Below are 108332 nucleotides of genomic sequence, written 5' to 3' on the forward strand. Positions count from 1 at the left end.
CAAGAGCTTGGAGCGGCTGTGATGCCATAATTAACATTTTTGGCACCGATGCTCAGCGAGAGGGGCCTGGAAAGGCTGCCCTGCCAGAACCCCTCTGCAGATGCAAGGGTTTGTATCAAACCAAAGTGCTAGCAGGGGAGATGACAGGGCAGACAGGTGATGTCCACCTTGAGGCAGAGCAACTGAGCTGCTCCCTGTGCGTTCATTTCTCCTTTCAAGCTGCCTCAAGCACAGCAAACAGGAGTGTGGCTGGGCTGTGCAAGGCAGCGCAGGTGCTGAACGTGTGTGTAGGACCCTCTCTGGTGAAGGAGAAGCTACTACAGACAAAGATGGTGTACTGTGGAGGCACAGCTCCAGACTTGACCTTCTCTGCGTTTCTGTCTGTCTCAGCAGAAGCTTTGGTCAGCTCAGCTGGGCTTGGCTGGAGTTATGTTCCCTGGAAACTCCATGAGTCACCATGGCTGGCACCCCTCTGGGCAGCACATGGCACGTGCAGCAATATTTCATGTCTTTGTCATCTGAGCAGAAGGTGGCTCATTTTTGGTGAGCAAGAAATGAGCTCAGCCAGAAGCCAGACTGGCTGTGATGGTTGGAATAAGTCACTTCCAAGCAGCAGTGTGTGAAGGCTGTAGGGATGCTGCTCTGTCCTGGCTGACCTGTGGAGCCCTGGGACGTGTGTGCATGGCCACCAGGTACCAGGGGTTTACTGATGGCCTTGAAATGCTAACACCATGCAGAGCAGAGCAGATCCTCACTCTCCCTCCCCACCCTCTGCCTGGCAGCAGCTGCCACAGCTCGGGGTTCAGGAGGGCTGTATCGCATCCCTGCCTTGAATTCCTTGGATACCTTTTAGCGGATCATGGCTTCCTTGGCTTTGGGCAGCTCTTGGTTGACTTAGGTTTTTCCTGCTGTGCCCAGCTCATGATAGGCATTCTTGTCTAGAGAAGGATGTTTTCACCTGGGTCAGGGCTGTGTTGATGGGAGTGGATGGAATGTTGTGGGAGGCAGACTCAGCAGATGTGATGGCAGAAGTTTCAGAGAACAGAAGGGTTGGAGGCCAGCTGTGAGGATGGGTCCTCCTCTGGGCCCTGGGCTCGCTGCCAGGTACTGGCAGAGGTCAGGGTCAGTGAGGTTAGGGAGAGGAGCCCATAGCAGGCACATTGCCTCATGCTTAGGCTGGGAACACTGGATCAAGGTCAGAGAAGTTGGAATGGCAGGAGCAGTTGGCAGCTTAGGCATGCCTCTGTACACAGGCAGTGGGCCACACCTGCAGTGTTTTGTTACAGCCCGTGGTGACATGGGCTTTGGGGGTCCCTGGTCAAGGATGTCCCTCCTGGAGCAGGAATAGCCAAAACATTAATAATCCACCTCTTTGTTCCCTGCAGGGCCACATGGTGCTAGCCATTCTCCTGCTCTCCTTTCATGCCCTGAGCTGTGAGGGCTCTGTATCCAGGTGTCTTACGCGCGGGCGTTGGGGACCTTAGGGAAGAGGTCCATCCTCCTACCCAAACATCTGCTGTAGGGTGAGCTGTCTCCAAGAGGGACACTGTGTGGGGTTAGTGTGTAGCACTGGAGTGCTCAGCCATGGGGATATCCACGTTGGAGCTCCTGCTCTGCATGAGGTGGGTGCTCTGGCACATACCCTATCCCACAGAGAGGCTTTGGGGGACCCCTCTGCCATATGCAGGGCGACCAGAAGTCCTGCCGGGACTGAACGTTTGCCTTTCTGGATGCCAGGCATGGGGGGCAGTGAATCAGCCAGCAGGCAGCTCTCGCCAGGTGCAGCCACCTCATGGGCATGAGTGGCTTCCTTCCACCCACGTGGTGCTGGCCCTTGGCATTTCCATCATCAGCAAAGCCCTTCCGGTACTCCTGGTGTCACAGGCACAGTGTTGAGTGAGGAGGGACAATGAGGGTAGGACATTCCTGCAGAAGTGTTGCTCCTCCATGTGTACAATCACTCTCTGTGCAGTTTGGAAGCTGGGTTCAGCTTCTGCTCTCATCTCTTTTCTCAAACTCAAGGACAACATTGCTGAGTTGCAGAGCAGCAGAGCTGGCAAGGATATAGGGGAGAAGGGGAACCATGAAACCAAGGTGATGGGGGTAGAAGCTGGTGACATGAAGGTGTCCTCCCGAACATCTCTTGGGCCCCCCAAAGCCCACTGGATTTTCAGTGAGGTGTGGGCACTGACCATGGCAGAGTGATCTGCTGTTGTTATCTCGGGGCAAACAGAGAGCATGTTGTAACAGGTTCCACAGCATCATAGGTTTGGAAGGCACCCACAAGGATCATCAAAGCACAACTTCTGGCCCTGCACAGGACTCCAAGAATCACACCATGTTCTGGAGAGCATTGTCCAGACACTTCTGGAACTCTGGTAGGCATGACCACTTCCCTGGAGAGCCTGTTCCAATGCCCAACCATTCTCTGGGTGAAGAATCTTCTCCTAATATCCAGGCTAAGCCTTGCTGGCCACAGCTTCTTGCTGTTCCCTCAGGTTCTATTGCTGGTCACCAGAGAGGAAAGATTGGTGCCTGCCCTTCTGCTTCCCGTTGTGAGGAAGCTGTAGACTGCTATGAGGTCTCCCCTCAGTCTCCTCTTCTAGAGGCTGATCCAGCCAAGTGACCTCCCTGGTCCTCAGACGGCTTCGCCTTCATGCCCTTCACCATCCTCCTCTGGACATGAACAGGACCTGCAGGTGGTGCAGGCCAGGTTTGGTGATGCTGGCACTGGTGCCATGTCTGGATGTGCTACCCAGGGCACCTCAGTGGCAGGTGCTGCTGGAGAAACCTGTCCCAGCACACCCCACTCCATCAGTCATCTTCCCTTGAATGCTGCTGATCAGGCTGATGCTGAGGAGCTGAGCTCATTCATTCCCCAGGGACCTGTCAATACTGTCAATTGTGACACAGGCTGCTCTTGAAGAGACGTCATGTTTTCATCAGGCCTTGCTAATCCAAATTTTCTCTCCACCTTTCTCCCCTGCCCATGCATCCCTCAGTGAGATGTTCATTGGTGATTTGATTGCTGCAGGACAAAGGTCGGTTTTCCCGATGTTTATCAGAGCACTGCTGTGTGAGCTGTGGGTCCAACCACTGTGGTCTGGACACCTCAAAAGCACTGCTTGGAGCAGGACAGGCTGTCCTGGACCTGGCCCATGCTCACTTTGCCAGCAGTGCTGAATGCTGACCCCCTTGGCAGGGGCTGGCTAGGATTTGCAGGCTCTGCCTGGGTCTCCCTGCACAGTCCCCTGACCTCTCAGGTCCATGGTTCAGCTCAGGAGAGGACAGAGCAGGGTAATAACAAGGGGGACATCCCAAGGTAGGTGCCAACACTGCTGGGAGTCATGTGGGTCAGCCAGGCTGGTTTTCCTGGAGCCAAAAGAACAGAAGCCAACCAGTCCTAAGAGCCTCACTTTTGTCTGTCAGAGGTTTCCGCAGAAACTTCTAACAGGGTTTTCTGTCTGAGAGACTGAAACAGAAGGTTTTGCTTCCTTGCTTTGTCCCTGAGCAGTTCCATGGCTACCACAAGCCCCTGCTTCCCCTTGAGAGCCCTTCTTTTCCTCTGCCCTGTCTTGGCAGGGCTGCTCTGAGCCCAGCATGGTGACAGGAGTGTGAAGAGGTTGCAGGGGAGGCAGAAGGTGACTGGGCAGGGTGCTCCAGTCGGAGCTGCAAGAAGACACTGCTGTCCTTCTGCACCAGCATGGGAAATCAGGGCTTTTGTCTAAAATCACTCATTTTGTGCCAAAAGTTGATCACTAGAGGTGCTGCTTTTTGTGGCTGTGTGAAGTGCCAGTGCCAGCTGATGCAGTGTGCAGATGGAGCTGGTGCAGCCATGCCAAGGGCAGTGAGGGCACACAGATGCAGTGCCTGGGCATGGCACTTGCCAGCGGTGAATCCTCTGCACATCCCTTCCTGTCACAGCCTCCCACTGAAGGGTAGGATGTGAGGATGGGAGAGGAGCAGGAGGACATGCTGGTCCTTCCCAAACGGCCCAGAAGCAGAGGCAGCTGAGATCCCCACGTGTCCGAGTGCCGAGGGAGCAGCCTGGTAGTGTGTGGGTGTGCTGGAACTGTGCTGTGAGGCAGGGCACTGATGTTGGCTAAGTGGCCTCAAAACCCAGGGACTGTCTTGCACAGCCCCACATAGCAGAGAGGGCACGAGAGGGATGGGATGGGATGTGTGTTCTCAAGGAGATTTGTATTTTGAAACACAGCACGGCGGAACCTCGCCTTGATCACAAGGGCCAGGGTTAATTACAGTGTGAAGTGGGGATGGGTACAATCAGCTGGCATCTCAGGGGGGCTGGATGGAACAGCTACGGTATCCCTGAAGGTGCTGGGTATGAGTTAGGGGTCAGAGGTATGGACACATCCTTGTATTTACCTTATATTACTGGATTTCTTTGTCATCTTCTGTGCCGTTCAAACCAGAACTGACAGCCAGACCTGTTTTCCTGGCTGTGCCGTGTACGGGGTAGCCATAGGGAGGGCTTTCCATAGTACTCTGTAGTACCAGTGTCAGCACAGGACAGAATCCCTTGGTGTGTAGGAACGCCCAGGTGAATCTTAAAAGTCTCTGACACTGGTGGGAAAATGTCAGGCCCCAGCATCTGCCACTGTTTGGTGAAGGGAAACAGGAAGCCAGGAATTTCAGCATAATATCATTATAAGGCAAAACATGTATGAAGTGTCACTTTCCTCACACTGAAATAAGCTGTCCTGAGCTTTGTAATCACTGCCTGTGCAGCTAAGGGCACGTTCTCCTAAACCCAACTTTAGCTGCTCTTATAAGCTCTTGTAGGTGGTTCAGACCTGCTTAGGAAGCCTGGGACTCATCCCAGCCAGCTAATCCACCTGACACAGTACAACTCACCTGGCCTGCTCCTGGTTTCAAAAACCATTCTTGGAGAATTCTATTATTACTGGTTTTAGGACATATTTTTAAATACATTTTTTGTTCTGGCTTGGACAGGCCTCATCCATCTGTGCAAGTGTTCTGACAGAGGAATGCTGAAGGGTCATGCTTGAGGCAGTCATGCCTCCAACTCCTGTGGACAGCCGTGGAATGGTTTCCGGAGCACGTGCCTGCTCACTCAGGTATCATTTGACTCACAGGTGTAAACAAAAATCTCACTGCTGAGGTTAGTAGGGAAACATCTTAAATTGCTCTGCAGCTCAGGGTCATGTCACGAGTTTTCCTTCCTTGTTAGTTCACTCCATGGGATGGATTTCCTCCTTCAGCGGATGGACGTAGGTGGGAGCTTCCCTCACCCTGGGCACCTGCAGCAAACCTGTGGGGTGGAGCTGTTGCACCAGGTGCTGCCACTGATTGCTGTGGCCTGGGCCAGGCTGTGTGGCCTCCTGCCATCCCAACCACAAGCTGTGTCAGCTGAGAGGCAGCTGCTGAGTCCACCTCTCATTTCACACACTCACCTATCTCCCTTGCAGTCCTTGGCAGCCGCAGAGGCGTTGCCTTCAAAAGCCCTGGCTGCTGCTGGCAGCAGGCATGGTGCTGTGGAGCCCAGGAACGTGGTGACGTATTCCACCAGCCCCTCTCTATCTGTGATCTCTGGAAGGCACAGTGCCTCGCAAAATCCAGCTTGTGAATACAAATACCACCTGCCCCCTGAGGCTTTGGTCTCTCTCAGCAGGATGTGGTGCTGACACCCAAGGCCATGGGACCAAAAGCCATATAAGCTGAGGCTACAGGGGGATTCTCTAGAATCTCCCTGTGCTGAGAAAGAGCTCCAGCACATAGCAGGAGCATGCAAGGATCAACCACAATCTGTAGCTCACCTTGCTCACCTCCGGGCCGGATAACAAGGAAGATGATGTGTCCCATCCATGCTAGGGACCTTTCAGCTTTTGACCCTAAGTTCTGTGATGCATGTCCTTTCAGACTGGCAGGAGTGCCTGACAAGCCAGAGGCTTGGTCTGCCCTGTGGAGACAGTCTGGGGAAAATGGGGTGGCAGGGACCTCATGCAGTTCAGCACAGAGAGGGGCAGAGTCCTGCACCAGGCCAGGAACAGCCCTCACAGCAGTATCTGCTGGGCCACCCAGCTGCAAAGCAGCTTGGCAGAGAAAGCTCTGAGGGTGCTGGTAGGGAACAAGCTGGCCAGGAGCCAGGAACACACCTTGGCAGGGAAGAAGGTGGATGGCGTCCTGGGTGCATTCGCTGAGGGCAGAGAGCAGGCACAGGGACGACCCTTCCCCTCTGCACAGCGCTGCGTGGGCCACACCTGGAGAGCTGCATCCACTGCGGGGCTGCCCGAAAACAGGGACACCGGAGAGCTTCCAGCGGGGGTCACTGCCATAGAGCATCTCTCCTGCGACGGGAGGCTGGGCGCGCTGGGGTTTGTGCTGCCTGAAGAAAGCTCGGGGGTCGCGGGCAGTAGCTGTGTGTCCCCTGCAGGGAGCGTTTTCATCGCGAGGAGCTGCAAGGAGCCGCAGTCCCCAGCGCCCGGGTGTCCGGGCCGGGCGGCGCCGCGCGGGGGAGCTGCGCCTCCGCCAGCGGAACGGCCCGCACGGCCCGGCAGGGCCCGGGCATCCCCCGGGGTCCCGGCCCGGGCATCCCCCGGGGTCCCGGCCCGGGCATCCCCCGGGGTCCCGGCTCCGGACATCCCCGGGGTCCCGGCTCCGGGCATCCCCCGGGGTCCCGGCCCGGGCATCCCCCGGGGTCCCGGCTCCGGGCATCCCCCGGGGTCCCGGCTCCGGGCATCCCCCGGGGTCCCGGCCCGGGCATCCCCCGGGGTCCCGGCTCCGGACATCCCCCGGGGTCCCGGCTCGGGGCATCCCCCGGGGTTCCGGCTCCGGGCATCCGCCCGCAGCCCGCACATTTCCTGGGCGCCGCCCCCGGGCCGCCCGGCCGCCCCAGGTGTCCCCGAAGGGCACAGGATGTGCCGTCCGTCTGTCCTGCCGATCGCAGGACATGGCAAGGAATGGTGTCTGCATCCCGGACCTTGAAGCTCCCACGGCCACAGCCCTGGCCTGGCCTGACCCACGGTGTCTCCCTGCTGCAGGGCCCCTCGCAATGCGCTGCCCTCGCAGGGGCCCAGACAGACACAGAGAGGTGAGGCACCAAGGACGTGCTTTCAGGGGACAGGTTTTTGCACTCACAGCTCCAGGCACAGACATGCTCATTGCCTGTCTTGAGACTTTTAAACTCCCTTTTCCCCAGACCTGGTGGTGTTTTCTCTTGTTGCTCTTTGAAGAATACTGTCTACCTGCATTGCTGGGCAGCCCTGGCTTTGCTCGAGCCCTCTATTATAGAATGGGGTCAGGTATGGAGATACTGGGACCTCCTGCTCTGATCAAAGTTTAGGCCAGTCTCCATCAGCGAGACAGAAAAGCCAGAACCACACCTTGCTCTGCTGTCCTTCTCAATCTGTTGATGTCTTGGTTTTTTTGGTTTTTTTTTTTTTGTTTTTTTTTTTTTTTTTTTTTTTTTTTTCTTTTTTTCTTGAAGGAGGAATGTTCAGACTCTACAGATGGCTGCTCTGAACCCAAAGTGCCTGTCACTTTCTCTTCTTGCCCCCAAAGGACAGGCTTAAACCCACCATTAACCCAAAGTAAATACCACCAGAAATGCTTTCTTGCCCTGAAAAAGAAAAGAAATCAGCAAGGGATGTCAGTAACATATGAAAGCCTTCCTTTTAGTTTTGAAATACCGTGGTTGATTTGTTTTCCTTATGTTTCTCCAGCCTTTGAAAGTGATCATTAGGAAAAGCCTCCAGAGTTTTAGGTGCTATTTGCTGTGGCAGCTCTCCGGGCTGGTCTCCCTGCCAGCCCTGCAAGTGCCATGGCTGCACGGGGGTCTGGTGCTCTGTGCCAGCTGGAGGCTAGGCCAGCTGGCCATGGGCTGGGGACTCCAGAAGCACTGGCCTGGCAGCCTCAGGACAGCTTGTGCCGGCAGATGGAGCAGCTGCCCTCAGGGAAGTTGAGCCATGGAAACAGAAGTGAAGGAGCCAGTGCTCAAGGGATCTATTATCGCTGAGAGAGGCTGGTGAGGGGAGGCTTTTAGAGATGCCTTTGCCTTCCACTGCTCTCCAGTTGCCAAAGGCGGGCCCAGCCTCCCCGGTTGCTTCCCCTCTTGCTCCGTTCCGCTCAGCCCTGCTGCAGGAACCCACACTGCCCGCCCCCTTCTCCGCGGTCTTCCCAGGGAGAACAGAGGAGAGCGAGGCACAGCGCCATCCCACACGAGTCCTGAGGTCAGCATCTTCCGCCATCCCCTGTGCTACAGCCGCTTCCTCTCTCACACGAGATGTTTTCTTTGTGTCTGGCAGCTCCATCCCCGTGGAGTGACCGTGGGAGAGAGGGATGGGATGGAGGAGCTGCAGTCCCCCTAAGGAGGGTCCCTGGTCCCGGGGTTGCAGGCACCAGGGTTTGGGACACGTGTGCATTAGAGATTGGGGCTGCTTGGCTTGTGCACAGCCTTGCTTCAGCAAGAGCTTATGTGGGCTCTCGTGCCACTTGCTGGGCTTGTGACTTCTGCCTGTGACCCGTGGGCATGTTTCGAGGAAAGTGTGCATCTGTGCCATACGTGGGACACGGTGCTGGCCTGCGCTGGTGTGTTCGTAAGGGCACCTCAGGTTTCCTTCTGTGCCGGCGAGGCCCAGCCATCCTCAGGGCAGTGCAGACACATCCGCAGCGCAAGATACTGTGCTTTCCCTGGGAACAGTGTGTCCAGAACATTTCCGTTTGGCAGGAGGTGTGCAAGGATACAGGACTGCCAGAGCACAGCCGCTTCCCGACGGCATCAGCCTGAATTTCAGTGAGCACACAGAGGTCTGCACTCCTGGCTGGGAGCCTGTCTTGGAATACGCTGCCTGCATGACCCCCGTGTGGGCAGTGTGACTGAGAGGCGCGGTGTGCTGTGTGCCACGCCATGGGGACCACTTCCCTGTCACCCAAAGGATGGAGGGTGAGAGCCAGGCTGCTCCTGGAGTTGGAAAAGGAGTCAGACAGGCCGTAAGGATGGCTCTCTGTCCCCCCCAGCTGCCTGGCACAGGGCAGAGGTGGGATGCTCAGGCTCTCCGGATGTAGAGCAGCAGCGCAGCCCTTTGGGGAGGTGGGGTGGCGGCTCCCCAGAGCAGCCCCAGGTGCCGGGGCTCCCCGCAGCCTGCTCCGGGCGGCCGATGCCCGAGTGGCCGGCGGAGCCCTAGCAGCGGGCTGCGGTTGTGGGGAGCCCACGGCGAAGGCGGCAAGTGCCGCGCGGGGCTCGGCCCCGCCCGGGGCTCGTCCCGCCGCCGACGGGGAAAGAGCGGAGGGAGGAGCAGAGGGTGGGAAGGAGGACCGCGAGGGAGGGAAGGAGGAGGAGCGGGGCGGGAGCCCGGCCCGGTTCCCCCGCCCCGCCGCTCCGCACCTGAGCGAGCAGCGGCGGCTCCGCGCCGGCCCCGGCCCCGGCCCCTCCGCCGCCCGCCCATGGCTCGGCCGCTGCCGCTGCTGCTCTGCCTGGCCGCGCTGGGCGCCGGCTGCCGGGCAGGGACCACCCCCGCCGGCACGGCCGGGCCCTCCGCCGAGCCGCTGCAGGACGAGGCGGACAACCAGGAAAACATCCTCTCGCAGGTACCTCGGGGTGCTGCACCCGCGGCGTGGGGCTGGGCACGGCCGGGCCGTGCTGTGCGCATCCTGCGGGGTCCTGGGGCGTGCTGGGCGCTGTAAGTGCTCGACACAGCCGGGTGCTGCCGAGTGTAGACTCTCGGCAGTGTTGGGTAATGCCGTGCACACTCTGAGTGATGCTGGCTGTACGCTGTCGGTGCTGCTGGGTGATGCCGCGCACATCCTGGGTGTGCATTCTCGGTGGAGCTCAGTGATGCTGTGCCCTGGAGGAAGTTCATCACCTTGTAGGCGTGCAGTGAAATCACCGAAGCCCATCAGGGAGCACTTCACCATCCTGTCATTTTTGCGGGGGGACTCAGGAAAAGGGGAACTCATTGGGAGGAGAATTTGTGGGGCCTCTGTGTGCCAAGGGGAGGGATCCAGGCTCTTTCCCTGCCAGTGGGATGCGGTCGAGGTTTCCGTTAGGTTTGGCTGATCAGGCAGCGTGTTGTTATCTGCCCTCGGAAATGGCTGATGCAGAGACTATTGGAAACGTACTGCCAAAGTTATTTTTGTGCTCGTCTGTCTGCAAATCTCCGTAAAGGAAATTCCTGGCATTGTATCGGGCTAATCAGAAATACTGCTTCACCACCAGGTTACGCTGCTTATAGGGTGGCTTTCAGTCACTCTTCCAATGTACCCCTGCCCTGTTTGCCTGTGTAAAACTGTCTTGCTCTGGGTAGCAGGTGGCTTATTGGGTCTTTGGCACACGGAGCATTAAAAGAAAGCAGAAAAAATTTAAATTCTTGTGTTTAAAATTCAAAGCAGCGTTCTGCACACAGTGGAATAAAAAATACCCTGTTGGAAGAAGCCAGTTTTTATTCCCCCTGTAGGCAGCGATCAGCTCTGCGCTCTCTAGAAAGCTCCTTGGCTGGCAGCTTCTGGAGGAGCCAGCCAGTTTCCTCGGGACTCAGGGCATCCAGAGTGTCCTTGTTTGGACCTTGAGCTCTAGGCCGTGCTTGTCCCTGGCCATCCAGGCAGAGCACGGGAGGTTTGCTCACTGCGGGTGACCTGTGCTCAGCTGCTAGGTGACTACGACAAGGTGAAGGCGGTGTCCGAAGGCTCCGACTGCCGCTGCAAATGCCTGGTCAGGCCCCTGGGCCGCGGCGCCTGCCAAAGGATTAATGAGGGCGCTTTCAGAGCTGAGGATTTTTACACGGTGGAAACCATCACGTCAGGACCCAGCTGCAAGTGTGCGTGCGTGGCCCCCCCGTCAGCTCTCAACCCTTGCGAGGGCGACTTCAGGCTGAAGAAGCTGCGGGAGGCAGACAGCAGCGACCTGAAGGTAGGAGAGCAGCTTGAGCTCCTGACTCTTGGGGGACAAGAAGATCTTCCAAAGTCTTTTCTTTCTGAGGTTTTTCTAAAAAAACCACCCCTATTTCCTAACTTTTTTTCCTTAACCTTCTCCTAGTTACATTTATATCTGCATGTTTGATATAAAAATCAAGCTCAGCTTAAGGGATTGAGTCAAGCAGCTGCAGTGGATGATTCACTTGATTCATCCCGTGCTGCCTGGGGTTCACTGTGGCTTTCTGTGCTGAGAGCCCAGTAGGGACTGGGCTGCTCCCTGCCCTCTGTCCAGCTCCAAATGTCCCTGGAGGACAGCTCTGCTATGCTCAGCAGCTGCCAGATCTTTTTTCTGTTGCAGAGAGGGACTCCCAAGGGCCCACACAAAAAAGCTGTTTTGGCTTCCATAGGCCAAAAGCTGCTGATGCGTCAGCGTGAGGGTGTGATGCACAGCTGGCCGATGGCAGGATGGATTTGTTGTTTTAAATGCTGACACTTCTCTACTATTTAGTATTTTGTCTCTCTTGTAATGTATACCTCTTTTCCAAAAGTGGCAGTGTTTAAGTACTCCTGACTTTCACTGGATGCTTCCTCTTTCTGGTGGAGCAGCTGGCAACAGACCCTGCTGGGTTTTCCAGTTCGCTACCAGTGTGGGACAGCAGAAAGTGCCACTGGCTTGGTCCAGTCCTGGGGAGTCCCTGGAGTGGCAGGTTGAGTGCTGGTGGCGCTGATGCCCCTAAATCCCTCTTAGGTGGGAAGACAGGTGGCGTGCAAGGCACTGTGGGGCAGCTGCCATCGAGGCCACCACGATGGGCTTTTTCTAATGAATTTGGAGCCTGAGGATGTGTTTCATCTTGTTCGACTGCAGACAGTTAACAGCTTCTTGTCCAAGTGCCCCTGCAGCTAGGGAAGATAAACAGGCACAGACAGACAATCCGTCATTCCAGGGGAGGAGGAGTCCCAGTCTGGAGTTGTTTGGTGGTCCCTCGTCTGGAGAAAAGCCAGGAGGTCCCACTTGGCCTTAGATGAGAGTCGTGAGCTCTCTGTGGTTAGGGGAGGGGACACCCCCGAGGTGGCAGAGCCCACCCCCTGTGGTCCCTTGCCGGGAGGCAGGCAGAGCTCCTGCACCAGCAGCTCCCAGCTCTGTCCTCAGCCTCCTCCAGGAGGAGCAGACCGTGCCTGGCTGCCCCTTGGCTTCCCACCGGGGAGCTGCTCACAGCCAGCTGTGGTGTGAAGGGCTGTCCTCTAGGAACTGGCCCCGGCTCCCCTGCTCGTTTCGCAACGACTCGCGGCCAGGCAATTTCACAAGGTTTATCCAAACACACACACACACACACACGGGGGTTTTCTGTGCTGCTAGGGTCCATTCCAGGAGCTGAGCAGCAGGATTGCTTTCCCTCCGAACACAGAGCCCCTCCTGGGGTCGGGATCACTGGGAACAGCCCCTTCTTGTAGGAGAAGCTGGGCAATAGGAGAGGACACAGCTCCAGTTCCCATGCCACTTACGAGGAGCAGCTCCCACAGCTCATCAGTGGGGAGCTGGATGAGGCCACCCCACAGCTCTGAGCAGCCCCAAAGGGTTTTATGCTCTTTGCTGGTCCAACAAGCATTGCTCTTGCCTGGTCCAGCAGCAGGAAGGGTACAAAGTTGTGTTTTACCAGACTTTCTTATGATCTGACACAAAAGCCCTGGGTACTCTATGTGTGGGAGAACTATGGGAAGGTCCCTGCCTTGGAAGGGCTGGAAGATGAGTCCCTGAGGGAATGGTGAGAAAGAGAGAGAAATCCAGGCAGCAGGAACATAGCCCAGGGCAACCAAACTGAGTCAAAGGCCTGAACTGGCCTTCCCAGCCGAAGGTTGCAGTCCCATCTGTGCCTTTGGTAAGATCCAGTGGGAATTCATGGCCCTTCAGACCATGAAGAGCCAAAGTCCACAGTGCGTGAAGGGAAGGAAGCAATGAGCTGACAGGAACATCAGAGTGGTCTTTAGGGGAAGGTCAGCGTGGTGTTGGCAGGGAGTAGCTTAATCTCAGATCTCTTTTTGTGAAATGGCAGCATGCTGCTTGCAGGCACAGCATGAGTTTTGGGGGTCTTGGTTCAGAGTCAGTGCAAGGAGGCTTGTGCTCAGGATCATTTGGAAGGAGGTTAATGCAGTCTGCAGCCTTTGTGCATTGGTGGAAATTCTCCAGCCTGGAGGGAAAGCGGTTGTCTCCAGTGGCTGTCTGGCAGGCTGTGTGCATTGTATTGGTTGTCTCCATCCAGCTCTCAGTGGAAAGTGGGTGCACAGCCATAAAACAGCTCTTGTCTCTTAATGTTGCCATTTTATCTGGCCCAAAAAAATCTTTCCTTTGCTGTCAGCTCCACGGGGAGGCTGCAGAGGCTGGGGTGGAAACTCCGAGTGCTGCCAGCAGTGCTGCCTGTGATTCTCCCATGTTTATGATGAAGCTCTGCTGACCAGTTTGTAGCTGCTGGGAGAAAATGTCACCATCCTCTAGTAATTCCTATGCACTTGAATTGAAAATCCTGCTCAGCCACTGGGAGATGGGGAGCCAGCAGCACTACGCCGGACATGTGGGGACACATGGGACCAGAGGAGGTGGCCCAGGGGCCCTTCCCCATCAGCTGTGCCATGCTCAGCACTGTCCTGTGTGGAGCAGCACCAGAAACTGGACAAAATGCAGAACAAGGGTGCTGCTGTCCAGATCCCCAGGAGTGGTGATCAAGGGCTGATGCTGGGCAGGACACAGGCACAGGGGTGACTTAAATACAGGGGTGCCTGTGAAATGGGTAGCTGATGGAGAGGGCAGCATACCTCTAATAAAATTGTTCTTCAGAAAGGCAACTGTTGCCAGGCTGGCACTGAATTTCTATTTCTTCACTCTTGCAATTCAAGGGTATTTTAAAACTTTTTAACAGGTTTCTTCTTGTTCCAGGAAAAAGAGCACAAGATGGCACAAACTCAGAGTCTGATCTCAAACTGAGCTGTCTTTTTCTTGTTACCTCTTTTGCTAGCAGTCACATCACTGGTGGAGTAGTTAAGCCTTTGGGCTTGTGGGAGAGTCTGCCTAGGGCTGGCAAAGAGAGCAGCATTTTACCTTGCTCTGCTACTGATCCCCAGCACCCAAAACGTGCTCCTGAGGCCCTGAGGCTCTCTGGAGGTGCCAAGTGTTGCTCTGTGTGCCGTGCTGTGACCAGGGCAGCAGTGCAGCAGGGCTGTGTAAGGGAAAGCCTTCTTTTTAATCCAAATTCTTGCACTCAGATGGGTACATCACCCTTGACTTTTTGGCTGAGGAAACTGGGGGGTATGTTACAGCAAGTGCTGCTGCCTGACTGCGTTCTCCCGTTGCCTTGCAGCTCTCCTCCATTGTTGAGATGCTGGAAAGTGCCTTTTATGGCTTAGACCTTCTGAAGCTGCACTCAGTCACCACCAAGCTGATAGGTCGGGTGGAGAAGCTCGAGGAGGTGAGTCCTGCTCTCCTTCAATGTCCTTGCCCTCGGTGGGACTGGCCTCCAACCAAGTTCCTGCTACCTTTGGTGCATTCAGAGCCATGTTGCCTGGGAGGAAATTTAATTAACTGTTTGGCTGAAACTAAACCAGACCATCAGAATATCAGAAAACTATCAGACTTGGATGTCTGAACCAGACCAGACCACAGGTAGTGGCCAGTGCATCCCCACCCCATCAACCTTGCCTGACCCTCTCCAGCTCTCCCAGTCCCTAAGGGCCTAGACTGGGAGCAGGATCTTAGCTGTGGCCTCACCAGGAGCAGCATCTCCTTTGGGTCAGAAGGCCCTGCTGTTAAGTTTTTCCTCCTCTCAGTTTTAGGTGTGTGCTGATGTGACGGTTGGTCTCAACCTGGAGCTTTTGTGCTGTTTGATGTGGGGGCAAGAGGTTCAAGGCTAGTGCAGGGGTACACTCAGCAGGACTGTGAGGAGCCAAGGAGCTCAGATTCCTGAAGGACCAAGTTATGTCTTGGCCTGTGTTAAAACAGAACAGAACCTCAACCTTCCATTTTATTTTAGAGCAGACATCCAGTGAAATAATTTTCACTTCCATACAGTTTAATATTTCTTTGGCTAGCACAGCATAGGGTTTGCAGTTTAAGCTGTGCTCAGCTATGTAGCAACACGTTGCCAGATTAAATACTGGAGTTTTCTCTTGTGGTCCGTATCTGGGATGGTAATTCCACATTCTTGTCGGCGTGGAGCAGTCATGTTTGTCTCCAGCCAGGAGCTGAGAGGCGATGATTTATAAAGCCAAAATTCCACTTGCAAAGTGTTTTGGGAAGGCACAGTGTGCTCCATCCCGGGGTCGGGAAGGAGACAGCTGAGAGGAGCACGCTTGCTCGGGGGGCTCTGGGTTTCCAAGCATGGAAATTGACCCAAAAGGGGGTTTGAGGTCTGAAAGTAACAAAGCACCAATATTCCCCTTTGCAATCCCACCCTCTTCCTGTGGTTTAGTGTGTTCTTCAGTCATTACTTGGGTTTGCCAAGGGACTGTTTCAGGTGGGGTAATCACTGCATTCTGCTCTGGCCCTGCCTACCAGCCAGTTTCTGCAGGGGGGCTCAGAGCCAGCAGTGCTGGTGGCACATTGGGCATGTGGGGTGACCTTTGCAGCCTGGCCACTCTGCTCACAGCCTGCTGCAGGAAGGCAGATGGGCAGAAAGCTCCATAGGGCTGAAGGAGTTTGGCCTGAGATGGAGCTGTAGAGGTGTAGGAGCAGGGAATTCACAGGGGTCTCTAATTTCCGAGAAGTGGAGCTGCAGGAGCATGTAGGAGCAGCTGAAGCTGCCTACAGGCACTTGGACAGGGTGGAGGAAGGCAGGAGAGGCCTGGGTTAGAAGGAGATTGCCCAGTGCTTGGGGCAAAGCCAAGCTGATGCAGGCAGCAGGTGTGAAATGCTTCCTGCTGCTGGCTTAGCATGGGAATTCCTGTTGAGACAATGTGGAGGAGGATCACACCCTGCCCCAGCCATGGGGTCTGACAACATGGACAGCTGAGATGCTGAACTGGAGCCTGGCAGGGCTTCAAAGCATGGCCCTCCCAGGCGGGTGTGCTTTTGGCAGCTGCTGCCCTGCACAGCAGCTGAGGAGCCTCAGCAGCATCACAGGCCAGGCTTTGGTGCTGCCTCTCTGCGCAAGGGGAGGCAGATTTTATCCCTAGGCAGGTCATAAGCCAAACTTTACACGGGAGAAGTGGTAAGGGCACAGAGCTGTTGGAATCAGTCATCCTCTCCAAAGCAGGATGGTGCTCCTGGGAGAGCATCATGAGATCCCCTGTTCCTCTGCTTGCTGCAGCAAAACACCCGCTGGAGCATCCCTGCATCGTTGGACTCAGCCTCAAAGTGTCCTGGTAAATCTGTGACTCATGATTCTTGGGTAAAGACTGGGAATTCAGATGCCCGTGGAGGAGGCTGGGGGTTAAACCCTCTGTTTTTGGAGAGGTTAGAAGGTTTCATGAGTTCTTTCCAGTGCAACAAGGTATTTTAGACCGATGGTGTTGGTAGAGAGAAGGAACCCTCAATTCTTGGTCCATGGAGTGCCTTCTCTAGTGAGGCAGCTCCTCTGCTTTGTCTTCCACTCACAGCTGTCGCATCAGCTGGCAATTTTGAGGTCACAGATGGAGGTCACAGTGGGTTTTAGGGGAAATTAATGGCAGGACAGATTGAAAATGAAGGATCAGGGTAACCACCCGTGGTGCCTTGTGCTAAAGTGCTTTGACTGACGTGCCATGCCACCCATCCAAAGCAGTTGCTGTCTGAGGTGTAGAAGTCCGAGGACCGATGAGCAGATACTGCAACAATTCCTTGGGTATGGGATGTGCCTGTGGCTGGGGGACAGAGAGGGGTGAAGGGTTTTGCCTGAGTTGCAACCAGCCCCAGTTCGCTCCTGGTCACAGGACAGCTCTCTCAGGGTCACTGGCTCTTGTCAGATTGTCAGATTCTGTGGGAGAAGAGGGTGCTGGGGAGGAGCAGTCTCTGAGTGCAGGCACTGTGTGGCCAGGCCAGGAAAGTGGCATTAATAAATGCAAGATGGTGTCTCAGGCTAAGGACACCAGGCCGACTTAACATGTTTCAGCTTGACTTTTCCTTCTGTGACCTGGTAAATGTGGCTGAAGACGGGTGTTGAAGAGCCTCGAGGCCCCTCTCCCACTCCATGGGAACCCACAGCAAAGAGTGGATCTGGGATATGCATACCAGGTTCCTGGATCCTACTGGGGTCAGGGACATCTTCCTAGCAGCTGAAGTGCCCGGCCTCATGGACAATCCCCAGCCATGAGCCCAGGACGGAAGCACAGAGCTCCAGGGATGTGGTTTGGGGACCACAGAACCTCCCTTGTTATTAAATGGGGTAAAGTCTCCTCTCTTGCTTTCCTAGGGCATGTCCAAGAACTTCACACTGGAAGGCCACCGGGCAGGAGCCAGTGGGGAGGAGGGTCTGCAGGATCCCCCTGGCAGGGAAAACTGCTCCAGGTTCCTCACCAACAGCCTGGCTGACATCGAGAGCTCTCTGCAGCGGGATGCTGAGGCTGCTTACACTCACTCAGAGGTACAGCTCAGTGTCACTGCTGCTGCTCAAGCAGCCCTGGGCTGTCTCCTGGATGTGGCGACTGCCTCGGGGTGGCTTTCTCCTCGCTGGAGTGACCCTGTTGACGTGCCTCCATCTCCAAGCTGTGTGTCTCAGCACAGCCCAGCTGCTGCTGGGACGTGATATAGGTGGAAGCAGAGGGAGGTTGCTCCCTCGGCCTCCCCCCTTCCCACGGGACTGTTGGTTTTCGAGGTCAGCGGTGGCTGAGCTGCTTGGAAAGCGTGATGTCATTGCGGGGCCGGCTGGGAAGCGGTGGGAAGCAGAGCCTTTGATTAGCAGGGCTTGGGGCTCGGTGGAGGGACAGACTGTCGCCCGCCTCCCCTCCCTTCCCTGCCGGGCAATTATCCCTCCACCACCAGCCCCTGCGCCTGGCGGGCTCCCGGCAGGGCCTTGGGCATCCCCCTGCTTCTGGCACCAGCACCAGACCGTGGGGGTCCCGTGGCGTCTGCCCAGCTTGGGATCATCCTCTGCTTGGGGCAGTTTCTGTGCAGCCCCCGAGAGATGTGAGCGGGGTGTTTTGGCAGAAGATCTGTCCAGGGTGTCCTGAAGTTCTTGCTGCTTCCGTGGTGCTGTCTAGGATGGCCCGTGCTCCTCTGATCCCTGCTGGCAGCTCCTGGAGCATCCTGCCCTCAGCCCAGTGTCCTTCTGCAGGGCAGCAGGAGGGGTCTGGCATGGGGGGAGCAGTTACTGCACCATTTCCAGCTCAAACAGAAGTGCTCAGCTCCTGAGCATGGCAAGAGCCTGCACTTGCCCCCCAGCCCTGCGTTGCCGATGCTGTGTGGGGACATGCTCCCCAAGCCCCTGGGGACAGGGATGGGCTCCCACACGTGCACTGAGTGTCGGCAGGTAGGGAAATGGCCCCAGCTGTGCTGTGCCAGCGCTCTCTGCCCCAGGGAGAGCCGTGTCCAGGCAGGGGTGTCTGGCTGTGCTCCTAGCCCCACTGCCCTGCTCCCCATGCCACGAGCTGAGCAGCTGCTGCCTGCGGGAGGAGCCAGCCCTGGCCAGGCAGGGGAGTGGAGCGTGGGGCTTTTATTACCCCGAGTGACCTCATTTCCCAATATTCCCCTTTTCTTGCTGCTAATTGCAGCAGGGCCCATCTTCTCAGCCAAATGGGCACTGCTTCAACCCTCAGGCTGGCTTTCCGATTTCCTTTTAATGAGATGAAATCCTTCAGACCTGAGCTGTGGCAGCTGGTCCCTGCCCTGGGGAGTTCCTGGTCCCTGCCTTGGGAGGTTCCTGCTCCTGCTGGGAAAGTGCCTTTAGCCTCTCTGCCCTGTGAAAGCTCAGTGCACGTTGCACTCTGCAGATCAGATGCTAGAACCAGCCCCTGGCATGCCAGGGAGTGACCCTACTCCTCCGGCCTGCCCTGCATCCCACAGTGTGTACCTTATGGATCCCAAAGTCCCAGAACTGCAGGGTGACACCAAGGATATGCAGGAGCAGCGCTGGTCTGCCACCCTGCTGTCTCCTGGAGGGTTTCCCATGGCAGAATGAACTGAGGGAGACCCTGAGGAAGGAGGGAGCTCAGCTCCTCCTGCCCAGTGTGGGGCTGTGCAGCCTGACCTGCTCTGTCACCAAAACGTGGCATTTCTGGCCCATCTGGTAAGAAGCTCCCGTGTCTCTTCCAGGGAAAATATGAAGAAAGATTCCTGAAGGATGAAACCATCTCCCAGCAGATCAACTCTGTAGAATCTCTCCCAGAGCTGCACCTCTCTCAGGAGGGCAAGAAGCCTGAGAAGTTCTTGCAGAGGAAGCTGCGGGTGAGCAGCTGGCCTCCTTCCAAGCCCACCATTGTCCGAGGGGTCACCTACTACAAAGCCCAGTCCACCGAGTCAGAGAATGACATCGAGGAGCAACGTGAGTTGGGTATGCAGCCATGGTTGGCGGGATGGTGGCTGCATCCCACAGCAAAGCCAATGCCTCATCTGCTGGGAGTGTGTGGGCAAAGCGTGTGGGAGCAGCAGGAGGAGGTGGGACAACTGGTACCTCACCGCTGTGCAGCTTTAAGCTGTGTATGTGGGGCAGTGTAGCATTGTTATTCCATGGAAAATCCCTGGTAGCTAAGGAAATAGGTCACTGCTTTGGTTTAAAACCAAACCCAGTGTCAACACCTTTCCAGAAGTAAATGGAGGTTTATTGAATATGCTCATGTTTCAAATCCACCTGCCTAATGGCATCCCAGGAGGTGTGGGAGTGTTTGCTGTGGTGGAAAGCAGCTCGGAGCTCGTGGCCCTGGCTGTGGTGGGAGCAGGGGCTGAGCCCTCAGAAGCCAGCGGAGTGGGCAGCATGGGCAGAAGGACAAATGCTCTCACTGTGCAGGCTGGCTCAGCAGCAAGAGCATCCAGCCCTGCCCTGCAGGGGTTTGTGAGCTCCTGGAGATGAGGAAGAGCAAAGGGTGCCCATGCTAGCTGGATAACCTCAGTGATCCCCGTGCCCCGGCTGAAGCATCTGCTTTGGCATCCTGTGTTAGGTGAGTGGGATCTGGTTGGGAATGCAGCTGGGTCTCCATCCTGCCCAGTCTCCAGGAAGGTGGCAGGGCAGAACTGATCTCCATCATCTGCTCTGCATGGCCTGAGGTGGTGGAGGTTGCTGTGATGAGGCCTCACTCACCTCCTTGACATGGCCACTGTCAGCCTCTGCAGTTCTCTGAGGGGAAGTGGAGAGGGAATGCAGATAGATTTAGTACCAGACAGCCTGCAGACGTGGGCAGGGAGGCGGCTGGAGGGGCCTTGCTCCCCTGGCTGCGGGGCTGACACCTGTGCCTGTGTTTGGCAGCGGATGAGCTGTTCAGCGGGGACAACACGGTGGACCTGCTGATAGAGGACCAGCTCCTGAGGCCCAGCAGCAGGGCAGGCGAGGCCATGAGAAAGCCCTCCCCAGTGGGGTGGCCGCCCACCCCCGGCAGTGCTCCCACCACCCTGCCAGCTGCCGGCGCTGCTGTGACCACCACGGTGCCCCTGTCCCCTGCCGCGCCGGACCCCACGGCTGTGAGCCGGCTGACCCCCGCCCCAGAGCCCGTCACTGCCCTGGCGGGGCTGGTGGAGGAGGGGGCCCCCCTACCTGCAGCCTTGGCCAGCACAGTGGTGGCCACAGCCACTGAGAATTTGCCCATGGCCACCCCTGCTGGAGGCTGGAGTGACGTGGAGAGCAGCCCAGGAACTTGGGTGCAGGCAAACACCCCCGCGACACCGGTCAGCCCGGCCATCCCTGCCACCCCAAAGGAGGGCCTAGAGGAGGAGGACATCAGGAACATCATCGGTGAGTGCCTGCAGGTCCTGCATCCATCCAGCTGTGTGAGGGGGGGACTGGCTCATGCCCCTGTGTCCTGCTAAGCACAGTACACCTGGATTTGGTCACAGGTGGGAGGTGTCACAGAGATGGCAGCTGGACAGCACTTCACTGGGGTGCCAGGTTTAACTATTAACTCTGGAACCTACTCTAATTCTTCCCCCCTTTAGGGCCTGGGCTGGGCTGGGCAGAGACAGGACCTGAGACAGGCAGCAGCCTCAGCTGGAGCAGAGGCATGGCTGAGGCTGCAGGGAGATGTTTGCAGGGTCTGGCCGGTCCTGCTGGGCCTCACAGAGCTGCACCAGGGCCAAGGTAGCAGGGGGTACCTGCTGGGTGAGCAAAGGGCTGTAGTGGGGTGATGGCTCCAGGGACAGTGTGGCCACCCTGCCTCTGGCCTCACAAGCCTTTCCCTGCCCACGCAGGGCGCTGCAAGGACACGCTGTCCACCATCTCGGGGCCCACCACCCAGAACACCTACGGGCGCAATGAGGGAGCCTGGATGAAGGACCCCCTGGCCCAGGAGGAGCGGATCTATGTCACCAATTACTACTATGGGAACACACTGGTGGAGTTCAGGAACCTTGACAATTTCAAGCAAGGTAAGTTTGCACCATCTCTGATACCGCGCCAGCCACCACTCAGCTGATCCAAGCAGCTTCCTCATTCCTGGGGATGCTGCACTGCAGGGGGATGATCTACCTGGGGATCTTCCACTCTTGGGTGCTGGCACCCAGCATGTGGGGTACAGAGCATGGGACAGCTCAGGCTGTGGCTGGTGGCTGGGCTGAGTGTAGGCAGAGCTGGGGACAGAGGGTGCTGCTGGCGTGGGCACCCACCCCACAGCAAAGGGAAGTCTCACCAGCCAGGTGTGTTTGCCCTGCAGGTCGCTGGAGCAACTCCTACAAGCTCCCGTACAGCTGGATTGGGACAGGGCACGTTGTCTACAATGGCTCCTTCTACTACAACCGCGCCTTCACGCGCAACATCATCAAGTATGACCTGAAGCAGCGCTACGTGGCCGCCTGGGCCATGCTGCATGACGTGGCCTACGAGGAGTCCACCCCGTGGCGCTGGCGAGGCCACTCTGATGTGGACTTTGCCGTGGATGAGAACGGGCTGTGGGTCATCTACCCGGCCATCAGCTACGAGGGCTTCAACCAGGAGGTGATTGTGCTGAGCAAGCTGAACGCGGCCGACCTCAGCACCCAGAAGGAGACCACGTGGCGGACAGGGCTGCGCAAGAACTTCTATGGGAACTGCTTTGTCATCTGTGGGGTCCTGTATGCAGTTGACAGCTACAACAAGAGGAATGCCAACATATCCTATGCCTTTGACACGCATACCAACACGCAGATCATCCCCAGGCTGCTCTTTGAGAACGAGTACGCCTACACCACGCAGATAGACTATAACCCCAAGGACCGCCTGCTCTACGCCTGGGACAATGGCCACCAAGTCACCTACCACGTCATCTTTGCCTACTGAGACCCCCCCACCACCACAGTGGGGCACTGCAAGCCAGGGGCCACCAGCACCTTTTATTATTATTATTGTTATTATTGTTATTTTGTACAAATTGAAGAGTAAATGATGGGTTTTGTTTCAAGCTGGTTTTTTATGGTGGATTGTGGATCGATCCCCAGGCCAGAACCACCCCCTTCATCTTTGCTGTATCCTTGCTTCTGATTTTCCTTCCCAGGGGAAGGAGGTTCTCCTTTGGAAGGGCAGGCCCAACTCTCCGGCCCAGGGGAGATATCCCAGACACAGTCCTCCTGATGATGTTTTTAGCTAAAGGTGATCATCAAGACACCCTGAACCAGTGCAAAGCTGCACGCACCAGGTCCCAGCGGGACGCTGCTGCCTGCCTGTTCTGGTGGAGGACCTGCATGTCCCATGGGAGTGTCCCTCAGGACCATCTTCCCAGCTGACGGCCAGCAGGCCCTGTGGACGTCCTGCTGTACAACAGGGCTGTGAGCACAGCTCCAGCAGCCCCTGGTGCTGGTACTTACCCCGAGGACTGTCCCCTCCAGCCAGGGCTCTGCTCTCTGCAAGAGAGGGGAGCCGGGCACACCCTGAACCCTGACTCATCTGGAGGGAGCTGGCAGCGGGAGGGGGATGCTGTAAATATGTGTAGATGGCTTTTGTTCATTTTGTAACCCAGAGTAGTCCCCCTTGGCATTTGCTGGGTGAAGGCTCTGCTCAGCTGGGCGCTGGGCTGCCTGGGCAGGGGCAGGCAGAGCCCTCACTGTGCCACTCCATCTCCTACATTCCCTCTCACACCCATGCCCGCCCTGCTCCTGGACCATCAGGATCCCCTCACAGAGGCACAGCCCTTGCCCTTCTGCCCACCAGCATCTTGTATTTACCTGCTGTCAGTAATAAACGATCCAGTACCTTCGCAGCTGTTTGGGGCTTTCTTTGCTCTGGTTCACCCTCTGTGTGCATGAAAATGCACAGAGGTGGTCTGGGGTGTATTTTGGTTGGTTTGGAGAGACCCAGTTTACACACCATATGGGGACGAACCCCAGAGGGATTCAGGCTGCTTGGGACTGGCACTGGGGCAGGGTGACATGGTCATGTCCAGGCCTCATGGGCTCTGGCAGGCTCTGGGTGAGCAGCTCCTGTAGGGTGCCCCCTCTCCAGCAGCAGGAGGGGGACAGGGTGGATGTGCCATGGGCAGTGCCAACACTGTGCCAAGTAGAGCCACACTGCAGCCCAAGAGACGGCACACCAGGGCAGGCATTCCAATAATTTGGCTAAGGACAACAGTATTAACAAGCACAATAATAAAGTTATTAGTAATAAATAAAAGAAGGATTTTATTGCCTTCAGTACTAGGGACACAGAGAACAGAATTACACAGGATGAGAGATGTTCTCAACCATTAGAGCCCAGAGGTCCTGGCTGAGGAAGTGGTGCTGCAGCAGTCCTGAGCCCCTAGCCTCCACTAGCAGCCCTTCCCCACGCGCCAGGCTGTGCCAAGCCAAGCCACCACCACAGTCCCCTGGCAGCAAATGCCCCCAGAGCAGCCAGCAGCCCATACCCATGGCTGTGGGGGAGCCGTGTACCTCTGGCTGGGGCACCACTGGGGTTTTTATTTCTGACTATTGTGTGAGCTGGCCCACAGTCAGGTGGGGCCAGGCCAGGAAAATGAACTGGTGTGAGCAGCACAGCCAAATCCTGGCCGAGCCAAGCTTCTCCCAGCAGAGGACAGGGGGCCTGCGCTGACTGCGCCGGGGACGTGGCAAAGGGCACAGCTTTTCCATGGCATTGCAAGGCACATAGTTCACAGGGGCATACTGCTCCTCATCCTCCCCCTCACTGCCCCTGGAGCACTTTGTCTTGCTGCAGGATCAACCTTTAGTTCCTAACAGCCACACAGATACACAAATAATAGTAATGATAATTCATAATTAATCATTTAAATACCCCACATGAGCCAGTTAGTGCTCAGACCATGAAGGAAAGGCAGCTGGCTGGCAAACTGAAGTGCATCATCTTCTGTGTGAACTGCACTGAACTGCACAGGGGAGAAAAGATAATGTAACAACATGCTGAAGTCATTATGCAATGCCGATGTTCTGCTGGTGGCTCATCCCAGCTGAGTACCAGTGTGCTGGAGCTCCTGGGCCCAGTTCCAGCCTGAGGCTTGGCTGACAAACGTGGGATCAGGGACCAGAGCTCCACAGACACTCTGGAATGGCAGCAGTTGGCTGCAGCCAGTGTTGGGGCAAATGGAATGTTCCCCCACTGCCCAGCGGGTGGCTAGCTGTGCTGGTGAGGCAGAGGGGTGCATGGGGCTGAACGTGTGTGATGTGTGTGTGGCTTCAGGAGAAGGTGCTGTGGCTGTGTCCCACGGAACTGAAGCAGCTCCTCTGCCTCAGCAGGGCCAGTGCTGCTCCACGGGCTGTTGTTAGCAGTGAAAGGTATTAAATAGCACACACAAAAAACCCAGGCAAACAAAAACCAGGAAGAAAAGGAAAAAAACCCAAACTCAAAACCCTCAAACTTTACAAATCCATCTGCTGCATGAAATCACTTCCTTTGGGCCAAGCCTTCAGCTGTGCAGCCACGTGGGCCGGGGAAGGCAGCAGCAGGATCCTGGAGAGCCAGGCAGGTGCGGGGTGGGCAGTGCCTCAGAGGGCAGCCCAGCCCGGCGACAGTGGGGTTGTTCTGCTTGTAGTGCTTTAGTGCTGAGTGCAGGGTCCCAGCACCCTCCTGGGTGCCTAGGCTGGGCTGCCCTACCACACTGCTGCATCCCAGGGCTTCTTGCCGAGGGAGGCTGCACAGGCAGGATGTGGGCAGGGAATAATGAGGAGTGGGGCTGTCTGGTCAGGCCCAGCACCTGCAGCTGGGAGCTGGACACGGCTTCCTCCTCCTGCCCGGGCACACTGCAGGGAGAGCCGCCCAATCCCAGCTGTGGGTATCTGCTGCTACATGTCTGGCTCATCAGCCCACCTGCAGCAGCCTAACAGGGACAAAAATGAAAAACAACCCACAATTGCGGACAGTGCATAAGTAGCAGGGATGGCCCGTGTCCCCCACCCTGTGTGGGGCCGCCAGGACCGTCCCCGGTGGGAAGCCAGCTGAGCTGCACAATACACGGGCAGGATGTGGCCATTGGGTAAGGTCAGGCACAGGAATAGGCTCAAGGGGACTGTCCCTCCTGTGCCCAAGTGCCAGGAGCCCCAGGACCTGCCAGGGAAGAGGCTCAGGCTGGTGGCAAGACCTGCTGCATGCCGGGTGCTCCCCTGTGTGCTGTCACAGGAGCTACTGGAGGGATTTGACGATGGCCCTCAGGGCATGGGGCGTCTCTGGGACGGAGGGGGATGAGCTGTAGAACGTGTCAGTGTGATTTCTGCGCTGCTCTCGGAGGTATGGAGGGACAGATGAACTTTTGATGTGGAGGATCCTGGTGTCCATCACTTCGCAGTCAATCTGCATCATCACCTCATAGTCTTGCCCATTGATCACATTTTCTGCAAAAGGATAAAAAAACCCAGGTCAGAGTCAGCCCTGCAAGCTAGGGATCCAACAGCACTAAAAGCAGAGCTTTCATGACCATTTTTGTGTCTGGAGCAGGAGCTGCAGTGCGGGAACTCCCTTTCTACAGCTGTGCACATGGAGCTCCATCTCACACAGCAGTGCTCCAGACTGCTTGTGACACCTCAAAGAGCCCAGACCACACTTAGCATGTGCAGTCACACCTAGAAATTAATGTCTTTTATTTCCCCTTCTTCACCTGCACATAATTACTGACAGAGTTTGCACTGTGTAACATTTATTGCAGAACTGTTGTTCTTGAGCCACTAAAGTATGGGAGTGATTGAAGATAAGGTTTATTTAAGAAAGCTGAATGTTTCTCTTTCTATAACCCTCTTGACACTGAGGAGCTTGAGGAATTTCTTCACCAGTTTATTAATATAAAAAAGCTAAAATGTGATCTCTCAAAAGAATTAACTGCGTCTCATTCCCATCCAGACCTGGCTCTTGTACTTCAGTGATGTGGTGACATTGGGCAAGGCCCCTCCCCTGACAGACCCCTGGACACACAAATACCCTAACCAGCACACGGGACCCCAGTGCGGCCCCAGGCCCAGCACATCTGCTGCCACAGGAGCTGCTGGGCTTACAGACTGTGCACATGGCTAGCATCTGCTGCCTGGATTTAAAGGTGGGAGACTATTCCCTGCATAGACAGCATGCCCAGGAATGCAAGAGCTGAGATCGGATTTCCAGGCACGACCAATCCTTTCAGAGTCTGAAGACTGCCATTGGCAGGGTTTCCTTACTGTGCTGAGAAGGATGGAAGATCACCTAATGGAAAGCATATGGATTGGAGGAATGCAATATACATTACTAATTTTTACTGTTTTCCTGGATTAACTCTGATTCTGGATGACAGCTGACAACTGTGGCCGGACCCTCTTGTACCCCATGCTACCTGTAGAGGCCATTAGATCAACTATGTCTGGTGGAGTAATGAAAAGCAGAAGCAAACCCTTGCTAAGGGGGCCGAGAACCTGCACGGGATATCAAAGCTCCCATCTGCAAAAAATGAAATGGGAAAAGCTCTGTATGTGCCACCGAGAGACTGAAGGCAGGAGCAGCTGTGCAAGTCTCTGTGCCACTGACCCAAACCCCTGACAAGCACCTCATCCCTCCTGGATGCTGCACTACTGATAAAGCCATGCTGTGACATCAGGTGTCGTGTCCCCCAGCTGCGACCCTTTCCCCAGGTCACCCTTTCTCTCTGCCTTTGGATGTGCTCTTGGCTCCCACCCCACAGGCTCAGGACCAGTCAGTAGAGGAGGCCGGGCTGCTGGTGCCACTCAGGAGAGGGGGCTGGAAAGGGGAGCAGAGAGGCATGAGGGAAAGCTGAGGGGCACAGAGTCTGGAGCCAGTAAACAGGCACAGATGGGCTCCCTGTGACACAGCAAGCTGGAAACAGCTCCTCAGCTCACATGCTGCAGCTGATGGGATGTTGGCCAGGGCCAGGAAAACATCTTGGTAATGCAGTGAACTTCCCTGACTACCCACAGCAGCCAGCACAGAGGGCTATCATTAAGTTCTGGGCATGGCACAAGACAGAGGAGAACAGCAATCCCAAGGGCTGCCCAGGCAGGGCAGGGAGCTGAGCTGTGTGGGTGGCACTGGGGAACCAGCCCAGCCCATTCTGGCCAGCTGGGATCCCACTTCCCCTGTGCTGACACAGCTCCCTTCCAACAAAGTTGTGCCAGGAACAAGCCACAGCTCTGCTACCCCATGGCAAGAGGGGCTGCGTCTTCTGAGTCCAGCACAACAGAGACAGTTGGGAGGATTCAAGCTCACAACGAGCCTCTCTGGCCAGCAGGCACACAGGGGATGCACACACACCCCACAGACATTCACAAAAAGTACCCAAATCCTGCCCCTGGCCTGTGAGTTCGCCCAGGAGTTCAAGGCAGGTTTGAAGCTGGCATCTGATTCTTTCCCTTTTTGGGGTGAAGGTATTGAACTGCTGCAGAATGTCTCTGCAAAGGGTTTGATCTCACTGGGATGAGGGCAGCAGTGGGAATGGCTCAATGCCCACTACAGGTATTTCCAGCAGCCTTTCTCATTACCATTAGCTCCAAACCAACACAGAAGAGGAGGTGGGATGTTCCCTACAGACAGCAGTTACTGGTGGTGCTGCTGCCAGGCACCTGGACCAACTTCGTTGTAAGGAGGGGTCTGAAAGTGGTGGCAACCCCGGGACACTCAGCCCACCCCAGCCCAGAGAGGGGCTGATGCTCTGTGAACACCCATGTGATGCTCCCAGCAAAACAACAGGCAAACGTGACCTGAGTGCAGCTGGCACAATCCCCTGTTTGGGAAACCTAGATCACTGTCATTGCCAAAAAATAATTCCACATGGCTCCATCCTGAGCTTGATGCCATTAAGCTGCTTCATGATCTGGATGAGGAACAGACAGCATACTTAGATTTCTGGAAGATGCTGAACTGGAGAGATTCCAGCCACCTTGGAGTGGCTAGATTGGATGAGACTGCAGTTGTGATAAAAGAGAGAATCTGCCCAAAATCTTCAGAATGCATTTCAACCACAGCCAGAGCTGGAAAACATGAGTAAAAATGGGGCTGGGCAGAAGTACTACAGAAAAACCTTGAGGACTGCAGAGGATCACTGTGGATAAGCCAACAGAATGATGGATCTAGAAACAACAGCTCGACTGTAAGAGAAATATATTTAACTTCGACCAAATTTCTAATGATAATGAAATACAAGCCCTGGATGAAAGTACCTTGAGGAGATGAGAGGATCTCCATGATGAAGAGTTTTTAAGGAAAGGCTGGAGAAGCAGCTGACAATCAAGCCCTTGGGTACCACAGCTCTACAGACACTTGCATTTGCTCCTGGTCCCTCTAACCCTGCCATTCTGTGAGCTGCAAGTGCCTGCTCCTGACTGGAGCTGTGGTCAGCACCCTTCCCCAAATGCAGCACCTGGAGTTGTGGGCTCTCCAAGGGACTCCACGGCCTGATCTAATTCCCAGAACAAGCAAACAATTTTGCCTGGTGATTCCTGTGTCAGATCATCCAAAAACAGTCTTGTCAGGCATTCTCTCTTTCCCCTTCCATGCAGTACCAACATCTGGAGTCACCAGTGGGGCAGAGGGTGGGTTTCCAGAGAGGCCGTGCCCAGCACTGAGCTCACCAGCTGCCTATGGCTGATCCCTGGAGGGGTCAGTGTGTGTAACCAGTGCTCAGGGCAGCCTGCACTGCCCTCCCTGAGCACACAGCCACCACCCCTCCCAGCAAGGCACAGGTAGCAGGGTGTCTGTGAAGCAGAACTGACAGCTTGGAAGGTCTGCACTGCCAGCGTGCACTATACAGGGCTACCCAATGGCCCACAGCAACGCTGACACTAAATGGTTTCCTGAGTTTACTGTCTTGAATGCCCTGTGACTGATGTTCTGTGGGATTACATAAGTGAAAACACAGGAACGGATCTCCTGTAGAGGTGTCCGGATTTATAAATAGGTTTATTGCTCCTCTTTGAAGTTCAGAACACACAGCTTCTCACACAGTGCAGACTCAGGCTTAAGAAGCCATCCTTGCTGGACCAAGACCCTATGCAGCAATTCACTATTTGTTAACAGGTTTAAAATCCATGCTTCAGATGATTGACTATTTCAAATGAATAGCAAAGGTAATTGTGCCAAGCATTGCTGCTCTGACTGCACTTTCCCAAAGAGCCTTGCTGGCTCTTGCAGACTGTACCAAACTCCCAGCACAAGCTTGGTCTAGGGAACAGAATCCTAATTCCCAGTGCGGCTCTCCCCCTAAAAACAATCATGTTGCAAGACCCAAGAAATGAAAGCTGAAGTCTGTAGTCCAAACCAAAACCATATAAGGCTGAGGGCATTAACTACTGCTACAAATTGCTGAGGATGACGGAAGACTGTCTTCATATTTGAAGCACTAGATTTTTAAAACTGTCTTACTGAAAAGGCCATAAACCCAAAATGCTCCTTCTTCCCTCAGTAGAACTGACAGCCATCAATCAGTTTTTCAAAAGTCTGTGAGGCTGAGCACCTATTTCTATGGGAGATGCTCTCTCAGAAAAAGGCAGAGGGATTGAAAGGCAGGCAACGAAACTTCTATTATGCAGTTAATAAGAACAAATGGTGATGTCAACTGTCTGCACAGACTTCAGTTTTACACATATCATCAGGCTGTTTGGCCCCATGGACACGTCTGTCTTAAAGAAGATTTAATTCTGATAATTTATCATTTCCTACTTATATCTTCCCCAAAAAGCTTTGCTGCAGCAAATGTTCATTGTGAAAGCTGGTGTCTGGAGAGAAACTGAAACAGAGCTCCCCTGGAAGGCCACCTGACTGTTGGACTGTTTCAAGCACTATGGAAAAGGTTCTTGAAAGGTTTCTGAAGGTGCACTCATGCCATAGGTACATTTATAGAGCCTTATTCTACCAGAACTATGAATTTTACCTTACCCTGGGCAATATCACAGTGGATTGTCAAAAGAAATACTCTGTGGGTCCAATGCTCTATCATTCAGTGAAATCCTCAGTTCTTAGACCCTTTTCTAAGGCCCCAGCTGCCTTTGAAGCAGATAACCCATGCACCTACTGGCTGTTTTCTGAGTAGGTGACTTTAAAATGGTCAGAACCTGCCTGGATCTGTATCTGCTGTGCTCACTGAACACACATTTAGGTGTTATCAGCCACACATCACATGTCCTTACTCCTGGTACGGTACAGGGAGGGCAATCACTTGCCTCCTCCTTACTTTAACTACCTGTCTCTGTCAATAAGGCTAGAGAATCCCCCCTCCTTGTTGGGGGGAACAGACCTGACTTTGCTATCCACGGGACCAGTTTAACTGATGTGGGACCAGTTTAACTGATGTCGAAATAGGAGCCAGCGATTCATCCCTGTGGTAAGGTGATCCAAACCCACCAACTCTATTAAAGCCATCTTTGCTGAACAGCTACTCACACTCTGTACTTTCCACAATTCCTTCCAAAGAGGAAGTTTTCAGTCTGTGTCAGCATAAATCTGCATTCAGAGTCCCTTCTGCAGGCCCATCTCTCACAGCAGCAGAAAGCAGGGCAGCTTTCAAAGAGCCACTTAACATGTTCCAGCATCTAGGTGCTTTGTGCAAGCTGTGCCAAACTGCCAATGATAAAGTTTAGCGTTAGGAATGATTTAGCACTTAATTACCCAAATAGTTTTTATTTTAACCTGCCCTGGCCCAATCCAGAGCTTACGTTTAGAGTAGCAGGGCTCAGAAAGCGTGAGCTTCAGGAGTTGGAAGGCACCAGCTGCACTCTGGTACTGGCCTGCTGAAGGGCTGCAGCTGTCCCCACACATAATTCAGGGGGCTTTCTCCACATTGTCACTGCTGCACTCTTCCATCTCATCTCCGCTGAGAAGCCCTGACTGTCCTACCCAGCACATCTGGAAAATGTTTCCATCTGAAGGGTTGGTATACACTCCCAAATAAGTATATAAATGAAGCAGTGTTACAGACTAAAAATATGCTCGCTGCAACAATGCAGCAGGATTGCTAAAACATTTACAGATAGGCTCGTTGGACAGGATTGTTTGAAGCGAGGGAGAAAGTTATAGTGTGACCCAAATAACTTCCCTTTTTAAAAGCAACTTGGAACTATTTCCAAACAGAGTGGTTGCAGTGGTCTCACCTCTGTGAACTCAGCCGTCCTCAGTCCTGGGCACAAGCTAAGTGAGATCCTAGCATTTCAGTCTCCAAGTCTCCTACCACCTCGCAGATTGTGAGCCAGGCATCTCCAGGAGCACAGAAACACTGGATCCACACCATCAAAGTCACCCTGACAAGCCATGAGCTGATAGCAGAGCTGACACTGACCAAGCGACAAAGTCTCTCTCCATGCCTAATCCACTGGAGGAATGGTGTCAGGGTTTATCCAAGGGAGACAGATACAGGCATGAAAGGTAAGCAAGAAAACCAGAGGAAACAAGCTCTCTGTGGCCTCTGAAGTAAATAATGGAACCACCAGAGAGACTGGCACTGGCTGTGGGTGAGGAGCATCATCAGCTTACAGCACAGTAAGGCGGTTTTCAGAAAAGCTCAGCAGCATCTGTGAGCAGTGTGGCCAGTGGCCAATCTGTGCCAGCTGGTGCTTTGCAGTACCTGCTCTAGACTGAGGACTCAGGGAGAGGGAAGGAAAGTTGGCTCTTCCCAGGGACCATTTCTCACTGGATTGCCTACCTCCCCTTTCAATCTTCTTTTATGCTTCTTCACTTCCCTCTAAGAGAAAGAACATGAGCTACTGAGGAGATGGCCCAGTGTGGACTTGGTGTGACTGTCTCATTTTGGAGAGGAAGCCAATGGTCACCTCAGGAGATCAGACTCACCAGTGTTGACCCTTACAGGCACTTCATTTAGAAGTCCCTCAAATGGAGTATTTCTTGGAAAAACAGACATTTTTGACAGCTCTGGCTATGCATATGTGTGTTGTTGGCAGGGTAGCATTGCTGCAGAATGACCATATTTAAAATCTAACCAGCTGAGACAATGCTAATGACAAGAGGCAAAAACCCAAAGAGAAAACAAAGACAAGGGTAAGGAGTTCTGCTGCACAGAAAACTCTTGGGAACGAAGGAAAGAGGCTAGAGGAAGAGCAATGCTCTTAGTCAGAACCATCCCATGCCCACTTGGGAGGCACTAAAAGGATAAACAAGCTTCCCACACTGTCTGCAAATCCAGACTTACCCAACTCCACAAGACATAAAACTGCCCACAGGAGAGTAGTCTGGAAAGGCATTCCAGTAAAGGTGTCTTTCAAGAACTAGGGCTGGAGGGCTTGTCCCAGTACCAGGGCACTGATCCCTCTGAGTGCAGCAGGGACTGGGAGCCGTGGCACCTCCCCAGCACAGATCTATGTGTGAACCAACTGGTAACAACCCCTTCACTGCAAAATGAGACTGTTTCCATCTTTTAGAGAGACACTAATCCATAAGTGAGCCTTCCCTCTCGCCTCACAAAAGCTTGCTTCCTTTCAGCAGTCTCAAAGAATCATCTTTTTCCAAGGTTTTTTAACACTCAAGTATGCTACTGCGCTGAAGAGACCACCCTTATCCTCACTCACTCTCCCTCTGGGGCCTCCAATGGAACACTAAGGTAGGGCTTTCCTCTGCAGGAACAGTACTCTCCTCCCAATCTGTTGCATGTGCCAGGACACACTCAACTCTCACAGATTCTGCCAAGTGGTGCAAAGCTGAGACTTGAGTTGAAGCCATTTTTTAAAAGTTTGCCTTATTTGTCACCTCCAATTCTCCTGATATTTATACAGCCTCAGTGGTTAAGACCAGCACAAGAACACTTTACTTCTTCCTTCAGCAGTGCTGACTTCCACTTCAAGTGCTCCTTTACACCTTGGTCCTTCACAGTCACTAGAGATTCCCTGGCAGGCCTCCTGTGAGAAATACTTTTACTACTTTTTGTATGCCTCAGGCATGCTGTTGCTCAGTATCTTTTTCTGGCTTAATCTCTTATGGTTTGACATTTAGTCTGCCAGAAATTTTAGCCTCTTTATTTTTTTTTCCTATTCCCTCATTTGGCTACAATGTCCATTGTTTCTAAGATATCTTCTTACTTCTATGAATTGACTTTAATGTGTTACTTAAGCCCACTGGATTTTTTAGTGTTCTTGCAAAGATTTTTGCAGTGAGCTTTTAATCTTTAATCAATCTTCATTTGCCAGGATTTTAACCCTACTGGTTTTTCCTTTAATGTTTTCCTATTTTATTTAGCCCTTACCTTCAAACTGTGGCATTTCAAGTTGCAGGCACTTACTGATAACGAGTGGACCTAATTTCTATTTTCAAGAGGCAGCATCACGTTTTCATTGACATGGACCTTCTCTATCACCCAGTATCACTTGTATCCTGGTGCTAAAGTGTGTCACTGATTTAAGACTGAAGGCCAGTGAGAGCCTGTATTCCCTTACAGCTGAAATGTCTTTGTAGTTTGGACGGTATCCAAAGAGTGAGCAGAATTTTCCACCTGTCTCACTTGGATACATAAAGTTACCTCATTTATTTAGATACTGCAATCAGCTCTTGCTCATAGAAGAGTATTTTTAACACCATCTAATGTCTGTGTGGGGTGAGCACTCTCTTGCACATGAGCTTCTGTAACTCAGTGCATGTGTCAGTTGGTTATGAAAGCACTGCAGAGCCTGTCTGAACGCCGCGTGCTAATAAAGATGGCCCTTGCAAACCTTTCTGTCTCCCAGCTACAGCAACAGGACACCTACAGCTTTAATGGATGAGTCCTGCTCTAAAACAGGGGTGTCTCCTTTCCCACGGAGAGGGGCAGCTGGGGCTGGTGGTCATTTCTTCATCCACGCTCACCCAGAAGGCGTTTGTGCTGGACAGGGATATGACACAGCCTCTTCCTCTGGAGCTGCTACAGACTCACGCAGGATGGAGGGAGATGATTTATTTAATGAAGTGGGGAATGAGCAAATCTGTCCTTCAGGAGCTCAGGATGTGTTTTTCTAATACTTTCCAAGCGCAGAGGCTGCCCAGGAAGCACACACAGCAGGAAGCACCAGGGGTGAGGTGGGCTGTATGAAGAGGTGAGGGAAGTGCAGCCAGGAGGACAGACCCAGGATTGAGGAGCAAGGAAAAGCCTCCCAGTCCTGCTGGCAGAAATCTCCTTAGAGACTGACCCAAACACTCAAACAGGCCCTCTTAGACTGCTGTGTTTTCATCAGTCTCTAGGTTTACTCCAGTGATAGCCTCAAGACAGAACTCATAAATGTGAACCTCCTTTACCAGCTCTATTGCAGCTTTTCATGTTTTTACAGGGTGAGCTCATTATGGATAATTATGTTTCAGATCACTGCAGAAATAAAGAGCTACCACAGTTGGCCCATGTGTCACAAACATAAAACGGTTTGCCACCTGTAATTTCACATGAAGAGGAATTATATAATCTTGAATGTACAACATTTGAAGATATATTAAAGGCAGATTGGTTGGGCTGAAGGCTAGAACTACAACATGCTGCACATAGCACAATGTAGCCAGGATAGCAACAGGAACCTCACAGATGGGGGCAAAAGTAACCTCTTTGCTTTGCAGCACAGCTCTCAGCACAGCTATCTGTCAGCCTTGGGAGAGCACACCTCCACGGCAGCACCAGCATCTAGGGCTAACAAACATCCAGGAGACACATACACACTCAGTTCAAACCAACTCTGCAACTCCACACTGGCATCCATGCTGCCAGCCTATGGCACGGGCTTCTTTTAATTATACTTTGTGAATTTTACAGAAGTGTGTCATTCCTATGGAAAAACAAATCTGCTGTAATAACTCGACTCTGGCATTGGAAATGCTAAGTATGAAGTCCAATTAATTTATGACTAATTCTTGCTCCCCTGGCGAACGGCGCGTTCCCAGCAGAATGCCATCTGCAGCAGCTACCCTGTCTGCACAGGGAGCACCAGGCACGCTGGGGCTTTGCCTGCTCTAGGAAAACCCACAAGATACTTAACACTTTTCTGTATTAATTAAGGGGCAAAAGGCACTGAAGATCCTCTGAAACAACCTTCCTGTTATTTCAAATGCATAAAAATAGATTACTCATTTAGGTAAACAGCTCGTTATGAAAAGTCATTAGGGAATAAGCCTTCATGATTTCATTTCTTGATTGTTCCCTGTCCAAATAAATAAACATGAACTCAAGTGACACAGATTCCATTACTTTTGTGCACAGATTCTTGAATGATTTCTTTCATACTTTTTTGAATAACTTAATCTCCTCCTTTTTGTCAAAGACAACATATTAACAAACATGGCCGGGGAGAGCAAAGTGTTTCAAAGGTAACAAAAGCTGTTGAGAACTTCTATTTAAGATTTAATCTAGGCAACAACCAATTTTGATTCAAAGAGATGCAGCAAAGTTTGAGGGAATATTTTGTTTTGACAAACTGCACATCTACATGACTTTGAGAACAGAAACGTGAATAGCAGCATCTTACAAGATAACAAAATCTGTTGTTAAAAAATGTTCTGCCATCATTTAAATCCTGACCTCTGCAGCACAGCCTGACATGAGCATGGGAGCATAAGTACATCTCTGACATTGGCAAATGCTCCTAATTGCAGGAGGACCACAGTAAATGCTGCTTGGCCACAGCTGCACACAGGACACTGGAGGCTCTCCCTCTGTCCCAGCCCAGGCTCAGGAATCAGCTAATCACAGCTCTGATTCTTCCCTAGTCAGACTTCACCAAACAACTTTTATTCCTCAACTGGCAGCTCAAGAAGCAAAAAAATGGCAGTTCAAAACGACTTGAACGACAGCACTGAAGACATTCTCAGGTGTATTTCCCTACATCCTGTTCAGAGAACTTCACAGACTTGACTTTCCTAAAAAACCTTAGCAGTTACCCTTCTTTCATCTCACATCCGCAGCTTCCAGAGCTTTCTGGTCACACACTACAGCTTGTAAAGCTGTGCTGAGTTCTCAGCACTTTCTGCTAAATGCAGATAAAAAGCAGAAACACTGAGGGGAGCATCTCTATTGCTCACGTTTGTGCAGCAGAGAGATGTGTCCTCTATAGCTGGTAAAGTGGCATGAGCTTCCCCAGCCGGGTGCCAAGGACAGCAGCAGGGGGATGCAGCCATAGGCATCATGACTCGGCTTTTAGGCACAGGGAAAACAATGAAGGACAACAGCTACGGATAGCAGGAACCATCACCCTCCTGGAAACTGTTCTGGAGCTATCCAAAGCCAGAGAGAGGCTCCCCAAAATGTCAAGCCGTAACCTTCGGGAAAGGGAGTTGCTGTTCAGTCAGATATGTATTGGTATACATCTTCTTCAGTGACTGACTGTGAATTCTGTTTCTTGCTCTCACAAAAGGAAACGGCATCTTTTGTTTGCTTGACCCTGAAAGGCAGAGGAAGTTGAAGACTATTTATTCAACCCTAAGACATGGGAACTTACAGACCATTGTCACTTCCCAAAGAGCTTTTGTTTTTATTTTCCTCCTCAGTCTGAGTGAGTTCTGTTTGCCTTACAGATTTTTCACAGACAGTTTGCTACCAGCCAGGGACATCTGTGACTTGCTTGCACATGGCTGTCAGTTGAAAGGAGATTCCTTGTAGCTGCATGCAAATAATCATACTGCTTGATGGCAGAAATCACTCCTCTTCTGATCAAAAATCCTTACCACTAGGTCTGTTTTCCACCTTTTTAATTAGAATGTGTATTATTTCAGTGCACTTTTGAAGTCTGTTACATCAGTATGTGGATGGAAGGCAAGAAGGAAAGCTGATGGAACTAGTCACAAATCAGAAATTGGCCAACATGACAGAGCACATGGACTCTGCAGAAGTTGTCATTCCATTTCTGCCTTTGGAAGATTATTTTGCTGTTTGATTTCATGACAAAAAGCAACCCTTAGGAGGAGAGGGCTCCTTAAGAACCCAGAAACACAGAGCTTATCAAGGGTCAGGCACACAAACAGCTATCTCAAAGGCAGACTGAAGATAAGCCCATTGGGCTACATCAGACTAAGCATCGATCCAGAATATTTGTAAAAAATTCAAAACTCTCTCAGTACACAGCTGCTTATTCCAAGAAAATGAGCCTTAGATTTCATCAGGGGCTTTCTCATTAGGTCTCTCACTTTTGTTTTGGCCTAGAGCACAGATACCAACCGTCAGTTTAAAGAGACTGAAAGACAGAAGGACTTTCACATATAGAGAAGTGTTTGCAGAGGGATCCTAAGAAGAAAAAAGGCCTTTTTGGTCTTTGTGCTGCTGCTAAGGCCACCAGCATTGCTGGTGAGTGCATACCTGTACAGACACTTAGAGCTTCTCCTACCATGAGCAAATGCAAGCTGTTAGAGTCTCTCACTTAATCCCAGGGAGAACTGCATTCCTGAAAAGGGCTTCTTGGGCCAAATGCTGAACTGGCTCTCTGGCACTGCCTATCCTCACTCCTGTGTGCTGTACAGAGCAGTCCTGCTGGGCTGTGCTGGGCTGCAGAGCTGCAGGCATTCTGCAGACATAGAAGGCTTGTGCTCAAGGTGGGAAGAGTGGCTCAGCTATGCTGTTCTCTATAGATTACTTGGACCCAAAGATCCATGTTGTAACCCACTGCAGTTAAATAAATAGAGCACTAATGGCAGATGGTTTCATTTAAACTTCAAGAAAGGCACCGCCTATATGTCCATTTGGAATTGGTGTAATGAGCCAACAACATTCTGAATTACCATAAAAGCAAATTTAGGAATGAAACATACTAGAGACTTAACTGGTCTCAAGTGCATAGTTAGATTTCTAAAATAATAGCTGCAATCCAGCATAACAAACATGACTTGCTTGAAAACAAGTTTAACTGTAGATTGCAGTTTGTTTTCATTCCCATGAGAAACTGCAAGATATTTCTTCTTGGAGTAGCTTCTCAGGAAGGCATACCAATGGTGCCTCCAAAACCACATAGAGTGGGACTAGGACTCCCCAGTTCTGCCTTTTTTCTTCTTTTTTTTCTTCCAGGCTTAGCAATGCTGAGGTCCTTAGGTACCATCAGGCAGATTTTCTGTGAGTACTGCACGTGTTCACAAATGCTGGGGCTTTGACACTGGGCAGAGGCAGAACTGGGCATGGCTGACTGCAGGGGCCATGGGACAGCAGCCAGCAGGGACATGGCACTAGGGCAAAGGACTGCCAGAGCATCTGGGGAGGCAGAAAAGGAAGAGCTGCCAGCAAGGATTGACTGTGAATGGGGGGATGGCCCAGCAAAAGGGGCCCCTTGGAAAGAGGCTATGACCAGAGGGGAAGAACAAAAAGTGAGTAAGAGGTAGAGGATTAACATATACCAAAGTACAACAAGTTCTTACACTTAAAAAACAAAACAAAAAAAAAACCAAAAAAAACCCAAACTTATGTTAACATACTAAACATATTTAAATTGGAAAACATGTTTCTGTGCACCTGCACAGTGAGGAACTGTTTCTATCCTAATGCTCTCTAAGTGGCAGGGGGATTCAGGCTGACCCTGAGAAGGAGCACATAGCACAGCATAACAAGGCAATGGCTGTTTTTACTCTTTTCCAGCACAGAGCAACTGAATACTAGAAAGCAAATTTTTATCTGGAAAATTAATAACATACTGCTATTGCCTTGTACAAGATCTTCTTTTAAACTTCCCCCTTATTGACTGCACACACATGCACGTGCACATCAATTACAAGCTTGTCTGTTGGCATTTGCCACTACCTCACAGCACAAGGACTGCCCACCTTCCTCCCAGAAAAAAACCTCCAGGCCATAACTTGGCTCTGCTTTGTACACTGGTGAAAACTGCCAGATCATTCTTGCAGAGCCATGCCAGGAACCACCATGCAGAGCCATGTAGGACAGCAGTGCACAACTCCTTCTACTCCATACTCATCGTCCATACCTGTTCTCTGTCCCTGCAGCCAGTGGTGGGAACAGCGCAAGCCAGCTAAAGGCAGTCTCTAGTGGACCTCAGAAGGCACCAGAACAATCAAAGTGGGACCAGAAAAGGGTGACTGTCCTGCTGGGAAAAGACTGTCCAAGTAGTTCAAAGGGTTGCTTCTCAACTGCCTCGTCAAGTATTTCATCTTGGGAAACAGTGTCATGGGTAAAGTACACAGAAAAAGACGATACAGAAGCAAATTATGAAGCTCTGAAAAAACTTCAAAACAAAGACCTCTTCCCTTGTATTCCAGTCATCTCCCCTGCAAGGGCTGTGGTAGTAAAAAGGAAGGGCAAGGAAGTGGCAGTAGAAAAGGTTTCCCTTCTTGCATGGAGATCTGGCTGAGGCACAAGGAAAGAGGGGACAAACTCTTTCACTGGAAGCTTTGCCAATTTCTCCAAAGGAGATCTGTCATTTTCCAGCAGCCAACTCTCTGCAGGTGCACAAAGAATTAAGGTGGGCTTAAAAGAACAGCAGACAGCTGGGTGGAAAGCTTTGTTGTCAGCTAACTCTCAGATGCTTGTGCAGATCATCTCCAGTCCCCACAGAAGCAGAACAGGGTGGAGAAGCAATGTTTTCGAAGGTCAGAAATGGGTTCTTCTCCAGGCAGGACATTTTAGGGAATAATTTCCTACAAGTTATCAATAGTCAAATTAAAAATCAAGCCAAGTTACCTACTGGCTCTTGTGCGTCTTGTAATGTTTTTCCTAACACTTGGCTGGGTGTCACAGAGAAATCCGTGTCTGATGCCTTTTTTTACTTAATCCTATTCTTGTGTCTGATCTGTTTCGACATCTCTGCCCAAATCCCTGGACATTTTTTATTTATTTCCTGGATTATACTGATGTTCCAAAGAAAAATCCCAAAGAACTGATGAAAATATAATTTCACAATGTTTCATTATTTATGGATAAATAATGTCACTGGATTCTGACAAATATTTTCCAAATTATATTTACTCCAACAAATGAAAAGTTATTTCAAGTAAAAACAGGACTCAGTAAAATGTTAAGAAGAAATAATTTGTAATTCAGAAATAGTGTTTCTACTTTGGTGATAAAGCGCCCACTTGCATGTGATAATTCAGGTCAGTCAGAAAAGGATTCTTGTAAAAGACATAAAAAGGGAGTTTCAGGCAGATAAATGCCAAAAACAATTCTGATACATCTAATAAAAAATTCCTCTAGACAGCTGTACAGATTATCACACTCGGCTGTACTGCATGGGAAAGTGTAACTATCAAAATGCCGAAAGCCTGAACTGATTCTTTTTTTCTTAGTTTACGGAAACTCACATCATCAGATAATGTTTTCGGCATGCTGGGATTTAACAATAACATTTGGGTTTATGATTCACATGTACTGTAAAACACAGATGTTTTAAGAAAGCATTATGTGCATTATGTTCAAAAAGTAAAGTTTACGCTGCTCCAGGGTTCTCAATGCATTTGATGAGTGTGGCAGTGACCTTGTGTCCCCAACATGTCCTAACTCGGCAATTTCTCACTATCTGAATTCATGATATATTTGTTCAGGTCATGTCCTGTCTCTCACGTGGGACTGAAATGCTGACCCAGAACATTTCTGTGCACTGATAGGCCTGTGCCCCGGTGCAGAGCTGTTTTCTTTGCTGTCCTGCAGCATGGTAACATGATGATTATTAATCCTGACCAGGCAGTGCTGAGAGGTCCCACTCACACTGAGTGTTGTATAACAGTGTGGTAAACAGCTAAGGAGGGCCAGGGAAGGCAGTCAGCATCCTAACAAACCAGCATGGCCAAGGAATTTGCCCTGCTAAGCAGGCGTAGGAGGAACTCAAATGAGGAGATGAGGACAGTCTCCATGGGCTCTGTGAGACAGCAAGTTAGAGAAGTTAAATCCCACTCATGTAACCCTTAATCAGCTGGGTACAAATCACCAGGAATGGACGACACCCTCCCTGCCCTTGAAGGAGCCACAATGCACAACTGCTGGCCGAGTCCCCACCTCTCCTCACAGTCTGGCTGACCAGGCATGGGGGACTTGCCAGTACTCCAGCTCCAATGGGGACCCTGGCAACTAAACCCCAGGAATGATTAGTTTGACTTCTCTTGCAAAGCTGTAATGACAGACATTTGGCCTAAGTGTGCTTTTCATGTTTGAGTCAGGCACATCTCTTTGAAACTGTTCTCTTGTCACCCCTTTCTTCTTTTTCACTTACCATTGATGTTTACAGCTGGCAGCACTATAGACATCTTTGGTCTCCTGGTCTTGTTGTGTGTGGTGGCTGGCAGTAACAGGTGGTCCTGGAAAACAGCAGAAAAGATGTGATAAATCTACTCTCAAAGTAGAGAGCCTTCCCACTCTCTCTTACTGGCATTCCACACTGAGCTGTTTACAACAGCTCAGAAAATTCATATTGTTGAGAGTCTTCCAAAAGTCACAGCAATTGCTCATGCCGTGTAACCAAGAAGAAATCCCTACTGCATGCAGCAGAATATGAAAAAGCCTTCATCATGTGGAAAAAGAAGGAAAATACTATTAAGCCCTCATTCAACACAGTGCTTATGTATATGATTAAAGTTATTTAACCTGACTTCAATGATACTTAAACATGTAGTTAAGGACCTTACTGAATTGAAGCTTTTACTTGCACAGCACACTTTCTTTGTAAGTTGTCTTGCTGTCTCTGTGAAGCTCTACACCACATGCCTTGTGCAGCAGGACTGCACTGCTCAGAGTTGGGACAGGGTGTGAAACACGAGCTCTGCTGACAACACCTTCCAGGGAAGTTGGATGGCAAAGCAGTGCTTTAGTATCTGATCTCTCCCAGGCGCTGCTGTAAGGCAGCAGTGCTTAAACAGACTGCCCTGGCTCTGACTATGGAAGCTGCATCTGCAGGAAACACTCTGGATACACACCTGGCCTGCAAGGAGAAACACAGCCCTTCTTCAGGGTTCTTTTGCTGTTGCTGCTCAACTTGCAGCCTGGAAAAATAAGGTTCCTCCCTTATCAACGGAACTTAAAAGCTCTAGTCCAGGCAGCTCCCATATTATTAAGCCAGTCTGATGTTCTCCTTTCATGCTTTCCCATGTTTTTCCCATACAAACATCTCATACTTTTGGGCAAGGTTATCTTTTTGGTAAACTGAGTTAGACTTCCTTTGGGATACATTAATTTATTAATGTCAGGGTAACTGCAATTTTGCCGTTTTAAACACTGCAGTGTTATATGCAAGATTTGAGGAACTGAGTTACACACAAAGTTAGATGTTAAATATATCAAGATATTCTGTAGATGCATTGCAGAAATATCATTTTCTTTCTCTTCTTTCCTATCAAAAAATTTTCCCCTGCAAAACACCAAATGCCTAACCATGAAAAGAAAACATTACTTAAATAAATGTCTGCAAAAAACATCTTGGTACCAAAATTACAAAACCACTCTGGTATAATCCTCAGATCACATATGTAATTCCCATTTCACTTTTGAACCGCTTAAGATTAAGACAACATTCACTACGACAATGAACCTTACATAAAAACTGTTCTTGAAACCCAATATTCCCAAAGGAACAGGTCAAAGATAAGATGTCATTAAATTACATCTTGTAACAATGCCCTTGCCATGATTTGATTACTGTTTTTAGCAGAGGTCAAAAAATGCTTATGCTGTTTGGTTTTTTTCTTTTTCAATGTTTCTGAGAGTCCATCATTACCTACCAAACCATAAGTATTGCACAGATGATCACCTGAGAATCATTACAAGTAGCAACTGCTTTTTGCTAACCTATCTAAAGACTGGTTCATTAATTTAGGCTGCCTTATAATGGCACCTTTATTTACTACACGTATAAACTGTATTAAGAGCTACCACAAGGACTTTACAGTTGCATTCAAATGTGATGTGGAGTTGCTGCACAACCTCCCAGTGATTCAACACCAACTCTGGAGAAAACAGATGAAGAAAGAGCTCTAAACCCAGATTGCCACCACGAGCTAATTGATAAGATGCACACATTGTCTGGAAGCTGCCCATCTACAAAGAGACATTCTATAAATCTGGAATTGGTGAAATTTATCCATCTCTCAAATCAACTTTATCTTTCATATGCATTGTGGCCATTAGTGTAAACTTGCAAAGTTACCTGACTACCCTTATTCTTCACTGAAGTCAAAGGGTATGCTGTAAAATATCAGGTATTTTAAACAGAGTTAGCCACCCACAACATTCTCAAGCTCAAAAGTCCTCAAGTAGTCCAAACCTTTTATTTGAAAGCAATACATAATTCATTCTATGCCACAGAAATGAATGTACAGATTAGTGATTTGGAAGATATTAGACATTTACAAGCACTGTTTGAATGTGTTTCTAAAATGTCCTGTGCCATTCTGAAGGATGCTGAATTGCATCCCAGAGGGGGCTGGGACACTATCGCTCTCATCTCTAATTTTAAACCATAGAGAAAAAAAGCCACCTAAATTAAAATACCGTTAGTGATATTAACACATAGTACAAAACTGAATATGAATAAAAGCAAATTTTGCAAGTCAGCATCTGGCTCAGGAGCATGAGCGTCAACAATGGATGGCTTTGGCTTGGTGCAGGAGCTGCACTAAAGACGACAGTCTAAATAGACAAAGCAGACCTGAGACCACTGGCAGAATGACTGGAAAAAAATCAGCCTGGAAAGAGTATTTCAAACGAGACCTTTGCTTCAGCATTCTCATTTTGCTTTTGATCATCTCTGCAGTTCTGTCATACTGAAGCCAGGTGAGATGGACAGACAGATAAAAATAGATACTAAAAATCCAGCCATGAACATGTTACCTTAATTTAGTAAGTCTCAACAACACATGGAACTGCAATAAGGACTCTGAGGTTTCTTGCGTATCAGATCAGTGTTATCAGGGCTCTAGCAGAAATAAAGCTTTAGAGCCTCATGTATCTCTAACCCTAAAGCCAAACAGCAATGGAAATCCTGTTCCTGTGCTAGAATATTCTGAAAGTCCTGCTGCTCCTGCAGCTTCAGCCTCAGTCTCACAACATGTGGTTTGGTATTCAAAGTCCCTCCTACCTAGATGCACGAAAATATGGAGACATTTTAGATTTCATTTTCATTTTTTCATTAAAAAATTAGTTTTAATGCTTATAGTTTTAAGGACATAAACAAAACGTCATCACTGCATACCAGGAGGTTTCATTAAACAGGAAAAAAATGCTAGGCATGGGTCTGTTTGATTTAATTTTGTTTCTTAAACTATCATTATTTCTAAGCTGGACTCTTGACTTTTAAATTAACAGAACTGGCAATATTGCTTGTTTTGGCTTTTGCAATGCATATCCCATCAGCCACAGCACCTCCCAGGGAGCAGTCCTGCACCTCCTCCATTCCTGCTTCATTGTGTGACAGAAACACAGAGAAATTAATCCTCACAGTATGCCCAGGATGGAGGAAAATATTCCAGGGAATGTCTGGAGGAGAGGTTGCATGCATTTGAGGGAAGGCCACTTGCCATGGGACACAAAGGAGCGGATTTCCAGCCCCACAAGGCACTGCACTCTCAGCATGAGCTGTCTTTCCTCCTGTCCCAGCGGTTTCTATCTGTCAAATCAATTCCCCCAGATTTTTCTTACCTTCTTAGTTGTTGTGCTTAGGTATGGATAAGTATTTTCCAAAAGGCTTTCCTGAGGTCTTAATTAAGGACATTTGATTGAGATGTGCTTTGTTAGAGCATATTTAGCACATCTGCCTGTGTGAACACTGCTGGTTATGCTGCTGCAGGGCGGACCAAGCTTCAGACCCTCCCCAGTGGCTTGGAGCACATACCCTGCAAAGTACAGATGTGATCCATGCAGGAGCCAAGGCTCCAGGAACAAAGCCCCCATCCCACTTCCCACAAAGACTTCGTCAAGATGTCCCAACGAGCCCTGCTCTTCATTAAGAGATCTGTCTCTGACAAACCAAGAATAACCTTTTGCAAAAACAAGTCGCATTTGTTGCTTTATAGCAATAAAAGCTCTGAGGAGACTGGATTAAAATACCAAAGGAAAATTTTAATGTGCTGTTCTGGTAATTTGCCTTGATGAGGAGATTTGATCTTTACCACTGCCTTGGAGACCAGCTCTGTGCTAGAATATTGCAACCAACAAAGGCAGTTGCCAGAGCAGAGGGGGCGACAGCAGCCAGGAGTGCCAAAGGGCACTCGGTCCAGCAGAGTCCCAAGGCTTCTTACAGCAAACAAACACTGGAGCTGGGCATTTTTTCATCTCTGTTTATGACTAAGAAGTCTCCCAGGGACTGTGTGCCTCAACCTCTTCCAGCCTGAATCTTTCCGCTGTGGTTCCAGGATGACACTACAGCTGCTGCTGATCCAGGCTGAGGAGATCCCCCCACCCTGGGAAGGGCCATTTTTCTTTAATGGCACAACTTCTGGCAGAGTTCAACACCTCCTGACAGCTTAAAACCTTATCTGTTCGCTATCTGACCACAACTAGTGAGTGATCTCAAGATGAAGCAGATAGAAAACAGGTGTTTTTCTGTTCATCCAAAAACTGCATCAAATCCATGCACCATCTTTTGACCCTACTTTTTCTAAACATCTTCAGGGATTTCCAATCTGACAAAACACTGGACCTTCTTCAGAGGTATGTTTTTGACAATACAAAGAATGTGCAACAAAAATGTGCTCTCCCAGGTCCAAAATACTGCATGCCACTTCACAGACTGATTCAGAGTACAAATACTCCAAGGAGCTAGACTTCTTAAACCCCTGGGTTTAAGAGCCAGCTTTTTTCCCCACAAACCACAGATTTCACACTTTTAAAAAATTTCAGGATCACTGTTTCAGGCTTTTTGTTGTTGCCAGAGATGTGATGGGTCTGTCCTGTTCTCCTACACAAGCCACTGACCTGGCCCTGAGCACCATCCCTTGGCACACAACTCCTGTCCAAGAAATGGTACCTGAGAACATCATTCTCAGGAATCCAGCTGGATTTCAGCAGCTCTCCAAATACAAAAGGAGGCTGTTCCCCAGGGAAAAGAACTCAACAATGCACACTCAGAGCCAAGGGGCTGATCCTCATCTACACCAGCAGTTCCCAACACTGCAAAGCACAGAGCACAGATCAGGATGTAAATGGGATCAGGCTTTGGTATTTCTGGTTTCCTCTGCCAGTTCAAAGAGGACGCGTATGAAAGGTTACAAATTTGTAACGGAAATGGCTGTATAATTTCATTATTGATTCATTTGGGGGGATGGCAACCATATGGTAGCCTGAGGTTATACCACATTAGATGCAGCACTGGTCCATCTGAAAATGCCACAAGTTCCTGAAACACTGCCTTTGACATCAGTGGATGTTAAATAGGGCAGAAGTGCAGAGGGGAGGCTGCCTCTGGACACATTTCTGACCCTTATATCTGAAAAGCAAGGGGATGGTTTTAAGAATAGGAAAAAATAAAGAGAGGAAATCAATTAAAACTTCTACACAAACTGTGACTCATAGCCACCACTCTTGTTCATTATACTAGGAACTCAGTAAAGGTGACTTGTTTTTCAAGTTGATGTGTGGAGGTTTTTTGTTTTGGTTGGTTTCTATTTTTTTTTTTTAAAGGTAGACATTAGAAATCCAAGGAGATTTACTCACCTCATCATGGATCCTTATAGGGAATCCATGACATGAAGAGCATGGGAGCAGGTGAAAAACGGGATAATAACTGCAAGGAACCCACAGAAAACCCACAACAAAGTATCATAAGGTATCAGCCTCTCTGCAGCAGCTCTTGGCAGCCCCTACTGAGAGCAGCTTTATCACTTTAACAATGCCATTTAACTTAATCTGAAATTGTACCAGTTCTACCTATGTAAACCTTAATATTAGCCAGCACACAATAACACAGTCTGAGTTCACAGCACACTTAAAGATGAGAGTTTGTAATTGAGAATTCAATCCCTAATCATAGCATCTAATTACTTTTCTAGGTTTTAAGCTTGTTTTGAGGGATGGGGAGAAGATTGTCCCACAAAAAGAAAGCTCCAAAAAGCAGTGGAAATAGAGATTTCTTTTTCTGCTTTCATTTTTGCCAAAATTGCTCCTTTTCACCCCAGTGCTGTTTCAATCCCAGTGTTTCTGTGCACAGGTGGTTTTTACAGCCTGTACTTTGCACACAGTGATGGAATAAAGTGATGAGATATGATTTTTATTTAAGTGTTTTACCAGAAATAGCTCGATCCCACAGTCAATAAAATGTCTTCAAGTGTAAGATTACACCATTCTGCCATTTCCAGACAAATTTTCATAAATAATACCTAACTGCACTTTGGAACAGCTTCTAGTCACTGCCCCTGCAGGAGAACGAGTTCCAATCCAGTTTAGTTCCAACATGAGAGACCTTTTAATGAAGAAGTCTTTAGTGCCTCTTATTCTAAATTGTGCTACTGCTGGATGTGATATGGCCTGGACTCCAAACCCAAACTAACTGGAAAGCATCTCACTGTGAGTCAAGAAGCACTGTGAAAATCCCAGAGACATCGGAGGAATGGAAGATTCACTCTGTCACAAGCTTCCTTTGGAGGAATTTCCACTCCTCCCTCCAAAGGCAGCACTGCTGCTTATCCATAAGCAGGGCTTAGCTTTGGAGAATTTTCTCTGTGTAAAGGAGAACCAGCAGCAAAGGAACTCTCCTGGATTAAGAACTAGAAAGGTTATGGAGACTACTAAGGATAACAGAGCCCTGCTAGGAACTGCGTTCTTTGCAGTTCACAAACATGCAAAATACTGTGGAGGTGCACAAAAGGCAGCTGTAAAGCAGGTATCACAGAAAGGTGAAAAATATTGATACTCTCTTCAGTTTTTCTATTTTCATGGTTTATAATCCCTTTGTTCAACATACAAAACCGAAGAGGAGGAATTATGCCCTAAGATAACACAGAAATATGCTGGTCATTAGATATTTATAGACTCTACCCAGTGGGCCTCTGAGAAGGCACCCACTCCAGGAAGGAGAACATGAGCACGCTTCCAAAGACAGGCTCATTAGCCTTCTGTCCTACTGAAGCATCTATCTTCACCCTGTTAAAGTGACACCAGAGAAACAAAACTATCAGCTTCTCTCAAGCTCCCCATTCCTCTGCAAATCCCTCATTCTAGAATTACCCAAGATGAACCTACCTCATTTCTGTCCAAGCTATTTCAGTATCATTTAGGACCTGCACGACATCCAAAATAAGAGGCACTAAATACGGTCATCCTTGCCCTGTGGATAGGGAATGCTCCAGGAAATCACAGTTTGCAGAAGCTTGAATGGAGCACACCAATGCCAGTCCGGTTGTGAGGGAGAATGAGGTAAAGGAACCCCATTTGGACTTTATTTCTCTCATAGATGTATTTTTCCTTGTAGTTTTGCCCTTTTTGGTTTGAATAGGAAGGAAAAAGTGAATGGCACAGGACAGAGACTGGACAGAAATCCTGCAAACTAAACTTGTCTGCAGAACTGCTCTGCAGGCCCAAAAGTAAAGAACAATGCATGCATTTGCTATGATGTAATTTTGGTTTGGCAGCAGATTAAAAAAAAATTCCTAAGTGCGAAGTAAGAGGATGCGAGGGACAGAATTCTATGTTTAAGTGAACAGTTTTGGTTTAAATCGTACAGGAAGGTTTTAAAGGATTTGAAAAGGCTTTGATAATTGGTATATGTGTTATTTGTGGAAATTATCTGAGTTTCAAAACAAACTGGAAAAGATACATCTAGCTGACTCAGTTCTGTGCCTCTGTGAAGGAAAAAGAATCTCAGCTTGTACTGGTGGAAAAGTTTCTCCATTATGTTTGGTAAGGTTTTCTTCTAAAGGCTCTCTCAATCTAACCAGCATCATAAAGTTAAAAATGTTTGCTTCAAATGATTTGAAAATTATCTCTGCTGTTTTCTCTCCTTCCCAGGGGCTACAGAAGCAGAGAAATGCAGTTCATCTGTAACTCCCAGCTGAGTCTGTCAACTGTCTTTGCAGATTTTATGAAGTTGTAAGACCCAAAAGCAATTAATTGTTTTATTACTATTACCCATAAAAAGAAATGCCCCTCCTCCTATAATTCACTGCAGCAGAGCTCTGCTTTTGCATAGCATCTGCAGGCTATTAGTTTTGCAACTGCAATCTGTAATTGCAAAAACATGTAATTTAGGTAGGGCATGTGAATCCAGCCCAGTAAAACCAAAGAGGATATAATCCAGATTCTTTGCTTCTCTCACAAAACATTAACCCGAAGTTTCTATACTTGTCAGCACGACCTCAGGTCTTCTACAGAAGACAAATCCTGGATTCCCAGAATTACTGCTCAGTTGGAGACCGCCCCAAAAGCACACACAACCCCAGCTGTAGAGGGGAATGCTCCTATCAGAAAACACCTTTTTTCTGCTGTTCTGCCTTTTGCAGGCCAGCCATACAAGCACAGACCTAGCCAGTGCACAAAAATGGTGGAGGTCCATGGGCACACTCCTTGGAGTGGAGCATAATCTCTTCAGACCACATTCTCATGGAACAGAAGATGCATGGCTAAAAAGAAATTGATGCCAGGCTTTCTCCAACTGCTGGCTCAACGTAACACTGTGGTTCCAAATCCATTTGCTCATACAGCTGTCCTCTGCTTTCTCTTCCAGCTGACTTCAAAGGACAGTGAAATACTAGAACACTTTGATCTTGCTTTGTAGTGACATCTCCATCCTGAGAGCTCTTGAGAGCCCACTTGACAATGCCACAGCCAACTCTCTCAGTGTCAGCAACAGCCTTCCTCCACACAGGAGGCTGGACCAGAGGGCATTTCCAAGATCCATAAGGACCTGGGCTAAAATGTGGAAGTCTGTCAAGATCATCCTACCTTTTCCCTGACTGGCTGACCTCTCATGAAAAGACTGTATGAGAAAGATACTGATAGCACTCAGGGTTACAAAGATACCAAAGACAGCCATCAGGGTTAAATACACGAGAAACATTTAGGAATAGCTACACAAGTCCAGGAAAGGTCACACAGCCTGTGACTGGACGCTCTTCTGGCAAAACAATTTCATTTCAGAGCAGGAGAATGGATGCTTTCTTACACAGCGGAAATGCCCACACATGCAGGCAACTGGGGATTTAAGAGAACTTCAAAATCCTAATCAGAAACAACTGTTATGTAAAGACTTCAATCTTTTTTAAATCAAGGCAATTAATTTGATCACAGTGTGTTCAGTCCTCCAACATATATGGCACAAGAGCCAGTCCTGATCTGAAATTACTGCCTTCTTGCCTTCAACCACAACAGAAAGAATTTAAACCTCCCATTCAAGCTCCACACTATGTAAGACGGCTGCAAGCCAACAAGTAGATCACCTGCAGTTGCCAATGCAGCAGATTGAGCATCTCAGACAGCTCAGCTAAGGAAGCTGAGACAGACAGAATTTGGACACAAGATGCAGGATTCAATCTGAAGGGCGAGTTTTTTCAAGTTGATCCAGACTTGTTCCCATGCAAAGAAAAACTGTATATATTACTGGTCCACGGTGAATATACATTTAAAGCTTTGGGTAAAAATACTACTAGACTGCAAAACTTCACTTTACAGAAACTGCTAATTATTCTAAAAATTGTGCACAATACACCCATTTGGCACAACAGGACCAAACTGTTCATTATTTCAAAATCTGAGATGCAGATGCATACTTAACTTGAACACCTGGGATTTATCTCAAAATATGCTTTAGTGTTTGCAAACAGAGCACACATGTCCTTTGCAGCCAGGGTATCAGGTACTGTATTCAGATCTGGTTTGTGGGAATAAAATGACAACTGCAGCTTTCATCTCACAGTCATTGCAACCTTCTCCCTTTCCTGATCCATCCACTGATCTGTGATTGTTGGCAACTTGCTGGAAATATATTCACTAGGAGGGGTAAATGAACAAACTGCAAGCACGGCTAATGACAAGAGAGAATAAAGTAAGTATACATCAAACCCAGTGGAAGCCAAACTCAGGTTGCTCCTCTCCTTGCTGGGACAGCCCCAGTTTGCTGCTGCTTGCCCTTGAGTGCCTGTCCTGGTTTCAACTGGGAGAGAGTTATTTTTCTTCTTGGCAGCTGGCAGAATGCTTGTTTTGAATTTATGTTGGTAACACACCAGTTTTTTGGTTGTTGTTGAGTAGAGCTTACCCCAAAACCAAGGACTTCTGGCTCTCCCATGCTCTCTCTGCCAGTCAGCAGGTATACTGCTAGGAGCCTGGACAGCTGACCCAAACTGGACAAAGAGATATCCCACACCACACAATGTTGTGTCCAGTATGCAAACTGGGGAGAACTGGCCAGGATTGCTTCTTGGGATAGGCTGGGCATCAGTCAGCAGGTGGTGAGCAAGTGTACTGCGCATCATTTGCTCCTCTCCTCTCTCTCCTATTCATTATAATTATTATCACTTTTACAATAATATTTATTTTATTTTAATTATTAAATGGTGTTTTTTGGTTTTTTTTTTTTGTTTTTTTTTTTGTTTTTTTTCTCTTTTTTCCCCAGTTCTCCTTCCCAGGAGACAGGGCATGAACAAGTGGCTGCATGCTTCTTATTTACTGGATGGGGTTAACCCGTGGCACTGCCCAAGAGCAGACAGTCCCTGATTCAAGTCTGCAGCCAGAGAGATGCTGCTTCTGAGAGCAAAGCAGATGTACAGGAAATTGGCGAGAAATCTTTGCTAATTGTGGAAGTTGCATCAGTTACACAGAAGTACATCAGAGGACTGGAAAGTCTGGGTTAGAAGTGTTTGTTATCCCTCAAATTCTTGGAAAAAGCAACTGACCGTGAGTTAAAGTTTCTGGGGATCTCCTCCTCCCTGCTCATTTAGTCTCATATGCTCAGGGGACCTGAATCTCTCTCTAAACCTCTAAGAAATTAACGCCTCTTTACTGAGATGGAGGTAATCACCTCCTAAACAGCAGCAAATTATATTTTAGGTGACCATGATGATGGTCACAGGCAGAAAGCTGTATTATAAACAGAGGTAGTACTTCTACTAAACTGCCTTTGACCTGGTTTTAAAAATATAGGTCTCATTTGCATTGTCAGTACCTGCTGGGTGAAGTGGCTTTGAAAGCACCTTTCTATGGAACCTAACGAATTAGGTGCTCTTTCTTCTCTACCCATCCGACATTTTCTCACCTCTGATTTCACTGCTGAAAGCGGTTTCCCCTCCTTCCAAATCATGCCAAAGCTGAATAAAAGAATACCTTTATATAAATACAATCACCCACAATGCAAATGCCACTGCCAAACCCACAAGAAGAGAGCAACACGGGATGTAAGGAAAGAAACACAAGCAGATAACACAGAAATAAACACTTCTCAGACAGTAGCCAGTTGCATTTTTGCCTGAACCCCCCAGCTTTATCCAGAGCTCTGCAATGACTTGAACTCAGAGCTGGGTGTGTCTCTGCACATCCTGGCCGTCCAGCCACGGCAGCAGGGACAGGCAGAGTTCCTGGGCTGCCATGGCTGGACAGTGGTCTGGCACACTAAGGCCATGGTTGCCTTCTGTTTCCCTCAAAATGCTGCTGCACAGACAACAAGGTTTTAATATCAGGATGCAGTGGGCTGAATCTAAATTTGATGGCAGCATTTTAATGTGTTACATTACAGCTGCTTGTTGGAAAGATGTTTCTCATTCTGCAGATCCCAGGACATCTGTATGGCTAAGAAGTCATCAACTATTAATAGCTTCTTCAAATTAAAGAGACATTCAATATAATACTATTAAAGAAGTTATTGCCTCTGTTAGTAATAACCTCAGTTAAGACTGTATGAAGAGGAAATTCCCTTTCTTGTTTTTGCCTATTGGTTTGTATTTAGCCCAGTCCAATGGGCTTCCTTCTTTTCACATTTGTAGCTAAGTTTCACTTCTAAATCTCAATTCTGAGTCCAGATTTTTTGCCAAACATCTGCTCTGTTTGAATTTCTAGTCTTGCTGTGGAAGACATAAATCTGTTCTTAGAAACAGATATCATTTTATAAGGAAAAAAGGACTACAAAAGCTTAGCATTTGCCTCAAAAAAAAACCAAAAAAAACTCAAACCAAAACAAGAAAACAATCTGATGGAAAACGGTCTTAAAAGCATATACAAGTTACATGACTAACCCATACTTGGAAGCAAAAAGGATGCCTGACATTGAGGATTCTTCCTTAATCATCCCCAAGCCACCTTAAGTCACTTCAGAATGGCTGGGCATAGCCCAAGCAATCTGATCCCCATGACCACCTAAACCAGGAGGGTTCCTTCTCCTTCCCTGCCAGCCTCTGGCAATTGTCAGACTCTCTTGGAAGTCCAGTGAACTCCTCAGGCTGTTTTCCCACCAAGACAATAAAATGGCCCAAAGAGGGACCTGAATACTCACAGCCAAGGAACTGGCATGGACAACAGGAACCCTCCTTTCCGGTGCTGATAAACCACGTGAGTATCTCACTGGTCTTAATCCTTAAAAAATCCTGGGATCTGCTCATGTAGTTAGGGAAGAAAAGAAACCATCCAGTGTTGAACAGTGTGAGAGTACTACAGTGCTGCAGAAGCCAACACACAAGCCACCTGCACTTGTCCATTGTACAGCTGGTAGAAAACAGCAATTTCCACAGAAAAAGCTTTCTTTTGTGGCAATAGTTTACTTGGATCCCGCTCTGAAGCCTGATAATGGATAAACAGAGGTGTAAACTGGTGCATGAGCATAATGCTCCTTTGTCCATCTTGTGACTGCATGTGAGTAATTGCCTGTCTGCCATCGCAATTGAATCAGCCAGATCACAGGCACCAGATTAGATAAAAGAGAGGGAAATGTCAGCTTTGGGAAGATAAAAATGTGGAGATGCTTGTTTGCACGCCACTCAGAAGACATCAGGCTACAGCTTCCAGGCTGGGCCTATCTCTCTTCCTGCACAGTAATACGTTTCCTTCTATCAGTACTTGCCAGCTCTCCACCACATTTAGAACATAACAGCTTGAGTCAATAAAAGCCTTTCATCTCCCCACTCAGGGTGAGATTCATTTTCTTCCAGCGTTAGCTGTCTCACAGAGTTGTCTGGGCTTCTTTCAAAACCTACAGAAGGAAAGGCACCTCTGGAAGGAAATCCAGTCCATGCAATGGTAGGTGTTTGGGATAGGTGGAGAAAATTGAGAAGAGCTCCTCTGGCTCCATTTAGCAGAGAAGGATCCTTGAGTGGTGCTTGAGAATTTGTGGTGCCTGGTAGTCTGTAAAGTAGCAACAGCAATCTGTAAAATGATTTAAGAAAGAAAGCCAGATGCAAAGAAATTAAGGAAGAAAAACAGATGTATGAGAGGAACACTGCAAATTAAGCAAACCTAAGTCTTTATCAGTGCACTTCTCACTTGACATGTGCCAGCAGCATCTAGAACTATAGTAAAGGCTTCTGCCTTCAACTGTTCTAATTAGGTACATTTTGCTTGTGGAACAAAAAGTCTCGGGTTAATTTTAACATTTTCTACAAACATCCTGCAAAGTATGATGCAACAATATCAGAGAACCACAGAAGCTCTGTTTTCATACATGTGGGTTTTAAAAATGAAATGCCCCATTGACAACATTTCCCTAAGCCACTGGAGTTTCCAGCTTTTTTATTTCAAAATACAAGGGACTTTCAGGTCAAAGAAAGCTCTACCAGAATTCTTAGAATAAAGATGTGAGGAATGATGCATGAAAGGTTTTAGATGACTACATACATCAGTGTTCTCTTAGACATTGAGGGTACAAATACTCTGGCAAAATGGCTGATTTCACCACATGGATAGCAACAATTGCATGGGCACTTCTTTAATCGCCTGAATTACGCTTCCATATGAACCCTCCCCTCTTTTCTTACTTCTGTACTGGTTTTAATTGTACACAAAGCAATTGAACATCTTGGACTCACACTTTCTGCAAATATCAGAGGTACTGAGCATCCTGAAGGCACCAATCCAAATCTTCTCTTCTAGCTGGAGGGTCACTCAGCCTGCCATTAACCAGTTTAATATGTGTAGTCGCTACTCTCTTCATTACCTCAACTCATCAACAAAAATACTTTATCAGGCTCTTAATGTGCAGGTCTGCAGAAGAGCAAGAGCCTGAAGTTACTTCCTCCTGCTGGATGTACTCCCTTTCACTTCCATTCCCTCCTACCCTCTGAACCTCTTGTGGCCCTGCAGAGCTACGCCTGATGCACACAAAGGCAGTGTGAACTCCAGGCAGTCCCCAAGCTGCAGTCATTTCCCCCATTCCTCTCATCCCACACAGATCTGTTTGTAAGCGCATCAAGAGCACACACAGCCCCGTAACAACTGCACATGCCATTACTGGGAGGGAAACCCAGACCAGGAGCAAAGTAACACATCCTCTGGTCCTCCGATGGGCCAAATTCAACACTGTAGCTTCCTACAAGCCCAGGCAGCTGTACCAAGGCTTTGGCAGGGCATTTTCAAATAGGAAATGCACTGCAAGCAGCTAGAGGTGATTTGTAACAGAACTGGACAGAAGGTGCCACAGCTGAGATACAGGGTTCTGGTTTCCCTCTTTCAATCGACATGAGTCTTGCTCTAAGATGCCTTTTTCCTAGGAGAATTAAGGTACTGGAAGTGACTTTTGTAAGCAAACAGGTAAATTCTCAGATCAGCCATCAAGATTTGGAGAGACTAAGTCATAAGGGTGTCACTTTTGATTCACGTGAAGAGGTTCTACTCTGCTGGACAGTGTTGGTTAGAACTGCCAGGACAGCAGAAGAAGGGTGGAGTGCTGTAGCAAATTAAATGGTCATTATTTAAGAACGTACAGGGTGTCAGGTTCTTCTCTCCAGCCTATCCTGCACTTTACAGGCACCCGTGAGTAAGACAATGAGACTGAGGGACATAACACGCTTTTTACACGCATTTCTTACATTATTTTGACAGCTGCCATGCTGTGGGCAATATCCTACTCCTGGACTGCCATACCAAGACAACACGAACCAACTCTACCCTGAAATGGAAATACCCTGTCATGATATTGCTGTTTACCCAGCTGGCTTCACACCCTTTTTTCAGCATTTGTAGTACCACACCTGTGTTTAGCGTGAACCTAAAGTTTCTTTCTGGTTGTGTAAACACAGTTCCTTACACTTTCTCTTATTCTTGTAGAGCTGCAATTACCTGATTTTGCCAACATTTTACACCAAGCAAAATGCTGCATCTGTTGTTTTTCTCCAAATGACAGCATGTTTATGTCTAGTTTCATTTTTGTACATTTCTCTATGTTGGCACTTCGGAAACGGGGCTTGAGCAGTCAGGAAACTTCATGCCTGGATTCTATGCAGCACCTCTGCTGCCTGCTGGAGAGTTAAGGCTTACAGCTGGTTAGCAAATGCCAAACATGGTCCAGCAAAAGCAAAGAGAAACCCACAGTGTTATTTCCCTGATGTTAAGGAGATGTCCTTCTGGAGATGTCCCAGATTATGAGATAGCAAAATGGTTTCTTCTCAGCCACCTTTTCCATGAGTCACCCGCCCACTGATTACCTACTGAGTTCCTGATGAAAAACTGCAGGTTTGAGTGCTGTTCTTAGAGAGAAGAGCTTTCACACTGATTTCCTAGAAAGGAGATCAAACGAGGACCTCCCAGATGCTAACAAGTGACTCAACCTAAGAATCACCACGCTGAGGAACAGCTTGGGAATGTGCACTTCTAGAGTCTCAGAGGCGTGCATTAACACACAGGAGCCTGGCAGGACTCAGATCCTCAGAGGAAGGCCTGTGCACCTTCTCACACAGCACAACCTCTCTGAGCACAGCTCAGACCACTTTCCTCATACTGGATATAACCCTCTTTGAGGCAGCAGACACATCTAATCTTGTTTTGGATAGTCACAGAACCAAGGAACAACAACGATCACGTGTGCAACACTTGGTGGCCCTTGGCCAACCAGTTCCCAGGGCAGTGGCCCATGGCACTTAGCAGGCAGGCCCCTCCTCTGCAGCATCCTCACAGTGCAACACACTGCTTGAGCAGTGCACATTCTCAAGTACCAGAATTATTCACAGGCACATTTTAACATTTGCAATCAAAACACTAAGAGGATTTCCTGAACAGTGGTTTCTAGCATAAAGGATGTCTCAGTTTAGCCCTTCCAAATTCTTAATCACTAACTCAAAGTCCAACAGGCTTTAACAAATGTGCTGGCAAAACTGGAGTTTATCCAACTGCAGGGTGAGGAGCAAGCCATGCCAGGCACGAGGCAAAATGAGCTCTTCTCACACCCATCACCATCCCAGTAGATAGACCACAAGCAACTAAGAGACCCAGAAGTTGAAAACAAGTTTCATGTTCCACTTTCAAGCAGTTTCAAAGTCAGTTTAAAGATAAAAATGTACAGTGAATTCTATCACACTTCTTGTCCTAGGAGTGTCAGCTATTTAAAAATAAAACCTGGAAGCTGAAAGAGTTCTGTTTGGTCCAGTGGGAGGTGATGATAATCTGCACACACTCGTAACAGCACCTGGGCTCTTACTTCACAAAATAAGCTTTGTGTGCTGCCCAGCTAAGTATCTGGCTAAAGGATTAATTCCAAATGGAAGCAAATAACTTCATCTGACCCAAATTAACTCTAAAAGTGTGCCATAGATTTTAAAGAATGGTCTCAAATGTAATATTATAATGATTAACATTTGCTGAAAAGTAGGACACTAATGAGACCAAATCCATCTCTATATAAAAACTGAAAACAAACAGAAAAATACCACTAGTATGAAGCTGCGGAAATGTGAAGTACAACTAAGAAAGCAAGCATGGGTACTTTAAAGTGCTGTCATTCAAGGCAAATGAAGTATCATGAAGGTCATTTTTTCAAGCAGTTCATTCCTACCAGATTCAAGTCAGTGTCTTACTGGCTACTGCAGTTCCAGAGCTGAAGGTATCATTTATGTTTCTATACAGTTAGGGCTCAGTCAGCATGGAGCCCATAATTAAATACTGCCACAGATCATAAGCAAGAGCCCATCATTCCCTTCCGGGAACTGTTCAGAATAATCTGAGTAAAATTTTCTTCAATGAATACCATGCTATCACTAAAGAAGGATGTACTATTATCTGCCATAAGTAAAGTATTATTAATGCATTACTGAACTTTGGTTATTTCCTGAAGGAAGGGAACTGCTTCAGAGCAACATATTTTCACTACCTGCTCTAATTGAACACAAATTAATTGTCTGTGCTCCTGCTCACTTTGTTGGTAGCAATTGTCTGTTTTGTACTCTTAATAAAAGTGCTGTTCTGTACTCTCGCTAATAAGATACTGCTGTCACATCCTTTACTGAGACAATTCCCACTGTACAATCACATCTTCCTCCCACGCTTCCCAATTACACTTCCCTAGCCTATGTCCACATCAATTTCGTAAGCAGTGGGTCTTCTACAGAGGTTTTCCAAACCCAACCATCTTCCCTTCTTTCTTGCCCACAGCTCTTTGTCTCTCAAGCATGCAGCACGTTTTAAATACACGTATGCTATTACTGGTCACGTCGCTCTGCAACTCCTTTGGGTTCTGGAGACATTTCTTGCAGCATGTTTTATTTTCACTATAATTATGTGCAGTGTATGTTGTCCTTCCAAATACTAGTTTAAAAATAACAAAGTATTAGTTAGATCTGGGTCATGTAAAGAAGTTCAGTGATGGCATTGATGCGGTTCATGAAGTTCCAGCAACTGTGGAGAGGAGAAATAAATCAGGACTACAAAAAATCCAAGAGGAGTTTCTGCTTCATGCCAGACATATTCAAGTTGATTTTTCTGCCTCCGCTTATACATCTGTCCTCAACATCACAACCATTCTCAACTTTATTTGGAGGACAGTGGGGTTCAAAGGGACCTAAAGAGATAAAAATCAGAGCAACTAAGACTTTGCTTCTATAATGCCTTGGGACAGATTCCCAAATAGGAACAGCTCTCCATGCAGGAGCTAAGAACAGAACAAAATAAACAAAACCCCACTTGCTGTGACAGGCATTACCTCCCTTCTCCAAAACACCATTCTGCACTGCTGTTGTGGTCCCTCCCTACCCTGTTTGCACCTGGTTGAGCCAGGAGGCTGCAGGAGATGCTGCACTGCAGCTGGCACTCGTGGCTGCTCCTCTCTGGCTTCCACCCCACATGTCTGGGGTGTCTCACTGCCTGCTTCTTCTCTTCCCCCTCCTCTCAGCCTGCTTGCTCTCCACAGCACACACACAGTTCTTTGCTACTTTGCTCCCCAAAGGAGGCAGAAAAATCAACTCGAATATGTCTGGGCACAGACAGGTTTTCTGACTTCTCCTGGAAAACAGGAGAAGGTGCTGATAGAAGCACTTTTTAAAGAACTGCTGGCTTTAGCTGCAAACCTAAATTAACTTCTTTTGAGCTTCCTTTTATGTAATTTGCAGTTGCGCTGTTCTCATATGCAAGTATTTTGAGAATGTCAGGATCGAGATGAGGCCATTTCTGCTCTATAGACCAACATAAATATTCAGACGTAATTTTAGGTTATTAGATTTCTCTCTGGAGGCTTTTAGACCAAGTTCTAAGATGCTACAAAAGCAACTCAGCTACCCAGCTGAGTAACAGGAAGAGCACAGAGAAACCTTCACCTCACCACCTCTCAGTCCCTTGAAAGTCACCTCTCCCTCCTCCCCACCTACATGAAATATTCCGTATCAGAATATCTGACAACAGGCCAGACTGAATTTTCACTATCACCACTTAGATGGAAACAGGTTTTCATAATGGATTTTCAAATTTGAAAGTTAAACACAGCTATAGCTTGACAGAGGCTGACTCACTGAGCTTCAGGGCATGCTGAAGCACGATCACACATACTTGTCTGCTTCCTCAAATTCTCAGAGAGAGGCTAGAATTGGCCTCAAAGAGAGGACAGACTAAAAGGTGAGCTCTGCTTTGAAAAGGACAGACAATTTTATCATAGATACCATGCCCTGAGCCTCAGTTCTTTTACCACATATTATTCTCAGCATATTTATAAAATACAGGACAAGATCTAAAAATCCTGCAATCATGGGATAAAGCAACCTTTTCCCTCTGAATAGCTAAGGCTCCACAGGAAAAAAGGCAGTTTGAAAAATCTTTCAAAAATCTGCATGTTAACTTGCAGCAGTTGCAAATCCACAGGACTCAAACATACAGAACAGCTGATCTATCTCTAGGGGCAGCAGGATTATGTGGTCTAATCAATTCATCTGAATGAAACACCAAATTACAGGTCCCAGTCAGCAGAAATCCGCAAAAAAGTCAACAGCAGAAAACTCCATGTTCAGTAAAAACCACCCATTGTCAAGTGCAACAAAATAGGAGAAAAGCATATGTTAGGACTGAATTTCTGGCTGTGAAACAACATCTGAAGCCAACTTCTTATAAAGCAGTTTTGCCTGCAGGATGTAGATGGCATCAGGAGTGCAGTGAATTGGAACCTGCCTCATGCTCTGATACATTCAAATTATTGTTGCCAGAAGTGCGTGCAGCACAGCAAACTGCTGCTGCATAAACATGTCAAAGCCAGGCTTTATAATCTTTTGCTTCCTGAAAGTAACAGATCATCCCAAATACAATTATATCATCTCAAATACAATTAGCACAGCACAGGCTTATTACCAACAGAATCAGATCACAACCTAGACATTTTTATTCCTAGCAAATGAAGAAAAAACAAAATTTATGACTGAATTTTGGTTTCATCATTTCAGCGAAAACTTGGTTGCAGAACTTGAGAAACCCTTAAATACTTACTGCAGATGTTGGCTTGGAGGACCAGAAATACACTTTCATAATAAGAGGTTTCCCTCAAGCTCTGTGGTTTACACCACTGAAGCAGAAATTTAAAAAGCAAAATCCTGGTCTTACAGAAGTTTGTAAAGTCTTTGCCATTGATTCCCATAGGGCCAGCATCACTCTTGCTCTAACAATCACCATTTAATATCTACTTTTTACTACATTCTACTGTAAGATCCTGCATATGCACTGCAAGAAATGCAAGTGGAAAACTGATATTAGGAAACATTTGTGCTTTGAAATAAAGAAAGTAGTGAGAGGAAATGCCAGAAGTCTTCTGAATTTCCCAAGTGAATTAAACTTTAAACTGTGTTTTCCTTAAGAACAGTAATTATAGTATTATACTAAAAAAATGTCACTGTCCTTAAATAAGCCTGCAGAGATGTCATCAAAGGGTCACTGAGTGAACCTTACAGGATGGAGAAATCTACTGCTTAATCACTCCAAGTTGTGGGGACTCTGATCCTAACTACACAAGGGTGGAATGATCTGAAGCAGCCTTTACATGCCAAAGTAAATTGGAAGGGATTTGTTTTCTCCAATGATTTACTTAATTACTTTTCAAATTAAGCTGGCTATTCAGGTAATTCTAGAAACAATCTCAAGGCCTGAGTACTCTGTGGCAAACCAGAAGTTAGCTCTGACAGAGAGCTGTGTGGGTGCCAGGCTCACAGAGAGGCAGCCAGGTGTCTCTTCCCTGCTGACAGAGCACCTCAGATCCAGCAGCTCGGGTTTTATATCCACACTCCACTGGGCTTTTAGGACACAGCAAGCACACTTGGTATCACAGACAGAGCAGAAATCAAAGGTGTTGGCAGAGTAGCAGACTCTTCTTGTTTAAAAATGACATAACAGATTCCCCTGATAATAGGAATTAACTAATTTCTTAAGACACACAGAGCAAAAGCTCTGCTCCTTCTACTGCCTCAGTTGATCCAAATGCTACTTTATTTTCCTCTCTCCTCTTTAAAAACAAACAAGCAAACAAAAAACTACATAAACTTCAACTGTTCAACTGCAAATATGCCAATCTGCAAGCCTTCCAAGCAAGGAAAGAAAATAAAATTGATGAGGTCATGGGAATCTCAGTCTTACAGGTAGCAAGCATCACCAGAAGAACATGCAGTGCTCAAGAGCTTTGCTTCCCAAACCTGCACTTCCAGAAGTCTTGGCTGAATCCTACCATGTAAGTGGCAGGGATAGCCCTAGCAAATCCCATTTTCTAGAAAATCCAAGGATCTCAGGGCACAGCTCCTGCAGTGCAAACGAGAACACACAAAACCCGTTACATTTTATCACAAGCACAGGAGAAATGCAGGGGTTTGTGAGGCCGCTCTAAGAGCAGGAAATGGGGACAAAGGATCCAGGGACATCAGGTAGAAGGGAACTCCTGAGGTCCACGGTCCCACCTTCCACCTGGAGCACACTACCACCAGAACCACCCCCTCCCTGCAACTTGTAACTGCATGATTTTTGTTCGGGTTTTATGTTATAGAGCTGTAACAGCTTATTAAGTATGTGGGAGTGTCAGAACGGCAAACAGAGAGAGAGGAGAACAAAACCTTTCATCTCCAACCTTTCATCTCGGCTCCTCACTTGGACAAGTACAAGCAACACAAAGGAACTGTGGGACAGCACTGGGGAGGAATCAGTCCCCTCTCAGCTCCTAATCATCAGTGAAAAGGGAGCTGTGGTCCAGAGAAAATGAAGTCAGCAATCCCCAGGAGGAGGTGAAAGGGCACCACCCAGGCTGGGGCCCTGCTGATGGCACCCCTCGGGCTGTGCAGGAATCCTTTCTTCTGCACTCACAAAAGAATCCAAGCAAGTAATTCAAAAGTGCCTCAGGGCAGAGCCTGCTGCTAGATCAGGTTTGCCCTGTTTAAAACAACAAATGAGGTAACGCATGAAACTGCCTTCTATTTGAGGACATTTCATTCATAAAACAGAAATACCAAAAGCTTTGCAAATAAACTTCACAGATGGGTTTAAAAGGTCCCCCCCGCACCTCCCCCTGCAAGAGAGCAGAGCAAGCTGCAGGGATTCTGTGGCACAAGGCACACTGTTTCCAAGGACAGCCCTGCAACTTGAAATGAGAGCTGACAACTTCCAGGTCATTAACCCGACAGTGTAAACAGGACCCATGGACATGGACATGCATTCAGGTGGGCTGGAGCAATGGCCCCCAGTGCAGAACTCAACAAACACTATTCTGCTTTGTGTTCAGAGTTTCCAGGAAAACTTATTCTCTGCTCCCTTCTCCTCATCCTCAGGATATGTGGAGCCTGGTGCTGGCTATAATTGTGTTGCTAGCTGAAAGAACAGCAGAACATGCCAAGCATTTTATAACAAAATTCCAGCCTTGTGACACAACCCAGTAATCCCAAGACTGGAAACGAACTTATTTCTACTCAGCATAAGACCTTAATCCGAAGAAGAGCACTGCTGTTTTTATTTTGCCTGAACCATTTCTATAGATGTGCATCTCACAAATTAAGAAACATGCTGTGAACCAGGTGGAATGGGACCGTATTACCTACGTACCTACGGCATCTATAGATTGGTAGTTATGACAACACTGCTAAAACCAGCTGTGCTTATCTGTGTGCTCTTACACAGAACTGGTTTTAGCTGGGTGAGCTGCTGTCCTAGCCACTACTGGTCCCCCAGTACCGTAGGACCCCTCTCGGGACACTCCTATGAAGAGGAGACAAATAGAGCTTTGCAGGGTCCTGGGAGGATGACTGCTGTGAACACGCACAGAACAATTCTCATCTAACAGTCCAACTGCAAAATGGCAGGGCAGGAGGCCCAGCAAGACCCCAGGGTCAGCCAAACATGCATTAGAGACTATCTAATTAGGGAGTGTCTAATGCATTAGAGAGCATCTAATGACTCATCAAGACCTCTGCAAAAGGGAGGGAAGAAATTCCTCCAACTCCAGGTTGGTGTTTCAACCCCTGTTCGCCTTGATCATCTCCATCACCAGATCCCAACCAGCTTCTCACTGCTGCAGCTGTCCTGGCTTCAACATTAATCAGGCTTGCAGTGCAGAAAGTGCCATCAGACACCTGAAATTCCATTTTATAACAATTTTTGCCACCACTAAACATGCTGCAGATGTGAGGCTGCACGTGACAAAGCTGCAGCACAAGTCTCTGCTGTATCTCAGCACAGACAGCAGACATGCTTATCTGTGTCAACTTACTGTGGCCCTGCACACAGCTGCAATACATGACACATAAAACTGCAAATGCAAGAGTTTTATAGGAAGATAGAAACGGTACTGTGTTAACAGTAATAATTTATGCAGAGGGTACATTTGTTCCTATACCCAGAAGCACAAAAGGTTTGTACCCCTATTAAGTAGCTCTAATGTGTGTTTAACCACAGGGTTCATGCAATTTTGGGCTGTCTTGCCCTGACACTACAATGCTTTCTGCAAAGCTCTTTCCATTTCCAATGTGATGGGCACGTTTTTTAAAGACCATGATCTCGCCACGTTAATGTAAAGGACACAGAGAAACACCATTTCAGAAGAAACAAATTTACCTTCAATCTTGACTAAGTCATCTTTGGTATCTCTTTAGAAGCAGTCTTAGGGGACACATGTGAAAGGCCAGTATCAGCCACTGCTACACTTACTCTGCGGAATGACACCACATAGAACGTATCCTCCCTTCGGTGAATTGCTTCAAAGAAGTCTTGATAGCTCCTGGGAGAGGCATAATACACTTGCAGCTCATTCCCTGAGCTCCTGCTGAAATAAAGAAGGGCAAAGGTAATTATTTTAGACAAGACAGTTAATTTCAGTGAGACAACGACTTTGAGGACCTGCAGCTCTTCATCCACTGAGAGAAGCATGAGGAACATGGAACACAGGTGAAGACAAGGAAACTACTCAATAAAAAGTTCAAAGTGCTTCAAAGTTTTTCCAGATTTGTTTCTTTTCATGCTTCTGAGGCCAGCAAAAACCTGTTTGCTAGCTCAACAGGAAAAGAAAAAGTTTCAACCTAAAGTGTCTGAAAAAATTGTGATGACTTCTGAAAATAAATTTAAGGATAAAATGTCGTTCTGACATAAAATATCAAACCACTTAATAATTTAATAATTTTCTTTTACTGCTAAGAATCCAAACCACTGAAATTGAAAGAAGTGCAAAGTTAAGCATAAACAGAGCTTTTAATTTACTGTCAAATGACAAATCCACCTTCTTTCTCACCCACCTTTTTTTTTTTTTTTTTCTTTCTGTGTCCTCTGGTCAACTCAAAGATTTTTTTCCCCCAGGCAACTCAAAGGTTTGCTCTTGATTTTCAATTTAGACAGAGGAGCAAAAATAAGATATTCACATAAATCTGGCTTATCTTTTCCACGGTTCTCATCTTACACATGAGACACAAGGAAAAGATGCTCTAAACCATTCTAAGCCAAAACACTGGTAAGTCCTACAATCATGGTACTTATCCACTGTTTATCTTGGAGAGGTGAGAAATTCCTAGCATATACTGCTATCATTTATACTCCCCCAATCCCATTCCAAAATAACTTATTTAATTACACTGGAAAGCTGTACTCAGAGAAACGATTAGCTGGACCTTCAACCCATCATTTTAATTTTCTCCACTTTAATAGCACACTGTGTGTTTGAGGCAAGGATGCCAATTAGGCATCCCTCTCCTCCCAGGCTGTCTTCTGCTGACCCACGTTTTGAACTAGAGGGGCTAATTTAAATTATTTTAGTATGTTTCTAAAATATAACAAGGAACAAATCTATCATCAAGAGTTTTTCTCAAGCAGCAGTAATAGCAGGCTGTCACCATTTTCTCTTCCACTGCAAAGAGAGTCCTGTTGCAAGCAGAAGACTGCAGCTGCCAGGCCAGGTGCCCTTCTCCCCCAAGACTGCGTATGTAAGTCCAGGGGAATCAGGCAGCTCTACTCTACACATCCCCTCCTGCAGAACTAGGCACGAGAGCAATCAGGTCCCACCCTTCACACACAGGAAATAAAGACGAGCTAATTTGAGCTTGATTATTCATTCATGGTAACACGCAGGCCCAGCAAGCCCCTCCTGAGATGGAGCACTGGGGCTGGGCTGTGATGGAAGGCACAGCACCCACACACTGCTCATGTAACACCTCCTGAGAGCTGACACAGGGCACACACAGCTGTGTGCGCACCCACACTCCGAGACACAACCAGACCTAAAAACCAGCCATGGGACAAAACTCTTCCAAAGCACTTGGAAACCACGGGGCCTTTCCAAAGCTCTCCTGGTCGTGTAACACATCTAACATGAGGGATACCAGGGGATTACAGGCATTGCATGTGCCTTTGAGTATCTACTGATAACCACAATGGGTCCTTGAGTATCTACTGACAACATCAAAGGAAGGGAGGAACTCCAGAACCAAACCAGGTGCAAAACGATCAGTTTTAGTAACACCTTTGCATATTACAAGCACCATATTAAACTGTGTATCCCAAACAATGGTGCTGAACCTGGCCATTTATTGGGAGATAAATAAAACTTCTGTTTTAAAACTCTGAAGGACACTGTTATGCATCACAGAGCACTGGGATGTTGCACACAGGCTTATTTTGGGAAGAAATGAGGCAAGACAGTGCTTTTTGCATCAAAACCCACAATATTAATATTGCAAAACTTGGGGAAATAACTGGAGTGTCTCATTTTGATACCCAAAGTCTTAAGGAACACTCTTACAGAGACCCTTGAACAAAATCACCTCTGAAGAAAGCTACACAGACTATGAAGAGATGAGGGGTGTTGATGATTTTCTTTGAAATCATCTTAAAATTTATCTCCTCCACTGCCTGGACTTTCCTGAAATTCTTTTCAATCCTCAGCTTCCAGATGGAGATTACAATGGAGATGGAGACCACCTCTTCTAACGGAGGCAGTCAGTAAACCTCAAGTTAAGCCTACTTTGAGTAGGATGTTGGACTAGAGATCTCCAGAGGTCCTTTACAACCTAAACTACTCTGTGATTCTATGACTTCATGGAGCACCTAATAACTGGTGACTCTGGGAGGAACTGGAAATCTGTTCTATGTTCTTAGCAGTTCCAGGACAGTCTCAGCATGCAGCTGCCATGACTCACTGGTCCTGTTCATATAAACATCATTAATCTGAAAAAGAAACCCAAAAAACCTCACTTCCTTTGGAGCACAACAGATTATTCCATGCAGAGCTACATGATGTTGCACACTGTTTCAAAAAATCCAGACAAGTTTTTTTCAAGAGTAAAGCAGCATGTATATTAAACTGCCTTATGGCATGAGGCTTGTTCATCAGTGTTCAGTTAAAACAGCTATTCTTCATCTGCCTGTAGACCTCAAAAAGCTTTTTATTTTTTTTTTCTTGTAAGTCAAGACATATCAAAATCTGACAGCCTGTTTTCTGTAACATTTGCCTGCAGCTTGCTCTTTTCCCCTAGGCTGATCCTGCTTTCAAAGCAGCAATGCAAACGGAAAGGCCACAGCTGTCTGACTTCGCACAGCACCATTTCAGATGGGTGTTCTCACAGAAAAGTCCCGACTATACTCCATTCTGCTCTTACACTCCTCTTTGGCATTTCAAAGCAGACAGCCTCCTAAACAGTCCTACACAGAGAACAGGAGAAAGAAATTTTGTTTCCTAAATCTTTTCTGTCCAGTACTTCCTGTGACCAGGGAAGAAGGACAGGGTAATTATGAGGAGGGGTGGGCAGGGGACATCAGGAAACTCTGCATTAACATGCTTCAATAATCAGCAGAGAAAAGTCAGCAGATGGAGACAAAGAATGCAAATGAGATACAATGGGAATTTAAGTTCATCATAATAATTTGAGGCTAGCTATAATGGCTCTGCTCTTGAAGACAATGAGAGAAACCTTTCACTTACCAGACTCATGGCCCATTGAAACCTCCTCAGAAACTAACAATGTTCTCACAGAGAGTCCAAAGTCAGTTCCCTCTGTTTTTCCCTAAATAGTCCAATCTGTTTAGAACAGGATTCTGGAGAGCAAAGCATGGATTTTCTTAAAATTAATGTCTAGAAAGGCCCTGGAAGAGTGGAGCTGTGATACAGGGGTTCCTGTAAGTGTAATATAAATCATTAGAAGCAGTTATTTGCTAAGGGACAGAATTAGGCCAAGAAAAGTAGCTGCATTTGGCTTAAAAACCCTGAGAAGACGAAAAGTAGCATTTTTTACCAACTGTTGGTGAGAAACTAGGTTATTAAGTAAAAAGCAATAACAAAGGAGCTGTTCTACCTTACCTGAGGCTGGTGTCTGTGTAAGGCATGGCCACTAGCTGGGAATCTGCTTTGTCATTGAGGGAGCTCTGAAAAAGGGGAAAAAAGAAAAGGTGACACAAAGTGAAACCAATAAGCATTCCCTTGGTTTGCCACTACATTAAATAGAACACACAGCATGGTGGGCACAGGTCAATCAGTGCCCTGCACCAGAAATGTGCATTTTTCCACTGAAACATGAGAAACTGAAATGGTCAGCAATCAAGCTAGAAAAATAAAACCAGCAAGATTTTAATACAGCCAAATTTGAAGTCAACATTCAGAGACAAGAAAGGGAGCTTGGCACCACAGAAAACATTTTTAAATATTCTACCTTTCTGCTCTGGACACCAGTGAGAAGGGTCTGAAGTTTAATACACAATACTTCTTCTCTAGGAAACGGCAGTATTTCCCACACTATAATGCTCAATTCCTTTTAAAGCTGTTACTACGTCTAATTAATTTAAATACTTAGAAAATTCATTGTCTTAATTTCAGCCTTGATATCAGTATGTCATGTAGATAAAAGAGATTTTAAAAAACAGGAAATATGAGCACAAGTCTCATAGTTCTGTAGTCTTAAAAAAATAAATAATCCCTCTAACAAAAGTATAAACAACAGAAATATTTGAACAAAACCAATCAGCTGTAGCCTTTAACAGTAAGTCAGATGAATGTGCTGTAGGTTGTATTTGTCTTCATTAAGCAATTGCTTACCCTTACAGAGAAGCCATAAAAAGGATAACAGTTGATTTCATTTTAGAAAACGCTGAACATATTTTGATGTCTGCTAAAAAAACTCAAAACCCTGAATCCAAGAGAAGGAATGGAAGAACAACTCTGACAACATAATAATCAAGCCATTTTAAAATGGGAAGTGCTGGCTGCCCCAATTACAGGCAGGATGGCCACTTTTGTCTGTGATGGCAAGGGCACAGGAGTGAGGGAGAGTGTTCCATGGGATGGCTCTGTCCTGCCATGAGGCAGGGCGTGGCAGCACACCTGCAGGAATCGTGCTCTCTGCTGCTGGCTGTTGCTCAGCCGCCGGGACCGCGTCCGCTGCACCTCGTGCCTGTGCACCCATCCTCGCAGCTCGTGGGTCAGCCTAGGAAACCACAGCGTCAGCATGACTGCAAACAACACTGGCACAACGGGTTAGTGTCATACAACACTTCAGCCACCAGAGAGATGATGCCTTAGGATTTCAGCTTTTGTATTTTTCATATATTTGTAATCCTGCAATTCTTCAGTGTATAACTCTAAACTCCATGTAGTGTTGGCTACTGCTTTTACATTGTGGTCAGACACAGCAGTTCCTCTCCAGGCCTGGGAATCAAGGACACCTCACTGCCTCCGGCCTTGAGAAATGTAACCAAAAGTGAGTTGGGGGAGAGCAAACTCGAGATAAAATTACTTCATTACCTGAAGATGTAATTGGAAGATTAAACCCTCAATATGCAAATGGACCAAACTTATAAAAGTGTGAAAACTCGTGACTCGTTGTCCATTTTGGGTGTGGCCTCTGAGGGGGGGTTTTGACTGCCCAAGGTGTATCTATTGAAGGCCTTTAATAAATACCTGCTTTTACTTCCTTAATCTTGTCTAGCATCTGCTCTAGCTAGCCACTACAAGGCATCATAGACACTGAAGATTACTATTATTTCACCATATGATAACTTACTTTTAATACCACAGGAAGAAAAAAACAATTTTAAGATTTATCTATAAAGTATTAGATTCACGGGTGTTCCTATGTAAAGTAAATACAGTCCTTTCATTTACCCAATGAACAGTAATTTTGAAATTACTGGAAGGACTAGTGAAATTGAAAATCGAAAGCTGATCAGTTCAAGACAAATTATTGGTTAAGGATAAATTATGGCAAATAAATCTGAGAGAAAGAATGGACAAAGAATGGAGATAAGGTTAGTGACTCATATCTACAGAAAAAGTGGAGCTAGGTGTTTCCTAACAGTGAACAAAGAACATCTGCAATGTCAGGTTCAGTCTGCTTCTATCAGAAGCTGAAGAACACAACACCATCTCTTATATAACTCAGTTGGGAAAAGTTTTTTAATCAAGCTGGACTTGATTTCCACATCATTAACATTTCTACTTATGAAGTAATTTCTCTTCTAAGTCATGAAGACCCACCAGACAATCAGGAAACTGTTATTTGGTGATTGCAAATGACCAATGTGAAAAGACAGTGGTGAAAATCACTACTAAAACCATGGAAAGATTTCAAATATCCAAGCAGATCTGTCCTTATGACAGCAGGCACTGGACAGTGCAGACACTTATAAGACACTGGTCACTGGATAAACACCATGAATGACAACAGCATCATTCACAGCTGTCCACTAGCACTCAGCCAACACAGAATTTATACATCAACTCCTAATAAACTTTAAATGCTCTCAACAGGTTGAGAGCATTTAAAGTTTATTAAACAGGTTGCTCACCTCAGTGACTCTGTCCTGTTGATCAGAGGCTGGCAAGGGGGTGGTGGTGGTGAAATGTATAACAGTGGTTCTTCTGAGACTATCATTAGTGCTTTGTTATCAGATACAGAACGGTCATACCTGGGAAAAATCAACAAAAGCACATCAAGAAATCCCTTAAAAAACTTTTTCATGACCCTTTGACCAAAGCCAGAGAATGAGCACTATCACCAGCAGACCCATGAACGTTACAGCTGATCCCATGAGACCTCTGAAACAGGTGACTAACAATTCCTATCGACCATCCAGTGTTCTCAGTCAATCCCTCAAAGGGGGCTGACAGCTCTCAATGCAGGGCAGACAGATGAGCATTAGCAGATGTTGGATCTCTTCCCAAGAAGGCCAGATATTGTTACAATACGTAGTCTGTAAAATATTTCTCATAGTATGCAAACTATGCGATCTCTGCAGACACAACTTTCTTTTTCATTACAGAGCTGTGCAAGACTTGCTACAAAAACACTGAATTTATTATCCACTAAAACCACGCAGATGGAACGACCACAAGCTATATGACAACTGAGCAGCCACAAACTACATTACAACTGAGTGGAGAGGATTTACATCTCTATCTCCAGAATCTAGCTTGGTCTTGATAAAAAGTGAAAAGGAGCATGTATTTGTCTGTACAAATTCCATAACACTCTCAGCAATTCCTGATGGGTTAACTATTTGTCACCAAATACCTAATGTACGTTTCTCTCTTAACATGTTATCAATGTAACTGTTTTAGTCCTCTTGGTTTTTGACAGATTTGTAGTTCCTGAACCTCAACTTCTTTCTGAAAAATCATGTAGAAGAGCTTACAAAAGCCTTATTCATAGTGCCCTTACTTTCCCAGATTTCTCTCCAACTTCATGTCTGCTTCTCCTCTCTACTGCATCTCGGACTGATAAAGAACATGCAGCAAAGAGTTCACAGCTTACCAAACCCAGGGTAAAACAGTGAAAGTAAAGGAGGTACAGGCACAAGCACATCCTCCTAAGAGAACCACTCCACTCCTCTGTCCCACAGGTCACGGTCTGAAACGTGCCACGTAGGATACAAAGCCTCACCATGGCTACAGCCTTAAAATGCTCCTGATTTATTGCCTTCTTTCTGCATGGCAAAATACATTAGGGCTTTCTGCACATCTGTGCCTGGCTTTGTTCAACCAGCCAAAACACTCCACTGGAAAGGGACAGTCTAATAGGATAAATCTTGTAAGGGGAAAACATGAGCTGTATTAGCCAGACTTCAGTCTGGAGGCAATTATATGTTAACTTATGCACTGCATGCTGGAGATCTAGGAAGCTTGAAAGCCAGTATTTAATTAAATAATGGATAAGCACAGGGATGGACTCAGATGGACTTTTTAAAATTAAAAAGACACTGCTAAGTTCAGAGCGTGTTCTTAGTCATGAACTTCTCCAGCCTTCTCTTGAGCAACTAAGAAAATAAATACTCCAGGTGGAAGAGATAGATAATATGACAAATATCACAAATATGCAAGCTAAAATACAGATCAGAGGAAAAAAGCAAACAGCTGAATTGAAGAAGGTCCTGAAAGTCATGGTGACAAGCACTTGTGGACGTGCTCTCTTCCCTAACACTGTGCAGCACAGCCACGTGTACACCTCTGAAGCTCTATCTATTAGGACACTCTGGAAGATAAAACATCATATTCATTTGAAAATAAAATTGAGCAGCTTTCAAAACACTGCGTTTAGAACTCAGGTACTGTGTAAAAGCAGCAAGAACATTGACCAAAAAGGTGAACAAGACAGTGAGGGCTAAAAGCACCACTGCCCTCTGCCACTTGAAATATATAAAAGCTTTTCATGTCACCTATTACTCTTCTTGGAAATGATGCCCTCAGGTATCTTCTGAGCTGTGCTGGACTCCTGGCCAGCTGAGAACTCCAGAAGATTTCTGGTCCGGTGGTTAGAACTCACAGTGGAATCTACTCCATTGGGGTCCTTTTCGAATACACTGGAAAACATAAACACAGCAAAATGTATCACTCACATCAGGGGCCTGCAAGGCACTTTTTTTGTAAGGCATTAAATACTCAGGTGGAGAGGTTTCTGCCTGCTGTTACATTATGTGGACAAGGTCATGTCATATCTACTGTAAAAAACTGACATGCCACTATAATATCATTGTTCAAAGCAGTAGCAGTCAGAAAAGCATTTCTGTTCTCTTCTTCAGTTTTAATTGTTTGAAGGGTTCTGATGCTCTAGTTTTCACATTCTCTCACACAAGCTTCACCTGCTGAAAATATGAATGCTGCTTGTAACCCACGTCTACAGGGATAAGAAATTTATCTACAACCAAATCAAAGCATTCGACTTTAACTTTCGTCAGCCTCAAAGCACAATTTACACAGTTTATGCGAACACAACATGTAAGGAAAACTGAGCTATCAAATTCCATGCAGCTGCAAGTCTGGAATGTTATGCCAGACATCTACCAGGACTGTACACAAACCTAAATATGTCCAATTCGACTTGGATTTAGAACAACTGGCAGGGCCAACAACCCCATAGGCAGCGGGCCATGGTGCCAGACACCCTGCTCTGGATGCACTGAAGGGTCCTGGCCTGGAGGCTGCTCAGCCAGCCATGCAGCAGAGGAGTGTCTGTGCTACTCTTCATGCAAAGAGAGGGAGCAGCACTGCATGTGTAAGCTAGAAACACAACCCCACCACTGCTGTACCAGACCTGCATCCTCAGCAGGGTGAGCTGCAAGGGAGAACTCTCCAAAGCACAGAAGCAATGCTTTAATTTCTCCTCTCCAAAAGCTGGCTTTCCTCTTTCATAACACAGTTGCTTCCTGAAATACACGTTTACAAACCCAAGTCCTAACCCTCTTGGCTGACAACAGCAGAGCATCACCAGCAGCTAGAGAATGAAAACACAAAAATGCAACAAGCCCCCAGCACATAGATGAGATCTCTGCCATTCATGCTGATCACAGCTCACAGAGTGTATCTGAACTCATGCCCCCACCTCTCCTGTGCAGCAGAGCATAAACTCTACAGGGGAGTATTTCCTGGTTTTACATGGCATCACTTTGCAACAGGCAACAAATACAAATAGAGACAGGCAAAACCCAGTAAGGAGGACAGATTAAATACTCCACAACTAAGCAGAAGGCAGAGTTGCCTAGACATTCCCTCTCTTTTGCCAATACTTTTGCACTCCTACGAGCAGTAACCCAGGTGTCCCTCTGAGCAATTTTTTCATGTTCTGAACCACAGGAGTCAGGACAATCCTAGACCCAGGCTGACATTGCTTTGGTTGCCTTCTCTCCTCCAGGTTTCTAGGCAGCAGCACAGAACAAGGGCACCACAAATGCTACAGGCTCTGCTTTCACTTGTGCCAATGGGCAGGAAAGTATTTACAGTTTCCTTTACTGCCTGTGTACATTGGTATCCAAATGTCTCACTGCTTCTACTGCATGGAAAGCTGGATGGTTTAATCATAACCTCCTATCAGGCCTATCTAATTTCACAGAAACAATCTCCACTACTTACTAGGTTTTATGAGATCACATTTCTTCCCTGCCAACAAAAGCATCAGCACAACTGGCAGTGTCTCAAGCCCAAGAAGCAGAGCTCAAAACTAAGGCTGATGCTTAAATGAATGCCTCACATTTCTGCTGGAAGCTCCTCACCTGTGAAATGTCCTTACTGTACTTAATCTGGAGTCATGACAGCCACAAGTACACTGTCCTTTACTTGTTAGACCAAGAATATCCCTCAGAAGACCTGAACGTTATTAATTCTCCTGCAAATCCTTTCTCCACAGCCTGAAGTGTATCAGCCATTCAGTGTGCTGCTGGACCTCCTGGAGCTGGTGTTTTACCCTGTCCTACTTCTCTCCTTTCTCATCCAAAATGACACACAGAACTAGAGGATCTTCCCACATTATCAGTTAAAGCTAAGAAAAAATCTAAGAAGAACTGCAACAAACTGCAACAACAACAAACAAACAACAAATTGCTGTTTTCCCATGATGCTTCTTTGTTCCTATTTGTCTGATTCTACAAAAGCAATTCTTGTTATTTCTTTCAGGTTCCAGCTTGGTGAGGTGAAGTGTCACATACAATTCATTCCTAACGCAGTTCACCCTGAACTCTGAACAACAGAGATAAATCCAAACCAAGGATAAAGACATGCACTACTCTACAATCACAGCTGATCTTTCTTTTTGTGATTTAGTTGTTTTAGCTAAACACCCATTCCAAACCACACACGCCTCACATTATTGCATCAGCTCTAGAAGAGAGGAAATGTTTATTTTCCCTCTTCTCAAGAGTAAAACATCTTTATCTTTTCATCAAAGATCAGCTGAGCATGGGATGTTTCAACCTGGAAGAAGGTATCTTCAACAGCAAAAGACAAAGGAAGAGGTGAACAGAGGATGTTTTGCCATCCTTAGAGGCATAAACCACAGCACCCACTTCTGATAATGTGAACAGAAACTTGAGAACAAAATATAATATTGGGATTTTTTTTCCAATCCCCATTCCTTTATCAGGATTGCTATTTTTCTTTAGAAGCAGGGCTAGCAGCAATTTCTGCTATATGGGCCACTTGCGCGCTCCCCATTTCCCATTGTTTTTCTACGACATTGAAAATTACTGTTCTATCTTAATGTCTCAGATATGTTTAAAAAAAAAAAAAGTAAAAATCCCCTTTGTTGCTCCTTTGGTTTTTGCCAATGACTCAAAACCAAAATAACTTTAGTTCTGGAGAAGGGAAAGCCCCACAAATTGAAATCCTGCCCCACTTCCACCATCTGAACAAGAGATGTTGTATCATTTCTTCCTCTTCCCTTCTCCCCAGAAGGAACACTAGTGAAGTTTGTCTATAAATAGGGCTCCACCCTCAGGAAACAAATAGGAGAGGACGTGCATGTAATGGTCCATGTCCTCCAGTTTCTCCAAGGCCTTTCTTTCCCATGTGGATACCTGAGGGTCTGAGACAGGGTATCAGAAATATTCTTCCTTCGACATCTCAAATTAATATGGCAGGAAGAGCATGACTTAGGAGCAAGGAATCCCTTCAGCCAGCTGGGATGATGATGGACCTGTCCTGCAGGGCTGCATCTGGAAACATCTGCTGACCCCAGGCATGCTGAGCTTCGCAAATGCCAAGAACAGCAACAATACAAGCAGAAACAGGAAGGGTCTACAGAACAGATCCCAGTACCATGACACTGAAGAGGAAGTAAATATTGGGCATTTAAAAACACCAGGCAGAAGATGCAAGAAAACATGAAAAAGAAAGGTAGAAGATCCCATTCAGAGGGAAGAAAGTTCCAGAAAAACAGTATTTTCAACTAAGATATCAACAGCTGGTTTAATAAGACAGAAGACAAAAGCATGGACAGTTTTTTTCATCCTGTTGAGCTACAAGATGAGAAGTTGGAAAAGCAAGAGCACTTTGGCATACCTGCCTCGTGCAAGTCGTGCTGTTTGTGGGAACTGAGTTACCATCCCACATTACAAATCAAAAAAGACTGAATCTGAGAATTTGCTTTACCAGGCAAGACAGTCTTTTAGAAGTTGGAATCTTTCCTGTTTGGCTCACTCACACACCTGGGGTGCCTAGCAAGGCTTTAGAGCCTGCATTTGGACATCCCAGATACCATGAGCATGAAAGGGTTTTCACAAGCCACGAACACCCTCTCCAAGCTGGCTGAGCTCTTGGCTTGTTTCAGATGCAAAACCAGATCCAAGGAAAAAAAAAAGAACCACTAAATACTTCATGCAGATGTTTGTTCAGAAATGTAGAAAAATTTGATTGTAAGAGGGAAAGAAAAGCAGCACTCCTGCCATGGCTTCTCCAGGCATTCAATGGCACCTGATATTTTAGCTGTATTTTTATTTCTTTGGTTTGAATGTCAGTTTGATAAATGTGAAAGCAAGTCTTGCCAGGAGCCCAAATTAAATTTCATTTGTGCTTCTGGCTGAAAAAAATCCTGTGCACTTCAAGTTTTGAAGACTGACATTTAAGTTGTACAGTAATTTGCAGACGAAAGCCAATAGTGATATCATAACAAAGAGTTTTCTGGGGACAGAACCATCTCTGAGTATGAGCTGAGAAGTTTCCAACAAGCTAAAGTTGACATTGCAAAGAGACACCAACCAAAAACCCTGTCCTCTCCCTAACTGATTCCAGACAAGGCTACCATAGTGCCAGACACTCTCTGGAAAGTATTTTTCATTTCTATTCACGATGAGTGCACCATCTGCTGACAGCAAGGCTCTGCCTTCTCCTGAGGGCTGCTCCAGAGCTACTCTCTCTGGAGAGAGCAGCCCAGTCGTCGTCTTCTGCAGGGGAAAAGGAGGAAAGCAACCCAAAGTGAAGTTTTTGTGTGTTTTGAATGCTTTAAATAGCAATTTATTTTTAATAAAGCCTCTGGAAAAGAAAGGAATAAAGCAGTATTAACAGCCAGAATGATTTTTTTTTCTTGAAAAACTCTGTATCATTATCTGGCCTTTATTGCCAAAGCCTGTGGCTGTGATCAGCACAGGAAAGAGGTAGGAATCCCTTCCTGTTCCCCGAGTTGTACTTAGTAAGAAAACTAAAGGTATTCAATTTTATTCAAACATTAACCTATCAAGAGAGGTATTGAAAGGTCTGGAACCTAGACCCATGTCCAATTCACTCAGTCTGTCCTTTTCTCTTGACTGCTCCCTCTGCCTTCAAAGAGAAACTATAACACAAGTCCAAAGGTGTGCTGCAGAAGCAGTTTTATATCTTTGGGCCATCTCCAGGACAAACGTACACTGAGCACTTAAATGTGTTCTTTCAGTGTCACAAACATTACATTAAGTTTCCTGTATTACAAGTGTTAAGAGCCTCAAATGTCTTACACTGCTTCTGCTGTTTTTGCTAAAACACCCAGAGGGCTTCATCTTTCCTTGGCAGCCAGAATCCATGGACCTGGCTAACATGGCACTGTTTCATTCCTCTCGCACTCATCTCTCAGCTTTTTCTTCACATTTCATCAGCCCCTCTCTACCAGTGCATAAGAAATTCATAGGCATTTGACTGTCATCATTTGCATGTAGGTTTACTATACATCACATTTAAGCCTATCAATCTCCTAAAGACATAGGGGAGGCTACTGAGGCTGGCAAAAAGCAGAAAACCAAACCTTTTCTATCCTTCACTAAGTGCAATAAAAGCCCAGGACTGGATGAACTGAGAAAAAGAAACTGACCCTGAAGTACAGCTCATGATCTGCAGTTTGCTGCTCTCAGAACACCTCTTAGAGATACTTCAAGCAGTCACTACAAGTTTTGGAGTTCCTCTTCAACTCCTCCTGCAAGCTGTCAGTGGTTCCAACCAACCTGCCCCACTTTGCTCCGGAATGGAGGCAAGAAGGAGCACACACAGAGCCCAGGAAGAATTGTTAGGGAAACAAATTAATGTAAGGCAAAATTAATGCTGTGTTTGAGCTGTTGGTCACTGCCCTTCATGTGGGGCAGGTGCCAGACACATGGCTTTAGTCTACTCAGCATATGTTACTCAAGGGGATATTTGGGATGGTTTTGAACATACCATGGCACTGCTTGGGGTCACCTGCAAGGGCAGCACAGAGGTGACTCCAGACCACAGCAGGATCCTGGCCTGGCTGCCGTGGGTGGGATCTGCACTGACAGACCCCAGCACACAACACACAGCTCCGACACTGCAGCACCCAACACTTACTGCATGTGATGGTATGGGAACATCATCAGCTCCTTTGCCCACAAAGAAAATGCTCCCTGATGGTACTATTCCTCTTAACTTTCCAACATCCCATCACTGAGGTACACCTACACTCCTGCTGGCCATAAGACCAGCCTGTTTCTTTAATCAAGGAGTCCAGCATAAAGTCTCAAACAACAGCAAACTTGCACAAAAACACTGCAGAATGCACCAGGCCTCAGAATAATCCTGCTCTCCCACATCCCAACTCAAGATTGCTCAGCTTGAGTAGGGGCACTAGACTTTAGTGACACCAATACAGGTGTGCTCAATGGATGGTGCTGTCAGAAGCCCAAATCCTTCATTCTCCAAAAGCTTAGCAGATCCCAGCAGTGCTGACTAGCATCCTGCACAATAGATGGGATGCTAATCTGGGTACTGGTATCAAAGACTTGTGTTTTCATTACTTTATCCTCACAAGCAGAAGGTCATGGTAGTTTGCAGTCCTTGGGCAATTTCCTCACTTTTACTAAGAGATGACTCATCTTAGCACTTCTGGTTTTTTTCCCCTGTTTGTGCTACCAATTTAAGAAATAAGGCACACCCCTAAGTCTTTCAGGAATCAAAAGTCACTGCTTCTTCATTTGCTGTAATCTGTGACAACAGCAGACAAATCACACTTGTCAGCCAGCCAGGCCAGCGCCTTTATTTGCAACAGCTCAGTGGATCTAAATTTTTAATTGACTATTCAGTTTCCAGGATAGTCCTGGAAAGTAGAGGAAAATCCTTGAGGACACCCTGGAGAGGAGCTACAATGAAGTCTCTGCTGAAGGCCAGCCATTCTAGTGCAGCTGTTTGAGGTCAGCAGGACACAAGAGGTTTTGAAGCAGCAGCAGCTGAACTAAGCCACACCAAACACCATCTCAGTCATCCCCCACCACAACTACAGCTTTCTGTATATCACCAAGTCTGTTTTCCCGTTTTAAAGAGTTCTGGGCATACAGAGGTGGCCAAGTTGTAAGAAAACACAAAATTAGTAATAATACTAAAAAACCAGTATTGCACCACCCTCTCAAATCTCCTGTTCCAACCTCTTTGCAAATCTGCCTTTCCTCCCTCCAAGTTCATATTTTTCTTTGTTTTCTGTCCACTCCATAGCTAAAGTGGTAGTTAGGACACATTCTGGCTGGCTGATATCTTAATAAATGCTCTAAGACTGCTGCTAGGTGACAATCACCATGTAAGCTTACACAGACTGACTACAGGGGGAAAAAAACCAACCTAGTTGAACACTTTCTGTAGCCAAAAAGACACTGCTACAGCCACCAGCAAATACCTGGCTTACATGCTTTGCTGCTACTGTCCCAAGAAGAGATGCAGAAAATTTATCTTTTGCATCTTCTGTGATTGTTCTCCTTTCCCTGCTTTTACACGACTTTGATTATTTTACTGCAAGTATTTTACTATCACTTGCATTAAAAAAACCAAAACCAAGACAATTTATATTCAAATGAGAACAGAGAAGAGAATAAAAATAAAAATATTCCCAAAATAAATACATGGATTGTTTAGACTAGAACATGTGCTTGGTTGCCATTTGTTTCAGCCTTGTTTGTGCTTGTTTAACACATTTTCAGATCTGGTTGCTCTAAGGCACAGTCCAACACAAACACGGAAATCAAAGAAGTTGAAAAAGGCATGTAGGAACTGCAGTAATTTGAAAATTACCAGATTTGATGTTGTAACAACCAAAAAAACAGCACAGCTAATTAGACGTTTGTCAATGCCAGCAGTCAGCCATGTCCCAGGGATGCCATGCCAGCTGGGAGTGGGACCAACACTGGCTCCACAGAAGGCACATATGGAGGCAGGAGAGCCTGGCTCCTGGGGACACCTAGCTCTCAGGGACACCTGGCTCCAGCTCCCAGCCCTGCTGAGTGCCAAGGTCTATGTGCTCATGCCTCTTGTGCAAACATTGCTGGTTGCCAATTCCTGCCTTGCGCCTCACAGAATGCAAGGCTGGGGCAAAGGGGTGACTTCTGCAATGAGTGGAATTAAAATGTACCCTTTTCCCTCCACACACCTCACCAATCACTCTGAAATAATAATACAAGGAAGTTTTTATACATGTTGAATCCAAATTCAAATAACTCACAAAGATTACGAAATAGTTCACTGACACACAGATGGGAAATTCCTGGGCGCCTTTCTTCTAGTATAAAACAAACAGATAAAATAGAAACACTAACAGAATTCCTGCTAAATTACTTCTGCTTTTAATAACTGAAAGTTTCAGTTTTCAATATAAAGCAACAACAAACCCAAAGAGTTTAGTAACACAGAACTACCTAACGCAGAGTGACCACTAACTCCACACAAGGCCCTTTCACATCCTCAAATCATACTGGCATTCAATTTATATTGAATTAGACTTGCATTCTTTTCTTAGAGATACCATGGTGCTGTGTCAAAGACACAAGAACATCCTGAAAGGCTTGTTGGTAATTAGGGAGACTGGGCAGCACTCTGCCTCCAGTATTTTCAAACAGGTTTCTTGTGTCAACAGGCAAACTTCCCTACCAGACTTTCACCCCCACCCCCAAATTCCCAAGTTCAGCGCTACAGATTACCCCCACACAGATCTGTGAACATGAAAAAATGTGTCAGCAGAATAACTTTGTCTGCTAAACTTGTTTGCCAAGGGCTGCCACATCCTGCACCGCTTTCCATAATCTTAAAACAGCTGAACAGCTGTCTTGGAGCCCTCTATGAAACATCACAAACATCTCAACACACACACAGTCAACAAGACTTAAGATCAATTTAAAAAAAAAAAAGTCTGTTAGTCTTTATTAGTGCAATACACATCCATTAATGCAGAGGAGAACACAGAACTAACTACACAGCCACTCATCCCGATAGGATTGTTTTGTGGGACGCTGAGTGCTCAAACACTACACCTTCACTGATGCACTGCAGGCCATGGAGGCTTTGCAGGGCTGCCTCTTCTTCAGCCTCACATCCCCAACCCTAAACAATCCAACTGCCTTCCTGCTGTCTCTGATTTGACATAAAGAGGTAACCTATACATCTGCCCTTTTGTTTTACCTCTAGTCTTCAAAAAATCCTACCACTAACCACAAGAACCTAAGAAGCATCTTACAATAAGGCCAGCTAAGTGAATTTCAAAGTCTGCCACAGACTTTAGGAGGTGAACTTCCCATGATTTTGCTTTTTTTGAATGTCACTCCCTCTTTGCAATGGTTCACTGGTTTTAAGTAAACAAATTTTCACCGCTAATATGTTTGGATCAAAACATCCTGAGCCCAAATGCTGGCACACCTCCATTCAGGTGTGCAAGTGAAATGATTTCTTACATAGGAAAAGTAGCAACACAAGGTTTCAGAACATATTTACCTCCAACTGACCGCAGCATGGAAATTAGGGATTCCACAGTTAGCTAACTGGAGGGGAAAGAGTGTTTTTGCTGAACTATAAGCTAGCATGGACATGATCATAAAAACTTACTTATTTCTGTAAGAAACTGTAGGAAAAAAACCACATATATTAGAAGCTTCTGTTGTTAAGGACTAAACAGGACAGCAACTCTGTCAAGCTCGTGGAACTGCCATTCAGTGACACCTTTATAAAAGGAAGAAAATGTGTATGGGAGGAGTGAAACCTAAAGAAACAGTCTGTATATCCCACATTCTGGGTCTTCTAAAGAGAATTGCACAATCAAACATTCACACAACCCTGATACAGCCTAGGATTTTAATTGCAGTGTGAGCCTTTCTTCTGCTAGGGAGGAAAAAAAAAACCCAAAAAAACAGAAAGAGTAACTCCTTGCAATTTTGCAATTACATTTCTCTTCATTGCCTAAATCCAGTGCTGATGCAAACCACCTGGTTCAGGCACAGCAGTTATACTGGCATGCTCAGCTACTGTACTGGCCAGGAACAGTCAGACATCCAAGGATTTCTTCTTGCTTTATCTACTTTATTAAACATCAAACATGTCAGGAAGTCAACCCTGTCACATTCCTATAGTTACTGAGTACTGCAAAGACATGAACACAGTGTGACCTTCCAGCCCACTCTGACAGCAGTGCCTTGCCATAGAGCTCAACACCTTGCTCGTTCCTGGGGGTAGGGAAGATGCCACAGAACTTCAGAGAACTGTGGTAAAAGACTTCCCGCCCATCTCTCTATTTTCCCAAGCTTTCATCACTAACAAGAATTTCATGCATTCCATCATCTCACTGCAATGCAGACACAATTCCCCTCAGCTTCAGAAAGATGACTGGTTCTAGTAATTCTCAACAAGCATCTTACTCAAGGGAGTGGTAATGATTGAAGTGCAGATGGGATGTACAAATCAATCCCTTAGTATCTGCAAGATGATTTTTCTGCCTGATAGTCAAAAAAATCACAATACAAATCCTAAATACACTAAGAAATGGTCTCCCTTAACATCATCCATATCAAAGCAAAATTATCAGCTGTATTTCACTTCCTGAAATAAACAATATTTGCAGTAAGTGCAAATACTTCAAAGTCATTTCAGCCTTAGCAAGTTTTCTAATATTAGAAATACAAACATCACTTTCTAAAAATTTATCACAGTCAGAAACAAAGTCTTCATCCATATTTATCCCATTCCTTCAGTTTGACTGGGATTTTGCGGACAAACAGAGACACACTGCTGACTGAGATCCTACTGAAATACTATGCCTTTTTGAAAAAAGTGAATGGCTCCATCTAAAAGGTCTTTATGTTCCAAAGCCAAGTTAAATAGACAGGTATGTGCAAGAAGTATTTCTTTTTATTCTACTTCCTTCCCCAGACTTCCTTATAAAAAGTGTCGGGGAAATGATGTAGCTTTTCCCTGCTGCCAAACGCTCTACACTCTACTGATAACAGTTCAAACAAGAGAGGTTTCTGATTACCACTTCAACTAATCAAGGAGAGGGAACAACCTCTTCACCAGATCTGGGAGACAAGGGCTTACTCTGTGACGAGGGAGATTGCAGCTGGACACATCTAAGGGTCAGGACTGCAAGGCATGGAATGTACAGCAGGATTTCCTGAGTATTTTGAGAACTAAAGCAGCCTCAAGCCACAGCTACTGAAATTAGCACAGGTGTGAGCAAGCCAAGTCTGACTTTTTTCCCTAAAGGATTCTAAACACAGTTCTTCATCTCTGCAGATATAAATGGAGCAGACAAACTGCTGTATGCAGCACTGAATAATCAAATCAGGAGAAATTAGATGTACAAGATCTAGCTCTTATTGCCAGAAGGATTCCAAAGAAGGAACCATTATACAGATGCATCTTCCCCTAAGCAGGAGGAGAATACAGGGCAGATTTCAGATTTCAAGCTCAAGGCTTTAATACAAAACACTGGCTGTTATTAATGATTCAAACAAAAATCTCAAGACAGTAAACTTGGTAGGCAGAGAAGAATTTCTAAGCAGGTTACCTCAATGGACCATAATTCAACATTATAAAGGCCAGTATCACCATCACACACAGTGTCCTTCTCTTCGGAGATGATACTTTGAGCTTCTGGTTCTAGACAGAGAAAACAGAAGACACTGAGTAAAACAGAGGTACACATATGCAGGGTTATGTTGGAAGCCAAGTACATCAAATTATACTTGATTTTTGGATTTATACTTGCCTAATTATGTGTGAATAAATTCCTGAACTACCTAAAAATAAAACCTCGGTTTATACATTATATTCAGCTTCTATCCTGTGAAATATTCAGAAGCACCATGAAATAAAGAATTAAAAGTCTACCATATAATGCATCAGCTGTCCTGACCTAGAGTTGGTGAAAGTCATGCTTGGAATGGGATGCTGGCCTAGAAACCCTCAAAGGTTTTTCAGTGAACATTACCCCAACTCTGTTCTAGCGTCTTCCACCTGAACAACTCTTTTCATATAAAATCAGACTTTCATCACAATCTCTTACCTCTAATACAACTTCATCCAGCTGCCTCTTCAGTGTGCTGTTTTCTTTCTTGAGTTTCTCATTCTCCAGCAGGGCTGCCTCAAGCCTGGCCTCCAGTCCCAACATGTATTCCTTCTTTTTCTTGCGTGACTGGAAGGCTGACTCGCGATTTTTGATCATGCGTTGCTGCCGCCTCAGGACATTGACCTGAACACACAATACATGGGCCATTAACAATCCACGAGTTAAAACTGCCTCCATTTCACACAGAATTCCTGCTTCTCTGCTTTGTCTGTGCAGAGAGCTTCCCACACTCTGCTTCAAATGAGCTGGAATGGTCAGCATTGAGGCACCTTGGGATCACGGTACACATAAGGAAAAAACAGGTCCTGCACTGTCTCAGTTTTCTTCTGTATTCTCAACATTCTATATGCAGGGGTCATCAAACATATACTCAAGTTTGATTTGATCAACCAAATCACAAAGATAGAAAATACCTATCTTCAGGTCTGCAAGGCAGCAAGAACACCTTTCCCCTTGACTCTTCCCTGCACCATTTTTTACAGGCAACAATCAGTCATCTGCTTTCCTAACAGAATTTCCAGGGTTTTCCAGTCTGTTCTGTATGAAAGTCATTTCCACACCGATTACACCTGCTTCTGTACCTTTTCCACCTATGCTACATAGTTTTTGAGATTTTGGATAGTGTTGCTGATCTGAGATTGCACATTCTGTGGGTATTAAGCACTTATACGGCAGTTTAAATGCAGTCTCTGGGTGCATCTACACTAACATCTTAATTCAGATCAGGAGCGTGGCTTGGGTTCACATTTCCTGACTGTCCCACTAAATGTGCTTTGCTTCACATCATAGAACAGCCTCTGAGAGCACACAAACCGGATTCCTTCAGGATGAAGCTCAACCAGCAAACACACTCCAGGAAAGCACATAATTCACTCTAACCATCAGCAGGCATTCAGTCTGCAAGACCAGACTGGGACAGCTCAAAGCAACTCCTCCCCATTCTCCAACAGTCCTGATTTTTTTTCCCCTAGCAGGAACACTCCATCATCTTTTACCACTTACTCGTTTTGTGGTTTGCACTAAGTGGGATGACCCAGACCAAAAGCATCTTGCTGCTGACAAAGATAACAATGATGAATACTACAAAACTATACCAAACTACCTGAAATCCTAAGTTTAAACACTAGTCTCCTGATTTCCTTCTCCTCACAGATTAGCAACTGTTTTCATTAGGAACAGAAGACTTCCATCACATCATTAAGATGCAACTGGATATGCAACAAAAGTCTGTGAAAGCGAAGCTGTTTGCACTTACTCTAGTTTCTCTCTAGCAGAGAGTGGAGAAGGAAAAGATTTTAACATACTTTCATTAACACTAAGCTTTGTCTTGAATATTTTAAGTACTACAACAGTAACCACAAAAAAGCTTCTGCAGACATATAAAAACTAGACCAAAAAAAAAAATATTCAGGCTAGCCAAAAACTGCAGTGTACAGAACAAACCAGTTTGGGGCCAGGATCACTTAAACTGTTCAGAGATGAAAAAACAAGGAATGAGTTCATGCAGCAGCTTTGGCTCAAGTTGTGTGCTATTCTAAAAAAGGAGTTACATTTCCCTTCTTAAAGAGAGGTTTTGCATCATGAACTCAGAGAAGCCCAAATTGTTTACATCCGCTCTTGTTTGCAGACCTGCGAAGGATTATTCATTACTGGACAACTTTTAATTACACGTCCGGAACCTCTGGAAAATCTCCATGCTTCCCTGAAGAAAATAAGGTGTTAGGGCACCAGTGCAGTGCCACTACACTAAGAGTACATCCTAAGGTACCTCTGTCACTGTTTCAGACACTGCCATCTACATTTTACGTGTTATTTATCCAGGTTGCTCTACTTTTCTCACAGTTCTCCAAATGCTGCGAGGACAGCAGCTCGCCCCAGCCTGATTCCAGGTAGTTTCTGCAGTATCTGCATTTCAGTCTAAGCCATATCAACTACATTTTGACTCATTTTTAAAGCTTACTTAAATGAAAACCAGTATTTGTGTCCTTAAGTTATTTTGATTTAATTTACAACCCATAAACAGCTTAAGGTCCTTCTCTGGTCAGCCCTCCAGGTCCTGCCTAGCTTTTCTCAGGCAACAAGCCACAACTGCACACCCAATCCCACCAAATGTGATGCAGGAAATGGAAAGAGCTGTGTCAGTGAAGTGGTACAGGCATGCTGAACCTGCAAACAGTATGGCAATCAGCATTACACAGCCTAGCACCAGGGTAAACATGCCCCTGGCTCAAGCACTTTGATACTCAGGAGAGAGAGGAACTAATTTATAATGTCAGCCTCAAGTGCTGAACCAAGATTAAAAGTAGCAAACACTTCTGCTAACTTCTTTTGCAAGCCTCCAACTTTTAAAATTGTATTGTATTGTATTGATGTTCCACTCAAGACAGCAACTTCTGGTTCTAAGGAAACACAGACCACTGAAGGAGAACACTGGTAATCATTGATGCAACTTCTGCTTTCTAGCTTCGAAAACCACACTACTACTAGCAGAGACACACAAAAATGCTGTAAATATGGAGAACTGGAAGGTTCATTGCAAACCCTTGCTTCAAACAGCACTAACCAGATTCAGATTTTCCTTTATCTTCAGAAGTTTTACAAAGAGTCACGCATTTTACAAATAAACACTTCTACCTCCATTTACTTCCAAAGAAAACTCAATTAGGAGCAAAATTTAACCTCCCTTCCAACACAAGCTGTACTCCTAGAAGCAAGAATGTCTTTCATACTCCACACAGTTTTTTGTACACATGCTGGGAAAGCTAACAAAGAGCTGAAAAGTACAAATCATTCAAGGTAGCATTAGCTAGCTTCTTGTCTCAGCCTATGAAAGCTGCTGTCTTTGAAGACCCATCTTTGATTGCAGGAATACAACACATATGAAAGGTTTTTTTGTTCTTATGGAAGTTCTGGGTTTGCTTGTCTCGAACTCAACAGAACACAACTTGCTTAATGAGTTTATGTTAAACAAGTGTTACACAACATACAACACAAATGAGGATTCTTCAACAGAAATCCACACAGGCTGAAGTTATTTTGTATAATCAATCTTTTCTAGATTTTCAGTATTCTGGCACTTCTCCACAGCTGGCAGGCTGCACATGTGTGCCACCAGGACATGCAGGGCCTCATGCCTACAGCTTGCCATCAGCCCATCCCAGCGTAATCCACTGGCAGTCTGAGTGTTAAACTAACAGTTTATCCCTCCTACGGCCAAAAGAAAGTCATGCAGTGTTTCTTTTTATCCTGCAGCATCTGCTTAGATTAGCAAACAATAACATGTGTTACAGAGCTCAAATGACAGCTCCATCTGTGCAGCCCTGAGGGCCACATATGGTGTCCAAGGCAGTTGGGAGATGTTTTAACCCTGCTGGTCTCAGCTGAATCCCAAAACATTTGTTTTTTCTCAAAGCACTTTTTCACAGTATGTGCCAAAGAGCAGCTGCAACAGTTTTTTCATGTTGCAACAAACACAGGTAAGATGTGCAGCATTTCAGAAGTCTTGAACTGCTTCCCTAAAATGGCTTTGGGTGGAAATACCCACACAAACACTTTTGGAAACAAGCACCTGCTTGTTACCACAGCTATACATTTGACTCCTGATGTCATGGATATGTATATGATGACAATAAGGGGGTTTTGTCAAACCTTACATTCAGACAATGGCAAGGTGACATGCTAGCCTGCTTACAGGGAGTCACAAATCCAATGACTGCAGGTCATTGATTTGTGGTCTCTTGAGTTAACTTTGCATGACAGGGAGTTATCACTACAAAATGCAGCACACTTAACTGCTCTGCCTACTGACAGATCTTTGTTCACTTCTTACACATTGAGCATCAAGTTTCCACCATGGTCTGGCAGCTGAACTATTTGTAGCACAATATTTTCATTATAAAATGCAGCCCACACACAAATATGATTAGTGAGGAAAAGTTACCGTCCAGCCTGAGTGGCAAGCCCAGACACTAGGAAACCATGCAGCAACGTGAAGAAGCTGAAGGAATAGGCTTCCTACTGCTTTTTGGAAACACTGACCTGCACTGCTAATAAGCAGATGCCTTTAAGTGAAATTCCACGTGTTTTCACCAGTGTTTTCTCCCTTACACTGAGATGTGATAGGACCCTCGGATCATAACCGTGCTTGGAATACCACACTGGGGAATGACAGAGTTCTGAAGTCACCAACAAGAAGTTTTGGTCCTTTCCACAAGCATGTCTGCTTTGGACAACACAATACAATCAAAGCAGCTCCAAACTACTAGGAGCTAAAGCAAGTTAACACCCAGCTTGCTAGCTGGTTAAGATGTCAAAGCTGAAGGGGGAAAAAACCCCTTTTTTTTTTTTTTTTTAAAAATCTCAAAAGCTACTGTTTACTCCTACTGCTTACTGTGAGCTATTATGGGAAAACTCACTTATTAACACGGTAATTGCTGAGAGCTTAACCCTCTTCTACTCATTCTACCCATGATGAAAAGGGAGCCTGAAGAGAGTAAGACCATATGGAACTCTCACCAACTGAAGTCTCTAAAATCATGAGTATGATCTGGAGAGATAAACGGGTATGGAAAAAAGAATGAGGCATTGAAATTTCCAATTCATCTGCTTCCAAAGAAATGTTTTCATTATATGGATCAGAAAAGTGATTTAGCACTAATCGAAAATCAGATATCAAATCTTCCCAGATGTAAGAGAGGTCCAGCCACTGAGAGCTTCCACCTGAGAAGACAAGTGACAGAAAATATCTATCAGCACTGTCTTCTGCCAATATGCTTACACACCTGGTATGCAACCCCAGGCAGGCCCAGCAGATCCTTACTGTTCCTCCCTGTTCTGTGCCAAGCTGCTAAATTCCCTGTTTACAGCTGGAAATCCTATTAAGAGTTTTCCTGAGACTCTGAAGAGACCATAAGGTCCTGCATGCAGGTAACTGAGAGATGTGCACAAGCCTTGGTTAGCAGCTATCACAGAATCAGAACTTACATCCAGCCCCACGGTGGAGGTGCTGCTCTGGAGCAAGGGCTTTGTCACCGGGATCTTGCCGCTGCTGGAGCTATTCCCAGCAGCTGGAGACAGCGCATTCAACGTGTGGTTCTGAAGTGCTGGGGCCCCTCCAGTGACTGCAATGACTGGCTGGGAGGCAGGAAGCACTCCAGAAGCCTGGAGCTGTACCACAGCAGGCTGGGGCAGCACCACAGATGGACCTAGAACACAAGAACAGCAGCACTCAGCATGGATGAAATGGATTTGTACATCACCACTTTGTAGGGACATACTGCTATCCTTTCCTGCCCTGCACAACTGATCTCAAATCCATTAGCACATTCCACAGAACAGGAATGGAAAGAAGTTCCAAAGTTTACAGGTCTCTTAAATCATCTCGCAAACCAAAACTGCAGGTATTAGATGATTCCAATAAACCAAGCTCTGTCCCAAAAGCTCTTCAAAGTTAGTAGAATTCAACACTTGTTATATACATTATTCAGTATTGCTAATACTTCAAGCACTCTGAACAACCTTTGCAAAGAATTTAGCCAACTTACCTTAATCTTCCTTCTCCCTTTTGTCTATAACTACTTTACTGCTGTAATCAATGGAAAATTTACTACACAGAAGTGACTCATGCCACACAGATCAAATCAAACTAGCAGAGAGATGGAAGACGAACAAAAAAGAATAATGCAAGTTACAAACTTATGCTGAAGCTTCAATTCACACTAAAACCATTTTTTAGAAAAATGTCTTATGCAAGAAAGTTTATACAAAGCTGAACAGAGCTTAAAGACAAGCTGGCAGACAAAATGAGGTAATTTTAACACAGTTTGAAATGGAATTAAAAACAGTCATATCCAAGAAATTTCAGCCCAACAGCTACACTTAACTCAAGCAGGTGCTTGAGTAATGTTGTGTTGTCTGAAAACACATTAATGTCTCTCTAATCCTTTGTAACAGGATGACCTCGCCAGCCTTCACAAAGAGCACATTCCAGCTGAGCATTTCAACCAAAATGCACAGCATTTCTCCAGCCTTCTGGAAGGTGAAAAGTGAAGTAATTTACCTAGGGTCAAGATCTTAGGTAGACCTTTCTTTTTTTAAAGACCTTCGTTTTTAAAACTAGACCTTTTTTTTTTCAGACACAATCCTGAAGACATCATAACTTAGTACAATCCTGTTTAAGAATCTTAAATTATGAATTGGAGACTATTTAATTTTTTAAAAAATGTATAAAGGAGATGATGCTCTTAAGACTATGCTTTCTCCTTTAAGCTTTTATAAAAAGAGCTGCAAAAATAAAATTTCTCATGCTTCTTTGAAGATAATGGCATTTTTCAAACTGGTAGTTCCAACTTATCATATGCAGGGGATTTAGACTGATGAAAAAGATCCTTATGGTTTTTGTTATGGAAGCTGCACAAGAGAATTTTTAAACATACCATCAGTTAAAGGAAAGCATGGACATAGTTTCTCAAAAGTATTTCCTCTACACTGTCTCACAGAAACTACTGTCCTGACTTTTCTTCAAGGAAAAGGAGAAGCTGATCTTCAGAGTACTAGACATATATCCAAAGAAATCCATATCCTCAGCATTCCTTATTCCAGATTGTATTTTATCAGCTGGAACATCAGAAGGAATAAGAATCGGGTCACGCTGACTGTGCTGACCTGTGTTTTAAGCACTTTAGCAATCTTAGGCATGTTATAACAAATGTCAGCATCTCCAGATTTGGCTGAAGCCCTGCTGGACGAGAAATCAGTAATGGAAACAACTTTTTTCCCAATTGCAATAATTTCTAGATACATGCCCTTAAGAATTTGTCTCCTTTTCCTTCCATGCCTCAGCACCTGTGCAATCAACCGCAAGGGACTGTGGCCATCAGCTGGTGAAACAGGCAACTGCAGCTGGCAACTCCTGCAAGGCAAGCAGTGTCCCTACTGCCCAGATCCCTACAGATCCTTACAAATCAGCAGCTTTATCCCCACAGCTTCGGCGCAGCCTCTGTCCTCCATTCCAAATAATGGCATTATATAATCCAGTCTTCCATTTTACATGATGCTCACGTGAGTGCTGATTCTCACAGGACAGTACAAGAGGAGCAAAGCCATCTTCTTAGCCTAAAGCTTTTCCAGCAATGTACATAGGACCCTTTTTTCTCCTGTTCTTCCTCTTTCATTCAAGAAACCTAACTTCATTTTATCAGCCATCCCAAACAGACAATGCTACCACCAAGACCCGGCTCAGTCAAGACAATTCACCCACCTTTAGGAGGTGCTGGCTGGATGTTAACGACTGGCTGATTCTTTGGCAGAGGCACAAGTGTGGGAAGAGTCTGAATAATGATGGTTTTTGCTGGGATGCCAATGTTAGCCTGAGCTTCAGGCACAGCAGGCAAAAGGGGTTTGGGCTGTATCAAAGGCCTGGACACTGTCTGACCACACCTCTTCAGGCTCCTCGCAGAATTATTTGCTAGAAAAGAAAAAAGTCAGAATTGGACCAAGAGGCATAAAATACATAATTCAAGCAATAACGAAGTGGCTTTTAATGTGTGGCTTTTTACCCAACTATAATATTTGCTAAAAATAAACACATCTGACCAAATATCCAAGTCATGAAGGACAGGACATTTAGCATCTGTTAGTTAATAATTTGGATGCAAGAGAACACACATACTATCTATAGGATGAGAGTAACTTTGTCTCTCATACCAGGTCGAGAAGAGATGCTCACAGCAGGCTTCTTCCCTCCATCTCCTTCAGGGGATGCAGGGCTTCTGCAGCTCTTGCTGTAGAGCGAGATGGGAGACATCTGGGAGCTACAGGTGAAGTCCACATCATCCTGCAGACGGAAAGCACAGGTGACTAATGCTTCAGAAACTCAGAGCAGTATCTACTAGCTGTTCAGAGTATATCTGCTTTTCATCACATCTGTGTTGCTGCTGCAGCCAACACAAGAAAGGTTTTCCTCTGCAATTTGATTCTGGCTAATGCCAGGTGCCTTTAAAAAAAAAAAAACACGTACTTCTCCCCATCAGCAGAGCAATAGGAGGCAACACCTGCTAGACCCAGAAGCCTTTAGAAGGCATATTGTTTGGCAACAAGGCTAATGAACATAGCTGAGGAAAGAGAGCTGAACATGCTCTTGTTTGAATGGGTCACAGAGAAGAGCTAAGAAAATGCCACTGAGGCGTTTTTGCAAGGGTTGGGAAAATCAGCTGTCTCCTCTTATGCCATGAATTTGGTGAGAGGAGTAAATCACGTTCTTGTTTGTCAGACTGTTGCTGTCTGTGTTACGTGGCAGGTTTGGCATACAGGCACATTCTGCACAGGAGAGTCCACCGACGGTGGCGAAGGGACCGAACAGCTGGAAGCAGCTGGCGATAAAGGTTCTGTCTTCACATTTGCATCTGCAAAAGGCAGGTAAAGACATTTCACTGCATAGGTTTTTAGCAATAGGAAAAGTAAAGAACACACTGTCCTACACCAGATATTTAATTCCAAATAAATTCGAAATAAAGTCCCAAAGCTCTCAAATGTAGGGAGATTAAAGGTATTAAACAGCTTGGCTTGTACGGCAGCCCTTGCCCGCTGTACCCACCCTACAGAAACACAGCCTAATTCTCATCACAGAGCAAATGGCTCTGTGTAGGGCATCAAACAGTTCCACATAAGTTTTATGAGCTCACCCTTGTGGGGCAGGAGGGGAAAAGCAACACCCGCAAAATACAGAAGATTAATTACCTGCATAAGCATGGCTTGTAATATTCCAAAGATCTGAGTCCCAAGACATCAAATCCAAATCAAAATGAAAGTTATAGAGATCATTCTCCTGAAATGACAGTTCAGAAAATGAGGCAAGACAAAAAGAAAGATAAAATTACACCATCAGCCATTTTATATTCTTACAGCTCCACAAAACAAAACAAACAATGTAACTATCAATCACTTGAGGTGTCTTAAGGTATGCAGAGATGAAAGTCCTAAAAGAACAAATTCTCAGCTGAAACACATAAAACAAGGCTTCTTTTAAACTTACACCGATAGGAAGGGGCAGGTCAGTTTAAGACCATCGCTAATGATCTTATTTGTAATCTGTAAAGCAAAAGTCCTAAATTCAGTCATTGGACCATCTCACATAAAACACAAGTCTTAGGAACCTGGTGCCATCCTCTCCTTCATCTGCCTTTAAAAATTTATTTAATGTTCTTCCACCATCACATCTCAAAGCACTTTACACACAAAAGCAGCACCAGGGACAGTTTACCAGGAGGAAAACAGACACAAGATTGATTTGCCCAAGACCTGATTAACAGTATATGTTAATACTAACAGTATATTTCAATACACTAATGTCAACATATAAAGCCAAGGACACCAGTTTCCTTTTCCAACAAAAATCAAAACAAATAGGCAAAAATCACTCCATACATACTATTTATCACGTGGCTTTTAAAACAACATTTGGGGGTTTTCTCCACTTATTCTGCTCGTGCATCTCTAAATCTCAGTATGCAAATGTGGCCCTTTAGAAGCACTTGTATGAAAAATGCAAACATGACCTACCCAGCTTATACAAATATATAACAAAGGTTTTCCTAAAAACTATCCTGGAATTATAGCTTCCCTTATACTCTCAACTTACCTTGTGAAAGGAGGCTCAAAAAGCCTGCAAACTGCATAGATAATGGTACTCACAAGTTAGAATGAAAAGAACGGCCATCAGAGCACATTTGAAGGAAGAATGACCGAAAAAAACACAACATGAGCTGTGTATTAAGAGCAAGTCACCCAAAGCGAGTAATGCTGACCTGCTGATGTGGAATACCTTTCCCTTGTACAATCAGTCTGTCCCCACATTTTCTCCAGTGACAGGTTCTATACCTGTAGGAATGCTCTTAGAACCTGGGGTTTACATCGGATGATAACCCAAGCTTGTGCTGGAGGTGGATTAGGACACAACGAGCAGAGACGGCAGGGGAAGAACACGGAGAGAAGAATCCAGGAGGCAAATGCCTCCGGAGAGAGAAAGCAGTAGGGACAAGCGGGCAGTGAAAAAGACAGGGATTAATGCATAAAGTTGTAAGCAAAGGTTTTTAGAGAAACCCCTACAGTAAAGAACAAAATAACAAGTAATCAAAAAGGCAAAGGGATAAAGAAGAGCCCAGGTGGATGTAGGTGTAACATACGCACCCTTCTCTCAGGCAGCCCCGAGCCAGCGCTCCCCTAACACCGCCCTGAGGGGTTCACCTTCACCAGGGCACTGACCACACCGCTCCTCCTCCCCGGCACCTCGCTCCCTCACCCTGACCTCCCCGCTCTGCACTCTCCACTCCGTGCCCCGCAGTGTGTCTATCTGTAGCGCTGACGCAGGGCGAAGGCCGGGCGGCCACGCTCTCCTGCCGGGCTACTCTGGGGCTGTCCGATCCGGCAGAGCGCGGAGACCGCCCCCGCCATCCCCGCTACTCACGTCGGGCTCATCCCTCGGGGCCGCAGCGCCCAGCAGCTCGCTCAGCTCCTCGCCCAGCACAGCCTCTGCGGGAGAGACACCGGGCTCAGCGCCGGCCCGAGCCCGCCGGGGAGCTCCGCGCCGGCCCGAGCCGAGCCCAACCCAAACCCGGCCCCGGCCCCGGCCCCCGAAACCGCCCTCACCCCAGTCCAGGCCGCCTCCCGGGGCGGGCAGCAGCCCCGCCGGCTCCCACTCGGCCTCGGCCGCCGCCATCGCTTCCCGTTCCTGCCGAAACACACGTCTGCTTCCGGCGGGGCCGGGCCCGCCCCGCACGGCGGCCGCCGGCGGACACTCGGCGGGGGCGCGGAGGCTGCACGGGCCGGCACCGCCGCCGTCCGCGCTCCGGAGGGAATCGCGGGTTCATTTCGGTCGGGAAAGCCCTCGGAGATCAGCGAGTCCAACCCATGACCCAAGAGCACCTTGTCACTCCAAAAATGGCACCGTGTGCCGTGTCAGTCCTCAGACACCTCCAGGGGCAGTGACTCCACCGCCTCCCAGGGCAGCCCATCCCAGTGCCCAGTCACCCTTTCTGTGTAGAAATTCCTCCAAATGTGCAACCTGAACGTCCCCTGGCGCAGCTTAAGGCTGAGTCCCCTTGTCCTAACACAAATAGCCTGGGAGAACAGGCCAAACCCCGCCGGGTTACAGTCTCCTTTCAAGCAATGGTAAGGTCTTCCCTAAGCTCCTTTTCTCCAGGCTAAACGACCCCAGCTCCCTCAGCCACTCCTGGTCAGACTTGTGCTCCAGCTCCTCCACCGGCCTCGTTACCCTCTCTGGACATGCTCCAGCACCTCAACGTCTTTCCTGAACTGAGGGGCCCCAAATCAGACACAGCACTCCAGAAGTGGCTTCAGCAGTGCCAAGTCCAGGGGAAGAATCACTTCCCTAGTTCTGTTGGCCACATATTTAATGAAGACTTCTCCCCACCCCAGGCACACAGGAGGCATTAGTTAGTTAGAGAAAGGTGTTTATTGAGACCCTGCTGACACAAGCTCTTTGGTGGAAGCATGAGTGAAGCAGCTACTGGGGAATGTCCAAATTCCCAGTGGGAGAATGTCCAAGGGCTGAGGGGCAGGCTGCCCCCAGAACGTGGCTCTTGGCCCCTGGCAGGTCTCCAGCTGCCGGCACTAGAGGCAGCTCCCCTTCCAGGGGAATGCTGCCCATGCAGCATTGTGGCAGTGTCCAGGGGCAGCGCTGGCCCAGGCTACAACCACAGACATGGAGTCCCTCTGTGCTCCAGCAGCAGCTCCTGCTGGGCCTGCAGCCCCGGGGGACATGCTGGGTTTCAGTCTCGGGCAGGCTGGAAGCACAGCAGAGATGGAGCTGGGGTTACCCACTTCAGTCCCAAGGGGTGTCCCCAGCCAGGAGCTGGGTGGCCAGCCAGGGGGTTGGCCACCCAGGTGAATTTTGAACAGGGTGCTGCGAGGGTCTCACCTGCCCTCACCTCACAGGTTGGCATCATATGCTGCATTGGTGAAGGTGCCCGGTGCTCCCAGGTCACTGGAAGGCAAACACAAGGGTGTCACCTTGGGGAGTGCAGAAGTGTGCAGAAGGGCAGGAGTAAGCACAGCCCTGTCAGCCCCAGAGGTGTCCCATATAAAAACAGCCTCACACAGGCAGGTCTGGGTGTCAGCAGGGTGAACAAAGGGCTGTGAGAGCCACAGGACAGAGCCACCCTCCTGCAGAGCAGGACTCTCACCTGGTGGGTTTCAGGAGCTTCCTCTTCTCCTCTAATAAAAGTGTTGAGATGTCCGTGGGAATAAAGCACATGGAAAAGAAATAACCAGCTCTGTTTAGTGAAAGTCATGAGAAGCTGCAGCAGCAGCTGAAACTGAGCAGAGTTTAAAAAGCATGGGGTGGGGCTGCCATTAACAAGCACTTGCTGCCTTCTTTAGAATGATGATGTTTATCTTGCTCTGCCCTCCAAACCTGGCTGCTGACACTTTCAGCTGGACAAATCAACAAGGACTCAAGCAAGTCAGCAAATAAAGCATGTGAATGAAGGCAGTCACAGTGCCAAACTCTTCCGATCACCCCAACCTCCCCTGGGACTGTCACCACCTTGCCTGAGAGTCCCTGGCCAAAGCTAGGGTGGCCTCCAGGAAGCATTTCTGTACCTCTGTCACTGAGCCTCTTGGCAAGGAGGGCAATGAGGCCCCCAGAGAGCACAACACCAGCTACTGCCAGGGCTGAGCCGCTGCTGTAAACCAGGACTTGCTTTAGGAAGGCACTATCCTCTGAAACAAAGCCATAGAGCCACACATTAGAAAGTTATCAGGACTTTGCAGACCCTGGGGAGGCCCCTTCCATCACGTCCAGATGTGCTTGGAGGAAAGCTGGAACCTCCACAGTGCTAGAGGAGCTGGGGGGGGGGGGCTCACCATACCCACACAAACAGGAGGATCCCTGGTCCAGTTCCCTGTGGCCTCACAGCGGAGCATCTCTGCTCCCATCCGAACAAAGCCCTCCTTGCAGGAAAAGGTGCATGTGGAGTTGTAGGTGAAGTTCCCATGCACATGAGAGCAGCTCAGCTGGCCTCTGCTTGGGGAGTGCAGCACTGGGCAGCTGATGGCTGCAGATAAAGCACAGCAGGAGCATCAAGAGGACAGGACAGGTGGCAGTGGGATGGGGACATGTGGGCTGGCAAGCCAGGGATAAACTGGCATAGCCCAGGGTGCTGGGGAAAGCACTCTGCTACAGCAGAGCCCTCCCAGATGTGTGAGATCACAGGATTTACCTTTGCAATGTGTGGGGTCGCCAGTCCAGGTGCCTGTGGCTGTGCACTCACGGCTCTCCGGCCCCATCAGCACAAACCCCGTCTGGCAGGAGAAGGCACATGTGGAGCCAAAGGTGAAGTCCCCATGGAGATGGGAGCAGGCAGCCTGGCCCATCTTGGGTGTGGTCAGTGCTGAGCATTTGATGGCTGCAAGGGTAAAAAGGCACAGCTCAGAAAGGAGCATGGGAGACTACACTGTTGGGACCGAAGGGCTGGGGACACATCACAGTGTCACCTCAAGGATAATGACACCCTGAGCTGTGGCAGCAGCTCTACCTTCACAGCGTGGGGCATCGCCTGTCCATGTCCCCATGGCTGTGCACTCACGGCTCTCTGACCCCATCAGCACAAACCCCATCTGGCAGGAGAAGGCACACACGGAGCCAAAAGTGAAGTCCCCATGGAGGTGGGAGCAGTTCAGCTCTCCATGGTCTGGAGCACTGAGCACTGGGCAGGTGATGGCTGCAGGGACAGAGAAACATTTTCAAGATGAAATGTGGGTACTACAAGGCTAGACTGTTGAAACAAGAGGACCAAGCAGATCCTCTAGGGAACATCCCATGCTCAACACAAGGCCTGTGACACCTCGAGCAGCAGCAATACCTTCACAGTGTGGTGTGTCCCCAGTCCAGGTCCCCATGGCTGTGCACTCACAGCTCTGCAACCCCACCAAGGCAAATCCTGTCTGGCATGAGAAGGAACACGTAGAGCCATAGGTGAAGTTGCCATGGAGATGGGAGCAGTGCATCTCTCCCTGGTCTGGAGCACTGAGCACTGGACAGCTAATGGCTGCAGGGAAAATAAGCACACTTCAGGCAGGAGCTTGGGGACTATGAGGCTGAGCTCTTGTGATGAGAGGACTAAAAACAGAACGTCCCAGGGTCTGCCCAAGGCAGTGACACCTTAAGCAGCAGCTCTACCTTCACATCTTGTTGCATCCCCTGTCCATGACCCTATGGCTGTGCACTCACGGCTCTCCGGCCCCATCAGCACAAACCCTGTCTGGCAGGAGAAGGCACATGTGGAGCCAAAGGTGAAGTCCCCATGGAGATGGGAGCAGTTCAGCTCTCCATGGTCTGGTGCTCTAAGCGCTGGACAGGCAACGGCTGCAGGAGTGGAGAAACACTTTGAGCAGGAGTCTGAGGACTGCAAGTCCAAACTGTTCAGCCCTAGAGGCTTCAGGGGTACTCTAGTGTCACCCCATGGCCAGTGACACCCTAAGTTCTAGCAGCAGCTCTACCTTCACAGTGTGGGGTGTTTCCAGTCCAGGTGCCCATGGCTGTGCACTCACGGCTCTCCGGCCCCATCAGCACAAACCCCGTCTGGCAGGAGAAGGCACATGTGGAGCCAAAGGTGAAGTCCCCATGGAGATGGGAGCAGGCAGCCTGGCCCATCTTGGGTGTGGTCAGTGCTGAGCATTTGATGGCTGCAAGGGTAAAAAGGCACAGCTCAGAAAGGAGCATGGGAGACTACACTGTTGGGACCGAAGGGCTGGGGACACATCACAGTGTCACCTCAAGGATAATGACACCCTGAGCTGTGGCAGCAGCTCTACCTTCACAGCGTGGGGCATCGCCTGTCCATGTCCCCATGGCTGTGCACTCACGGCTCTCTGACCCCATCAGCACAAACCCCATCTGGCAGGAGAAGGCGCACGTGGAGCCAAAGGTGAAGTTGCCATGGAGGTGGGAGCAGTTCATCTCTCCTTTTTCTGGAGCACTGAGCACTGGACAGGCAATGGCTGCAGGGACAGAGAAACACTTCAAGGAAGAGTCTGGGAACGACAAGGCTAAACAGTTTGATCTGAGAGACTGGGGAAACCCTAGAGTCACCCCACAGGCAGTGACACCCTGAGTTCTAGCAGCTGTTCTACCTTCACAGCGTGGGGAATCTGCAGTCCAGGTCCCTGTGGCTGTGCACTCACGGCGCTCTGGCCCCATCAGCAGAAACCCTGCCTGGCAGGAGAAGGCACACGTGGAGCCAAAGGTGAAGTTGCCATGGAGGTGGGAGCAGTTCAGTTCTCCCTGGTCTGGCACTCTGAGCACTGGACAGGCAATGGCTGCAAGAATAGAGAAACCATTTGAGCAGGAGTCTGGGGACTACAAGGCTTAACTGTTGGAATGAAAGGACAAAGACACTGGAGAATACTCCAGGGTGAACCAGAGGTCTTTGACACCTTGAGCAGCAGCTCTACCTTCACAATGTGGGGTGTCTCCAGTCCAGGTCCCCATGGCTGTGCACTCACGGCTCTCTGGCCCCATCAGCACAAATCCTGCCTGGCAGGAGAAGGCACATGTGGAGCCAAAGGTGAAGTCCCCATGGGGATGGGAGCAGTGCATCCCTCCCTGGTCTGGAGCACTGAGCCCTGGACAGGCAATGGCTGCAGAGTGAAGAGGTACGCATCACACAGCAGCCTATGAACTGGGAAACTAAAATTCTGGGACCAAGGGACTGGGAAACACCACAGTGTCACCCCAAGGCTAGTGACAGCCAGCACTCCAGCAGCAGCTCTACCTTCACAGCGAGGGGCATCCCCTGTCCATGACCCTGTGGCTGTGCACTCACGGCTCTTCGGCCCCATCAGCACAAACCCCATCTGGCAGGAGAAGGCACATGTGGAGCCAAAGGTGAAGTCCCCATGGAGGTGGGAGCAGTTCAGCTCTCCCTGGTCTGGAGCACTGAGCACTGGGCAGGTGATGGCTGCAATGGGAGAGCAGATCTCAGAGATGGGATAGATGAGGTCAAATCTAATGATTCAGGCTGAATCCAAATCAAATCTTACCCAGACTCACCTCTTCAAAACTGTAGTTGGTACAATGATTTTTCTGCCCTACAAGTGATTTCCTCGGAGGGAACACAGTTGCTGCTCAGCTAGAGCCCTGTTTATCCTTTTCACTACCCTGGGCCAAAGACCCTGGGAGGAAGGAGCACAGCTGCTGCAGTCCCATTCATCTCCCTCCCTTTACTGGAGCAGAGACCAACCTGTGTCCTTGTCATGGTGGCAGAAGGATGGCTTTGGGACTGTAAAGCACTGCAATGGCTAAAGAGATTGTGTACCAGCCTCCACAGCCTGTGCCCAGGGTGTGTTTTGCTGCATGCCAGGGCAATACCCAAGGTTTTCTGCAGTGGGTGGCTCTACTGCCTGCAGCACCACCAAAGGTCAGTGCCAGCAGGGCATCTACACCACCCAGCCCAACTGAGACAGACTGCATCTTCTGCTTTCAGGCTGACACCAAGCACTTTCCTGGGTAGACCTTTCCTTTCATAGCTATTTTACAGGCAGTTCTGGTTTCCTAGCGTCCCCGGAGGTGCCTATTGGTGAACATGCTGTTCAGGTGGGAGCAGCTGACCCAGCCCCTTTCGGGGCCAGCCAGCAGTGGGCACACAATGGCTGCAGACAGGCATGGGACAGAGTCTGAGGCACGGCAGGCAGCCTTATCCCTCACAGTCCTTGCAGCACCATGCAGCCTTGCTTGCAGCCTTGCTCTGCTCATTTTTGGACTAAGCTCAACTGGCAATGCTTGCTAACATTATTTTGTTATCAGGACAGGCTCTGTCAACCAACTGACTCATATGATTGTTTGCAATAAAACAAAAATCAATCATATTACAGCCAGCAGGAAAAAAACCAACAAACTGGGAAAGCAAGCCCCTGGGAGCCTAAAAAAAGCCTGGAGCACACAGGGTCAGCCCAGATTGCCTGTGGGGACTTTCACAAAACTGGGAGCGAGCTCCTGCCCTTGTCTCTGCTGGGGATACTGGTTACAGAACAGTCACATCACATCTCCATGCCTGTTCCCCTTTACTGCAGACAGTTTTGCTGGTCTCAGCCATCTAAGGTCCTGAGTTGGACCACAGAACCACCCTGCACAGGCAGCAGCAGCACTAATTTCAAGGCAGGCATCTTTTAAAAGAATACATGAACAAAGATGCTGCCCACTCCCATTCCTTCCCAGTACAGAGGGTCCCCAGTTGTGTCCCATGTCTGCTCCAGTCCTCCACTCACGCCATCCTTGTGCAAGGCTACAGGTGTACCTGTACAGGAAAGGTGGAGCAAGGCTCTTGCACCCCCTGGTAGTTCTCTGGCATGCCTGGTGCTTGGCTGCAAACCCTCAAACCACTGACAGGAAGACTTTCTCTGCCCCTGCAGCATAACATACCACAGCTTTCTCTCCATCGTGGTTTCCTGCCACAGTCTGTGCCTCCCAGCTTACATATAACTTCATTTCGTGAGTCCTTATCCCTGTTGAGATAAGCTGGCCCATCCCTTCCAGGATACACCCTTCCCCTGGCTGTGGGACAGCAGACCCTCTTTTCTCTTTCCCAAGATGCCAAACACCTTCCCAAGGCAGAGTAGGGTGGGCTAGGGGAGAGAGACAATGACACAGGGTTGGCAGAGGTGCCAGGACAGCATCCTGACCCCGCACTTGGTGCACACAGGGTACTGGTATCTGAGTGGGATTCAGGCCAGTGAGCATGGGCACTGAGAGGCAGAACAAGGCCTCACAGCTCACAGCTGCTCTGCCTGCTGCAGCCCACCTCACATGCAGCACCAGGAAATGCTTCCACAATAGGTAAGGGCACAGCAACACTTGCCTGAATGGCATTGGGCACACAGGGCAGTCCCCCCAAAGCATCAATGCTGCATCTCTGAGACTCCCAGCCCCTGCCAGGCCTTACCTGTGCAGGTGGGGATGTTTGCTGACCACTCCTGGGAAGGCAGGCACTGCAGCATGCCCGGCCCTCGCCGCTCAAACCCCTCATGGCACCTAAACTCGCAGGTGGAATTGTAGCCGAAGTCTCTGTAGGGATGACTGCAGTTCATGGACACTCCCTTGGGCTCCAGCTTGGCACACTGCACAGCTGGGAGAGACACAGCCCATTAGGAGCACTGGAACCCTGCTTTGTCACCAGGGTTTGGACTCTCCAGCAGGGAGGCAGGGGTGGGGATGGATGTCTCACCATCCATGCACTCAGGGCCGTGGAAGCCGAGGTAGCACTCGCAGAGGTAGCTCCCAATGGTCTCCACGCACTCACCACGCTGGCTGCATGAGAAAGGCTGGCAGGAGGCTGCACACACAGGGGACAGTCATCAGGAGCTGCTGGCCACCCTGCCAAGGTACCCAGCCCACCCAATCCAGCTCTGGCCCGCAGTGCCCCTGCTCACCCTTGTAGCACAGTGCCTTTTTCTTCCGGTTGCAGGGCTCATCATTCCACTTTCCAGACTGCTGTGGCCGCTGGATGTAGATCTCCACGCAGTCCTGGTTGGAGCGGCGGTTGTTGGGCTCCCCGACTGCCCAGTTCTCGGCCTCCTTGGTCAGCGCCTTCCGGGTGCCCACCCACGTCCAGATGCCTCCCAGCTTACGGATGCCGATCCAGTAGTAGCGCCCGTGGTAGGGCAGGCTCTTGTTGAGGTACTCGATCTCCTGCTGGTTCTGGATTGCCACCAGGTCGGTGAAGAAGGTCTGGCAGTAATTCCTGGCCTGCTCCCACGTGTAGTCCCCTTGGTCACTGTAGTGGTATGTCCAGGCACCCACCTCCATCCACAGCACCATGCCTGTGAAAGAAGATGAGGTCTGGGATTGATACACTAAGGATGGGAGCTGGGTGAGGGATGGGATCCCTTGGGACATCATAGCCAAGAGATGTCAGTGACAGGCTGGGTGAAAGGATTGGAGGAAAGGACGAGTGTGGACGAGAATGGGACTCTGTGGGTACACAAAGACGTGGGTGGATCAGGCATGGCAGAATGAGGTGAGGACAGAAGGGGATGGCATAGGGGTGAGGAAGGTGGAGGTGACAGGGTGAAGGGCTGAGATGGGCCAGCACAGGATGGGGCAGGAAGGGCACAGGAGGCAGAAGAGCCCCAAGCAGTGATGCCAACTCCTCCTCCAGCATAAGGATTGAAAGTTCAGCCCCGTGGCTCTGTTCCCCTGCCCACAAAAGCTTCCTAAAGGGGAAAGGCCCATTTCAAGATGGTTCTGTAAACAGTTCCTTCCTTAAGTGCAGATGTGTACACTTCAGTTTGCTTTAGCCAGCTACATGAGAGCCAGATTGAAGCAAGGCACCACAGCCAGTATGCCCTCACCCCCAAAAGCACTTGGACCCCAAACTGTTCATCTGAGACAGAGATTATCTAGAGTCTTGTAAAACTCAGTGTTGCAAAACAAGGTCTTTCAAAAACAAGAAATCACATCATGGTCATGCCCACGAGGCAGGGCAAAGCTAGAAAGTAACTGGAACCCACACCCAGAAATGAAGGGCACTTTGCAGAAACCCTACTCTTACTTACAGCATTTCACACCACAACTTTATGCAATCAAAGGGGTTTAGCCACAGAAAAAAGCTTCCTCCATTCTCCCCAGAAGCAGCTATCTCCACAACTGTAGAAAGTGATGTGGGGATATTATATCTGCATCTGTGCAGAAAGCAAGATGGGGATCAAAGTCTGCTCCAAACAACCAGTCTGGCTTACACTGTATCTCAGGAGAGCATTATCACACTGCAGCTGTGCACAGATCTGGGCATTGCAGATTAGATGCAATTACATGTCTTCTAAAGTCTAATTAGGGCTGTACTTTGGTCCATTGTTACACATTTTTGTAAGTAATTTCCCATATTTTGTCTGATTTTTCCTTGTGAAAGAGCAAACTATTCCCTTTGTCCAACAGAACTGAAGCTGAGGAAAATGTGGTTACCTCTTTACCTTTTTGGAATTCAGGGCTGCAGGACAGGAACTTAGGGCACCTTCTGGGAGCCTGCCCCATCCTCAGTTCCCACCACCCTCCTCCTGGCTCCTGCCCCTCCCCAGCACGGCTCAAGGCAGCTGCCTGCTAGCCTCCCACAGCCCATCCCCAAATTGAGAAGGACCAAGGTTTGGCATCTGCTCCATGTCCATCCTCCACATACTCTCCTATCTTGTGCTAGTTTTGCATTAATTGACATTTAGCGAGGAGAGAAGCTACCTACAGAAATGATTTTTCTAAGAGAAGCTGCTAGCAGTTTCCTCTGTGTCTGACAAAACCAATCAGTGGCTACTTTGAATATTTACAACCTGTCAGACCAATTAAAGAGCTGAATACGCCTCTGTGAGATTCGCACTTAAAGACTAACAAGCCTGGGAAAAATCTCTTTTTCTTCCAGCCTGGGAACAGGTAACAGGCTGGCCCAGCCCCCTCTGGGGGTGAGGCTGGGCCCCTTCCCAGGAAGCCCACCAGGTCCCATCTGGGCCGGGCCAGTTTCCCCTCGCAGCATGGTGAGGCCAGCCCGTGGCTGGAATCAAACACAGATCAGCCATGCAGACAGAACTGACAGAGTTTTCACTGGCCCCCTGAGATCCTGGCACAGCCCCAGCACAGCCTGAGTCTATGACCGTGACTGCTCTGGCCATCATGACCGTCCCTAGACCCCGGACAAGATAGTAATTGACAGATGAAACTTGCAAAACATCAATCCTCTCTCGAGTGAGAGAAAAGGACAGAGCAAAGACACGTAGAGAAACAACATGAAGACACCAAGGTCAGTGAAGAAGGAGTCAGGGCCCAGATAGGAGGAGAACAAGGAGATGCCTTCGTCCTAGGCTGAAATTCTATTGTAAGGCCATGGTGATAGACTGTGATACACTAGACTATCCCTTTAATTAATGAAAAAAGCATGGGGGGATGGAGTGTTCAAACTGTAGACGTGAGCAAAGGCATTTATGCTGAAGCAAGTAAATGCTGAAGTAGCTGTGATCTCATGAAAAGCTTTAACAGAGAGAGAGATGAGAGTGATGAAGACCCTTTGCCCCCAGGGAATGAAGAAGACCTCTGTTCTTGGAGATCAAGATGACCTCAGAGACAGATGAAGAGAACCTTTGCTTTTGAACAGCTCATCTTTAAAATAGATGAGTTTGGCATGAACACAGCTGTAGGAAGGCCGCATGAGATGGGAAGGACTTCACAAATACAGATTTCCGGGTGGCTGCTATTCATGGAAATTAAAGCCACGAGAGAACTGCTTCTTGTAGAGAAGTTTCTTGTAGAGAAGTCTTCATGACATAGCAAAAAAGACTCCTCTCCCTAAGAGAACTGATAAAAGAGGCGGTATTTTAGAGGTGGTAAACTGACCCAAGTCCCAGGTTTTTTCTCTGTACATTGTCAGTGGGAGAGAAAAAAAGTTGTGGGGGGAGGAGAGATGTTCTGACTGTTTTTATTCTAATTCCTTTCCCCCCTCCCCCTTTCTTTCAGTTCTGTTTAAATAAAGATTTCTTTATACCCTTTAAAGTTTGAGCCTGCTTTGCTTTCCTATTAATTCTTACCTTGCAACAGAAAATGAGTAAGTCATTCTAGTAAGAACGCTTACTTAATGCTGGCTGAGCATTTAGCCAGTGCTCAACCCACCACATTATTAGGTGCACTAGCTGGGAAACTCAAATTGGCGAATCAAAACCATTACACCTAAATTGGTGTTTCCACTCAGTCTGAACTCAAAACCCCCACCTACCTCCTTCCTCCAACTCCATCAGTTACTCCCTCTCTATGGCACAGCTCATCTCCCCTGTCTTATGCTACGTCTCCCTGCCCCACCTGGTGCTGAGTCCTCAAATGGGTGCTGTTTTCCTGTGTTTTGACCCCTCAGCTTCTGTGGCAGCCATGACACTTCTTCCTGGAGTGGTGCTCAGCACCCTCTGCAGTTGAGGTTTTTTTTTTTGCCTTTTTGTTTTCTCTCAGAGCCAAATCTTAGCCTCCCTCTGACATTTCTGCACTCACCTGGTTTCTGTTCCTTAGCTCAGTCACTAAAGTTCTTTGGAAAATAATTCAGCTCACAGAAGATTTCCAGGGGCAGAGCAGGCACCAGTAGGTTTTGCTCTGTTCAATGCCAGCATGTGAAGGAAATATCCTAGAGGCAGCAAAACCAAATTGGTTTCTATACTCCCAATGTCGATTAGCAGCTCTAATTCTGTGTGGTGCTGCCCCAGCTGTGCTGTGAACCCTTACACTCGTGGGTCCTGTGACTCCATGCCAAGCTCCCCCCAGCACAAGCATGGGTGTAGGCAGTGGGTAGAGCTGCCCCCTTCTTTCCGCGGGTCACAGTACAGTGCACCAGCTGCCACACTGCATTTGGGGAACCAAACATCCTGCGGGGATCTCAACCATGGCCTGGCCCTCCCTGGGGCAGCATGGGCTGCCGGGAGGGAGCTGGCACAAGCAGGGGCAGCCCCCTCCCAGCCCAGAGGGATCCAGGTCTGGGGGGGTGTGGCTGATGAGCCCCCAAAATAACAATGGCTACATTTCTCCAGTTTCCCAGACCTGCAGACTCCTTGGCAGCAGGGTCACACTGGGCCTACTGAGCAGGTGGTAGGTGGCTTACCCCATGTGATGGCAGTGATGCCCAGGTAGGTGCCAGGAGAGCCCAGAGTCCATGTCCTCCCAGCAGATCGCAGTCCCACAGCAGTGCCCTGACAGGGAGGGAGACATGAGCGTGTACATCCCAAGGGGTTCACATGTATACCCACACCACTGCCAGGCAGTCCTGGCTCACACAAGGGCAGTTGCTTGTGGCACTGGCACGCAGGCACACATGGTGCTCCCAGGTACGGCTCTGCTGCAGGAAGGGCCCCTTCCAGTGAGGCACTTTGGGGGAACTGTGCCTACAGCACAGCTGGGCACTTCACTCCTGGGGAGGCCCTAAGTCCTGTGCCGCCCTGAGCCCCTTCCTGCCCAGCCAGGGCTGGCATCTGCCTCTGCAGTGCCCTGTGTGCCTGGCAGCGTCTCATGAGCCTTGGGCAGGGTGTCTCTGCGGCAGCCGGCGTGTGTCCCACAGCCCCCAGCTGTGGTTCCTGTCAGTGCCTGCCCACAGCCCTGCCCTCCCCTAACCCCCTTGTCTAGGCAGACCCCCAGTCCCCAAGGAAAGGAGCAGGACTCACCATGTTGGTGCTGCGGACACGCGTTCCCAGCCAGCGGCAGCTGTCCCTTGGTGGGCAGTGCTGCTCACGTTTCCTCCGAGCGTGCGGTGCATTGCTGCCTGCCCCTGGCCTCTTCCCCTCCCATCCCAGCCCCACTACCAGCCCACATCCTGCCCCACCCCCCCGCCACAGTGCTCTCCAGCCCCAAGAAACCCTTCTCTGAGCCCGGGGCCAGAGTGGAACAGTGGGGTCAGCACTGGCCACGGTCCTTATGGGACCTAGCTCGGCAGCAGCCCCATGGCATGGGAGTTGGCTGCATTCCCCCTGCCATGGGGACATGACAGCCACAGGAGACAACCCACAATGAGCCAGGCTTCCCCAAACACCCCAGTAGGAAGAGAAGAGCTCCCTGAAAAGTGTTCAGCCCAAATCCATGGTGCCCAGAGCACCGTGACCTCTCTGACCCACCTACACTGGTGGAGGACAGAGGAGGCTGAGGTGTGATGAGGTCCCTTATGGGCTGAGTGGGAGCGTGGCTCACAACCTCCCAGCTCCCATGCC

General features: G+C 47.7%; 3 protein-coding genes across 7 annotated transcripts; 1 reads left to right on the forward strand and 2 right to left on the reverse strand.

Annotated features, from left to right (window-relative positions):
- Positions 1–9355: 9355 nt before the first annotated feature.
- OLFML2B (olfactomedin like 2B) lies at positions 9356–23163 on the forward strand. 2 transcript variants are annotated; one of them, XM_066324886.1, is made up of 8 exons: positions 9356–9567; positions 10622–10885; positions 14241–14348; positions 17265–17435; positions 19103–19340; positions 20250–20732; positions 21185–21361; positions 21646–23163. In XM_066324886.1, the coding sequence occupies exons 1-8, from the start codon at positions 9424–9426 to the stop codon at positions 22245–22247; spliced, it is 2187 nt and encodes a 728-aa protein (XP_066180983.1). In that variant the 5' UTR covers positions 9356–9423; the 3' UTR covers positions 22248–23163. The 2 variants fall into 2 exon arrangements, with proteins under 2 accessions (XP_066180983.1, XP_066180984.1); XM_066324887.1 differs by having other exon boundaries at positions 19103–19331.
- Positions 23164–23554: 391 nt separating this feature from the next.
- Positions 23555–95481, reverse strand: ATF6 (activating transcription factor 6). 4 transcript variants are annotated; one of them, XM_066324889.1, is made up of 16 exons: positions 95253–95405; positions 95071–95135; positions 93345–93432; positions 92916–93010; positions 92313–92442; positions 91867–92073; positions 89592–89812; positions 84546–84731; positions 84048–84139; positions 72706–72849; positions 70840–70959; positions 69377–69479; positions 68360–68424; positions 64729–64840; positions 41471–41555; positions 23555–25741 (listed from the first exon to the last, which is right to left on the reverse strand). In XM_066324889.1, exons 1-16 carry the CDS (start codon positions 95320–95322, stop codon positions 25533–25535), a joined length of 1992 nt encoding a protein of 663 aa, XP_066180986.1. In that variant the 5' UTR covers positions 95323–95405; the 3' UTR covers positions 23555–25532. The 4 variants fall into 4 exon arrangements, 3 of the variants coding, with proteins under 3 accessions (XP_066180986.1, XP_066180985.1, XP_066180988.1); XM_066324888.1 differs by having other exon boundaries at positions 64729–64843; XR_010744212.1 differs by lacking the exon at positions 23555–25741 and adding an exon at positions 42171–42236 and having other exon boundaries at positions 64729–64843; positions 95253–95481.
- Positions 95482–96274: 793 nt separating this feature from the next.
- On the reverse strand, positions 96275–107899 carry LOC136364812 (P-selectin-like). The gene is given in 20 exon segments (XM_066324892.1): positions 96275–96409; positions 96544–96609; positions 96809–96839; positions 97227–97346; positions 97496–97681; positions 97847–98032; positions 98162–98347; positions 98489–98674; positions 98806–98991; positions 99126–99311; positions 99441–99626; positions 99759–99944; positions 100080–100265; positions 100400–100585; positions 102566–102748; positions 102848–102955; positions 103053–103442; positions 107237–107324; positions 107793–107812; positions 107815–107899. Coding segments are annotated over 19 exon segments (2925 nt in total). The 5' UTR covers positions 107885–107899; the 3' UTR covers positions 96275–96409; positions 96544–96554.
- Between the last annotated feature and the right edge of the window lie 433 nt (positions 107900–108332).

Source organism: Sylvia atricapilla, chromosome 9 (genome assembly GCF_009819655.1).
Source record: "Sylvia atricapilla isolate bSylAtr1 chromosome 9, bSylAtr1.pri, whole genome shotgun sequence".
Taxonomy (NCBI): domain Eukaryota; kingdom Metazoa; phylum Chordata; class Aves; order Passeriformes; family Sylviidae; genus Sylvia; species Sylvia atricapilla.

Coding starts and splice junctions, on each gene's coding strand:
- OLFML2B (XM_066324886.1), top strand. CDS start 9,424: ATGGCTCGGCCGCTGCCGCTGCTGCTCTGCCTGGCCGCGCTGGGCGCC. Junction 10,886..14,240: donor CAGACAGCAGCGACCTGAAG/GTAGGAGAGCAG, acceptor GTTGCCTTGCAG/CTCTCCTCCATTGTTGAGAT. Junction 17,436..19,102: donor CTGCTTACACTCACTCAGAG/GTACAGCTCAGT, acceptor TGTCTCTTCCAG/GGAAAATATGAAGAAAGATT.
- ATF6 (XM_066324888.1), bottom strand. CDS start 95,322: ATGGCGGCGGCCGAGGCCGAGTGGGAGCCGGCGGGGCTGCTGCCCGCC. Junction 68,425..69,376: donor AGAGAGCACGATTCCTGCAG/GTGTGCTGCCAC, acceptor CCCCTTTTTCAG/AGCTCCCTCAATGACAAAGC. Junction 64,844..68,359: donor TACACAGACACCAGCCTCAG/GTAAGGTAGAAC, acceptor TCTTTATTTCAG/CAGGAGCTCAGGGAATGAGC.